This window comes from Pimephales promelas, chromosome 23 (genome assembly GCF_988280905.1).
Source record: "Pimephales promelas chromosome 23, fPimPro1.hap1.1, whole genome shotgun sequence".
Taxonomy (NCBI): Eukaryota; Metazoa; Chordata; class Actinopteri; order Cypriniformes; family Leuciscidae; genus Pimephales; species Pimephales promelas.
The window spans coordinates 13,369,750-13,513,294 of NC_142791.1; the positions used below are offsets into that span (position 1 = coordinate 13,369,750).

The following is a 143,545-nucleotide window of genomic DNA, read 5'->3' on the forward strand; positions in this document are numbered from 1 at the left end:
CATGAGGGCTGCATCTGAAATCGCATACTTCCCTACTATATAGTAGGCGGAAAAAAGAATGTGACAAAACAAATTTGTCCGAATTCACAGTATTCACAAAAAAAAAGAATAGACAAAAGTACTTGTATGTATGACATACTTATTCTGGTGAGATTCTGATGTGTGCTTATGATGGACACTTTAATATCCCATGAGGCAATGGGAGAGCATGAATGACAGTGAAGTGACGTAACTGATGTTGGTAGGTCACATGATAATGACAACATGGCGAGTAAGTACAGATTGCATTCATACCACACACACACACACGTGAAGCATTTACTTATTCAAACTAACAACCTACCCAAGTATGTGAGAGTATGTGATTTCAGACGCAGCCATGGTGAGGTTACATGCAGAAATTCACCTTTAATATTACAACATCATTTGTAGCCTAATAACTTGGCCCTAATTAAAAAATAACTAAAAAGTGTAGAGCAAAATAAAACAATCACGTGAGGTCTTGACTTTGCTGACGCAGACCAATTCGCCACTGTATTTTATAAAACAGCAGCAATTGCAATAAGATAAAAGTCATTTTTAGTAGCTAAATGTGGTAATAATTATCGAAATAAACATTCCTTCCGTCAAGTTCATGATCCTAACTGTTTAGCCAACTGTTTAAAGCGCATTAAACATTCGTTGATTCATAAATATGTATCAACATGTAAAAACTATTCGTTTTATAAAACATAACGCTTACAAACAGTGTCCATTTAACAGTCTTATAACATAATGTTTAATAATAATGTAGCCTACGGTACATAACATTTTTGCTACAGGCAACAATTCTTGTGTTGATTAAATAAACCACATCATTAGTGTGGCCCCAGAAAGTTTAGCATACATTTTTACGACTTAATTAATCAGTAAGGTGTTATCTGAACGCCCTCCGGGGGCTCTGATGAATTTATGATGCTTCTCTGGATTCGTTGAAATCACATCTCAGTTCCTGATAGCCGCATATCGTCAGTCAGTGTCCGGAACTGTAAAACCGTCTCAGCCCACTCCGCGCGCGGGCAGATTTACAGTGCACTTCAGCTGCACGAGACAAACAGCAGCAATTACCTCGCGCGACACCAAACATACGGCACATCCGCGTCGCGCGCTCAGCTCTGAGGAGAAAAACCCCAGCTGAGATTCAGTCCATAGACATTAATGGCTCAAAGAGAAGGAGGAATAGAGAAGACACTAACACATGGAGCTTGAGTGCATTGTGATATAGACCTGCGAAGGTTTTCATGTTGCGATTGAGGACGTTTTAAAGGAACAGCGTTTTGTACGACACTTCATTTTACGGACCACGCTTCGACGCAGAACTAGTTAATTTCTTCGAACGAAGGCGGATTTGAAAACTATTGAAAGGGACTTTTGGTCACCTCAACAAGTTTTTTTTCTGTTCTAAATTACTATACTGTGCTCTCGGGGCTTCTACCTTTCCTTACATTCAAGGAACTGTCTATGAAAAGTCTCTCAGGATGTTGACAACTCCACAAAAACAGATATGAAATAAGGAACTCTTTGAATTTGCAACGAAATCGCGTGAGATTGTTAATACGGCATATTTATTGTTTAATTTACCCCATTCGCTTAATGTTTTAAGCCGTTTTAGGACCCCAAAAGTCGAGGGGGAAACGACGAATGTCACTTAAGCGGATTCCGTAACAGTTCGGTTAAAACTCGTTCATGAAGCTCGTGCCCGTCTCGTTGGAGCGTCGTCACTTCTGCAGATGTGCTCTGGTTCAATTCTAACCATCGTGTAGGTAAGATTTCCACATTATGGGCTTTACAACACTAGTGATTTAGTTTGGTTTATTTGTCCACAATCTTGCTTTTGTTGTGAAGAAATGTAATGTGTGAACGGTAATTGTTCCTAATTCGCGTTTCATGTCAATAATGCTCTAAGGCATATTCTCCAGTTGACATTTTCATTATTGGCACTTTTAATGAAATGAAATTAGGCCTGTTTGTCTTGCTGCAAATGCCATTGTAGGAAGTTGTTCTCTGTCCATGGTGCTGAAGTTATGAAAAGTTGACCTGCTGAACTCGATTTAGTTCAAATCTGTTTGTTACACTGAGAGAATATCTTACGTTACGAAAGCATAACTGTTACTTCCATACAATTAAACACATAAAACCCTGAGGAGAGGTACAATTCCAGGTAAAACTATTTTTTAAAGCACATTATGATTTTTCTACTGTTGCATCCAAAGAGACAGCCCTTGTTCAATCTACAATGCGCTGTTTTGATCATGTGACCGGTAAGCCTGTCTTCTTTACACATCCTTATGCACTTGCAGTCGAGCAAATATGGCAATGTACACTCTTTCTGATTGGTAGGTTTGATTTCCCATGACCCTTTTGTAAGGTGCAAGGAGATTTTCCCCCTATGTCAGTTGAGAGATGGGACAGGGGGATGGGCATTCCCTGCATAATAATGTTAAAGAGTTTTTTCCACCCCCAGCCATGACCATTCCTCCATCCTTTACCCTCCCCCGTCACATCTCCGCCTCTCCCTCTCGGTTACACACATATTAATTGCAATGGCATACCTATTCCAAAGTGTCGTCTTCAAAGGAGGAGGAAAAAAACAAGGAACCAGTGTCACATATGCAGATTTTACTTTAAATGCCACCACTTCTTTTTAATTATCTTAAAAACAGCTTTTCTATGCTGTAACAATGGATGAATAGTTCCTTCAACTTGATCTGACCTGTAAAAATACCTTTAAGTGGTGTAACCAAATGTAGTCAAGTTAATTGAGTCATATTTTTGACTGTCAAAAGGAATATTGTGCTCATGCTGTTCTAAACCAGTGTGGTTTTCCTTCCTCTGAAGAACACAAAAGAAAATATTCTGAAAAAATATTTTTAGACCCCATTGACTTTTATTGTATAGACCAAAAAAAAAAAAAACCCCAGTTCAAACATTCCTCAACATATCTTCATGCTCGACACGACAGAAGAAATTAAGTCATACAGGTTAGGGATGGTTTACTAAGTAAATGATGACAACATTTTTATTTTTGGGTGAAATATCCCTTTATATGTTAAGTCAAAGCTGATTGTTTTTGGCTACCTGACATTTTTTTTTTTTTTTGATAATATGATGATAATGTCCTTCTCAGGGACTAAAATGATTTGTATTCCGCATGATAAGAATAAGGAGGGACGGAAAGAACATATAACATATGAGTCCATGTTTTTTTGTAGCTGCTATGTACACAACCTCCAGCCTTCTTCCATCACCATGAAGAGGATAAAAATGTTTACAGGTGTTACATAAAAACACTCTTTAGTGAGACAGTGTGTGTGTGTGTGTGTTTGGTGTTATTCCTGTAGGGTGGCTGAGTACAGCTACAGCCTCTTTTCCACTTTTCTTCCTGTCCTGATCTTTTTATATCTCTGCCTGTCTGCTTGGCAAGAGGCCACTCCGTATCCAGATTCATTCCCCCGTTATGTGGTTTGAAAGTTGCTGTTCCACATTGAACACCCATAGATGTGCATGGTCCCTCTATGAGGAAGATGAGTTTCCAGCTGAGAAACCTCTTCCGAACCAAAAGCTGTGAGAAATAATCCATTTTGGTATTGCTTTGGGACCTTCATTGTTCCCAATTCAGCTTGGGGGATGTAACAGCATCAGCGTCCATCTTCCGTTAAAAACAGTCTTTGTAATGTCTAACATGTTTATATTCTGCGAGGCATCGGATGGCATGTTGTCCCTTGGGGCGGCAGGAGTGTTGTAAGCCCATGCTGGTGTCTGCGGTTGCAGGAAGTGACATGGCCTTGTGGCAGGAGACATAGCAACCGTTTCTGGCGGTGTGGGGGTGCGTGGGGGAGGGGAGCAGGACGGGTGGACAGTAAAGGGCATTAATGAAAGAGGAGCGAGGAGATGTGGTGTGAAAGGCAGGCTTCAGGATCTGGCAGAAAATCTGCAAATATCCAATCATTAAACGTCTCAGCATATAAACCATATTGTCAAAATAAAATCAACTCCGTTTTAAAACTGTGTGCTGCAAAATATTGAATATAATTCTATCTGAGGTGACGCAATGAAAAGTGTTTGTTACACTATGTAATTATAATGCACACACCGTCAGTCACTCCTGAGGTCTGAGTGGCTCGAAACGCCTGTTGTTCCAGGAAAAAAGTCCTTTAGAAATGCACAGTGCTGCGGATTTGATTGAAGTGAATTTAATTATACAAAATAAGGAGGGATATTTCATAAATTTTGCATGTTTGAGAATTTATTTGGATTCATGTAATGTGATTGATGAATCTTTTACAGACTATTGCATAATATAGTTATTGATAGAGATTTCGATGAGAATAGAGGAAGTGCTTCCATATTGAGAAGACGACTCAGGAACACTGATGATTGGATGTGTCGGTGAGTGTATTGTCCGCTCCACATTTAGCTCTTACAAAATAGAATTTGATGGTTGAAAATGAACTGGATATTGACATTTTCTTCGGGGAGTGCTGCTTACCCATGAAAAAACCTGCCAGAAGTATGCTAAAGTGCTCTGGGTGGTTGCCAGGCTGTTGCTACATGGTTGCTAATGTGTTTAGGGCTGCGTTTCTCAAAAGCATTGCGAGAACCACCAATGTTAAATGATCAACTTAGCTCATGATGCTTTTGAGAAACGCAGCCTGGGATGGTTATTCTTCTAAGTAGTTGATATATGATTGCTTATTGGGACTTAGCAAGCACAGCTTTTTGTCTAAAATATTATTGTGGTTATGGTTCCTGCTTCAGTTAAAATGTAACAGCAAAAATTTAACTTTAATTTGTTTGTAAATAATTTCCATAGGAAAGAGAGAAGAGTGTAAGTGTATTTTTTTTTTGTTGAAAAAAGTATGGCTTAAAAGGATAGTTCACCCATAAAAGTAAAATTCTGTCATCATTTGTTCCAACCCTATATAAATTTCTTTCTTCTGCTGAACACAAAAGAAGATATTTAGAAGAATGTCAGTAACCAGACAGACTGTGCTGATAAATACAAGGAACAAAGTATAACTATTGCATTGCGATGAAAGTGTAGTTTGATTTCTAACATTATTCTCTCAACAGACATTTACGTAGATAGTATGGCATTATGATTTATTTGCTTTGGTGTACTGTGGAGTGGGTAAAACTGATTTTAATGTCAAACTAGCAGTTACCGTTGACTCGCGCTAGCCTAGCACCAGTGAACTATGCAACTGGAACGACTGGATGAAAATGTTTGAAAACGGTCTCCACTGATAAATAACACTAAGGCTAACTTGGAAATGAGGCCCGCTGTCCAAAATTCAGAACCACCCCTTTAAAAAAGCTGAGAAAGAAAAGGCACATTTATCATATTGGATCTGCACATTAGCTCTTAAAGTGACAGCAGCCTAATATTCCAGTGTTTAAATGTTAATCGAACACAAAAGACAGAGAAAATCACTCACTGCTTTAGACTGAATAACTTTTGTAACTTAAATAAAGGATTAAGTCACTGGCCATTGGCAGATGTGGTAAAAAGTACGTTTTAGGCCCTGATTGCATTACAGTGTATTATTCTGGCCAAGAACTATCCACTTAAAAAGGATGATGCTACACTCTTATAAAGCAACCAACCACAATTCATTTTTGTTGTTGTTAGGCAACATTTAGGGGCAGTTACATGTGACATAGTTACATAAGAAATTAGCTTAAAATATTTGAATATGTCGAATATCAGCTTTATTTGAGTGTGACCTGATTTTGAAATTTGAAAATGAGACTTTAGTTTATTCCTTTTATAACATCCTTTTTAAGTCTTAAATTGCATGTTCATTTAAGGAAAGAGTGCATAAAAAAGGGACATGATAGACTTGAGATTCTGGCATTCATTGTTCATTGTGAGTCGATCCAATTTAAACCTTTAAACCTTTATTTTTATGCCGTTTAGGAAATGTATACTTTTTAACCATCTAAATAATTTAACTCGAAGCTTGATTTGATGAAATAGACAGTAATTATGCATGAATACCACAGGTTACAAATGGATAACCCCAATGCAGAACACCTGCAATTTACAGCAAAAGCCATTTAAGCTGTGTTAGCTTAAATCACTGTATTGTGTGGGTGAGACTTACTCAAGCGGCATATCTGTTTGGCGTTTCCATGGTAACAAGATGACCCTTTGAGTGGTATCGAAGGATTTCATCTCTTTAGGTGGTGTAGGGCATAATGACCTGGACGGACAGGTTAGTGGACATTTTATTTGTGGCAAAGTGTTTTGTTTTGTTTTTCGATCGTTTCACCCCGAGTTCACAGGTCAGATGGCCCACTTCAAAGGCGTTCCAGACATTATTTCCAAGTAGGAAGTGGGAAAAGTCCTAATTCCGAGTCCCAGAAAGGAGCATCAGTCAATGAGATCACGATGAACAAGACTTAAACTCCTTGGTTTGGCCATACTCAGCATACAGTAGGCAACACTACAAAACACAGTATAGCCTATGATACAATGGGAGTAAATATAAATACAGTGCTGTTGTCAACACTTTCCACAAATTGCTTCAACCTACCCTATCTTGATTATAGATACGCAAGTACAATTTAGTTGCATATGTACTATTTTGAAAATTCCCAACTGCAAATCAGACTATTTGAGAAAACCAGTAGGTTTATATGAAACATTAAATAAGTACACCATGGCATTTGAGGGTGCCCGCATCGCTTTGTTTATCAGCGGTATGCATTTCTGCATATTCTATGCAATTCAAATCCAAGCTGTCCGCAGCAATCAGTTTACTTCCTGTATGCATGTGTTTGTGATATCAGAGATATTCTGCACATTAGGAAAAAGCTGTGTTTGTGTACTTTGGTAAGGGAATACATCTCGCTGCTGTCGTATATTTGGATCAGTGAGGGTTTAACATCAGTCCTTTATAGACGCATGTGTTCATAGGCCCTTCATTAGTGTGGGAATGAATTATCTAATGGCATACCTGCACGCTGTGTCCCTCAACACACACACTATGGATCACTCAAATAGGCCTGTGCAGTAGCCGTGGGGTTGCCAAGGGTAACAGTTTATTAGTCACGAACCACAAATAGAAAGATTATGCAGGGTGCATATGGCACTGTTTCATTTTATTCATCTTGAAGTGCTTTTACTGAGTTTGATGTGTGACTTAGAAATGAGAATAGGCTTTTTAATCTTTATAGTTGGCGTATGAAGAAATAGTCATGGAGTTATTTTTAAATGAATGTGGTATGAACATATTTATTCCTAAACCAAATGTCCCTTATAGGGAGTGGAATTGATATGACTGGTAACCTTTATAGTGTGTTTGTTTACTGTCAGCATTCTGCTTTTTTTGCTTGTTTGTTGATATGAATTGTTGATGTATGATGGTTTCAAGACTCGCGCGTCTTTATTTGCGCCAGGACATGTTATATTAATAAGTTATTATAGGCTATTTAATTATTTTGGCCCCCTATAGAATTGTCCTTTAGGCTCTGTATATTTTTTAACTTCTCAGGACAAGCGTGTTGAGCTTGTCTGAACATGATTTAATCACAATAAAAGGTTTCTTCTTCCTTTTATCTCTTTGAAATGAAAGAAATCTAGTTTTGACTGCAGGGTGTGCAAAACTTTTGCTAGGTTACACTATACTCTTACTTAAAGAGTTTTACGGCACATTTTAAAGCAGCTTTTGCCTTCTAGTTATTTACCCACAGACTTGGTCAGGGGTAAAATAGTTTGTCTTCCTGTTAAGTCTGACATGACCTATAAAAAATCGAATTAATCTTATAATTTAATCTGTTAGCAAACCCTTTGTTTGTGTTGTTGAGGTTTTCTTTTGTATACAGTTCATTGAACATTTTAGTTAAGGTCTCATACAGTTTAATGAATCGTTCAATTCCTGCATTGCGAAAATGATGAAACACATTCTCAATGGAAACGTCACACTCTGTGGTTGTCTTTAAATGCAAAATGTCTCTCTTTGGTATGTCTCTCAAACGATGAAGGATATGACATTTTTACTGACAGTACTGTATGACATTCACGCTAACATACATATTTCTAACATATAAAATGCTAAACATATACTATAATGCTAACATACTCATAATATAATATATATAATGCATACATATTGTTGACGGACATGATTTGTAACATGTTAACATCCATACTTCTAATTCACATACTGTAACAGCATGCTAACATGCATCCTGCTAACTTACATACAGTAACAACATGCTAGCATGCATCCTGCTATCATACACATACTGTAACAACATGCTAACATGCATCCTGCTAACTTACACATACAGTAACAACATGCTAGCATGCATCCTGCTATCATACACATACTGTAACAACATGCTAACATGCATCCTGCTAACTTACACATACAGTAACAACATGCTAGCATGCATCCTGCTATCATACACATACTGTAACAACATGCTAACATGCATCCTGCTAACTTACACATACAGTAACAACATGCTAGCATGCATGCTGCTATCATACACATACTGTAACAACATGCTAACATGCATCCTGCTATCATACACATACTGTAACATGCTAACATGCATCCTGCTATCATACACATACTGTAACAACATGCTAACATGCATCCTGCTAACTTACACATACAGTAACAACATACTAACATGCATCCTGCTAACACACACATACCGTAACAACATGCATCCTGCTATCATACACATTTACATTCCATAACATGCTAACATCCATTCTAACATACACATACTGTAACATGCTAACATGAGCCCTGTTAACAGACATAATGTAACATGTATACTGTAACATACTGTGTAATGAAAAATCACGCGATAAAAAACGAACTGTAAATGACGCGGAACAGCTCGCTTGCCAATACCCAGTGACGAAGTCGTAGAGCACAACGCGAATATGGATGTCAAACTACTGCTGCAAACTGTTTGCACGGTGATTTGCTCTGAGAAACAAATGCAAAAAAAAAAGAAAAAATAAGATTTACCCGGGGACCTCAACCCATTCCTTGCTCTGATTGGCTGTAGCTCATGACATCACTGACGTTGAGTCGTTTGACAGCTCTGGATATCTAGCATGCTAGATATTTTTCTGGGCTCTGCGACGCGTCTGTGAGGCTTCTGCGAGCGTCTTGGATTCATTGTTGGCTCTTTCATACTAACAGATTGGCGAGCGCTCATCGCCCGCTAATCCCCCGCAATTTGCACGCGATAACACCCGACCTGTCGGCGGGCTCAACGATTTGCAAAACGGGCTTAAAATCATGTAGTGTGAACTAGGCTTAACCAGCATGACTTTGGTCAACTACGTGTTCACTGTTTCCCAGCATGACCAAGCAAGATCAGCACCAAACAGGCCCTGGCTTGCATAAACCAGCCTGAGCCAGAATGAAAATGTATGCAGCTGGTCTTGTCAGCAGTGTGGCACATCCATATTCAAGCATCTTTGTGCATGCATGCAGTCCAGATGTATTGTTCTGGAAGTGCACTTGATGCCACGTCAAGTAAGAATGGATCGGGTCACAATCTTATCGCATGTGCAGAATTGAACGACCTTTGTTGCAGGTTTATGTTTCCACAATCATGTCCCTTGTCAGATTATGTTATCATGCTGTCTCATGAAAGGACTTGCCTGTGTGCGTCAATGGAAACTGCCTTCTCATTATTCCCCATGGCACATCACTGAGAAATGTGCAAACTTCTGTGTCAGGAGCTGTTAAGTCACTTTCATGATTCACACCAGGGCTTCAATGCACCTTTGACCTCCACTTGAAAAGAATTGCAGATAGTGTCACAGTAAAGGGATTTTATGAAGTTGATAGCATGAAAGTATGATGCTAAACAAGGGAAAGAGTGGCCCTGTTCCAAATAGCACACTTCATGTGCACTTGAGGTCTTGTGGACTTACAATGGCCGCCGAGTGCTTGTTTGTCAAGTCCACGAGACCGTAGGGTGTCCCATTTGTCATGTTCGGTTTCAGAACGGTGCTTGCAAGCTTCCAAATTATCATGTGCACCTGTTATTCATTTAGTTGTTTAGTTTGTGTGTATTTAAGCTCTGTGTTTCTTTCGGTTCTTTGTCTGTTCAGTTACCTCTTTACTTTTTGTCTTGTGTGTTTTGTTTGTTAGTGACAAGTTTAATAAATCTATACATTATGATATAATTATTTTGGCTGTAAATTCTACCCTTAAAATGTGTTATATAAAACATAATCATGTGTATTTGTAATAATGTACATTTTTCAATAATCTAGTGACTTGATTTTATTGGATATGATTATTTATTTATTTTTTTGGATCTTGATGAAAGAAAACCAAAGGACATGATTATTTATACCAAGGGAATGATTAGTCTGGTGTCAGTACAAAGCCAACTTCATGTTATGTAACACTGGAGTTAACATTAAAGACTATAATACAAGAAAGATTGATATATTATAAATATGACTGGAAAAGCTATTGTAAAAGACCAGACATATTAACATTTGCACACCTGTAACAATGTGCAGATCATTTGAATTGAATATGAACAGCCTACAGATATACTGTGCTTACAGCAGAGACTCGTGGCATGGTGCCAAAGCTAGTCAGTAATGCATGAAAATGAAAATTATTGGCAGAAACAAAGCGCTTTAGACCCAGTGGGCTGAAACCCAAAAGTGCTTCAAATGTCTTTTTGCCTTTGTTTGGAATAAGTATCTGTGGAAGCCTGTTTTCACCTCTGAGTAATGCAAAATAAAATAGCTAATTATGGAGAAATAAAAAAGAAGGATCCCTTGTGCAAAATAAGTACTGTCATGGTTTCTGTTTGTGTTTTGTTCTGTTCTCTGTTCGGTTTATGTTTGAGTTTCATTTTGCTCATTTGTTCATCTTGTCTGTTAATTAGGTCAGTTCTCTGTTATCTTTCTGTTTGTCACTATGGTTACTAATTGATTTGAGTATTCTGTTCAGGTGTGTCTTGTCTACATACACCCTCTGTTTCACTCAGTCCCTTGTCTAGCATTATTACAGTTCCCTCTGATAGTTGGTTGTATGTTTTTTGTTTATGTTTTGAATTAGTCTCCTATGTCTCCTTCGTCATGCGCTTGATTATTTTTAAAGAACATACATATTGTGGAATATACTTACGTGCAAATTGGATATATTGTTTTCAGACAACTGAATGTTTTTTGCAATGAAATGAAAATGTATAATAGTTTAAATTTATATTATATGCAATTAGTTGAGCTTTTCAACACACTTAAGTAAATCTTTATATGTACTTTCAAAAATATTTCTATTGGCTTTGAAATTTACAGCTGAATGCACTGAAATATAGGCTACAGCCTTTTTGCAGACTTCCATAATCAATTCTTGTAATGTCTTATTTGATGTATAAATATATTTTTCACATGAAAATGTGAAAAGGTGTGACTTTTCAACAACATACTAGGGATGCTAACAATTAATGACGATAATTTAAATAGAACTTATGGATGGTCAATTAAGCAAGGTCATCATTAGAAGGCGTAGTTTTGAGGCGGGAAAACAAGTACAGCAGACACACAAGGAAGATAGAATAGAATAAAGAATAAGTCATAAGATCCTGGTGGATGAGAGATGATCTTCCAGAGCTGTTTCAGCTTTAGATCCTATTACAGTGAGGTAAATAAGTATTTGAACATCCTGCTATTTTGCAAGAAGCGCCCTCGCCCTCAGATCACTTGGACGTGACTGTGATTACAAGAGGTAAATACGATATAAATACTGTTTGTTTTCTCACACAAACCGCTAGTTTTGTGTCTTAGGCCATCAATGTGTACATTTACAAGTCATTAAATCATGTTTAATTTGGACTTCTCTGTGCATGCTCTTTAAGGGAGACCCCATAGACCACCATTGTATGACTGACAGACAACAACGGTTAAAAAATATCAAAATTGAAAATACTGTGGAAACAAAGACACCTACATCTTGGATACCCTTGAGGTAAGCTAAAACATATCAAAAATTAATGTCAAAGTGAACTATCCCTTTAATACCTATTTCCGATTTGTTGACTATATCCAAATTTTTTGACAACCAGCTTACATCTTCTTTTATAAGTGACCCAAATTCGATTTACACTATACTCTTGGTGAAATAACCGATGGAAGACGTACTGATACTAAAAAGCCTAGGCCGAAAGGGAAGTAAAAACGACACGATTTGCAATAGACATAGATGAAATTTTAATCTATCTGCACCATCTTTAAAGATCAGCAAACCATTGGTCTCTTAAGGCTGAGAAAAAAGAGGAGCATCATACACTTTTTCAATGCCGTATGACTGGCATTAACTCGGGAATATCCAATCTGTTCACTTACATGATGGCAGACTCAAATGAACATATCAGATTTATTTTCACATATGAATGTGGCCTTAAATCGATCTGAGAATATCGAAATCCATGTGTTTTCCCCTGCTTACACGTTTGTGGGTTATACACTGTCACAGAATTGGGTCACTTGAACCATGTAATGCAAATGCAGCCTTTATAACGCCCCGCTTTGGATCTAAGAGGTTAAATTTAACGATTAATCAATTGATTGATTGTTAATTTAAACAATGATTGACAATGGGAATTAATGTAAATTGATATTCCCATTTTAAATTTTTTTAATAAATTATTTAAAAACATGTAGTTATGCATGTTGGTGATTAATGTAATTTCTAGCCATAGATATGTATATAATAAAGGCTAGATGAGTTACGGCGGAGTTTCCATCGTCATCACCGGCGGCCATCTTGTCACAGACAAGCTGATGTAAGATGAGTGGTCAGCACGAACACAAATACTCTTATCTCGTTGAAATCTTGACGGATTTACAAACGGTTTGGTTTCTTACAAACGTTATTAACGTGGCTATAATTATCTGGATGATTATTTATTTATACACTTTTTATTCATAAGTATGCAGTGTCATAACTACATCTCTGACGTTTATAACGAAACAAACCGTTTGAAAATCTGTAGAAAATTGAGCAAGTTATGGTCATTTAAATAGTACATGTACCATTAACACAATGTTACGAGTGAGCGAGCTGCCTGTGACAAGATGGCCGCCAGGTGCAGGCGTCGACCTCCATTGGCCAGCAGCGCGGACGACGCTTCACGGCGTGCATCTAGCCTTTATATAGATATCTATGATTCTAGCTTTAAAAAAAACTATTCTAAACATAGATCTTGCTTTTTGACACTATTGTGCTGTGCAGAAAACAGAACACAGCCACCTCAAAATACTTTTCAAATATTTTTTTGGATGACATAAAAGTACACCATGCCTTACACATGGGACAGACTGGTGAATGTGTGCATATTCTTTAAAGGTGCTGTAAGCAATTTCTGAGAAACGCTGTAGAAAGTGGATCGGAACGAGCAGTGCAACACACTTGTAGCCAATCAGCAGAAGGGGGCATGTCCACTCTTGATGGGGGAGATGAGAGTGCCAATCACCTGTAGGGGGGGTGTCCACTCATGATGGGGGAGATGAGAGAGCCAATCAGCTGTAGAAGGGAGCATGTCCACTCATGATGGGGGAGGAGAGAGAGTGAGCAAGAGTGAGATTTGAAGAAAAACAAATGGCTGAGACATTATAAAAGAGAAAACGTCAGAGGAATAGCAATGGAGAAAGGTTTATGACCAGGTAAGAGCTTTAGGACCCGCATTAATATTAGAAATGTCTTCCAGCGAAAACAGCTAGTAAGAGCTGTGCAGGTAAACCTCACTCCCCTGGCCTCAAGAGGTGCGAGAGCAACTGACAGTAGAGGCTGTTGTCTTGTTAGTATGCCTGCCTCCCATGCCGGAAACGCTAGTTCGAATCCCGCTCGGAGCACTAGTAGAACTGGAGGGGTTTGTTGTGAACTTTTTTCTTCTGAAGTGTAGGAACTCCGAAACGATTCTTTATTGCTGTTGCATTGCTGTAGTCTGCTTCAAGTCAAGTCAAGTCTAACTAAAGGAACGTTATATTGCAGTTTATATACATTTCAAGGGGGTGGGATTAATTACATGGAGGAGGGGACTCTTGAACAAAACATGTAAAGGAAAGTACATGATTCAGCTGGTTACCTGATTTCATCAGGTAACAGTGTAACTCAGAGCCTTGAGATGCTAATCCAATTAGCCTGATTAGATCAACAAAAGGCCCAGCTGACCTTTGAGATGTGAGTCAAGAGGTTAATGTCCGAAACCTTGATTGCCTCAAAATGGAAAACAGTGTGTGCACTTTCTCAGTTAAAAATACTGCGTTGTATCTAAATTAAACATTTACTAATTTGTAATCCTACAGGTTATACATTAGTAACATTGGTTTTTGCTTTTTCACTGAACCAAGATATGCTGTTGTTGTAATGTTAGCTAAAGTAGCATGAGTGTCATTGTTTGTCTGGAGACTAACAATAAACTCTTGATTGGATGTATCCTTGTGTACTGCATGTTCATTTTTTGTTCTTCCTTGTCGTTTGTTCGTCATCTTGGCTTTATTTTTCACAAAGCATTATTTTGCTTCGCTTCTGAAAGAAACATCCACTCTTGCATTGCGTGTTCGTGCATTTTTGGGGGCAGAGCAATGAAAACAGGGGTGTGTTTGCTTGGGCTGATTTCAGATACCAACAGTGTTTCTCAGAAATCACTTACTGCACCTTTAATCATCAGTCTAAACATATTTAAAACTGCATGCAAATTTTGAATATATTTTAAAGCAGATGTTTTGTTACACACTGAATTGTGTCATAGTTTTTGAAATCATGTTTTTGGCTGTGTGCACAGTCTTCAGTGAGTTTGTTGTGGTTGTGATTTGTTAAAATTGCGGATTCTTATTTCGGGCTCCTTTCTCTTCCTTTTAATAAAATCAATGGTGTTCTAAGTTTAAATTGCTTTAACTTTGACTAGTATGTTGCAAGGATGATTTGATTTCTGTGTGGTCGGCTATGTATATCAGTGTTCTTCTGAGTGTGTGTTTGCACACATGCTGTAATTAAAGCTACATGTGATGAATGTGTTGTGATGTGGCAACATATTCTTCATACTGTGATCTAATTTAGCTGTCCCCATGGGAGGTTTGTGAGGCAGACTGCACCACACTAATGGATGTTTGCCTTCATTGAATTACAGTGACGTGTGCACATGAACAATGTGCGCAAATGCTGTGTTTTATATTTTGACTTTTTTTTTTTTTCAATTGACCCACCCTTTTAAATCACAGAGTCCCAGTAGTACTGATCTTTATTGGTCAAAGGCCATAAACAAGTCAGTCAATAGGGGGTCAATGACAATTAAGAGTGAAAACAAAAAATCTTTTAGGCATCTAGTTGATTTTGAAAAAGTTTAAAACAATTTCGATGACAAAATCTTAATCATTATTTTCCAAAAAGTATATGGTGGTCCAAGCAGTAAAATGCACAGTCAAACTGGTTTTCCTGGAAAGGCGTTCAAGGTGGTGACCAGCAGTTTTCAGATTGCGAAGTGCAGGGGTAAACCAGGGTGTGTAGAAGGTATAAATCTACTTTTAAGAGGGGCGTGTAAATCAAGAGAGGTATTATATTTGACAAGGATATCAAGGGAGTGTGTGTACAGATTCAGAAAACAGTAATGGATTAACAGAATTGAGGTTACGGTAGGTTATGACGGATTTCAGAGGCATTTCGCAGTTTAGTTCGATGAAGAGGTGATCAGACAGTCCAATCAGAGTACCAAGCATGGAAATATTACAAAATTGCTTGCAAATCAAGACTTTGTGAGAGTCCAAGGGTTTGTTTTGTGTGTTTTTTTTCTGCATGTTTCTGCACATGACCAAGGCTTTTCACATATTAATATTAAGCAACTGAGCAAGTAATAATGAAAATGTATGCCCGACTATTTAAAATGTTTTCCTTTTAACGATTTATTTTTTTAATGAGGATATTGTTATCAGGATAATTGTATCACCCTGACATTTTTTTTTTTTACTGTTTGCCCCAAACCATCCCACAGACACACACAACATTTACTGCACAAATTAAGAACGTCATAGAAAATATATATTCAAATCATTCTTCAGTATGTATGAATTACACTGTTAATTGATTTTTGAATCTGGACACAAAAAAGAATAGCATCCTGTGTTTGACCCATGGGTTATTAGACTGATTTCTAGCTTCTCCTGCAGCCTAATATCAAAAAATCTGCTCTGACGTATTATTGATGTTCTCTTCTAGCTGCCTTTTTCACAATCAAATGAAAACCAACAGTCCTGTTTCATTTCCAACCCAGATCGATTGATTGCATTCAGCCACTAGACGAATCAGATTACAAAGGCCTAATTTGATTTTTGTGAGCAGGTACGAACTACTCGAGGACAGCTCAGCTGATTGGTCGAGACAGATGCCTCTCAAAATGAAAACACAAAAAGCCTAGAAGCCGAGAGGAAGTCAAATGTTCTTAATCAAGGCAGTCGAAGAGAAGATGAGACCTGTGTGTGTCTCCTCGTCCCAACAGGACCCTATCATTAGAGAAGAGTACAGGAACTAACGTTCCTCACTCAGTATTCAGGACATAATGTTTCCGTTCTGTTCTTTTCTTAATAGTCTTGGAGCTAAATTCAACTAGGAGTTTGATGGAGGTCCTTAAAGAGTGCCAGGGGGGGGAAGATAGATGAAGCTCATTACAGTTGCCATTGCCATTACACAAGATTACTTTGCTTTTGTCACTTCACACCTGAATTACACATTATTACAACTAGTGTTATTTAAACATCATTCTTTTATGTATTAATTATTTATACACCATTTTAGTTTTATTTTATTGTTTTCCAAGTAGCCTATGTTTCACACATGACATTAAGTGAAGTCCACTGAACTTACTTATGTCAAATTAACAATAGGTAGCCTACATAAAAACTTCAACAACAGAAATTCTTTTAAATGTGCAATATAACTAAACATTAAAGAGACCATATGATATGATATTTTAAAAGTCCTTTCAGGTTTATTGGGTGTAATAGGATTGTATTGGGAAAATTAAAATTTGTCATAATTTACTTCAGACTCGTCATTCCTTTCTGAAGCTCAAACGTGTTGCGTAACACGAGAATGAACCTCATTGTGTTAAATGTATGTCCTGTTTCCTCCTGCTTAATGTTTTTGGTTTAGTCCTGTGCCGTCACAGTTTTCCCGCTCCTCGTTAGTGTTCAGTTCATTCATCCAGCTGTGCCTTGTTTCCCTAATCTGTGCTCTGTGTATTTAAACCCTGTGTTCTCCCTCACTTCTTGTCTGTTCGTGATTGTGTGTTTTCTGTTACTCCTGTATTTTTGATTAAATTCCGTTTTCCTGGTCAAGACAAACCATAATACATTGGTTCTTGCAAGTCAAGCAAGATTGAGCTTATGTTTACCACACCTGACAATTAAATATTTTAACCATATAAAGCAATTGTGTACCTTCAGAAACTTTGGACTAAACCGCTCAATTCATATGGATTTATTTTATGATATCTATAAAACTTTTTGAAGCATCGGGTTAGTTGTCAATCCTCTCAGATTTTTGGTTGAACTAACCCTTTAACATGCTTTAATGTTCAAAAAACACATGTACAGTGTTTTTCACATACTGTAGGCTACATTATTGAAACCTCTATTCCCAGTCTGTCTGAAACACTCTGATTTCTACAAAGGCCTGGCCTTTCGTTATAGTCAATAAGCCAATCCTTTCTATCCATTTCCACACCTCTCTTAACATGAGAGGGCATACATGTAATTTTGCATACTTCAGTAAGACATTTGACATTTGACCAAGGCTTTTGGGGTCAGTTGACCTTGTTTATTGAGCAGTCTATCTCCTCCAGCTGCTGTTCCTTCTCTTTCATGTCTAAATGAGTGTTGCATTGACCTGGGGTCCAGTCAGAGATCATTTCACTCAAGGACTGGCCAACATTGATGCTTATTATTCGGGCAGCCCAACAAAAAAAAAGAGAGAAAAAAAGAAAGATCCACTTAGTCATCCAGACTGACAATGGGAATTGTGTATGTGATTTTTAATGGCTGATCTGAAATGAATATCATAACAAGAGACCTTTATGCAACATAGTGTAACTCATTCAAATAGTTCTGCAGCAGTCTTCATCAAAATTGTACAAATGAAAGGTTTTCAAGAACCCCAAATATAAATGTTTAAAAAATTTAAAGTGTATTCTATAATTAGCTTTTAACTGTGGAAATGCATCACCAAGGTTTGTGAAAGGGGTCCATGGGAAGGTGTTGTCAATAATTTGTTCAAATAAGTTAGTTAAAGTAGATCTGCAGCTCATCGGGGCCCCCTGCTGGTGTGGGGCTCTGGGCAAATGTCTGTCTGGGCTACGGTTCATGTGAATGCCTATAGAGTTTGCAGTGGTTTTTAAAGCAATCAAGAACAACTTGCAGAAGTGAACCGCTATTAAAGATTTGCTTATATAATTTGCTTATTAAAGTATAGCGATGGGTGTTTTATAAGGAATTTTCATTTTAATTCTAAATGGTTTGTGAGAGCGTCAGCGTCTTTGTGCTATGATCAGTCCCTTCTGCTCGGTGGTAGTGTAATATTTGGCGATCTAGCCTGCTAAAACAAATATTACAGATTTTGCTCTTGCATCTTGTTTTATTTTTTTAAACAATACATTTAAAGGGTTTGTTCACCCAAAAATTTAACTTATGTCAGTAGTTACTCACCCTCATGTTGTTCCAACCCAAGACTTTTGTTCATCTTTGGAAAACAAAATAAGATATTATTTAGATATTAATGGAGCTGTCTCACACCTACATAGGCTTCTATTGTAATTGAAACTTGCCGGCCCAGAAAATTAGTAAAAACATAGTTAAAAATTTCTAATTTGATAAAAGGCAGAAAATTACTTTTTAGTGCTTGTGGATTGTAGACAACAATCCCCATAATGCATTGCATTGCTCAGCTCCGCAGGCCACTCCCAACTAGAGTTGAGCTGCACTCTACGCTACCACCTGGAAATCATTTCGCACAATGAAATCAGATAATGCGCGCTAATATAATATGACGACGTAAGAGCGTCAAGGTGGCGTCCGCGCCGTCAGTCAATGGATTGGCATGATTCTATATGGGCTTCAGACAATCGGCACACTTACTCTGATGCGTAATTTTAGACGTGAAATGCAGCCAAACCTTGGAGCGTTTTTGTCTTCGGCATCTTCATTAATCCCCTTGCCATCAGACATTCAGGGAGTCTCCCGCATATTGATAATGTCTCCCTGATTCCCGCAAATTAGTTAAAATCTCCCGGATTCTAGAGCGAGTGAGCAAGAGCGCTTATGCGATACAGATCAGACTGTGCTCCAAACCATATAGTGTGCGCACGAGGGAGAGGGAGAGAGCGAGAGACTTTGCGTGTGTGCGCCTCATGACACGGACTCGGGCACCAAAATTTTCGTTCTTTTCCAGTCTGGTTATTACCGTTTACGTTGGAACCGGTTCCCTAATGGCACCGTGTTTCGGTACCCAACAATATCCATAATGCATCCGCCTGCGTATTCAGTACCTTCGTCCATATTTTCAAACACACTGGCACTGATCTGTGATTGGTCTGTTAGCGCATTAGGTCCAACCCCCTATGTGCGGGTTTGAAAGGGTGGGAACTAGTGCTTGTAGTCTTTACAGAAATCCCCCCTCTTACACTTCCTCCTACAATGATGTAAAATGAAGATTTTTGTGTCATTGTAGGAGGAAGTGAAAAATGTAATTAGCGGATTTCTCTCGTCTCAGGGGAAAACGAGAGAGTGTTGCACGACCATTCAATATTATGACTGGATTTGTAGCAATGGAAATCTTAATGCAAATGAGTGGAGTGTACCTTTAAGATCACTTTAAAATACCATCACTTTATCTTTGTTTATTGACATTCTATATTGACTCTTGCCCTTTTTATCAGTCTTCTTGGTCCAAGTGTATCTCTCCATCATTTCCTGTTCTTTTGACCTTTGTTATCGCTCCTGGGGTGACACTGGTCTCTCTTTTCCTCCCATTTGTTCTGCCCATTCACTCTGCCAATTCACATTTATCCCTGTTCGGTGATGATTTTGGCATTCAAAACATAGGTGCAGGGAAACATTTCTCACAATGAAATTCTTCTGACAAATTTGATAGTCGCACACCCAGTGGCCGTATGGAGGGTTACCTTTGATCGAGGGCAAGTTTTGTACAGGCATTTGTCGTTAACCTAATTCTGATTACCTTTCTCTCTTTGTTTTTGTGTTTTTAGGGTGTTGATGGAGAGCCTTTCGAATGACAGCCGGGACAGTGGTAATCACAGGTGGAATTCTAGCTACAGTAATCTTACTGTGCATTATCGCTGTACTGTGTTACTGTAGGCTGCAGGTGAGACTCTCTCTGGCTGTCATTTTGCTTCCGTGTCCATTTTTCTCAGTCTGTCTTGTAGGTCTAATGCTGTGTTTTGGTACCTTCACTTGTTTTAGGAAGTAGTGACATGGTCTTCTTGTTCTGTAGTTGTTGTTAGATCTCCTGTTTTCTGTAAAGAATGTGTCTTCTTGTCACAAACACCAACGTCACAACAGAATTGAAAAGTCAGGCAGCATTATATTTTTCAGATGTATTGGTTTTAGCTTTTGAATTGACACTGAAACAGTTTGCAACAAAATTGACCCCAAGTTATATATTTGGTAATAATCTCATAGTGGGAAACAGTGACCAATTTATGCATAAATAAAATTCAGATGGAACTTTGTGCACGTTTTTTTTTTTTTCACTCTTTGTAATTCAGTTGCAAGAAGTAACTATACCGTTTAACCTTTTATTCAGCAAGGACACGTTAAATTGATCAAAAGTGACAGTAGATATATTTCTAATGTTACTAAAGATTTCTATATTCAAAAAAAAATGCTGTTATTTTGAATGGTTTACAGTTTCCACAAAAATATTGAGCAGCACAACCGTTTTAAACATTTATAATAATAATAAATGTTTGTTGAGCAGAAAATCATCAGAATCATGTGACTGAAGACTGGAGTTACTTTCCAAAACTTGAGAAGTACTACATTTCCAAAAGGGCAGACGACAATTGCATTTTTGACCCAATTAAATAAGACTTAAACTAATTAAAATAATTGTATAATTTGGTTGTTTTTGGTTTAAGTCTACTGCTGAATGACAAGCATTTATGATAAACCAAAATATATTTTTGACTCTTTCCCATAAAATGAAAGTCAATTAGGTCCTAAACAATTTTGATTGGATTTTTGGGTGAACTTTGCCTTTAATTCTTTTCAATTTTAAATATATACAAAGTTATTTTGTAGAATTAACCCATAAATGCATACCTCGGGTCATTATCGTCCTGGGACGTCATTCACTAGTGTCATTTGGTGGTGGATCCAGTGAAGAAGCTGTCAGTTTTATTGATATTGACTTTGAAAATGTTGAAAATGACATTTTTGAGAATATGTTTGAGATCATGAATATGAGTCAGATGCTGAATGAACTGGGAAATAAGCTCTGGCTTATACCATCAGCGATGATGGTATAAAACATCTTTTTTTTTATTCTTTATTCTTTATTTTATTCTTTTGTCATTGTTATTTAAATATCAATGGGGTTTAATCTATTGCGGCAGTTGGAGATCCATCCGTGTTAGATATAGATCGGGTTGCTAAAGACACAAATATGTATTAATGATTAGTGAAATATTAATGCATTCAAATGTGAAAATGCGATGCTGACTCTCTCTCTCTCTCTCCTTGCACCCCTATAGTACTATTGCTGTAAGAAGGAGGAGTCGGAGTCAGAGGAGGAGGAGCCTGACTTCGCCGTCACGTCTCGTCTGCCGCCGGTGCATTCAAATCACAACATCCTGGCGGCCACTGTCCCCACGGCAACCACCCCCAATGGACCTGCCCTCTTCACGCCCCCGCCGGCACGGAAACTGACACGCTCGCAGACGTACTGTCCGTCTTGTACGCATTACGACCTGCCATTTTACTTGCAGCAGCCAGACAGCCTGCGAAATGGTGGCGAACGCATTAGCTACCGCAGCGTGCATCAGCAGGATTTGGGGATGCCCACCGCGCTGCCCACTCCTCTGCCCGCCCCGCTGCCCACCCAGCTGCCGATGCCGCTACCCAATTACCACAAACTAAACCTCAGCCGCTCGGTCACCATGAGGGAGATGTTCACGCGAAGCTGCAGCATTAGTACCGACGTGTAGCCGGCCATTCGAACGGTTTATGCTAGATGCTAAAGGCTGACTGCATCAACACAGGCAACAGACTCAATTCTCACTGAAAAACATAATTCCGCATTCAAGCTCTAGCACTTGCCTGCATAAAAACAATGTCCTCTGGAAAACTCCCAGAGTGCCGAGCTTTCAGGAAGACAGCCCAGTGTGTTTGTGCGTAACTGGGAACTATAAATCCAGAAATGGGGTGAGAGCAGAGATTCGGAGCCCCTCTTCATCCCTCACCCCCCCTGCTTCACTCCTGAATCACTTTTTTTCTGTTTTCAGTAATTGAAAAAAAAAAGATTCAGAAAAAAAGACACAATGGGACACCTGTTTTTACGTTTTCCTTACATTTGTCTGGGAGAAAAAAACGTAATAATACGCAGAAATGCTTCGAAAATCTTGAATTTTTCAATATACAGTCTGAATTGAAACTTTTGTATTGTTCATTCACGTTGCTCGAGATGTTTTAGCTGGATATTAACTGATATAGCCGCGGACTTTGTTTTAACAAACCAACACAGGACAACTTACAAAAAGCCCAAAGCGGCTGCAATAACACTGCTAGATCAAAATGTGACGTCAGCAAACAACATGATGTAGGCGTTTGATTTTGAGGTAACGTATGGGATGAGAGGCATTCTTTTTTACCGACAAAAGTAATTGAGTTACCGTGCGTGATTCTAGGTATTTATAGATGTTTCCACAATTACAAACTATCTTCTGTTTTGGATGTTTAAATTATTTCTTCCACTTTATTCACATTTCTCCTATCTAAAAAGGTTCATATTTTTGTTTTACCTGCATTGATATGTTATAATTTCCACTGACATATATTTTTTTACAAATCTGGATGGGGGACGGATACAAAGGCTGATTTGATTTCATGGGCTACAATTGCTCTTTCTAAACGCTGCTTGTTGGACTATGAAGAGAACATCTTCAGCCAGAAGGGTTTTCCCTCCCTCCCTCTCTCTCTACAGTTCATGCTTACAGAGGCGTCAATTAGCCTATTTCCTGCGTAGTTGATGTGAAAACAAGTGGGGCGTTGCACCGACTTCCTTCTTTTTAATAATGACGGTGATTATCAAGAATATTTGTTCTGTTTCTAGTTTCAAAAGTGATATTCTTCTCTCTCTGGGTGTGTAGCCGCACACTACAGCCCTGCAGGTGACATTGACTTTTGTGATGATCACCATGTGCTTGTGTTGTGATTTCAATTCTCTCTCCTAGCTCTTCTTTCACTCATTGGGTCCCTTTTCAATCTCACAGTCTCTCTCTCATACGCGCACTCATACACTTTTCAGTGCCTGTTAATACCAACTGTATTATTATTATTTCTGAATTGTTTTTGCATCACTACTTTATCACAGTATTTTTGTTTCAGATATAGGTCAACAATATTGTTTCTTGTTCTAAAGTGATGCCGAAATGTTCCTGTAATTGGTAATACAATTAAGAATACTGTGGACAATAAATTGGTTGAAAACTTTTTCGCATGTTTTAAAGTTGAATATGAATTTATAACCTACATTATATGATATTTCCTAGACAACCTGTTGGATCATTTTGTGATTCCAGATGAAATATGTTTCTACCTGCAACATGACATCATGACTTTTGCGCAAACATACACGTCACTTTCAAGTGGCGTGTTATTTATATGCATTTTGAGCTATCCGCATGTATGCGTATATGTCTACGCCGTTAAATGTCCGAGTGATTCCGCGTGTATGTACACTCCATTAAATGTCCGAGCGAAACGAATAGCGATATTCGCTTTCGCTACGCTATTAACCCCAGTGACAGGTAGGTTTAGGGACAGGGTTGGGGTAGGTCATATATTTATATATACAGTAATGTAACGTTAAAGGGTTAGTTCACCCAAAAATGAAAATTAAGTCATTAATTACTCACCCCCATGCTGTACCAACCCCGTAAGACCTTCGTTCGTCTTCGGAACACAAATGAAGATATTTTTGATTAAATTTGAGAGCTGTATAACTACCACATTGGCACCTAAGGGACTGCCTCTTGACGGCCCAAAAAGTCAATGAAGAAAATGTTTAAATATCCCAAGTGACTACCGTGGCTCAACTATATGTTTATCAAGCGACACGAATACTTTTTGTGCGAAAAAACAAACAAAAATAACGAGTTTATTCGACTATTTCTTTTCTTCCTTGTAGGCCAGAACGAGACTTCCTTATAGATTTCCACGACGCATGCGCGAGAATTGCGATCTGAAGTAGTGTAAGCTGGTGTAAGCAGATATCAATTCTCGCGCATGCGTCGTGGAAATCTAAGGAAGTCTCGTTCTGGCCTACAAGGAAGAAAAAAAATAGTCGAATAAACTCGTTATTTTTGTTTGTTTTTTCGCACAAAAAGTATTCGCGTCGCTTGATAAACATATAGTTGAGCCACGGTAGTCACTTGGGATATTTAAACATTTTCTTCATTGACTTTCTGGGCCGTCAAGAGGCAGTCCCTTAGGAGCCAATGTGGTAGTTATACAGCTCTCAAATTTAATCAAAAATATCTTTATTTGTGTTCCGAAGACGAACGAAGGTCTTACGGGGTTGGTACAGCATGGGGGTGAGTAATTAATGACTTAATTTTCATTTTTGGGTGAACTAACCCTTTAAGTCAACGGCGTTCATATACACTCTGAAAAGCGATTATGCGTGTTAATAGCACGCCAAAAATGGAAATACGAATTGGCGTGTGATCTATTTAGATATTTTTTATTTTATGAGATCAGTCTGCAACATGTAATAGTCTCAACTTTGTTCAAGCGGTATACGAAATGGTTTTGTCTATCGACACGAAATCCAAAAAAAAAAAATCTGCCATGGTATATGATATGATTCGATTTGGTGAAAATCAGACAAATGGTCTAAGAGAATTTTGAAAAAGTAGGTTTTTAAAGAACAACAAAATGGGGGACAGTAAGTTTAGTTGACTATGACAAAATTGGTATCTTCTTGGCATGACCCAAATACAAAGACCAGATTCATTACAATAGGCTAATTTAATCAAAAGTTATTCTAATTTTTGGAAGTTTCATTGTTTCACTTTTGACCACACCTCGATGATACCTGCCAAGGTGCTAATCCCCAAAATTAAAAAAGGCAGACACCAAAAATGGCTGAAATGGGAAAATTGGGTATCGTTCAACTCGGCATGCTGCACTGAATCAAAAAAATGATTTAAAAAAAAAAATTAACCAGTTTACAATTAAAAACAGTCTGCCCCTGTTTCAGAAACGTGTTTGTTAGCATACAAACAAAACAAACTACTGTATATAAACATGAATTTCTTATCTATTTTAACTTCTCTTTATTTTATTACATAATATCTATGCAACAATTATTTCGATGATGTATGTTTGCTTTCATTTTGTTGCAAAGCAGGCCAGTCGTCCTAAAAGATTTGTTTTGGATGTGCTCTCTGTCAGATTGAATTGGGAGAATCTGATAACATCAATCCACCGTCTTCTGGGTTCACTGTGCTTCAGAGTTGGCTGGAGCTCTCAAAGACTTTTCAGTGCCAAAGTCACTGCAGCATTATCCGTCTTGTAGGATGTAGACAGATGTGAGCATTTATAAATCATGACTAATCAAGTAAATCTGGCACTCCAATCACGTTCACAATTCAATGATAATGGAGAGGCATGGAGGATGTGAACTTTGCTGTGTCACAGTGAAGAGTTTCAATACTAACACACTACAACGAATAATATATCAAATTATATGATATAATTAATATTAATAAGCACAACATTTTGGGGAAATTTATAAAGACACAGTGTTATAATTAAAAACATATAGGTGACTTATATTATGACAGTATGTATGTGTGTAGTCAGATGTGAAAGTTTTATAAAAATTAAGGATTTTCTTCCTATGCTGAATTATTTAAGGCTGTAATGTTTCCCAGCATGCAGCTGTGCTGGCCAGACCTCTGGAGCAGTATTGATGTTTTATGACATGCCTTGAATTATCCCTCACTGGGATGAACCTCATTCTCTCTGTCAATGATCTCTTGGCCTCTCTCCATTCTCTCTGCCACCGTATATGAGTGTGTGTCGGGTGCTTAACGGTGACACAGGGAAGAGCTGTAGATGCTTCTCTGAGGTGGGAGGCTATATGCATTACAAACATGATGAAATGCAAATACACTGCAGTCTTTGGAGCATGTGTTCACATCTATATCATGTCAGTGTGTTAAATTTACATTTCAATTCTGTGATTCAACTTGCCTTATGAAAATAACCATGGTTTTGCTACATTAGTTGAACCATGGTATTTGTGGTAAAACTGTGGTTATACAAATGGTATACTACACTTTTACTGTAATAATACCATGGTTCATTTTCGTAAGGGTAGTCTTTGTGTCATCACTTAAAAATGTCTGTGCGGTGATTTATTTTCATTTAAATTAATTTATTTTAAGCAAGAATACGTGCATAGTATTATATACTTAATTTATGCATAAATGAAAATGATTCGTTCTTCAAAATGTTGAAGTTCACTAAAAGATTTAATTATTCATAATTTAGGCTACTCACCCTCATGCCGTTCCAAACCTGTAAGACATTCATTCATCTTGGAAACACAAATGAAGATCTTTAATGAAATCTGAGAGATTTCTGTCCCTCCATTGACAGTCCACACATTTACCACTTTCAATCCCAAAAGGTAAGACAGACATCATTAAAAGATAGCCTATCCAGTAACTCCAGTGGATTTATGAAGCAACACAAGTGTTTTGTTTGGGGACAGCAATAGAAATGAGTCCGATGGACTTTCGATTAATTTGAAAGACTTATTTAAAAAGAAAAAAATGAAAATTCTGTCATCATTTACTTCACTTAAAAACACAATAGGTCTATGGGCTGCAAGCATAAGTTCCGCATTTGACGCAAGGATGCTCGTCCATTTCCGGTTGTGTAGATTAAAGCGGAGGAAAACCGAGGAAAACGGGACTATGGCAGAGTCTTCAAAATATGTCCTCCCGTCATTAAAACAAAACGTACACACGTTTAGATGTAATTTTATGTATAGCTATGTTTATTTAATATAATTTTAAAAAGAAGCTTTACAACGAGTGGTGTCTGTTTTATCTGTTTTTGTGACTAACGTTTCTTTAGTATAACCATGGAGTATAAAATTCAATATAAATTCTCGGTATTGCATTGGACTCTACGATCGGCGGAAGTTATCGAGCATCCTTACACCTTCACCGGAAATACTGCCGTGCATAGAGCCCATAATAAATAATGACAGAATTTTAACCAGCCAGTCTTGATTTGTTTACCATGATGATGACTGGCCCGTTTCACTGAATCACGATAACTAAAGTCATTTTGGCTTCATTGTGGCTTATAACTTTTAGCATAAAGTTAAAATAGTTACCTGAGGAGAAGATGTTCAACACTTTTCCTAACGGTAAGGATAGGGCTTGGGCGCCGCGTTGCATTCTGGGACGTGGCGGCCATGTTGACAGCTTCGCAAATGTAAACATACCAGCAAGTCAAATGAGGAGAAGCAGCTGAGTTGTGATAAAGAAGAGAAAAAAAGATGTTAAAATCCCTAAAATGATGCTGAATTTACCAGGATACGTTTAATAGGGAAATCAGGGACCGGTAATGTTACCTATGTGGATAAAACGGCACGTTTAACGGGTTGGATCCATTTGAAATTTCCAACAAAGTTCATACAGTATAGTAGGTCTAAAACTCCTCTCCTGTCATCAACAGAAAATTAACGGATAGAGATGTATGACATTTCGGAGGATTTTGGTGTGACATTTCTTTCGTGTGCGTGAGAGCGTGAGATTGATGCTGAAAGGGGGAGTTTCACGCCAGATGCGTGAGAGTTGGCAACCGTGCTGTGACAACTTCGGTATTTTACACTTAAAGAACATGGATTGCCCTGTTTTAAGATCGTTTCTGATGAAATAGAACGGTTAAGATTGAAATTTGGACACATACTGCTTCTGTGGTTGCAGTGGTCCCCCCTCTACAATGCTGTAACAGCCTCCTCCACCACACAAGTAGTTAGCAACCTTATGGCCAGGTTGTTAAAGGTTGTGTACAGGCCTTTAGACAAGCACCAAACCAACAGTAACCAGCATAAAACCACCATTCCTGCTGGTCTAAGCTGGTTTTATCAGCAGATTTTTACAATTCTGCAGACATAAACAGACACAATCATGCAAATACAGTTTGTTTGGTGTGAGATCTAGAGAGCCTACCGCAGGCTTGTTAGTTTAAATCTGGAGGAAATGAGGATTTTTCCTCCTATCCACTCACATCCTCCTGCTCTTTGTATGGAGACACTGAGAATAAACAAACATGGCTCAAGACGAGTGCTGTACAAATGGACTAATTTGTCATTTTCCTTTCATTCATGTATTTAAACCCTTCTTCCTTTGACACTACCCATTCAACCATAGGCAGATGGCTTCTGAAATTGCCATAAGATATTCAGCGTCAGAGAGCGGATTTTGAGCAGATATTATGTGTCCAGTGAACGTGGTTGGTCTCAAACTCAGCCCTGAGCAAGATAAATCTGCAGCACAAAGGAAAGGTAAGCGCTTGCTTAGTTGCATATGATTACATCAGAAACCATACATCACACATGTTACATCATAACTTATTGCAGAGTTGGGATTTTTTTTTTAAAACACTCCATATTTTGTAGTTGTTTCAGTTGTTTAAAACACTTCACTAATGCAGCTCAATGAGCATATTCTTGCAAAAACAAGTCCATATGTATGTGTTTGACATTTTATATACACACACACACACACACACACACACACACACACACACACACACACACACACACACACACACACACACACACACACACACACACACACACACACACACACACACACACACACACATATATATATAACAAAGACTTTCTTCTCCAAGTATATGTCGTGAATGATAATTGTAAATCTTACAGGGCCTCATGGATGTCATAACACATTCCTTCAGACAAGCACAAGCGTCAGATCAAGTGTTTGACGTACTACTTTCTTTCACACACTTCTTTTCAGCTGTTTGTCCCTGTGCAGCAGAGACTCTGAAACACCAGCTCAGGTGATCAAGTTTAACAGCTTCCCCAATAACTACATCTAAATGTCAGGGGAAATCTGGAGCACAAGTCAATTTCCAGCTCCTGGTTCTTTCCTCTGAAACTGAAGTCTTCTCGAAGAACCATGTAATAACTCATATCTCTCGTGTATTGAAGAAGTCACTCGGGTAAAACTGAAAACCCTCAGAACACCTTAGCAACCACATAGCAACACCTAGTGTCTTATGTGATTTTATCCATTCTAGTTCTTTGTGTGAAGTTTAGCTCCTGTATTCCCTGCAGTTTTACTAAGATATTATTATCCTTCCACATTATACAGTTTGTTCATTAAATAAAGGGACTCTTTAATTGTGTGCAGTGATTCGGAGAGGCATTGGTGTCAGTGGTGTCGTGGAGGTCACTGTTCAATGGAGCCCACTTTTACTTCTGTATACTTAAATATTTCTTCAGTTTCGGTTTTCATTCTGTAACTTGGGTTGAGATTTAGCTATATTCTATAAATATTACTACACATTTCATTATCAATTGTCTTTGGGTTAAATAATAGGTGTAAATGTAAGTGAAGCATTTTAAAATAAATGTGTGGTGCACAATGAGAAAATGTTCAACAATTTCAGGCGACTAACTCTTTAGCCTACCATTACTTTTACTCACGAGACTACAATACAACACATTTTGTCTCGTTTAAGCAGTGTTTTTCTTAGGCATATGTTCTTTTTTAAACACGGGTTGTGCTTTAAGTTCTAAAACGTTGATAAACTAATAATTCCTTTCCAAATTAAATATTTTAAATACTAATCAGGACCTAGTGTTCCATCGTCAATCGTTTGCATAAATTGTGAAAGGCCGCCATCTTCCGACAAATTATGGAACTGGTTTATGTATCCTATGCTCATGTATCTTGACTCTGCAGTGTTTATGATTAGCAAAATAACAAAACCCATAGTTATTTTACAAACTCCCAACATTCCCAGTGTAATTATATATACAATTTATACATTCAAAAGACATATAAAGTTACATAATATAACAATCTAATAAATATTCCTTTTACATCTTACAAAAAAACCCGCCATATCGCAATAAAAATAATGCTGTTGATTTTTATATAAATACATTTATATATCTTTATATAAGTCAGTGGAAAACAATATAGTACAATTGACATATTTTACTTTATGTATGTGATTTGCCCAAAACAGTCAGAACCGTTGTATCAGTGTTTTGAATAATTTTGTGAAAACTCTTTATAAGCAATTAGCATAAATACAATTTAGCATAAATACAACTTAAAATAATTGTACAAATTTTTCGAAATCTGTTTACAGAAACAACATCTGTCAGCAAGTTGTGCACCGGAAGTGCATCAATGGACCAATCCAAACGCTCATACCAGAGCGGACCAATCAGAGCGATTGCGTATGGTGACGCTTCCAAGGCGCGAGTTTATTCTAGAAACAGCACACGACTGTTTACAGCTAAAGAGCGTTTCGTTCAGAACTCGGTCAGAACTCGTATAAATCAGCTGTTTGCATATTAATATATTACAATCCACCCGCTAGAACACTTAACGTGGATTTTGAAGAAATGAATGCGACCGCGGAACTAGAAATGAAAAGCAAATCCATTGTAGATGTTGCGCACGACAACTTCACGCCAAGACAAGGGGGCGCGGCTGTAAGAAGAAGGTAAATAAATATATCCACTCTGTAAAGATTTAAGAATTAAAATCTTAAGAAAGTCTGTTTTATCATGTTTAGCAACGTTTGTTTATTCCATGCAGACCTGCAGATCCCAGATGTAACGTTAGGAGCGTCAATTCAGGCTTTAAATCTCCTGTACGTAAAGTCTATTGAATCAGTTTTAATATTAAGAGGACTAGTAGTAGTCTGTGACATGATGCCTAGAGGTAAAAAGCAATATTCATGGGAGTTTGATAACTGATAACATATGAATTACGTTTTTTATAGATATGTGGTGGTGAGTTGTGTTTGGTCTGTCATAGGTCCAGAAGTCTAGTATGGTGAAATCTCCCCTGTGCCCTGAAGAGCTCAAGAAAACACTTGATCGGCTGGATTCAGAGATCGCCTTGTTGGAAAAAGAGTAGGTATTGAATGTGGGAAAAAGAGATACAAGAGATGCTGTTGTTTGTTCATACTGAAGATACTGTATAGAATATTAGGTTTAGAATTTTTTTTTCATTTTAAGGTTGTTGGGAGGTCACAAAAACACAACGTGAGACATTAATTGGCTTCCATTAAAGATGTTTTTAAAAAATCATATGCATATTTTTAAAAATGAATAATTCACCCATAAAATTTTTCCATTATTTATTCATCCTCATGTTTCTTTTTTTCTGTGGAACACAAATTACGTTTTGAAGAATATCCTGGTGACACGTTTCCATGTAATGAAATTGAATTCCAAAAGCTCCAAAATAAAATAATGAAAGCAGCATCAATAACACTATAACGTCTACTGCATCATATTTTATACATAAATAAGGCCTTTAATCTATCAACATGATCAAAACTGTTCCATTTTAAAAAATGTAGATTTTTCTGACTTTTATTTCATAGGTCAGGCTTTTTCAGGATTAAAATAACTTAAGGAAAGCTCACTCAAAAATTCTTTCCAAACCCGTAAGACGTTTCGTTTATCTTCGTTTACACAAATTAAGATATTTTCTGTCCCTCCATGACAGTCTACACAACCACTTTTAAAAGTTAAAGAAGAGATCATAAAATCAGAATCAAAATTTTCTGAAGAGACATGATCGCTTTAAATGAGGAACAGATTGAATTTAGGCTTTTATTCACAAATAAACGTTGATCAACGCATCAGTAATGTTAAACAGAAGAGATTGAGAACCAATGAGGTTCGTTCTCGTGTTACACAGCGTGTTTGAGCTTCTGTTTTATATAAGCTGATCTATGTTTATATTTGAATAAAAGCCTAAATTCAGTCTGATCATCATATAAACCATTTAATCATATGAATTTTTTTACGATTTCTTTATGAACATTTTTGAAGCATCAAAGCAGTAGTTGCATGGACTATCAATGTTTTTTTTTTCAATGTCTTCAATTGTGTTTTGAAGATGAACGAAGTCTTATGGGTTTGGAACGACATTAGGGTGATTAATAAGTTCTGTCATAATAAAACTTTAGATGGCTGACCTTAACTCAATCATTCTCCATGGCACAGCTGATTGGTTCCCACTGTATCTGTAGCCAATGAGCTGCTCAACCTTTAAATACTTGTTCAGCATTTGCTGTAGCTGTTTTCAGCGCACTCTCAGAAACCCTCCACCTACCCCAGCTCCACCTGTATAGATCTGCTACTGGTAATTCTCGCACGCTTTTGTACAGCAGCAGCATGTCTTGCTCACAGCAGCGTGTCGTGTGTGTGTTGGCTGTAGCAAGTGCCGTACTTGATCAGCAGCAGCAGCTAAGCAGAACTACTCCACCCAGTACAAACATATTAACATTGTTATTTCCATTACCATCCCAAATACTCTGAGTACTCATGGCAGAAATTATGACAAGTAAACTAACTCTTTAAAATGTGACTTGTGCTTTATTTTGAGCGTTCTTAAGTAATACAGTATCGGTGTAAAAAATTCTTTTGGCTGAACAAAAACAAATTCTTTTAAATAAAAAATTGCTTTAAATCTAAAATGCATAATATGGTCCGTTTAAGTTGTTCATTAAAGTGTTTTATCATTGTTATTTATTGTCAGATTAAATTGAGCTTGTGTTACTCTGTCCTTGTATTTACAGAGGATTTGTTGTACAAGAGCTGGATCAGCACATAGACCTGCTGCACGAATACAATGACATCAAAGACATCGGACAAACTTTACTGGGCACATTAGGTAAGAGTTGGTGGATCAATTGTCTGTTTAATAGTATATAACGGTGTCCGATATCAACATAAAAACATTTCATACCATGATGTACTGTTCATAAACACTTGTGGCCTACACACTTCTCCCATCCCACTCATATAAGTGGGTTACAGCCTCCATACGCTTGGCATTTCTCTCTAGTGTCAAGATTATGATAATGGCCTCCTCCAGTATTACCACTGTATTCTGTGATATAATGGACCCTTTCAGACTCCCAGCAAGATGAGTTTCTTGTCTGCTCTGGCCTCTCGGTGACTTCAGATGGTCTGAGGGCCAGAGGGGGTCTGTGCCACATCATTCTCCCCCATGTGACCACTGACAAAGACAACCGCCTCTCTGTGTCTCTCAGCTGGCCTGCGTGGAGTGACCACACGAGACTTGTACAGTCACTTTGGCCTTGAGTTGGAAGACTGACTGAGCTTCAGGAGAGGAGATGGAATAACTGGAAGGCTTCATAATACTGTTTGTGTTTTATCTTTTTATTTATTGCAATTACACTCGTTAGTATTGTTTTCTTCATGCTCTTGTGCTGAATGAGTAAAATTAAGAAGTGAAATGAACGTGGTTAACTCTGGCAAACGAATTCCATGATGCATATAAAGCTTCAAAGAAATGGAAATGCTTCTGTCAATATTGTGAGAAGAATTGCCTCAGTGTTTTCCTCACATTGCGTTTGCACCAAATGAGAGGTGTTATTGTGCATGAGAGAGAATGTCATCTAAATCTGGTGAATTAAAGGACTAGTTTACCAAAAAATTACACTTGTCATCATTTACAGTTTCAAACCTGTAGGACTTTCTTTCTCAGTGCTACTAAAAATGAGATGAAACTGAATGTTCAGTGTTCACACAACTCATATTTGCACTTTTCACAATAAGCTTTCATTGTATGAAAAACATGAAATTTTTTTAAACATCTTTTTATGTTCCACAGAAGAAAGTCAGTCATAAAGGTTTGGAACAACGTGGCAGTGAGTAAATGTTTCGGGTTAACGATTCCTTTAAACAAGTGCTATGGCAAATAGATTGACCTATGTATTGCTGATGGGTCCAATTTTGCTTTATTATTCATTGTTTAACTGTAAAACAAGCAAATGTGCGTCTTTCAAAGTGTATATGCCACATTTGTGAGGACCCTCAAAGGTTTTTATCTTACAAGGACTAATCCAACTGTGTGAAAGTTGAACTAAATACACTTTATGGAAGTTATGATAGAAGTTTATGGACTGTCAATATTTTGGATAACAATAGATAAAGCCATCTGCTACACTGATAGCAGATTGCCTCCCTTTGCTGACAGTTGCAAAATGCTTTTTTGCTATCCAACATGATATCCTATCCACGGTGAATTAGATATACCAAATGAAATTGAATCAAGAAAGGTCTGTTGGCTTCTATTACCACTTGTGATTTCCACTGACCATTCTTGGACATGATAGAACATAATGTATAAAATTGCAAATAGTGTGATCAGTTTAAATAAACCATAAATTGTTAAGTGGAAAATGTATTTGTTTAGGTAAAGCATGTCAACATAAAATGGTATCCACAATCGTTTAAGGAGAATTGAAAAATAATAGGGATTTGTGACGTCAGTCAAAAGATAAATTGATTAGTCGCAGGGCTGATATTTACATTTATTTGAAAGATTATGAGGACAGAGTTTTTCTATGAAGTAATATGGACTAGTAGTACACAATACAACCAGAAACACACATTAGAAAGGATACAGACAGTTTCCAAAGAAACAGTACATAAGGTAAATTAGCAGTGTTTCATGTATTTTGATTATAAACAACATCCTCGTCTCCATTGTAGTAATTTCCAATGCACAAGTAAAAATCATGTCTCATAACAAATACCATATACATCACATCATTTTAATTTCGCCCATCACACCAGCAGAGTGAGCAGACAGACAGATATCTAACAAAAGCCCTCCTTCTCCTCCTCTATCATGCCTCATGGTCCAGCAGAGCTGCTTTGCAGCAACTACCGGGCGGAAACTGTCGTGATGATTCGTTGGCTGAGCCACATTTCCTTGACAGGACTTTAAGTCCCGCCTTTACTGAGCGAAACGGCAGCGCTGCGAGAACGCCATTGGCTCAAAGAGCTGTTAATCAATGTATACGCAACTGCACCGGCGAATAGAGAGAAGGCGGGCTCAAGTAAGAAAATTATAAGGTCATTGGAATTATCAGCGCGACAAGCCATCGTTACAATGAAGCGATAACAGATAATAATGAAAAATGAAATAAACGGGGGCAAAGTCTACCAAAGAAGCTGCGGTAGGTAAAAGGCAAGGCGTGCGGCCGTTACACACCGGCGCGTGCGTCTCAGCTCAGGTAAACGCGGTGGAGGTTTCGCTTAAGCCGATCAAGGTGGGATCGTACGGAACAGGTTCCCATTCTGCCATTATACACACGTTATTGTGACCACGGAGACCAATATTAAGGTATTTCCAGGACCACAGACACCTACATGCCAAATATTTTAACCATTGTCCATTTCCGGCATCTCCTGTAGGCTATATTAATCGTCATGATCGCAGATGTCAACTGCCAGTTAAAGATGCATTTTCCTATTTTTACAATGACAACAGCGTACATTGTGTCCTGTTCATGTTTGCTGATGGATGCGGTGTCATATGTAGCAGTGTATTGCTGATGAGCCAGATAAAGGGATATAGGATGCCAGATAGCCGCACTACTGGGCTTTAAAAAATATATATATAAAACACGCACATCAAATAACGCAGTGTACCCGTTTCTGGTATAACGTTAGGCCTACTACGGTATACACTGGTTGTATAGAAACATGCTATAATGTATAGCCTGACTGTGTGAAATCCTTATAATGTATCTTGTGATTGAAACAGTATCAGTAGAGTGAAGCTCCGTGTGCTGCAGTGCTGTAGTGATGTTCGATTCTCCAACGACTCGTTCTTTTCAACCGAATCACTAAAACGGACTGAGTTGTTCTTTCGCGGTTCTGGAATCAACAACTCACAGACTCACTCTTTTGTCCGATTCAGAATGAGCACAAAATACCAGTTTTTTATCAACACACATTTGAAAGTTGTCTATAATAAATTGAATGTACACGCTAAAACATTACTGGGAGATGCCAATTTTAGTTTTGTTTGTCGTAATGCAAGTTATATTTGCGTTCTAATCAGCAAAAGGATAATACCGCGAACTTGTGATCATGGCGTAAGAGAACCGCTGAATCTTTGAAATGAACTGTTCGAAAGAGCCGAATCGTGGAATGACTCAGTATAGTGCTGTACAATCCAATGTGCTCGCTCAGGTTTCCGGGTGGAGCATCGAATTAGTGCTCTGCGGTAATGATTATGATGATGGCTCTTCTGCATTACTTAAATAGCCATCCGCACTTACAGCACGTCTATCGTGTTGTCTTGCTACAACAACACGAGGTCACAGCACCAAGCAGCCGTTACCATGCGGGGCGGCTGGGTTCTCCCCAGCATCCTTCCTTCCTTTACGATAGACAGACAGCCGCGTTTTGTTGGATTTCCCTGCTGTATCGAAAACGTATTGTGATGGAGGTGGTGATTTGACGATGTGTTAACATCACTTCTGTCAGTCATTCGAATGAGAATGTGTGAATGAAATGGCGTATTATCTATAGGTGAACCACACCGGGGCTAGTTGTCACATTTTTACTCCAGTGAACATTTCCCAGAGTAGGTTTTAAATCCGTTTCTGTATAGAATTCTTGAATGCAAAGGATTTTACTTTTTATTCATTTCCACTGTTATATAGTTTTTAACACGTGTTTACCTACAACGTGGCTTGTTTTTAAGTCACACTAGGGTAAGTTCGTTGTCACAATGGAAACCATTTAATGTATTTTTCTGCAAATTTGAACATTAAAACCTATATGAAACACACACAAAAAAAACAATTCATGAAGCTGTAAAAATGGGCAGGATTACAAACTTTTGGTCAACAGAAATCGATAAATTAATACATTGAATAATTATTAAGCTACCTGCATAATTATAAGTCAATAAATAATTCATAAATAATCAAATCAAAATTCATTATATAGTTTATATTCCCACCTGAGAGTGGTTGTATTGTGCATAGCCAAAATTATATGGTCATTTTGTCTTAGTTTTTAAGTTATAAATTACATTTTAGGCTGTCAGTAGATTAAAATAATAGATAAAAACAACTCCAATTTATTTCCTGTTTTGAAGTAAATGTTTAAAAGCAAGAAACAACACCACTGCTAAAAAAAATACCACTGCACATTCATTTGTGTAATTGTTCTTTGGATTCAAAACCTTACTAAAGCCGTTGTGGCAGCTTTCCCATGTGACAACTAGCCCCGGTGTCCCCTATATAGCTGGCCTTAGAGGACATGTGATGTGACTGGTCATTCAGCAGGTCAAGCTTCTGCTGCATTCAGATGAGCTGTAGGAAAGGATCGTACAGATCAAATAGCTCTGTTGCCTGACATTCAATCCACCCTAGTTACTTTACAGGTGTTTTAGTGGACAAGAAGGCCTAGAAACACGTCAATACACTTAATGTTAAGGAGCATTGTAATGAATTACCTTTTTTTTATCACATTTGTTTGTGTCCATCTTCGTTACACATCAGAAAATGGAAACATAAAAACAGTCCGGTTATCCTCCATCATTATATGTAATAATATCCTTCATACACATATAATATATCAAATGTGTGATGAACAGCAGCATTTAAATAAATATTTGAATACAAATGTTTGATTTACTGTCCAAACAAAAACATCTGGAAATCTTAAGTTACTGACTTCTTGAGGAAGATAATACTAGGACTCTGGACTGGTATACCTTTAACATACATTTATAAGGTCAAAGATCTGTTTTCTATCTTGTCTTGATATAGACAACGTATCTTGTTAATCTCAGAATCTGTCGATTAAAGGCAAGGGTTTTGCATATCAACCATTGTAATTATCAGGTTTATAATGATTGTTATAACTTTTATCAAGGTCTTTTTTTAAAAGGCACAATAAAATGTTAATGCAATAATGAGCTGTTGATAAATGATGTTGAAATGTGTAAATGACTGTGGTGCTGTGTGCGTGTCAGGATGTTGCGGTTGGCGTGCTCCACGGCTCTCCTCTTCGTTCTCCGGCTGTTCGCCGGCCTGTCCTGGTTCCAGGTCCTACCATCCATTCTCATTTTCTATCTTGGTTCTGGAGGATGGAAGTCCATTCATGTGTTTTCAAAGACCATATATCGTGATTTGCAGTAAGTTTATGTCATAATATCTGGTGTTGCGTGCTTTTTTTATTTTTTATGTACTTTTCCACTTTTTCAAAGTCATCAAAATCAAAACGAATCAAGCAAACCGAACTACAAGTGTGAATCCACCCTTAAAGAAGTTCCTCATTAAATATAACCACACATTCCTGTATTACGAGCTATGGGTTTGTTAAGAGGAACAAGTGGTTGAAGTGGGTTTTTTTGTGTTACCTGGCTGGTTCACCCTGTTTTTCCTGATTTTGCTTTTCAAAATTTGGAGATGTGAATTGAATAATCTGAAGTGTTATTGAATAGCAAACAAAGCAAAACCTCTGCTAACAATCACAGTTTTGCCTCTGGTTGTAGCAAGTGCAGGGGCTTATGGAGTTCAGTTCCACTTCAGGTCCTGGAGGTGTGGGTTTATCTTTTCATACAGCACAGATTACTCTTTAAGTGCCTGGATTGAAGGATGGAGGCTTTTAGGGTAGCTGTTAATGGATGTAAGAACTCTTATGGGACAGGGATCACTGCTTTTAGCAATGTGACTTGTCTGTGTGAGCACACAAACTACTTCCTGCCACTTACATATTTGTTATTTGTCACTTAAAGGGATACTCCATTGTTTTTTACTCCATTAAACTATGTTATTCCCTTAACTAAGTCGAGTTGATACATACCTCTCTCATCTCAGTGCGTGCACTCAATGAATGAACTTGGCTAAGTGTGAGAGTCGTGCTATCAAAGTGTCTCGCACGCCAGAGCGATTGAGTGCACGTACTGAGACGACAGAGGTATGTATCAACTCGTCTTAGTTAAGGGAATAACATAGTTTATATGAAAAAACGATGGAGTATCCCTTTGATTGTAATTAAACAGATCATTATAGTCATTAAATGTACAAAATGTACCGGTCAAAAGTTTGGAATAATTATAATAATATTTAATGTTTTTGAAAGAAGTCTCTTCTGCTCACCAAGGCTGCATTTATTTGATTGTCTGATTTGATGGTCAAGAAACATTTCTGATTATTAGATGTTTAAAACCGTTGTGATGTGCATGACCATGATTCACTACCATTCAAATGTTTCAAACCATTCAAAAGTTGTTGGTAAGTACTATATATATATATTTTAAAGAGCCCCTATCATAGCATTTGAAATGTTCCTATTTTTGTTTTAGGAGTTCCCAAAAACAGTTTAACGTGCATACAAGGATAAAAACACTTTATTTGTCTTATAATATGCATTTATTTTTAACTGATTTGCTCAACGACTCCCAAATGATTCGTTCGACGATTCATTTTCCCAAACACCTCCTTTGAGTGGTGCGAATCTGCGGCGATTGGTCAAATGACCCTTGTTATTGGTAAACCGTAGGCAGAGACTGTCGGCAACGGAACGCCCATAACCAGGATTATAGCTTGTCAAGTGTTGAAAATTGTAAATAGTGTTTGAACAAACGTGTCAGAAAAAGAGCACTTTCCACACGGTCCCTTACTCGCGTCTCCGTCAAGAGTGAGCTTTCCTGGCAAAACTCACATTGCGGCGGCTTTTGAGGGGCAGTGCTTATTATATAGAGCGAAGTCATATTTGGCCAAGTCGTTTAGGAGGTAATTGCCATTTTTCAATGAATGTCTGGTGAATATCAAAAACAAAACTAACTTTACCCCGCTTAGAAGCTGCGCCGAGTGTACACAACACAATATAACTATTGTGCATGCTACAGAAAACATAACAGCAAACATTATTAATAATACTTACAGATTGTGATTCGGAGAAGGACGAACCTGATCCATATACACTGGATACTGAGCCCTCCTTCGGGAACAACCGGCTTGCGAATGATTCGTCATTAAAATGATAAAAACAAGGTTCGGGCTATACTGTTGTGGTATCGTTGCAAATATGAACTCTGACCACTGATTCTTCACATGCTCGTCCTTGGGCAATGGAAACAAGTGGCTGAACTGTCTTTGCAATGTAGAACACAGCGTCTTCTCGACATGATGCCAATGACCTCTCTACGTCACGACGAAACAGCTAATGACTCGTTTCAAAAACAATTCATTTCATAGACTCAGAGTCGACTCTCACTTTTGAAAGACAATGACTTTATATACGGTGCACTTTCAGATATAAATCTTTGCAGGATGTTTTCATTCCCTTAGAGATATATTCCACACTACATGAACAGTCATTTTCAAAAATCCATGATAGGTGCTCTTTAAATGAATACTTTTATTCAGCAAAGATGCATTGAAGTGACAGTAAAGACATTTTAAAGTTACAAAAGATTTTGTTTTCAAATACATGCAGTTCTTTCCATCTTTCTATTAATCAAAAGAACAAAATATGTATCACAGTTTCCACAAAAATATGAAGCAGCACAACTGATTTTAACATTGATAATAATCAGAAATGTTTCTTGACCATCAAATCATCATATAAGAGTGATTTCTGAAGGATCATGTGACACTGAAGACTGGAGTAATTATGCTGAAAATTCAGTTTTGATCGCAGGAATAAATTATAGTTTCACATAGAAAACAGTTAGTATTATTTCACAATATTACTATTTTACTGTTTTTATTATTATTATTTTTTTTTAAATTAAAATAAATGTATCCTTGGTGAGCCGAAGAGACGGCTTTCAAAAACGTAAACAAATCCTAATCATTTCGAACATTTAAAGTAGTGTATCTATTTTAAATGAAGAGTTCACCCAAAACCCAAAGTAGATGTTTTACAAAATCTCCAGAATAATACCATCAATTCTTTTGTGTTCTTTTACAGTGCAGCCAGTGTGTTGCTGAGAGTAAAGCTGAATGTCAAAAAGCACCTACGTGAGCGCAACACCATTCCCAAACTTTTTGCCAAGTCGCTCAAGAAATACGGTGACAAGACGGCTCTGATTTTCGAAGGAACGGGCGAGAAATGGAGCTTCAAGGAGCTTGACGATTACTCCAACCGCGTGGCTAACTGTCTTCTCCAGAGGGGCTTCAAGGAAGGCGATGTGGTGGCTCTGTTCATGGAGAACCGCTCTCAGTACGTCGGGCTCTGGCTGGGCATGGCGAAGATCGGAGTGGAGGCGGCGCTCATCAACTTCAACCTTAGACTGGAGGCCCTGGTTCACTGCGTCAACATCTCCAGCGCCAAAGCGGTGGTGTTCGGCAGTGAGCTAACAGATGGTGAGAAGTGGTTTGATCGTTATTAGAGATGAGGAAACTACTCCTAATTTATAGCGGTTAAACCACAGTCAAGCTACGCATTTGATAAAGTAGTTACATATCCATGCTGCTGCGAACAAAATGTAGCTAACTGCATTTGGCTGTTACGGAGGCAGTTTGTTTTGACATTAATGAATTCACTTTGTGAAGCGGTGAAACCTCAGCGAATCATTTGTTTCGAACCAGTCATTCGGAACACGTATTAAACTCCCGAAGACCAGTTTAGAGCACTTCGAAATAACCACAAATTCAACATACAAATATTCACAACGCAACCAAATACAGGAACACGCTGCAAATACTCACAACTCAATCAAATAAAAGCTTGATCGTATGTTTGTTGAGTATTTGCAGTGCGTTTCTGTATTTGGTTGTGTTGTAAGGATTTGCAGCAACTGATTAAAATGTTTTCTTCATTTGCAGCTCGTTAAGCTCTCTCTCGGTCACCGTAGGATATTTCTTTTAGCCATCTGGAATTAATTTGATTGTGTTCATTACATACCAAAATGGAGTCAGGTACTTTTGGAAAAAAAAAATTGGGTTGGTGAATGGTGACATCAATCAACATTTTGGAAGTGGACAAATTTAGTACATTTTGTCTAAATAAAAAAAAAATGTCTTTTGTATTTTTTAAAATTTCTTTTATGAGGTGCACTGGTTCATCTTGCACAATAACATACTAAGAATGTGTAGATGAATGTCAATAGTGTCAGCTGATTTCATATTGACGTTAAGCATGATTTGCCTCAATAAATATAGTATCGGTTGAGGCAGCGGTTAAGAAGTGTTGCAATTGGAAGTGACACACCACAAGAAGCAAATAAGGAAGTGGCACTTGGACAAAGATTAGCATTTGAACTGAATGAATAAGTAGCATAGAGTAAAGATTTATCTTGGGCAGAGGTCACTACGTGTAACTCATTGTGAAAGAATGTCATTGCACCAAAGAGTATTTGTACCCGAGGTTACGAAAGGCAGCAAAACCCTAATGACATCCAGTTTCCTAATTGTCTCTTAAGTAATTGGATACTGACTCATAAAGCATGCCATGTTGAGTCAGCTTCGTTACTTATCGATTTCACATTGTCACGCGTTTGCTTGTCCTGTGGTTTCTCTGAAGAACTTTCTAGGCTGGTTTTGTTGCATTTTTTGTTTCTGTGATGTATCCACGTATTTCTCTCGCTCTTTAAATGTTTCAGCGATGTGTGAGGTGCACAGCTCCATGGGAAAGACTGTTAAGCTGTTCTGCTCTGGAGAATGGGACCCAAAGAGCGTTCCTGAAGGGACGGAGCATCTAGAGCCGCTGCTGGAGGCGACACCTACAAACCAGCCCAGACAACCAGATCGCAGCTTCACAGGCAAGATAATCGAACACAGACTTGCCACCATTTAAGGCCTACGAACTCCTGTCCATTTGAACAGACCCACCCTGTTTTTTAGTTCAAAGATTTTATTCCCCGTATGCTGAATGATCCCCACACATGACTGTTTCAGACACCAGATATATTTTTTTCACTAGTGGGTGCAGGACACTATAGTTAATTTATGTAACTGAGGATAGCAAAATAAAGTAAACTGTGACATATTATACCCAAAAAATCTTCATACCACTAAAATGTATTGAAATTTGGGACCAAATATTATTCAGACACCCTGATCTGACCATCTTTTGCTGAAGTGTTTTTTCTTTAATTGCTAATGCCACCTTTTTTACACCACAGACTGAACAAAATGAAGCATTGCTTGGTAATTGGTTGAGCTAAATTGGTATTATCTAATTGTGCAGTTAAATTTAACAGCTAATAGCTATTCAACCTAATTCATTTGTGACAGTTTAACAGAAGGATGGCCAAAACCAGTGAAATAACAACTTATGCCATTGAACTCAGTCTAAATATTTCCATTATTTTTGTTTTGTTGCATTTGACATAAACAGGCCTTTTAGGATGTTAAAAAGACACATTTAGATTTACAAAACAGGCCAAATTACCACATTCCCATAAAGTGCAGTGGAAAGTTCTGAGTTCACAAATGAAAGAATGACCGATGCCTTCATTTCAAGTGCAAAATAGGTTAAGGCATGCTATTTTCGGGTGGTAAAACATGGTGCAAATACCAGTAAATTGACTTGTGCATTAGTCAATTTGACTAATATTTCATAGTAATTGACTAGTGACTGGCACAAGCTCTTAATAAATCTGGCCCATAAATCACATTACCAACTACTAGATGTTAAATAGTTTTTTCTTCTTTGCTTCTAGATCGCCTTTTTTACATTTACACGTCAGGAACCACTGGGATGCCAAAAGCTGCTATCGTTGTACATAGCCGGTAAGTGTATAACAGTGTTCATTTTCTTAATTTCTCAGTCTCTCGTTCCTTGCTTTCTCTTTTTTTTCTCTCTCTCTCAATGAATCAATCTCCCTGTTTTTCCTGCATTCTTTCTTTCCTCAGGTATTACCGCATGGCTGCCTTGGTGTACTATGGTTTCAGAATGAAGTCTGAGGATGTGCTTTATGACTGCTTACCACTTTACCACTCTGCAGGTACATCACTGACACTTCCTGTCACAGTCTGGTTCAGGCTACTTCCTGTGTGAGTTTTAGGGCTTGTTTTGATGGATGTCTAAATAAGATCTTTGAGTCCAATGCTGTATTGAGAAAATAACTTGGTTTGTTTGAATTTTATAGGTTTAACCGACTTATTTGTGAGTATTTAATCTGGAAGGAATCAATAGGTTTGTTCTGAGGTCAGAGTTGTTTTCTGTGGCAGGAAACATAGTGGGAGTTGGCCAGTGCCTGATCCATGGAATGACTGTAGTGATCAGGAAGAAGTTCAGTGCATCAAAGTTCTGGGATGACTGTATCAAATACAACTGCACGGTGAGTAATGGAATAAATGGATTATTATGGAATACCTTCAAGAAAATAATTTGCCTATACTGTAGTTTTTACAGCAAAGATGTATTACGTTGATCAAAAGTGACCGTAAATATATTTATGCTACGATTGATTTAGACTTTGAATAAATGCTGTTTATGAATATTATGTTTATCAAAGAATCCTGAGATGAATCAATGTATCACAATTTCCACAAAATTATGAAGGACCAAGTCAGTTTTCAACACTGATGATAATCAGAATTGTTACTTGAGTTCTGGGAGGGGGGTGCATTAAGCTGGGATAAAGGGGTGAAAAAAAAGAACTAAAATGTCACTGTTAACACTGATGTTCACTGATGTTTTTGACTGATGTTCATGTTCAATAAAAAGCGAAATAAAAAAAAGAATTGTTACTTGAGCATTAAATCATCATATTAGAATGATTTCTGGAGATCATGTGACAAATTCAGCTTTGATCACAGGAATAAATTACATTTTAACATATTACAATAGAAAACAGCTATTTTAAAAATAACATTTGTTCACAATATTAATAAAACAGTTTTTTTTATCAAACAAATGCAGCCTAGACGAGCAGACGAAACTTCTTTAAACATTAAAAGTCATATTGACCCTCAAAATCTGATATCTGTGAGCTTTAAAGGTATAGCGGAGGATCTTTCCGAATTTTAGAGAAGACCCGCCCTCTCCAATTTTTAAAAAAAATGCACATGCACAAACACAACACTCTTGCTCCCGAGAGCTAGGGAACGTCTATACGCCTTGCACAATTATGTTGCAAATTCTAAACTAACTAAAAAACATTCAGAAAAAAGACAACATGTCAAATGCCCTTCCGTGTTTTATTTACTTATTATACTGATCGATTAAGTGACCGAGGACTCAAGACATGATATGTGCAACCTTGTATCACACGAAATACGTTCTGAGGAAACTATTTTGCAAATCGCAATTACGTTACATAGCAACATACATAGCTCTCATTGTTAATACGTTATTTTTATACATAGTTGCATATGGAGAAGTAGCTTGTTGCATTTGTGTAATAATAAACACACAAGATTTTAGAATATTTCAGCGTGATACCATTTACCATTTTGGACAAAAGGCTACTTTAGACAAATTGAGATGTTTACCGTGTCTATGCGGTGCATGACTCGTGCCAGGGCTAGCATTGTAGCTTGCATTAACTTTTACTAGTGATTTTAAATGGATTTCTCCAAATAGCATGACAAACTTTACCTGTCTGGTAGAATCTTCGCGACTGCGGCATCAGTGAGAAGCCCAACCTGTGCTTTTAGCGCACGCCAGCGTGTGATATTCACCCAAAATCTCTCTGGTCTTGTTTCTATATTCTGCGGCCTTTCTCTTCTTATCATACACTTAGTAAACATTTTTTCTCTTTCGACCCTCAGCCATTTTCAAAGGAATGGCTGAAACCGTAACTCCGACATAATACACCTGAAAGTGAAAACTACATAGGGATGAGCACGTAGCCTACGACGGCCTTACGTAAACATCACCAGAATGATTGACACTTAAGTGGACCAATAGTATAGACTACCCACCCGGAAAAAGAAAATCCTCCGCTATACCTTTAATGTTATAGCTGTGGGATTGCAAATTGTTGTTGTGTTGCATGGAAATGTAATTTTATGGAGTATAATTTTTGGTCTCAGATCGTACAGTACATTGGCGAGATCTGCCGCTATTTGCTGAACCAGCCAAAGAAGGACTTTGAGCGCCAACATATGGTCCGCATGGCCCTCGGAAACGGCCTTCGCCAGTCCATCTGGGAGGAGTTCACCAACCGCTTCAACATACCACAGATTGCAGAGTTCTACGGCGCCACCGAGTGCAACTGTAGCCTGGGCAACTTCGACAACAAGGTCTGTCAAACACACCTTAGTCTAAGTGTCTGTAAACAGCCTTTATGAGTTGCACACACACTTGCAAACCTACACAATAGTGGATAATGCATGCGGAAAAGGATATATAGGGTTTTAAGGGTTGCAGCAATTAGCATTGTGTATTACCATATATTGTGCAAGGCCATCTACAATGTGTTTATTAATCAAGCACAACTGGTTATAGGCCATTTATGGTGCTGATGGAAAATGCACCTAGCTGTTTATTCTGCTCGACACAGTATTTAGTTTTGAAGAGGGTGAGGTGATTGTAATAAACATATGATGTTTTGACTGCAGGCGGGGGCCTGTGGATTCAATAGTCGGATCCTTCCCTACGTCTACCCCATCCGCTTAGTCAAAGTGGACGAGGAGACCATGGAGCTTATCAGAGGACCCGATGGAGTCTGTATCCCATGTGGTCCAGGTACAGTACTCACTCACATTCTTCGTACACAGGGGAGCAGACAGAAAGTTACCGGTTGATGATATGGATTTTTTTTTTTATGGCCAATTCTGATATTTACAACTTGCTAGTGCCGGGGGTTCGATCCCTTTTTGCCTTCAGAACTGCCTTAATTCTTCATGGATTAGATTTAACTTGGTGCTGGAAACATTGCTCAAATATTTTGGTCCAGATTGACATAGCATCACTCAGTCCCTGCAGATTTGTTGGATGCACATCCATGATACGAATCTCCTGTTCCAGCACATCACAAAGCTGCTCTATTGGATTGAGATCTGGTGACTGTGAAGGTCATTGGAGTTTAGTGAACTCATCGTCATGTTCAAGAGACCAGTTTGAGATGATTTGAACTTTGTGACATGGCATGTTATCCTGCTGAAAGTAGCCATCAGAAGATGACACACTGTGGTCACAAAAGTATAGACCTGGTCAGCAACTATACTCAGGTAGGCTGTGGCGTTTAAATGATTCTCAATTGGAACTAAAGGGCCCAAAGTGTGCAAAGAAAATATCCCTAACATCAATACACCATCAATGAACCGTTGATACCAGGCAGGATGGATCCATGCTTCCATCCATGTTGTTTACGCCCAATTTCTGACCCGGCCATCTAAATGTTGTAGCAGAAATCGAGAATTATCAGACTAGGCAACGGTTTTCCAATCTTCTATTGTTCAATTTTGGTGAGTCCGCGTGAATTGTAGCCTCCGTTTGCTCTTCTCAGCTGACTGGAGTGCCACCGGTGTGTCTTCTGCTGCTGTAGCTCATCTCTGCTTCAGTGTTTGATGTGTTGTGCGTTTAGAGATGCTCTTCTGCAGACTTCAGTTGAAATGAGTGGAAAGTTGAGATACCCTTGTCTTTCTATCAGCTCGATCCAGTCTGGCTATTCTCCTCTAAACTCCGGCATCAAGAAGGCACAGAACTGCCGCTCAACTGTATATTTTCTCTTTTTCGGGCCATTTTCTGTAAATCCTAGAGATGGTTGTGTGGGAAAATCCCACCAGATCACCAGTGTCTGAAATACTCAGACCAGCCGTCTGGTACCAACAATCATGCCACATTCAAAGTCACTTAAATCTCCTTTCTTCCCCATTCTGATGCTCAGTTTGAACTTCAGCAGATCGTCTTGATCATGTCTAGTGAGTTGCTGCCATGTGATTGGCTGATTAGATATTTGCGTTAATGAGCAGTTGAACTTAACGACTATTTAGTAAGATTATGCCTGAAAAGGTTTTGGATTTTATATCATGTGTTCGTCTTGATCATGTCTAGTGAGTTGCTGCCATGTGATTGGCTGATTAGATATTTGCGTTAATGAGCAGTTGAACTTAACGACTATTTAGTAAGATTATGCCTGAAAAGGTTTTGGATTTTATATCATGTGTTAATAAAAAAAAAAATATATATATATATATATATATATATATATATATATATATATATATTAGGACTGTGCAAATATTAATTGCGATTAATCGCATCCAAAATAAGTCTGTGTTTACATAATATATTTGTTTGTGCTGTATATAATTATTTTGTATATATAAATACCTATGCATGCATGTATATATTTAAGAATTATTTGCACTTAAATTCTGTATATATATATATATATATATATATATATATATATATATATATATATATATATATATATATATATATATATAATATGACTTCTTGTGTAGGTTTGCTTGGTTTTTTATTTATATGATATTTGTATTTTTGTCATTTAATTTTTGCCATGAAAATAGCCTTAGATGCTGACATGGCATTAAATAAAACCATCTATCTATCTATATCAGTTGACCACTACAGAAAATGCAAAAATATAATGTAACATCCATTTCCTTACTGTGTTTCTCAGGAGAACCTGGTCAGTTGGTTGGCCGAATCATTCAGAACGACCCCCTCAGACGATTCGACGGCTACGTCAATCAGTCAGCCACTAATAAGAAGGTTGCCCACGATGTCTTCAAAAAGGGAGACAGTGCATATCTGACAGGTATTGTATTTTGAAACACAACGGCACTCTTCCTTGCATACTCTCTCAGCTAGATAATAGAAGTCGTTTTTGTCTCCTCTCTCAGGGGACGTGCTGGAGATGGACGACTATGGCTACATGTATTTCAAAGACCGCACAGGAGACACGTACCGCTGGAAAGGAGAGAACGTGTCCACCACCGAAGTGGAGGGAACTCTGAGCCGTCTGCTGGACATGAAAGATGTGGTGGTGTATGGAGTGGAGGTGCCAGGTAACGGCACATTTCTCCACCTTTTCTGTTTGTTTTTATTCTGTCTTTCTACCATTTATCCTGTTTAAGAAAATGTTGGCTAAAATAGGCAAATCGATATGCAGCAACCATAGAGTTTACTCATCAGGACTATATCTTTAAGTGGAAGGAAAAAATAATAATCGGCTGGAGTTTCGCGCTGAAGTAGTTTATTTTGCGACAATCTTAATACTTACACAGAATCCACACGGGTTTTTAAAAGTCTTAAAATATTTTATTATTTTTAAATCTTTAAAATTATAATATTATTGTTAGGTTTGACTCATCCCTTTCCTTAAAAAAATGGTTTAAATATGAAATATGAGGTTTATCTTTTTACAATCATAACGTAAAGTTTCAATCGTGGTCATTTTCCAGTTTTGGTTGTTACCCATAGACCACCCTACCCCTCTCATATGGATTTTATTAATATTATTATTAGTTTATGTATTGTTATTAGCTTTAAAAATCCTGCAGATACCCTACCCTGATTACACGACTAATTGGCAAATAAATAAATGCACATGATACAATTCAAGATTTAAGTTAAAATGATCTTGTGACAATAAAGAGAGCATCTGTAAAGACAGTGTTTTGCGGTGAACTGTTTTGATTCAGTAACATGAATCACCGGTGCCCAGCCAGTCTGTGGAGAGGAGAATAATTAATTTTGAACAAAGCTGACTGCAGCAGCTCCTGTGAAGGATCCTGAGAATGCACAGCCAAACAAATTCTTCTCTTGGCCTGGCTCTGGTTTTGCTTACACTAGATCTATAAAGAAATGGCGGCAGAGTGCTGAATATAGCTCACTACATTTGAGACTGCCAGCTGAAAAATACACTCCCCTTCAAAACAAAGTCATCAGCAGATCTGGAATTGTGGGTCTACAACATGTAGGTGTACGTGTACATCATATGCTGATAACCATCGAAAGGTTTCAAGAGTCTAAATGCAAATCAATTAAAGTGTTCACATACCAAACCGAATCAGGAAATTGGGAAAAAATTGTTGTTTTAATCAGGTTTTACATAAACTGTTTTTTATTAGGAAAGGTCGTTTTAAGAAATTTGGCTAATGTGATCCCACCTTTGTTTTCAAACATCTATGCTTCCATTAAGCCTGATGTTATTATTCAGATAGTTTAAATGTTGGCAATTTAACTTTTACCAACTTGCTAAACTACTGTAATCGACCTCAAAGAGAAAACTAATTGCAGAAGAGAAAAAGAACAGTTTTTAAAAATGGATGGTATAGTGCCTCTTGTGGTGCTGAGAATGCATCGCATCTTTGTCGCATAATTTGAGGTTGTCTTTCATATGGAGGTTTTTTTGTTTTTTGTTTTCTCAGGAGCTGAAGGCAAGGCAGGGATGGCGGCCATAGCAGACCCGGACAATAGCTCAGACCTGGCGAAGTTTAGCAGGGACCTGGAGAAAGCTTTGCCGCCCTATGCCCGGCCCGTGTTTCTGCGCTTCCTGCCAGAAGTGAACAAGACAGGTGAGATATGGCACATCTAATCTCAGCTTCAGACAGCTGACTCCTGTCTGATGAATATTGTTGACTAAGAGTGGTAACGTTGCATATCGCAAAAACAATCCTTAAATGTAAATATTGGTGCTTTCAAGTTAACCTTAAATTATGCAACGATACATTGTGTCCATATCTAAAGCATTGTTTCCCATAAGTGCTGATTTACTTGTAAATACATTTAGGATTCCTATGGGTCCTTAATGTCTCAAATTCAATTTGATCAAATTGAAGGTCATAAAAAGTCTTAAATATCTCAAATAGTATAGCATAAGTCTTTAATGGTAGATTTTTTTTTTTTAGAATTTCTTTTAAAAAAAAAAAAACAGGTATTGTGATATCATCTAATGTAATCATTAAACTTCAAAAGGGTGTTATTTAAAGTCCTCCTGTGGTGAAAAATCACATTTTTAATGTTGTTATTATGTCTATGTGGTGTTTTTAATATGAATTTGCGCATGGTCTTTCTTTAAGCAGAGTATTGCTGAGTATTTTCTCCTCAAAACTGCAGTGAACCAAAGACTCAGAATAATCAAAAATGTGGTTTGAAATCGCTGGTGTTTCTGATCACAAACTACCTTGTAAGTTGTTGTAAGTGGATTTGCCTGACGTTAAATTTATTATTATTATTATATCAGAAAAATCCATTATCTATCAACATCTAATTCGTATGTATTGATATAGTGATTGATATATCCTGTATATATATCAGATTCTTTTTAACCGGATGTATATGAGATGCATTATTATGTGATTGTATTTGTATTGGTTTGTTGCCTGGACATACAGTATTAATTTTATTTGTGCAGGTTTAAAGTCAAAATCCAAAGGTTGAACATTTTGTACTGTACTGTATATATATTTTTTTTAATTATAGACCCTTTAACTTGACATGTTGGCCCAGTTATATTACACCACCTGCCCATTTCAATGCAGCCTTACTCTGACACGTTCAGGGTTACATCAAATATGACAATTGGGAGAAATATACAATCTAATGTTCTAACAAAATCTAAAGTTTGAACATTTTTTACTGTACCAACAATGACTTATGGACCCTTGAACTTGATATATGGAACAATACTGATAATTGAGCCAAAAGAGTGCCAATGCATGGTATTTACGGTGTGCCAATGCATGGTATAAAATGCTAAGCATATGGTTTTCTTTCAGGGACTTTCAAATTCCAGAAGACAGACTTGCGACGGGAGGGATTCGACCCCAGTGTCGTCTCTGACAAACTCTACTTCCTGGACTGCACTAAGGGACAATATGTGGAGCTGAATGTAGAGCTCCATCGCAGCATTGTCTCAGGAAAGCAAAAATTATGAGACTACTGCCAACCTCCACGCATTCCCTCACCACCCCGCCTTCAACAGCCCTCAAACCCCACCCCCTCTCATCACCCCGCCCCTCGTTACCTCAACAAACACAGTGAGGGGCCGCAGGAATGCATTCTGGACACTTATTCAAGTCCCATATTCATTCTCATTGCCCACCTCTCTCAACCGAGATGGGACGTGGTGGTGTTCAGCCATCTTGAAAACAAAACAAAAAATTAAGCAATTTAGAAAACAAGAATTCAAAAAACTAACAGCAAGGAAAGGACCAACTACACGTCTGTCAAATGGTAAAGCTTTCCCTTTGCCTCAGCTGCACAATGCTCGCCTGGCTACAGGATTCGGGACTGACACGCGCTCATTTTGACAGATCTGACAAGCGACTACCATCGTAAACGCGCCACCAAACCATACGGATCGACGTGCAATACAAACCCAGCAATGGCTGTGTACTTCTCAGCTGCCAAGACTTGATCAATGCTGTTTATTTAAATGTGCACCAAATATATTTAAGTTGTAGAATAGCTCATCATCTATTTTCAAGTTTTGAATCTATATGCTGCATTGAAGACATCCAAGATCGCACTGCTACTGTGTCTATTTTACCTTTCCAGACGTTAATGTGCAGAGTCAATCATGAAAGCTGATATCTCACTAACGTCTAGAGACCGAGCAGCCCGGTGCGACATTGTGCAGAGTGGGCTTCATGGGTTCACTTCGATTTGCTAGACGTGACGACCGTTCAGATTCGGGTGAGGACCTCCTGGAGACTATAGTGGACTTTGCATAGAAGTGAATGAAAGTAATAAACTACTCTGGTGCTAAAGAGTGAACATCCTCCCCATCTGCAAAGTGGCGCCAGACCTAAAAAACAACATCCTTGCCTCTTGACATGAAGAGAACGGAAGCAGAGTAGAATGAAGGGAAAGTTATGTAGGCTATATGTCATCTGGGTTTTAGTTTTTCTTTCAGCAGCATGAATGATTGATGCAAACAGAGCACTGTGCCTTACTGTCAGGTCACCACGTACGTAGTGTTATTGCTCTTGCCCTGTATCATCACACTAACTGACACTGGACGTCTCTTAAACAGCTGGTTTATTTTCTAAACCTAGCTCGTACTCCCCTCCCATTAAAATTTCCCATCATGCAAAGTGTCCGGCACTACATCTATGGGCATGCTTTCCCTTCCATGTGTATTTTACACCATCTTCTCTTGCAAACTTTCCTGTTCTCCTTCGCCCACTGACAGCGGACTATTTATTTATATCGTAGCAAGTATTTAAGTGTGTGTGTGCGCACTTGTGATGAGATGATTTTGTGTGACAGCAATTGATTTTCCAGTCACTTTTTTGGCCACTATAAATTAACGTATGGCACAGATGAGGGAAAACATAGAACTGTGTTGACATTATATGGGCGAGTATCAAGAGGAACATACTTTACCAAAAAAAGAAAAAAAAGATATACTTTGCATAAAAATAATGAAGCCTATTTTGCAATGTGTTTTCGTTTTAAAAAATAAGGATTTGTCATTACCCATTGTCATTACTGTAATGCAAAGAAATCTATTTTGTCATTACCATAATGCCTACAAAAATTATTGACATTAAAAATGTTATTCTCATTACATAACAAAAAATTGAACTAACATTACCATAATGGCAATAAAAAAAAATATCGCATTCTCATTACCGTAACAAAAAAAATAATTATCATTACCGTAACAAACAAATTAATGCTCATTACCATAATGACAGTAACATCTCATTCTGATTACAGTAATCATGAGCATAATCAAATTCTTATTATTGTAATGACAAAGTATCATTCTTATTACTTTTATTGATAAAAAAAAACGAATTCACGTTACTGTGAATTAATGACAAAAAAAACATTTCTGATCGGAATGACACTAGGATCTCATTCTAATTAACGTAATGACAAAAAATATTCTTGTGTATGTAATGACAAGAAATAGTGTTCTTGTCAAGACATTTCTTTTCATTAGAATTAGCATAAATGAAATTCAATACAACAATGTAAATAGGACTTCATTTTTTTATTGATTCAAAATATATTTTTCTTTTGGAAGGAAGTGTCTGTCACACAGCTGTACAGGACATTTCTTCTTCAACTGGTACTTCTAGCCAAGGGTGCAGCAGTGACGTCATTGGTTAGTCAGCCAATCAGGTGCAGTTGTCTCCATCAATATTCTTTTCCTGATTTTTATCCTTTCCTTTTACTTGGATTTTTAAAAAAATAATTTTGTAAAAGAATGGCGTAATGATTTGTTATGGGTTGAGCTTTATTTTTCCGTTAAGCTTGTTTTCTTTTGCTCTGTGTGTGTGCGTGAGAGAGAAAGAGGGAAAGCGTATCTTATGCACTGAGTTTTTTTTTTTACACAATTTACTGATTTTAGACACAATATGTTGTCAAATCTTCTCTACAAACATTTCTTTCTCTCACGATATACTACGTGTTAGTGTTTGTGTCCTATGACCGCAAGAATTCTCGCCAGGAATCTTTTGCTGAGGCCTCTCTTTATTATTTCTAGTTAAAGGAACCGTTCACCCCAAAATGGAAATTCTGTGAGCATTTACTCACTCTCATGTCGTTCCAAACCTCCAAAAAGGACAATAATTTTCCATTTCCATTTTGCATATTAAAAATGCAGATCACCTTGACATCATCCTGGTGCATTAACAAGCCATTTTTGAGTTTCAACAGAAGACTATTTCTATCGTGCTTTGTCTTTTTTAGAATATGAATGAAGATTATTTTGTGTTCCAGAAAAGAAATAAACTCATACATGTTTGGAACGACATAAAAGGGAGTGAATGATGACGGAAATTTCATTTTTCGATGGTACTGTCCATTTAAAGTTTCATATTACAAAGACGCACATTTGCAGACACAGACAAACAACCTTCAGCCATTTCCACATAAATGAGGTCTGTTTTGAGAAAGATTTCTGCATTTTATTTACATTCTGATTTCTTTTTTCATATGTCGGAAAGGCATTAGCAATGTGAAATGCAAAAGCCAGTGCTGTGAATAATTTTGTATTTATTTATTTTTTTAATACATATTTTTTTCCCCACTGCACCATATAAAGAGTCGCAGTCTGTTTTCACTCCGAACAAGTTTTACAGGATCTTTTTGTGTCGGTTTATTTTCGAGCTGATGTTGTGCATGAAATGCGATGTTGTTCTCATGTCCGTCCACTAGGTTGTGGTGCTCGTTCACATTCCTTCCATTTGCCATCCAAAATCTTGTTAATGCACCAGTATGTTTTCATTGAAAATGAGGGATATCTAATGTTTAATGTTTACCCTAATTATTTACTGTGGATTTTGTTCTTATTTGTTCTGTCAAACCATTGGACCATTAAGCATCATGAGTTATATTGTTTTATTGAGCACCAAAGCAAATGAAGGTTTTGCATTCTGTTAGTTAGGGACACAGTTTTCTTTTATAAACTGTACAGATTTGTCACCCTTCTTAAAAAGACTGATCATAAATGCACTTTTGTTTTGTCTATTTCTGTTCAGTACTCAGGAACAACATGCAGAGGTGGGAACTACTGTATGAGTGAGCTGGTGTGTGTGTGTGTGTTTATGTAGAGGAGGTGTGTGAGGTGTGCCGCGTCACACTGAAGTCCTCTTGTCTTAAAGACTAGCTGTAAATCATGCTCTTTCAAAACAATGGCATCCAAGAATCCATATTAATAAAAAATATATTAATTCTCTGCAGTTGTTCCTGTTTATTTACTTTGTATACGAAGCAGTGTTGTTTTAAGGTTGATGGGGTTTTGTTTTGTATAATTACAAGTTTTTTTAATTTTAGTTGACGTTTTAGTCATTTTAATTAATATTCATAAAGGGACATTTATATGACTTTGAGGGCTGGAAATCGTAATATTTTTTTTTTAAGTTTCAAACATGACCTTCAATGAATAGTCCTTCTGTTAGGTGTGTGCTCTTGCGTGCGATTGGCTGGATTGTTGAGGGGGCGGAGCTAATGTGGTTGGCACACTGAATAGTCCACAATCCCTGGCTGTGTTCCTCTCTACAACGTAACCATGAAGATCTCCTTGGTGACCATTTTTTTGCTGATGCTTCTGATGGGCATCATCAATGCCAGAGTCCAGCCGCAGAAAAACTTTGACCTTCAGAGGGTGAGAACTTTAAACCTTACGTTTTTGGAGACGTGCCTTTATCTGTAGGACAGTAGTAATGATGCTGCAGTTTCTGGACTAGTATCAACACTTGAAAAGTGAGAGCAGGCTGGTGTTGTAAACAGCAGGATATATAAGGCTTGTGTGAGTTGTTGTTTTAGAGGCTGAAACACTGACATGGCCAAGCTGTGGATGTGTTGAGGAGGGTAATGCTCTTCAGGGCCAGCGATTGCATTAACAGCAGAGACAGTGCAGACAAACAGACCTCAGGGCAAAGGTCACTCGCTCAGTGTTGCAACCAGAAACGTCTGACTTCTGCCAAGTTCTTCAGGCGTTCTTCATTTATGAAGAAGAGTGTTGAGTGTTGGTTCTTGAGACATGGAGATAAATATTTTGGCAGTTAAAGGACAGACAGATGCTCTTTTCCTTGCGATTCCTTGTGAAATGATGCGTGTCTCTTGTGTTTGGTCAGTTTGCAGGGAAGTGGTATCGGGTGGGTCTGGCCTATGATTCTCCAGGCTTCGTGCCGTACAGGAACAGACTCACTATCTCTATGGGCGTAGTGGAGCCGAAGGAGAATGGGGACGTCAACATGACCATGTGGAGTCTAACGTGAGGGACACTTGTGTTCAGACAATACTATAATATAACTCATTCATTCTTTATTTTACCAGGTTAAAAAATAATTATAATTACATATAATATGTATTTTACATTCACCCAATTAAGAATTGAATATATTCAGAATAGCAGCACTGTTAGACTGTGATATTGCGCTTATACATATAAGTTAATATTGAGAAACTGACATATCAGACACAACGTGGCCATTTATTTTGTTTTAGTTTTGATTCATAATGACGTTATAATAGTTCTTAATATTTTATTCACACACTGTGATGATTCTTGTCTCACATTCCATAGTTAGAGTTCCTAATAATTTATTTCGTTTTTTTATTTTATTATTCAAACACTGTGTAATAGTCCTGGTCTCATATCTCATAGTTAGTTCCAAATATTTTTATTTATTTTATTTTATTCACACACTGATAATTTGTGTCTCATAGATTAGAATATTTTATAATATTTTATTTTATTTATTATGTTATTTTATTATTATCTTATAGTTAGAATAGGTCCTAATATTTTTTATACTTTATTTTATTCACAGTTTGATTATTCTCGTCTCATATATCTCATAATTAAAATAGTTGCAAATATCTTTTTTTATTCACAAAATAATAATAATATAATAAATAAAAATAATAAATAATAATTCTTGTCTCATATCTCATAGTTAGAATAGGTCCTAATATTTTTTTATATTTTATTTTATTCACAGTTTGATTATTCTTGTCTCATATCTCATAGTTAGAATAGTTACTAATAATTTTTTATTATTTTATTATTCACACACTGTGTAATAATCCTAGTGTCATATCTCATAGTTAGTTCCAAATATTTTTATTTATTTTATTTTATTCACACACTGATCATTTGTGGCTCATAGCTAGAATATTTCGTAATATTTTATTTTATTATATTATTTTATTATTCAGACACTGTGATAATTCTTATCTCATATATCTAATAATTAGAATAGTTTCAAATATCTTTTTTATTTTTTTATTAACACTTTATTTTATTTTATTCACACACTGATCATTTGTGTCTCATAACTAGAATATTTCGTAATATTTTATTTTATTATTTTATTATTCAGACACTGTGATGATTCTTGTCTCATATATCTCATGATTATAATAGTTTCAAATATCTTTTTTTTTTATATATATATTCACACACTGTGATAATTCTTGTCTCATATCTCATAGTTAGAATAGGTCCTAATATTTTTTTATATTTTATTTTATTCACAGTTTGATTATTCTTGTCTCAAATCTCATAGTTAGAATAGTTACTAATATTTATTTTATTTTTATTTCTTTATTTTAATTTATTCACAGTTTGATAATTCTTGTCACACATTCCATAGTTAGAGGAGTTCCTAATATTTTTTTTTAATTATTTTATTTTATTATTCACACACTGTGTAATAATCCTAGTGTCATATCTCATAGTTAGTTCCAAATATTTTATTTTTTTTTATTTTATTCACACTCTGATCATTTGTGTCTCATAACTAGAATATTTCGTAATATTTTATTTTATTTATTATTTTATCATTCAGACACTGTGATAATTCTTATCTCATATATTTCATAATTAGAATAGTTTCAAATATCTTTTTAATTCATACACTGTGATAATTCTTGTCTCATATCTCAGTTAGAATAGTTCCTAATATTTATATATATATATATATATATTTTATTTACAATTTGATCATTCTTGTCTCATATCTCATAGTTAGAGTAGTTACTAATATTTATTTTATTTCTTTATTTTAATTTATTCACCCACTGATGATTCTTGTCTCATATTTCAAAGTTGTTAATAATACTTTCTAAAATTATATTATACTAAATTACATTACATTATACTCGGACATTGTGTGATGATTGCATGTGATTATATGCAGGTCTTCTGGTTGTCAGCGTAAGGTCTACATTTATGAGAAGACGTCTGTGCCCGGCGTGTTCAACTACTACAGCACTCGTGAGTCAACACTAGATATGAGACATCACAGCTGAATGTTTGTCTGATACAAATATAAAACAATACTCCAGTTCAGATTTGTACTGTCATCTGAAGGTCATAGAAGGGTGAAGGACGTTACTGTGGTGGAGACGAACTATACTGAATATGCCCTGGTCCTCAAACACAAGAAGATGAACAAGGAGTTCACACAAGTGTCTCTTTACGGTGAGCCTGAGATTAACAACAGCATGAACTTCTCAAATAAAGCTTCTTGGAAGGGTGTTTTTGTTCTTCTGGTTTGTGCTCACGGCCTGTGATTCGGCTGTAGGTCGTACTAAGAGGTTGAGGGCAGATGTGATGGAGAAGTTCAGAGCGTACGCCACAGCTCGAGGATTCTCCAAAGAGTCCATCCTGACTCCACCAATCTCCAGCAAAACAGGTAAATCACTCACACCTACACGCTTTACTGGATTTGGACACTTGAGTCATGCTTAAAACGGTCTGAATGCATCAAACAACACAATATCAAACCATTTATTTTAAAGACAGACAGCACAAGAACACTTTTCAAACAAAACCTTTCACAAAGAGGTTCTTAGGGGTTAAATAATAAAATAATACTGTTCAAATTGACGACAAAAAGTATTTGGAAATTTGTAGTAGTCAAATGGTGGCTCATGTTCACTAATAGGACACTTGGTTTGACATAGTTTGATATTAGATTTGATATCTACTGCCTGGTATCAAACTACTGACCTCAAGGTCAGTTTGCAAGATTGGCATGCCAAGTTGGCCTCTTTCCCCATCCATGACTGCATCCAAAGTGTCCAAATACTTTTTCTTTCAAGACTACAAGTATGACAGTGACACACAAATATTTGCGATATAAGCGATCATCGATGACTGAACTTTTCTTCACAAACCATTTAAATGTTTATTTATTGTCTAAAATAACTGTATTTTCAGCAAAAATTCTCATGTTTGTTTCATTTCTTTTTAGAAGACTGTTCTTGAGGAAATTAGGTAAGCGAGAGCTTGGAATCTAGTTTATCAAACCCCATTTTCTCATCAGTAACAACCTGACTATTCATTCAGTTTTGGAAATGCTTCATAGCGTTTCTCATCACGCTTGATGCGTCTCTCTTTCAGTTCCTAATACCATTTAGAGCTGGACTGGAGGCCACACAACACATCCTTAGGCTACCTTAATGTGCCAAAATGATGTCCGTTTGTGACAGTTTGAATGGAAGTCATTTGTTTGCTGTGTTATAAAGCACACAAAACATTCAACCTGGACAGAAGAGTGGAAATACAGAAATATGTCACTTCTCTGATAATCTTGGCTGGCAAAAAAAATAAAACACTTGTTTTTGTTCATGTTGTGTTATTCCCATTTCATTGCCATTTAGAATAAGAAATGAAAGTTAACTTATTGTGAAAATATGTGGAAATGTTAATGTGTGTACAGTTACAGTGGCCTAGAACTTCAGGCGTAAGCGGCGCGACCGCAAAAAAAGCAAACAACCCATTAGTGACAACGTTATTCTGATGTAGGGCCTATATGCTTGCGCTACTTCGCTTTGTCGCATCAGAGGATGTCTAATTGAAGAGAATTGAGATGTATTGCAGTTTATTGCAATTCTATCGATTAGAATGTTGCCGCTTGGGTTTCACCCCCAGAAATCCACTTTTCTCGGGATGTAATTTTTTGTCAAATAATTTGAAAGTTGCATGCAAAAGGGAGGGCTAAGGTAATACACTAACCTGAAAATTGCATTTTTAAGTTCACTTATCTGTTCTAAAAATCTGTTCAAAAATGTGATGACGTCACACAATAGCAGAATGCTAGCATGTTCCGGCCAACAACGGCCTAACCTGTAAGAAATCAAATGGAGTCGGTCGACAATTCAGTCGACTTTTTGCCTATAATCTATATTGAACTTGCGGAATCAACAATAAAATCGATGTTGATTCGACGACAAGCAGGAGAAAGAGACACGTTTAGCCGTTTAGCCCCATAGACTCCCATTCATTCTGCACTCGCCTGCGATCACCTCTAGTGGAATTCTAATGGAACTGCAACCAAGATGATACACAATGGGGCTAATAGGAAGTGCCAAGGCTCTCCGTTAGACTGGCTCTGGTACAGTACAACTTAGATATGTAACCCTGGCCTATACTTAAATTCCTCATAAGCGGCTGCTTCTATTGGCCAATGTACTGTACATAAGCCGTCGGTCAAAGCCGGTCCGTGAACATTCGAGAGCAAGTGGACTGTGTGTCTGCTAGCCTGACTTCGTCATACTCATATTCTAGTGAGAATATGAGTCTGAAACGGCTCCGTAGGGCTTTGATTATGAGGCGTGTCTTAACCGAACCAGGAAAAAAAACCCTCTACACTCAATTGGATAGTCGGTAGACCAGTTTACAACTAGAGAACTTACTTATTTTAGAAGTTAAATAACGAGTGTTGCTTCTTTTACTTACTTCTCCATGAGTGCGACCAAAGGAGAAACCACAACGACCACAGGCTTTTCATTACGTCCCATCTTCAGATCCGTCCACCGTCAGAGCCAGCTGATAAGTTACACTTTTGCCGAATCATGTAGGAAGGACGCCAAAAATATCTTTCCGATCGACAAATGCCTTGATTGCAGTTCTCTGTCTATTAAAATTAATGCGCGTCAATTTATTTTACAACAGACGCGACAGCGGAATCTATACATCTCAATTCTCCAGCTGCAGTCATCTTTGAGGGAAATCAGTTTAGCGCTCTTTGATAACGTGATGATTACATCCTTGCAGATCATCTGTCCATCATCGTATAAAGCCCGCCCTGGCAATTTGATTGGCCCGAACGTTTCTTGACTGATCATAATTACTCCTCAATAGATCGAGTCCAGACCAAACTTCCCGACCAATCAATTTTGTGGGCAGAATTCGGGCTGGCATCCAGGCTATGTTTCTGCCGTTAATGCATACGAATATCTAAGTATTTTGTTAAACTAACTTACAGCAAGTCGAAGGCGTTAGCTGACATGACTTTAAAAAATTACCATAGTAGGAGTAAAAACATTAAAATGTTACCATGATATAAAAACAGTAATTTTAGAGCCTCCATTTTTGCACTCAGGTCTAAGTCCCGTGGCCCTCTATCAGAATCTAGAGTTTCAAGAAGATTGGAGAAATTTATTTTTTTCGCACAAAAAAAAGCACAAAAAAAACGACAGGGGTAACACTGTCGTTTTTTTTTTTTTTTTTTTTGGGGGGGGGGGGGGTTCGAAATTTTGAGTTGCTCTGATCTTCTTGAAACTCTGGATTCTGATAGAGGGCCATGAGACTTAGACCTGAGTGCAAAAATGGAGTCTCTAGACCCTTCCAGAGCTGAGATATTGAGATCCCACGTAGCATTTATGCCATTATAAATATCTCAATATCTCAGCTCTGGAAGGGTCTAGAGTGTACAGATAAAAACACAGAGCAACACATTCTCACCTGTGAAAGGTTATCCTTTCTTCGGGAATTTGAATCTGGGCGGTTTCCCAATCAGGAGCTGTGATGTTGTGGCATCATTGATTCTCACTGTGAGTGACGACATGCAGACTTTTCCAACATGGCAGGAGCGCCGTCGTCTTTGCTTTGGAGCCATCGAATTTGGATTTTATATATATATATATATATATACTGTATATATATGGTGTTTAGACGGCCTCATGCTGTTAAACATGCCAATTTTTTGACAGATGTTTGGTAATAGTAAATTAAAATCTAATTATGTGAGGGTATTTTAGGGTATTTTTGTTGCAGAGCAGACATTATTTATTTCATTCTACAAAGTCACTCAAAAAAAAAAAAACTGAACACTTTTGACTCTTACATATACAGTAGGCTACTGAATTGTGTAAATAGACTTTTTCAGTTATTTAACAGAATCATGTGATCTGTCCATAGGATTTGTCAGAGTTTCAGCCAAAACAAAAATGCACAGGTTGGAGTCAATAGACCGATAAGAAGAACTTTGTTCTATTTGTTTTGTTGGCCTGGTTTTGGGGGTGGTGTTGCACACATGGCCTGCAGGTCGATGTCCTGTGGACGGAGTGGTAGTGGTTCTCATTAGGCTTTGGGATCAGAACTTCATTCGGATCACAGACAGAATGATGCGTATTGTTCTGGTGTTCCTACTGTCCCTCCTGGGACTGTTGCATGCTGGGCCTCTGCCCGATGAACCCGTCCTCCAGACCCAGGAGAACTTTGATGTAAAACGGGTAAGTGTTTCCTTTTGGAAGTTTAAGAGACTGTTTATGCATAGGAGACCAGGAGAAGTTTTCATAATTTTTAGTTTCGATGTAGTTGATTTCTACATAGACACAAAAACTCAAATGCATTGATTACATGTATATTATGGATTAAACACTTCAGCCATTATTGGTCGGGGAAAAATAACTTTTGACCTTTTGTGACAACATGTGAACTTATTGTTTATTGACGCTAATTTTAGAACAATACATTGAAATTATATATATGTGTGTGTGAGAGAGTATTTTAAATGTTTCATTGCAATTTATTAATAATTGATATTGTAATAATATAAAATTAGGCTTTTTATTTGCATTTTAGCTATCTTTCATTTTGTAATACAATATTTTGAGAAAAAATATATAAAACAGAAAAATGAGATACAATATGTTATAACATGGAAGCTAAGCAAATCATAAAATAGCTAAAATAATAATTACTTTTATTAATATAATAATAATTACATACAATTTTACATGTAAAAACATTTGTGCTGCCGCCCAACCTAACATGCAAAATGTTCAGTTGAAATCTATTGCTAACCAAACAAAACAAAAAATATATATTTTTATTGTAATATTACTTTATAGGTCTTATTTAATTTGGTTACTTTATACACATTTCAATAACCTTTTTTTTTTTTTTTTACGATCTACCACCAGTGTTAAAATGTGAAGGTGAAATCTGCATTAAATGACTTTCTGGCTATTGCACAACATGTAAATAATTATGCAATATATTGTCCCGTTTTGCTGCCATTACATTTGGCTGACACTTTTCTTTTGACTCCTGTTATGAATATGCTGAACATTTTATTATTATTCCTCAACAAATATCCATTCCATATAACAAGACAAGCATGAAAATTGTTAAGGTTACACTTTTTTTACGGTATGTGTACTTACAGTGTAGTTACTCAAGAAAATATGTAACCTGAAGTCAAAAGGTTTGCGATCCACTGATCTAACTGACCTCTAATTGACCTCAAATTTTTACGATCTGATCTCCTCCGCTCCACCTCTGGAAGTTCATGGGAAAATGGTATGGGATTGCGACGGCATCCACGTGCCCTTGGCTCAAGCGTCATAAGGGAGAGGCATCCATCGGCTCGATAGAGCTCCAGCAGTCCAGCGAATCGACTCAGACCATCAGCATGACCCGCATCGGCCTCAGGTACCACATGCAGGAAACAATAATAACATTACACCGAAGAAACAATGCAACCAGTGTGTGAAACTCTTTCTTTTATTTCATACCCTCAAAAGCAGTTTGTGTGTCATGAGACCCAGTATGACGGTATTATTTGTTTATTTTGCAGACATGGCACCTGTAAGTCCATCAGTGGAGAATATCAGCTGACCAATACACCTGGAAGATTTCACTACCACAGTGCCAGTGGGTACAACACCACAGCTGTCAATCTCTCAGAACTTCATGTGTCTGTTATCTGACTATGGTTTGGGTGTCTTTCGGCCTGTAGAGTGGAACGCCGATGTGGACACGTATGTGGTTCACACGAACTACGATGAGTATGCGCTGGTGGTGATGTACAAACAAAAAACAGGCGGGGAAAAATCTACATCTGTGAAACTCTACGGTAAAACAACCCTTTTCTTTTTGGGAAACATTTCAACTTTTTTTCATGATTTACATACATTTTTGATGAGCTTTGACCTCAAATCAAGTACTTATAAATAAAAATAACATGCCAAATACAGGCATGCAATTATAAATTATTTCTGGTGATTTAAAAAAAAATTATGCTAATATTGAGGAGTTTGTGATGGTTTGACTTGCCTTTCAGTTGAAGAATGTAGCGAGGAATGTGAGGCAAAGTTGCCACCACAAGTTTAACAAGTATGGAAAGAAACTATTAATTTAGCTAAATGCTAGTGCTAACATGTAAACAAAAACAGTATGAGACAAAGAAGTGTGTAGTAAGACACCCTTCTATGATTATTATCTATTATTTCTACTCAAACTTAATGACTTTAGTTCAATATACTATGTTCAAAATAGAATGCTAATACTACATCATTATATATATGTGTGTGTGTGTGTGTGTGTGTGTGTGTGTGTGTGTGTCTGTGTTAAGTCTGTTTAAATTACATCACATAGAACTAAATGCTGTTTAATTTAAAAAAAAATTTGTATTTTTAAATAAATTAATGCCATTGACATCACGTATTTGACTACAACGTGGCATACTGTTGTTTTAATGGGCTGCACCCAAAATTGCATACTTCCGTACTATAGCCTATAGTGGCCCAGACAGCAACATAGTGTTGGTCCAGATCCACATGTAGCCCAACCAGATGTGGCCCGGATCTGGGCCAACACTTTGTTGCTGTCTGGGAGGCAAAAGCAGTATAAGAAAAGAGTAGCATCCGAATTCACAGTGTCCCATGAGGCCACCCCACATGGAAAAAACCTATATAAACATATATGTTTTAATATAGGTTTTGATATATGTTTTTAATATATGTGACATATATAAAATTGGCCGTTTTCCTATATTATATGTACATATATGCACATATATGTACATATATATGTGCATATATGTACACATATATACGCACCTATATAGGTACATGTATGCACACATATATGTACACATATAGGTGCATATATGAACATGTATGCACGCATATATGTACACGTATAGGTGCATATATTTGTGCATATATGAACCTATATATGTACATGTATGCACGCATATATGTGCACATATAGGTGCATATATACATGCATATATGTACCTATATAAGTACATGTATGCATGTATATATGAACATATATGTTCACCAATACATGCACCAACATGTTTACCTATATTAGAATAATTATTAAAATCCATAGCTACTAGGCAACATAAATAATAGTCCAAAATGTATGCATTTAGATTATTTATTTACTTAAGATCAAATAGTACAAAAACAAAAATAAGACAAAAAAACTGGATAGAAAAAAAAATCTTTTTGATCTTCTCAGCTCCATGAGCTTTGAATTGATAGACGTGCCCATCTCCCCTCGGCTGGCTGACGGCCACTTCTTCAATGTAGCATCTAGAGAAGACAAAAATAATAAGACACTATAATAATAATAATAATAATAATAATAAGAAGAAGAAGAAGAAGAAGAAGAAGAATATAGTACTTCATCAGGAACCCAAAGTGCTTACAGTACAGATGTGATCGGACACATATTTTTTGATAAAAGGTTGATCATGTCAATTGGAAGATTCTGAAGATTCTGAAAAATCTGAAACGTGGCTTAAGAAAAGGAAAGTTAGGATCAAGAACTGAGCAAGCGATGAATTAGTATTATAGGTTCCAAGTAGATATAGTAACAATAATCCCTTATCCAGTCTCAATTGATGCCTAATAAACATTGATACAAGTAGGCTATGGTTAAAGTGGTGAACTTATAAAATCCTAATGCGTTGAGAAGGGAAAACAAAACTTTTATACATTTAAGGCCCTTTCACACCGGATGCGTAACGGAAAAGCGAAACGAAAAAGCGAATAGTTCGCGTGAGAATATTTCGCGTCAAAACCATTCACATCAGCCGCGACGCGAATTTGCGACGTTCAGAACTTCAACATTCCAAAACATTTGCGCCGATGAAAGCAGACCTGATTTTCATCAGAAAACGTAGGCTACTCTATACTTATTATTATAGCCTACTAGGTGAATAAATTATAGATTTTATATTAGATGTCTTTTTGCAGTGATGTTAACATGATGCTTTAATAGGCTTTATAAAAAAAAAATCCCAATCTCTAAATAGCACATTTTCAAATAAGCACATAAGTCCATTAGGAAAGATAAAGATGAATGAGTTCTTACCGGATTCGATCAGTGCATTTTGAATATTGTTTGTCTGATGATCTGGCAGCTTCGATTGGACCTTCTTTTTAATTATGTACATGTCAGTAACTACTGGCAGGTGGAGCTCACTTTCACCAGTTCACTTTAGGTCCACACAGTTGCCTGGTTCCTTGTCCACGCAGCATTCATCAGAGCAAACACTCTCTCCACGAAGAGATTGTTTGTTTGTGATGGCTCCATTAACGTCTGTGCTGTGCATTTTCTCTGTTTTCTTATTACATTTTTTAAAGTGTAGAATTGTTATTTAAAGGACGATTAAATAAAAGGATGCAGACAAAAAAATGCGGTACAGGGCTATGACTTGCGGGACGTGGAACATAGCTTCTTCATCACCATCATTATCATCCAGTGAAGACAAGCTTTTTATTTTATTTAAAAGCAGAAAAGAAGGTTTGGGGCACCCACTACCGGAGCTAGAAACATGGCAGAAGGTGAGCTGTCCCATTCATCAGGGGCTACGTTTACATGCAATCAAATAAACACTTTTAGTAAACGGATTGAAGGCTCAAATGGACTGAAAAGCCTTGTAAACACCCGGTTGGGCTCGATACGAACGAACGAGCACAACGTCCCACCAGTCCTTGTTTCAGATATTCATTCACAGACTCGACACACAAGCAATCAGAAAGTCCGTCCGTCATTGCTGCGGTCACGTCACCTTTGTTTCCCTGTATATGATTGGCTGAAGCCTTTTCTTTCGCCTCAAAAATCGACATCGAAGCGAAAAAAATAAAAGTCGTTTTTTCGCCGCAGCAGATTCGCGTTCGGTGTGGAAGCACTCATTACACAAACAGCTGATCAAAAAATAAAACCATCGCGCGAATTATTCGCGCGTCAAAATCGCGTTCAGTGTGAAAGGGCCTTTACTCACCAATAATGATGCCTTTTTAATTTGGTCAAGGGCGACCAGCTGCTCCCCATCCCCTCTGGTTGGCTTCCCACCTTAAAGTAAAATTTCAAAATTATTATAAAAGGGGGTTAAAATGAAGCTTGTGAAAGCAATACTTTTTTTATATACACATCACATTTTCTTGAGGTGCAAGGAAATACAAAAATGGCAAGTAAAAAAGCGATGGTATGCCCGCTCACAAACATAATTTATTCCACAGAATATTAATTGTTTTTTACGGACAGAAGAGATTAGGAGAATGTTTTGTACCATTCAGGTTGTTTTTCAGCAAAGTCTCCAGATCAAATGTGCCCAGCAGCAGATTCCACACCATGGCAGTAGCAGAGGTGGCAAGGAGGGCTGCTTTCCACACTTCTGCCTGGCAAAACACCCCAGAGCCCTTTATAACTTCAATCTGAAAAATAATTTATTCATTTATTGGCATTGTTTCATATTGATTCTTATGCTTAGCTTCCCAATAGTTTATATGTTTTTAAGTATGAATGCAGATTAATGATAAAGAAACAAAATAATAATATTACACAAAATAATAATATGAAACAAATTAATAATTGCCCTAAATGTTCTTAAAGGAGAGGAGGAGGAAGATAGGGTGTCGGGGTGGGGATGGGGATATTTATTAATAAATAAATAAAAATTCAAGGGGGTTACTCACCGGTTGCACTTTCCAAAAGAGGAGGAATCTAAATCCTCAACAGGACTCCTTCCAGTCTTGTTCATAGAAGAAAAATAAAAGTTATTCTCTTCAATAAATTAAAGTGCAAATGACTTAAATCAAATAATTAACACTATCAATCAGCCCAACATCACAAGTCTCTACAGCTCTGCTAGAGAAACAATTTTAAAAAGCAAAATCAGAGGAACTTACCTTTTTGAGCAATAATGGCGAGGTAACTTTTCATTTGAGGTAATTCTAGAAAGAGGTTATATAAAGAAGAAAAAAAAACAATTACAATCACTTAATCAAAATAGTAATGCCCTAACGTTAATGTTTACTATTTGAAAGACATTTCCTGCAACTGTAAAGGCAAGCCCATTGATACGGCTCTTTCTTTCACCAATTTCGACCAAATTCAAACTCCACAGGTATTTTTTTTTTTTTCTGGAGCCGATTGCCTTCTTGAGCCGTTGGCAGAGAAGTATAATTTATTCTCATGACGTTATGTTCTCTAGGCCATGACTTTTGATAACCCTCTACGAATTCCTCCAGAAAGAAACAAATAAATACACGTTAATTCTAAATTGAATCTTATCAACGGCTAAGTTATTTTAGCACCCACAGTAACGTTACGTTACCTCACCAGCTAACAACATAGGAAGTGTATGGGCTGAAACGGGTGTGTTTGGCAAAAAATAAATGCTAAGTTTATACTTCTCTGCCACCGCAATTTCCACCCTGCAAATAAATATAAAATTAGGAATACTTACGATTGGTGACAAGTAGGACTTAGAGGATCTCCAATGCTGAAATCGCAATTTTTACTCCCAGCCGTTATCTTCCGGCGCGAAACTTGACTTCATCTCATCGGATAAGGATAACGTCAAGCGTTAGGCGGGTGACGTCATCAACTACGGGGCGCTGTAGCGGCCAATCGGCAGTGCAGCAGCATTCGAATTTATTAACCACTGTGAATTGCTCAGATAGATGGTGGGATGGTGGGATGATGATTATTATTTGAATGTACGTTCTATTCACTTTTTTTTTTTTTTTTTTTTTTTTTGACTGTAATGATCTCAGCCAGAAAAAAAACTGCATTCAGACAATACAGAAAACATTGCAATTTGCATTGCATTTGGTGGATGTATCGGTGAATGTGTGGATGTGTATGGGAAAGTGACTTGAAATTGGAAAAAGGGCTTTTTGGTAAAATGAAAAAACAACAAACCCTTTTGTTATACATTTCCTTCTTTTCCACTAAGTCATTCTGATATGTATATAAATATTTATTTATTTATTTGAGCAATATAGTGACATATACACTCTAAAAATGCTTTGGGTCAAACATGGACAAACCCAAATGTTGGGTTAAAAATGCAATTTAAAAAATGTACAGTTGAAAAAGTGACAGTGAAAGTTGAATTTGGGTTAAAATTTGAAATTACATTTTTAACCAAACATTTGGGTTTGTCTATATTTCACCCAAATTTGGGTTCAAACAACCCAGCATTGTTTAGAGTGGATGAGCTACAAATGACCAGATCCTGCCATGAGCTACAGTATAGGATACTCTTGTATATAGCACTTATGTGTGGATATAAAGAAGCAATGCAGGAGACCTACAGTATATGGCCTGTATATGCACATATATGCACCTAAAATTGCCTATATGTGTCATATATACACACATATGCAGCATATATCTTATCATATATGTGCATATATGCACCTAAAATTGCCTATATGTGTCATATATACACACATATGCAGCATATATATTATCATATATGTGCATATATGCTGTATATATGCAGCATATATGTGCATATAAACTGCATATAGGTTTCATATATGCGCATATATCCTCATATAGTTTCTTTCCATGTGGGACGAGAGAGGATTTATGAATGGCTGTGAAGTGACGCAACTGACGCTGTTCACATGACAATGATGGATGTCGTACTTTTGGATTACGTTCATACTATTTAATAGTCGTGAAGTAATTACTTATTCAGAAGAAATACCGTTCATTATGTATATTATCAGGCAGAATACAGTATTACAGTAATACAGTCAGTAATAAGCTAGCGTTCAAGGGTTAGTTCACCCAAAAATGAAAATTAAGTCATTAATTACTCACCCCCATGCTGTACCAACCCCGTAAGACCTTCGTTCGTCTTCGGAACACAAATGAAGATATTTTTGATTAAATTTGAGAGCTGTATAACTACCACATTGGCTCCTAAGGGACTGCCTCTTGACGGCCCAGAAAGTCAATGAAGAAAATGTTTAAATATCCCAAGTGACTACCGTGGCTCAATTATATGTTTATCAAGCGACGCGAATACTTTTTGTGCGAAAAAACAAACAAAAATAACGAGTTTATTCGACTATTTCTTTTCTTCCTTGTAGGCCAGAACGAGACTTCCTTAGATTTCCACGACGCATGCGCGAGATTTGCGATCTGCTCACACCAGCTTACACTACTTCAGATCGCAATTCTCGCGCATGCGTCGTGGAAATCTAAGGAAGTCTCGTTCTGGCCTACAAGGAAGAAAAGAAATAGTCGAATAAACTCGTTATTTTTATTTGTTTTTTCGCACAAAAAGTATTCGCGTCGCTTGATAAACATATAGTTGAGCCACGGTAGTCACTTGGGATATTTAAACATTTTCTTCATTGACTTTCTGGGCCGTCAAGAGGCAGTCCCTTAGGAGCCAATGTGGTAGTTATACAGCTCTCAAATTTAATAAAAAATATCTTCATTTGTGTTCCGAAGACGAACGAAGGTCTTACGGGGTTGGTACAGCATGGGGGTGAGTAATTAATGACTTAATTTTCATTTTTGGGTGAACTAACCCTTTCAGTTCTGAACATAGACAGTGGGAACGCATGTTTGTGTTTGTGAACTATAATGATCTTGTTATACTCCCCCTGAAGGGCGTAGTATGCAACTGCGGCCCACTCTCATCGAGGACTTCAAGACTCTGGTGGCTGAACAGGGAATGAGTGACGACACTATAGTTATCAAAAAGAACAAAGGTATCCTCTTGACACGAACTGGTGCCAAACACTCCTTTTATTTCGACCATATGTCATTATGTTTGCCTTTCTGTCCTTCTCGTGTCATCAGGGGAGTGTGTTCCAGGCGAGCCGGTCACACCAGAGCCACAAATCCAGGTGAAGAGCTCGCCATCATCACAAGACATCTAATCTAAGCAATAATTACTGCATAAACAATCAATATTGTTTATTTCATAGTTACTCTTAATTTAAAAAAAAATTAAAATCCTGATATTTGAACAATTTACTGGTCGCTATAAAAGTTCTTGTGACCTCTACTGTAGCCATTCATTAACTAACAAACAAGCAAAACATGAGGGTGCGTAAATAATGACAGAAATGTAGTTTTACATGAATTATTCGTTTAACTCGTAGAAGCTTCATTAATAATCCGGTGGTATTTTATTTTATAGTCCTGTTCCACATATATAAATACTATGTACTTCCCAGGCAGAAACATAGTGTCGCTCAGATCCGGCCCACATCTGGGACATGTGGAATCTACATGTACCAAATGTGGCCCGGATCTGGGCCGACACTAACCCTAAATTTAACCTCAACCTATGTAGTTACATTATATTACCAGTACTTTCTTGGGTAACCACACTGCAATTACATGTACTCTAAAATAAAGTGTAACCAGTGATGCTCATAACAGAGAGCGAGGAGGAATGTGGTTGTGGCGCCCCCTGAGGAAGGATCGGGCGACGACACGCCCATGTTCAAAGGACATGGTGAGTAACACTGCTACTTACGCGCTTCCTTCATATTTAGAAGGAAACAATCAGGATTCACACGTGAATATTTGGGAACTAACTTTTATACATTGCTAAAAAAAATGTCTTTACTGTAATTTTTTAGCTATTTAATGCTTAATGCTATAGTGTATCTTTTTACATTATTTTATTACGCGGGAAAGAGAACAGTGACGAATGATGAAAGTTAATGATCATTGCTTTGATATAGAAAAATATAGTTTCTTGTATAAATCTTAAATTATAATTAAAGACAAGAGTTTGATTTTTGCTGTGTGTGTGTGTGTGTGTGTGTAGAAGCATGTAAGTCCGAGCCTGATTCCGGTCCGTGCTTCGCGATGCTGCAGCGCTTCTATTACAACTCGTCCATCATGACCTGTCAGATATTCACTTTTGGAGGCTGTTTGGGAAACGAGAACAACTTTGGTACAGAAAAGGAGTGTCTGCAGAGATGTCGCACGGAAGGTGTGTGTGTGTCTGTGCCTTATGATTGATGAGGACACAAATTTGCATAATGACATGGGTATTACACTTACAGCGTAAACCTGCTTAAAGAGGACATTGTAATTAAAATGGCTTAAAAAACATACTAAACAATGTTTTATCAAAAATGTAAAAATGCAGAAAGATTTCTGAGATGGCTAGGGTGATGTTTAGGGGAGATAATATACAGTTTGTACAGTATAAAAAACATTACTCCTGTGTAAAGTTCTCATAATGATAGGTGCCAACATTTGTGTGTGTTTATGAGACTGATGTTTTTGTCTGTGTGATTCAAAGATGTATTACGGCCCAACTGAGAGGCCCATAGTGACCTAGCACACACTTCATCTTGGTGTGGTCCTAATATATTCACTGTATTTTGTCCATCTAGCTGCCTGTAGACTGCCTATGGACGTTGGTCCCTGTAAAGCATTCGTAGACCTGTGGGCCTTCGATTCTTCAGCGGGAAAGTGTGTGTCCTTCAAATATGGAGGCTGCAAGGGCAATGGCAACAAGTTCTACAGCCAGAAGGAGTGTGAGGAGTATTGCGGAGTCATGATGAGAAGCGGTAGGACACGCACATTACACTGGGGAAAAACAACAGCACATTTTTTTCATTAATATAATTGATCTTAACCAAAACTGTAAAGAGAAGCTCATATTTTGATACTGATAGAAAATGTTTTGGGGATTTGCAGGAGATGATGAGTTTCTCACAGTCAACTGAAAATGGTGTGAATAAGAAAGGAGTATTACTTCGTTTTAAAACAGAAAAGTACATCATGGATCTGTTTCCAAAAGGCATTTACTTCAACATTAACACAATAAATAGAAACCTGTTAAATTGTCTGGCTGTGCATTTTATTTTTATGCATTTTAAGATACTGTGCTTCTGTTGTTGTTTTGTTTTTTATTCAAATTAAATCAAATGTATCTTATTTAAATTTAATTAAACATTTTTTATTTTATTTATTTATTTATTTTTAGCGATGTGCTCTATTTTCCCTCTTACTGGATATTTTCCCTGGATTCCCCAATTGCCAGTGTCCAGGAGAGGTCAGTGTTGTCTACTGAAGGCTATCCTCTGAACACCTCTAGGCTTTGAAGTTGTGTGAAACCGCCTGCTGATCTGATTTCACTGCTGATCTGTGATCAGTTTAATGGTTCTTGTAACAATACTGAAGCATCACGTTCAGGCTTATAAAGCTGACCCTGCATACGGGCAGTTTGGTAGTTTGGTACTTAATGTAAGTCTGAGCAAAGTCCCCAGAAGGCCTGCCAGGCTTCCTGCCCGCTGTTTCTCAGAATTCACGGCTGGTGATGTTGCTGTGAGAATGCTGGGAATATCCGGAGAGGAAAAAGGAACTGACGGCTTTCAGTGACCTTCCGGCCAGGGCCACATCACCTGCTCACACACACCCTCACACAGAAACAAACACGCTGAAGCCGTAGACAAGCATGTGCAGTGGCTCCAAAAACTATTTGGACACTTAATGCATGCCGAAAATGTCTGGATTTCATTGCATTAGTTTCAAAAATATCAAACCAAGATTGCGCTCAGATGTTGCTGGAACTTTTCTCAGAACTAACTTCACGATTTCAGTGGCTGTAAGAAGTCAGTTCATGCTGAGTAACTACAGTTCCTTGACCTCGATCCACTAGATGTTTGACAGCAAAATTAAGTGTCCACAGTATTAATACAATAAAACTGCACAATATGTGTAGTGTGTGTATGCTGCAAACACAAAGCTACAGCACACTCTTTTCACAAAACACATTTCCAGTTTTACCCAACCGCACACATGCATTGCAAAATCTGAACTTCTTTAGAAATCACACGCTTGTTTGTCATTGTCACACGCTACAGGTGTTTACACAAAAAGCACTGTGTGAAAATGCAAAAGCAAATGTAAGGAACCGCCCCTGTCTTCACTAGTTTATTTCAAACCCGCATCCACCTTCTGTGTATAAATGTTTATTAGGGATTTACTTTAAGACCTGCAATAGCGATCATATCACGGTTGGGGATTTTTAAAAAAATGCATATCTCATCCTGAATTTTTTTTTGTGAAGTGGACATGAATGACACCTCAAATCGTGCAGCTTGTTGTGAAGAGATGTACTATTACTTTTACCACCCTGAACACAACTGCATAGCAACACCCTGGAAACCACCTAGAACACACTAGAGCAACTCCACTGCATTAATACAATCAAACTGCACAAGATGTGTATAGTAACACCTTGGAAACCATCCAGAACACATTAGCAACTGCATAGCGACACCCTGGAAACCACCCAGAACACATAACTGCATAGCAACACCCTGGAAACCATCCATAACACATTAGCAGCTGCATAGCAACACCCTGGAAACCACCTAGAACACACTAGAGCAACTCCACAGCATTAATACAATCAAACTGCACAAGATTGGTATAGTAACACCTTGGAAACCATCCAGAACACATTAGCAACTGCATAGCAACACCCTGGAAACTCCCCAGAACACATGACTGCATAGCAACATCCTGGAAACCACCCAGAACACATAACTGCATAGCAACACCCTGAAAACCACCCAGAATACATTAACAACTGCCTATCAACACCCTAGAAACCACCCAGAGCTCACTAGAGCAACTCCACAGCATTAATACCATCAAACTGCACAAGATGTTTATAGTAACACCTTGGAAACCATCCAGAACACATTAGCAACTGCATAGCAACACCCTGGAAACCACCCAGAACACATAACTGCATAGCAACTCCCTGGAAACCATCCAGAACACATTAACAACTGCATGGCAACACACTGGGACAACAACACAGCATTAATACACTTAAACTGCACAATATGTGTATATAGTATAACACCCTGGAAATCATCCAAAACGCATTAGCAACTCTACTGCATTTATACAATAAAACTACACAAGTCGTGTACAGTAAGACCCTGGAAATCATCCAGAACACATTGGCAGCATCATGGGTGGAGACAAAGGTAAGCACCACGCACATTTTCCTCAGAAAAATGATTAAATGTACTTTATATTGTTATTGTATGTCTCAGACAGTGGTGAAACACTCTGGCACAGCTGAAAGGTGTTACACATAATTGAGCCTTCTTACTATATACATGTTGAGTCATGAAGTCAGATGAGTCTACCAGCTGTAGAGTTCCTGCAAACCTTTGATGTACATGTTTCCCACAGGGTTGCAGTGGTCTGGGTAAATGAAGGATACATAAGGCATCTTGTGTGTGTGTGTGTGTGTGTGTGTGTATGCGTGAGACTGGGACCAGTTTGTGGTGCTTCTTTGCTGTGGGAAGACTGCTGATGTGTAAATATGAAAAGAGTGTGTGAGCGTCTGCGTGTGTACATGTGTCATGTCAGTTGGCAACTCAGAAAAAGTGGTTTCAGACCGCTGAACAGGATCAAAGCCTGTCAGCTTAGACAGAAGGGTTCACTTCTCCTTCGAGATACACATATGGTCACACACATATACATTTTCACACACATATTCAATCACACCCAGACTTTCCCACAAAGGGCCACGTTGAGTGTGCAGCTATGCAGAAATGCATAGCACACACACACACACCCTTAAAGGTATGGTTCACACAAAAATGTAAAATTCTCTCATCATATATCAACCTCAAGTCATTCCAAACCTGTGTGACTCTTTCTTTTCTTTTTTTTTTCTTTTTTGACTTTGACTTTCCATTGACTTTCATTTGTGTGGACAAAAACAATAAAAATTATTCAAAATATCTTTCTTTTTTTTTGTACAGAAGAAACAAAGTCATGGAGGGTTGTGATGACATGAGGTTGAGTAAATGTTTTGGGTGAACTATCCCTTTGTCCCCCTTTCCAGTTCCCATCCATTGAAAAAGCATGGAAAAAAGTCTTTGGAATTTCTTGTTTTTCACAGAAGAAAGAAAGTCATGCGGGTTTGGAACAACATAAGGGTGATTAAATGATGAAAGAATTTCATATTGGTTTGAACTAATTCTTTAAGCCAGTTTCACTATGTAAATACACGCATCACCACAAGCACTCATTGCAGAAAAACATAAACCACACAAAACATGATTGACCAGAGATGAATTGCACCTCTCTTTTCCATAGCAATTAAACACAAGTTCAAGCAAAAACACGAGTGAACAAAAAAAGGGTGCTTGGATTCCTTTCTCCGTCTCCATACAGGCTCTGAGCTCGACCGTGACCACAGGAAGAGCGAAGCCACTGATTGGTCATTGAGTCTCCACTCAAGCACATTTGTCAGCTTGGTTGTGTACATAATAAAGCCCTCAGCAGGTTAGAATTAACTTTGTCAAACACTTCCCTTGCATATGATCAAAGCAATGCCCTCTTCCTGTGAAGATTTGACCTTCCTTTCATGTGCGACTGCTTCTTTTATTAAACAATAACTTAGCAATGTATTGACGCAATATTAGAGGTGTTCATGCCATTTTCTTTCTTTTATTATTAATATAACTTGTTGAGATAAAGAAACTGCTACTGTACAGTAGAAAAGCTATTCAAATTGAGTCTGTCACTCTGAATAGAAAAAAAAAACTTAAAAAAAAGGTCCCAGGACATATACTTGGGGTATACCTTTCACTGTCCATTAATATGAAAGACAATCTTAAGTGAAAGAGGGACCCTTATTAAGTAAGAAAACCTAGTGGTTTCTACAGTTTTTACCCCTCTCTGTCCCCATTCGGTCTTCCCACGTTGATCCCCACCCCCACTCTTCTCTCCCACCCAGACATCTCTCTCGCTCTCTCTCTCTCTCTTGCTCTGTCTTGGGCTGTATGGGGTAGCAGAGAGAAGGGGAGATGACAATGGAGAGAAAAGAGGGTTGCAGTTTGGGGTCTACTGAATAGTCCCATTCAGCCTGCCCAGTCAAACAGAAACGCATCTCCCCACTCACTTACAACCCATAGTTTCACTGCAAACAACCAGGGCTTTATTCCCCACAATCACTTGCCAGCGCACACACTCACACTTGTGTAGCCCAAAAGGAGTGACGGCATGGCCAGACATACGTACGTACACGCACTCACCCGCAATCAATAGAAGGAGCGCTGGGGTGACACACATTGCCTATACTCAGCTTCAATGTGGAGCAGAAGTGGAACTGGTGAGCGAGATCTAAAGTGCTCTCTAGTGCTGGGTCGACATGTACATGGTCACATGGAATGATCACAGATTCAATGGGAGACATGACAGTGTTGACGTGGTGGTCAAGAGGTTTGTTGCAAGCAGTTTTTGAATGCAAAGGACACTCTCAACCCTGAAGAACTCGCACAGTCAGCAAAGAGATGATTTTAAAGCAGGAAAACATTTTGCTGATGGAATTACACTGTTGGAAGTTACATATATATTAATAAAGCTGGCGTGAAATGGAAACTCACCAATCTGTTTTCTAAATGAATGTTATTGATCTTGCTGCAAACGGTTCATCCACCATGTTTGCTTTCTTTTTCTTGACCTTGTACATTTTAATTAAAATGTCAACTTGATCTTCCAGTGAAATGACAATCTTCTCTCTAGTGATATATGTCAGACTTCTCCAATCATTTATTCTCCTTAAATCCCGCCCCTTTCTTATAATTGAATGCAAGCTAGCATTCAGGTCTGCCTTCATCCAATCAACAACCGACGGATAGAACCAAGTCCAGCCCTATTTGTTTTGTTTACGATAATCCGTTTCACTTGTAGCCTACATACTTCACAATACGGAAGAAAAAATCAGTCGCTACTCTAATCTTTAAAGATACATTTTGGGATGTTTTATGAAATCCAGAAGATGATATAGTTTGTATTTTTGCACTTCATTTGTAGTATGTGCTTTTTTAGAATCTAGATTTTTCCTTGTTTTATCATTCTTCAGGTGAAATGTTTTATTTGTATTGATTAGTAAAAGTAAAAGTACAGCTCTCTTTCACAAGCTGCACAATTTGAGGTATCATTCATGTTATAGCTTGTCAAGAAAATAAAGCTATTGAAATTGAGGCTGTCACTCTGACTGTAGGATTAAAAAAAAAAAACCCTAAAAATTATGGTTCTGACGAGCTAAAGGTAAAACAAAATAAGGTCCTAGGACATATACTTGGGGCATACCAATCACCTAGCCTGGTAATAGCATGCTACTTCACTTTGTTTTGTAGACAGAGTCTGGAATGGCTCAATGGGCTCTATGCACGGCAGTATTTCCGGTGAAGGTGTAAGGATGCTGGATAACTTCCGCCGATCGTAGAGTCCAATGCAATACAGAGAATTTATATTGAGTTTTATACTCCATGGTTATACTAAAGAAACGTTAGTCACAAAAACAGATAAAACAGACACCACTCGTTGTGTTTATGCTTAATAATAAATTATATTAAATAAACATAACTGTATATAAAATTACATCTTATGTACGTTTCGTTTCAAAGACGGGAGGACAGTAAATTTTGAAGACTCTGCCATAATCCCGTTTTCCTCGGTTTTCCTCCGCTTAAATCTCCACAACCGGAAATGGACGAGCATCCTTGCGTCAAATGCGGAACTTATGCGTGCATATTCGGTTGTTAAGTCGTGACGTAATCACACTCTGGTAATACTGTTTCCGGGTCCAAATGCTGGGTCCTCTCTATCTGCTTACCGCTTTTGCCCGAGTTTTAACATGCCGCAGTGCTGTGTCCCATGTTGTTTAAATAGATCGGAGTTAAAAAAAAAACAAGTGACATTCAACTGTCATTCTACCGCTTTCACTGTGACGAGAAAGAAAAGAGAAAATGGCTGCAGTTGATAAGGTAAGTTACAATTCTTTCCTTTATCCCTAACACCCACTGGCGCTGAAGCGAAGCCAGTCCTTTAAGAAAAGGGCTTACTCTAACGTTATGGGTTGTAACGTTAAGATATGGACGAGCGGAGCGCTTGGACCCGGAAGAGGCTAAACGTCACGCGTGACGTCAGACTTAACAACCGAATAGCCCGTAGAGAAGTGTTTTCTCTCTCGCAAGGGGGCGCTTGTCTGAAGTTTAAAATCATTGGTTACCCGTAAGCCAATCAGATAAGTTTATTTATGACGTGTGGTATGCGCCGACACAGCCAGACATCATGCATCGAACTCAAATCTATGATCGAACTTCCACTGTAAACAGGGAGCGGCTCTTTTGTGAGGGCTGCAAAATGTGTGCCAACCGGGAATGAACAATTCATAAACTAGGTTATTTATATGATTTACTGAGCTGCGCAGCGTCGGCACGCCCTGCTCTCACGAGTCATGACTGGGTAATAGGAAGTTAATTTTACTGACTCTGAGTCAGAGTCATTTTGTTTATTTAATGGCTTTAAATGTTATAATTTTAACAGCCAAATTCCCCGATCACATCCAGCTATGCAATGTTGATCATATTCTGAATTAAGAAATCATAATACAGTAAAAAATTATTTACAGGGAACATAAATAATCTCTTTACCTCCCGAGTGTTACGTTCATTTGTCATGTGACATACGCAATGAACAGAACAGATCGTTCATGAATCACCTATCTGGGACTAATGCAGCAGGATGTCGAAACGAAATATGGTGGATTGTTGTTATTAACAATAATGTGATAAGAGCACGCCAGGAGCATTCACAGTCGAGGAGACCGACGTTCTTGTCATGGCCGTAAGAGAGAGAATGACGTTGTATGGGGGTAAGTTATGTCCTTATATATGTGTCTTGCCACTATATAATAGGCCAAACAGGTCTGACCCATCATTACTACAATTAGCCTGACAAATTTGGGTAGCCTAAATGTGTAAGCTTGAAGTGTTAATATGTTTCCTTGTTATAATGTATGATTTGCAAAAATAAAAACGGCTGCATCTGTGTTGATGAGAGAATCAAAGTGTATGCACGTTGTGCACAAGCTACATAATGGCCAGCATGCGCCCTTAAAATAGCTTTATTTACAACGTGCAAAGCGCCACTGACTTTAGACTAGTTTTTTCGCGTTATATGGCATGTTGGTCTTTGTTTGTTGTTGCCGGTATACGTTGCAAATAGAGGGGCGGCAAAAATTGTTTTTCGCCTAGAGCAGCAGAAGTGCACGTGCCGGTCCTGGCTGTAAACATTTGATGATGCGAGCGAAATACCGGAGTGAACATGGCTGTAAACGACTTTTGCTTCAGTTTGAAAAACCCCGGAATGTTCTCCATAACAGAGCGAATTGCATCCCGAGTCTCGTTTCGGTTTTCGATTTCTCTAACCTGCAACGTAAAACTCGGCGCTTAGCGCCTACGTCACGGCTCTCAGTCTGCCCTCTGCTCGTTAATTGGCTGGCTGTTTTCAGACCGGTGGAAAACTGAAAGATAGGCCAGCTATCTCAGACTGACTACAGGAGCGAAATGAAATTAGCGGAAGTAGGTCTGACATAGTCAGGCTACCGATCATCATCCATTAATAATACACATTATGGGTGGTGGGATTTTCTGCATTTTATCTGGGTGAAACCGAGAAAAATAAAAGTACAGCTCTCTTTAACAAGCTGGACAATTTTGAGGTATCATTATAACTTGTCAAGAAAATAAAGCTATTGAAATTGAGGCTGTCACTCTGACTGTAGGATTAAAAAAATCGTAAAACTTATGGTTCTGACGAGCTAAAGGTACAACAAAATAAGGTCCTAGGACATTTACTTGGGGTATACCAATCACCATCCATTAATAATACACATTATGGGTGGTGGGATTTTCCTCATTTTATCTGGGTGAAACCTAGAAAAGTAAAAGCACAGCTGGTATTATTCATATTATAGCTTGTCAAGAAAATAAATCTATTGAAATTGAGGCTGTTACTCTGACTGAACGATTTAAAAAAATCGTAAAAAAAATATGGTTTTGACGAGCTAAAGGTACAACAAAATAAGGTCATAGGCTAGGACATATACTTGGGGTATACAGATCACCATCCATTTATAAAACACATTATGGGTGGTGGGATTTTCCTCATTTTATCTGGGTGAAACCTAGAAAAGTAAAAGCTCTTCTGAACAAGCTTAACTATTTGAGGAATCATTCGTGTCTGTAGCGCAAGCAGCGTGAAAAGAACAGTGTGGTTATTGCACAAATTTGAGCTCATCCGTACTTTTCACGTGACGGATAAGTTCACTAATTACCTTTAGTGAAATCTGACTTTCTGAAATCTGATGAACCCAGACACAGACGATAGTCACATCAGAGCGTCCAGCTGGGTGAGGTCAGCGCCCTCTGGTTACAGAGACCTGAACATGTGTAGAGAAAGAGAAAGTCTGACCCCTGTGCTCGCACCCTACTCCTTAACCTCAGCTCTATGTGTGTGTGTGCCGGGGAGCGCCCTGCCCTTGAAGCCTGTTGCACGAATGCGTCGCTGACCAGACATGCCCTCCTAAACACACACTCACACACCCACACCCTCCCTCTTTATGGTCTGTTCAGGAATGAGGCAAACAGCAGTGAATGAGACGCACAATAGCAGAACAAAAGGTGCAGGCAGCAGGAGGGTACAGCGATGTGACAGGGCGAGGGCTGTGTGTACGTATGCATGTGTGCGTGAGTGTTAATGCGCGTATGCTCCATATGGGCGCTCCCTCGCGCAGAAAGGCAGATGTCACATGAGCGGCCCCGCCCCGCAGGCCATTGGGTCACGCCGCTCGGGGACACGTCTAAATAGCTGAGCAGGAGTGAGGACGGGGCCTCTCCCCAGCTGCCTGCTCCATTTACACATAACCATATTCATGCACTGAAGCGCCGGGTTCCCCTCCTGCTTTGTTAGTGCTCTTTTTTTAATGTTTGTTTACTTCTCCATGCTGATTTCTGCTCAATTGTCCTCTGTCTATCATGCTTACCGTGCACACACTTCTCTCTCTCTCTCTCAGCATAAATATCACACAAAACGTTTGTGCATTTAGGCTGCTGAAGTACAGGAAGTTTAAAATAGTTTATTGTCATTCCAGTTATATAAAAGTACAGTAAAAGCAAGATGCATTTATATATCTGTAGTCATATACCAGAGCGGCCTTGCAAATTATACAGACACAGCAAATAAATTACTGTAAACAATACAAGCACTAAATGCTGATACTGAAATAAATGAATGCAAAATATCAATAATGTACATGCAATATTTACGTGTATATATATGTTGCTTTAAGGATGTTGTTACATATATACACTTTGAGTGCCATATTGATTTTATTAAGGGTTTCTACACGCAATATGGTATGTATAGTGGTACAAAATGACAATTCATAGTTTGATGTGTTCAATGAGACGACAGTAGAAGTCATTCAAGAATTCACTCACACTAGTTTCCATTTTGTGTGTGTTTGCACATGTCTGAAAGCATTAATATTAGGGTTTAAAACCAAGATTAGTTTTCATGTTCACCTATAAACAGGGCTTGGGGCTTGTTGTTTAATCCATAAAGTCCATAAATATGGACAGTTATAGGGTTTTTTTTTTTAATTATAAATGAATACAGTCACATATTTGGGCTTGTTAGCACTTGGCCATATCACATTATATTTTGTCTGCTTCATTGTTATTAGGCAAGATGATGTTTCTCACTGTTGCAAGTCACTTATTGTAGGCTTGTTTTGTCAGACTTGTTTAATTCTTTATCACTTATAAAGATGCATCTAACCTCATAATCACAGATTTTCAATCTGTCTGCAACATTCAGTAATTTTGAATGAATGAAAGCGACTTTAATTAGGCATACACTCATTTTGAATGCACTTCAGAGTCGTGTCTATCCAGAATCAATATGTGTCTTGGATGATATTCAGGCCTTGGATTGAGAAATCCTGTTTTAGCATTTACATGAGAGATGGTCAAGGTGTGGGCCGCCATGTAAAACCTGAAGGCCAACACACACTATATTAAGTAAATCTTTGCTTGAAAGTATAGGGCAGGAATATTGTTAGTCTTCTCATATGGCTTTATCTTTATTTTGATATTTCTCCACTTGTTATGATGATGCAGAGTCGTATGATTCCCTGTCATTTCCCCATCTCTCTATTCCCGAGGTTCATTAGCATAGCAGCTGCTGAGTGCAGGGTGTGTGAGGTGGAGACGGCTGGTGTGTGCGTGCGTGTGTGTGAGTATGTTTTGGAGGGGGTAAATGTAGGGGGGATCTAATCAATGGTGGTCCGTCTGGGAGTTGAATAGCGATGAAGCAGAATCCAGCAGGCTGGACAAAAAAAAGAGGAGAGCATAGAATAGAATGAGAGAATGAATGTGCTTGTCACTGTGTGCTTGAAAAAGCACAGAGCGGAGCGAAAGAATGAAAGAGAGTTCAAACAGGAGAGGAGGGTAAGGAAAGACAGGCCTTGCCACCTGTCTCATTCTCTCTGTATTTTTCCTCTCGGTTTTCAATACCAGAGAACTTTGTTTTACATATTTAACAGCATGCATTAGTGGGTTTCTCATATTAAGCAAAAGTAAGCAGTTTTCTTTGCTTTGACAGTGTTTAAGATCACTGATTTTATAAATCTACATTTCCGCTTATGTCACCTGTTAGTCAGCCTAGTGCACACTACATCGTTTTTTGTTTTGTTTTTTAAATGCCAAAAGCAATCATATATAGGACAAGGACATCGTAAGTTGAGCAATCAGTCAGTGCATTTTTAATAGTTTTAGAAGTAGAATAAAGCGTGTAACTACATTTCATTGCAAGTTTAAAGGGTTAGCTCACTTTGAAATTAATTTTTGGTATGTTTTAGCTTACCTCAAGGGCATCCAAGATGTAGGTGTCTGTTTTCACAGTAGTTTCAATTTTGATATTTTTTGGTCAAACCGGTGTTGTCTGTCAGTCATATAATGGAGGTTTATGGGGTCCTCCTCAAAGAGCATGCACAGAGAAGTCAAAATTAAACATGATTTAATGACTCGTAAATGTAAGTACACATTGATGGCCTAAGGCACGAAATGAGCGGTTTGTGTGAGAAAACGAACAGTATTTATATCGTTTTTACCTCTTGTAACCACAGCCATGTCCAACTGATCTGAAGGCATGGGCGCTTGCGCTGGAAGTGATCCCTTGCGTGTACGTCACCCATTGTTTACAGAGATTTCGGAATTTTACCTTTCACTAAACATATTAAGATATATCGAAATCGTCTTCCATTGCGATTTCCTGTATATCTAAATATGTTTAGATCTTCACAGTGAAAGGTATATCTCTTCACTTCCGGCGGAACATTCGGTTCAGTTGGACATTGGATAACTGATTCAGATCATTTGGAAGTGGCTGTGGTTACACAAGGTAAAAACTATATAAATACTGTTCGTTTTCTCACACAAACCGCTCGTTTCGTGTCTTAGGCCATCAATGTGTATGAGTCATTAAATCATGTTTAATTTTGACTTCTCTGTGCATGCTCTTTGAGGAGGACCCCCTATATATGACTGACTGACAGACAACACCGGTTCGACCGAAAAATGTCTTTCAACTGTACATTTTTAATTGCATTTTTAACCCAACATTTGGGGTTGTCTGACGCAAATTCGGGTTGAAACAACCCAGCATTTTTTTAGAGTGTAGAGTGAATTATTTTAAATAAGTAAATTTGATGCTCCAAAACGAAATACAATGTTGGTCTGATTTTAAAATGTTACAATGTTGGTCTGAATACCAAAAACAAACAATAAAACCGTTTCATCTTTAACACCATAGCTCAGCAGATGAGTGCATTTATTGGATTATACTGTGTTTGAAAGGAACTTTTCCTGGTAATAGTTGTGGTCATGACTAAGCCATTGAAACAATCATTCATCTTCATTCCCTTCTGGCTATAATGTTGCCTGCCTTCTGAGAATTCGCAACATTTTTTGCAGCCACAAACATGTTTTTCTCTGCATGTGTGTACTTGCACCTGGGCAAGCTCAATGTTCTGCGGCCTTTGTGGAATTACAAGGAAAGTATGTGAAACTACCGATGCGAATCTGTCCGTGCGGAGAGGTCGTTTTTGATCTCTGAAGCACTTGCGGTGGATTTCCACAACTCTGAAGGTACGGGGAAAACAAAACATTCCTGCGCACCTAATTACAAAAAAAAAAAAAAAAAAGAAAAACCTCTAACTCAAAGCCTCCACTTCACATTCTCCGCTCTAGAAGAGGAGCATGTTTCCTTCTCGCTCTCAAGTACATTCACAAAATTCTTTTTCACATTGTTGGGTTTACACATCCCTCCCTCTCTAGCTGGCGGTGGGGGAAGGCTAGCGCGCACAACGACGGGACTCTGTTAAAATCATTTCCAAATTCCTGCGATGATGTGTGTCGGGACTGAGGCACATGAAGAATCTATTAGGGGGCCTCTCTATTGCACTCTGGGAAGGTGGCCAACTCAGCCGCCGGACAATGGAAATCCAGCTCAACAATAACATCCTGCCCGGGGAATGGAGGGGGGCATGGAGGGGGGTGGAAACAGAAAAAGGATGCCATTGAGGTCACAGTCTTCTAGTGAGGGTTGTCTTCAAAAGCATGCAGTAAACTAGGTTTACCTGCAGAAAACAGCAAGCAATCAGAGCTGTTTCCTTGTGTTCTGCTGCAGTTCGGATTACCGTTGCAATAAAGCAAGCTCTGGGCGACGTCAGATCAAGTTTTGCGGTTATTTGTGAATTTCAGAAATGCACGAGCTGGACATACCACACTTTGCACTAATAAATCAGAACAGAAACAGAAATCAACACACCAACTCTCTCATTTCATGAACGCAGAGAACATGACTTAATTTCGAACGCTGTTAAGTGTTTCCAAGTTCACTTTCACTTGCGAAAAGTGATTAGTTGACTTAACTTAAAAAAGTGAGGAAACCCTGTTGCCTTAAAATTAAGCATAATCGAAAAAATTAAGTTATGTGAACTTGACAATTTTTTTTTCAATTACACGTTTACTCAATTTTAAGGCAATCGGTTTCCTCACTTTTTAAGTTAAATAAACCTCATGTGCAATTAAAACATTTTTTCTTATGTGGAATTGTCAAGTTCACATAACTTTTTTTTTGTTCAATTACGCATGAAGTTTATTTCTTATTTTAAGGCAACGGGGTTCCTCACACTAAGTCAACTGATCACTTTTAACAGTGTTAGAAGTCCAAAAGAAACTGAGGCAGAACTGCATGCAAATGAACAATTAAAAATGCTTGATATGGTAAAAGTTTGTAAAAGTATGAAGAAATGCAATGAGACTCCCAAAGAACAGAAGGGCAGAGAGTTGCTGCATGCACAGAGTAACATAAAACCCACGCAAACACACGGGGAGGGGATCTGTCTTTAAAACAAAATTACCCACAACCCCCTGCACTCTTTTATCCAGCATATGAAAGGACTAGGCCAAATGAATGACAAAAAGGAGAGAATGGAAACTGGGGTCAGGTTGGCCCAGAGAGGAGGCCCAAACCAGCCCAATTCTTCCTTAAAGATAGAAAGAAACTCTCACAGCCACACATTGAGGAAGGTTTAATTATTTCTTTACTGGCTTGAACACACACACACACACAAACACACACACATACATACATACAAAACAAATATACAGCACTCATATTCTCACCACGCGTGAATCACAGTGTTACAAATGTTCAAAAAAAAAAAAAGAAAACTTACAAACAAAACACACAAAAAAAGGAAACAGAACATTCGCATCACTCATAAAACTTTTGTTCGCTGGAGACACAAGATGAAAAATAACTTGGTCCAGATAAAAGAAAAGAAAAAATACAACAGCACTTTTACTCATTCATATACACCTATCCAGTCATTTAACCCCCATGCCATAAATGTTATGACAAATAGTGGGATAAAATAACTATACATCGTGCAATTTATTTTTGTTACAATGATCTTACCATCACAAGTATTATTCCCCTTTATTAACATCAGGAGGAGAGCACTTCAAATAAGAAAGTGCTCTGAGATATCAGCGTCGATATATCCATATATACCATATATGTATACACATACACCCGATCACAGAGATACAAACATCTTTGCGAACGTAATGTTATACGATGTAACACACAAAAAGAGACAATATAACCTGGAGCTTTTTTTATACAATAGTATTTTGTTGTGATCCTTTTTTTCTATTTAGAAAAAATAAAATGTTGACCTGAAGTCAACGAATTAACGACAGTCATCATCAGTGCAATATTTTCAACAAGAGTAAAAATATCAAGTTTAAGACAAGCAATGCATATTTTTTCTGCCTATACCAATCGAATAGATGATCATGAGAATCACATCTGTGGTGTCCCCAGGTGTACGAGGAGCTCCTGGTGTGGTTCACCAGGTGGAGCGAGAGGGGCTGGAAGCATCAGCAACACCACTGAACTGTGGCATGAGTACAATCACACATGCTCACACAACTGCATGGGGGTTATCGCAAAAACACGACAAAGAAACTGAATCTAACTGATATTTGTCCCCATTCACTCACCGTTGGCCATTGTGTCAAGAAAAAAAAAACTAACGTAAAAGCAGCATTGAAACAAACATCAGGTGCCATGAGTCGTAAAGGCGGCAGGCAGTCTTTTTGAATGAATTTGTCAATGTTTCCTGCAACAGAAGTCATAGTCTTCTCAATGTTCATATAGTCCTGCTCAGTAGTAACTATTGGGTAAGCCTCAGCTCCTGCAGTTACCCGACCAGGCACTAGGGGGCGTAAAAGGCTCCACATATATGTGCAACAAAACTCCCTGCATTTAATAGTCATGCAACGCATTTCACTTTTTGTAACTAAAATGGAAACAAAAAAATGGCAATGCAAAATTAAGCACTTGGTTGAAATAAAAACTACAATGTCTCACACCATGCTTGATGAAAGGAAAAAAAATGTTTCGAATAACCAATGGATCTTAATTTTGGTTCACGGAGATAAATTGTCCCGAGTGAAGATTGTTTAATAAAAAAAAAAAAACCCGAATGGCAATAAGAAAACATCAAGTACAATTACCCAAACAGGGCATAATGATTCTGTTGAGCACTAGTGGGTAACTGAGAAGGGTTAAGAAGAAGGCTTGAGAAAGAGAGCATAATGATATTGTCGAATACTTTCAAGTCGAGGTAGCTGATGCAGAGAACCAGAATAAAAGTAGAAGGGGACGCATTTCCCGGGAAAAAAAAAAGAAAGAAAAAAGATGTAGGGGGGGCGTGGAGAGGAATCTCCACACGGGACAGTTTAGCCTGTAACGAGTCCGAAGCAGCTTATAGGTCACCCTACATACTTTTACACTTAGGCTATAGTCTTAAAAATAACCACAACATAATTTAAATGCATCATCTCAATGTACCTTCATAAATAAAAAGACAAACCCAGCCTGTATTCACAGTGATGACCAGGGTGTTAATTCAAAAATACTGAAAAGAAGATTATAAAGTGTGTCCCAAAGGCGACTTTCCTGACGTTTTGATACAAAAAAAAAAGCGAAAGCAGCGGTTTTTTAGTAACACGTTAACCATAGACGTGGGTCGCACTGGCCTGAAAGCTGTGTGGAAGCCGTCTGCTAGGTGAAGGCAGCGCACAATACACTACTTGTATAGAGAAACACAGTAAAGCTATGTGTACAGTACTTAAGAATAAGTCAATTGTTATTTCCGGGGACACAATTCAGCACTGGTCACCAATGCCACACGATCTGATTGATGAAACGACTTACGGTTTGTATTAAAGACAGTGTTTAGCCAGAGGATGGCGTTCATTCTGGACTTCAACTATTCCAGCATTCAGCCACAGCATCAAGTGCCATCTCGATTTCTCCAGGTGGACAGGTCAAGAGGTCAAGCCCTGGGTAAAGCCACACAGTCCAGATCTGATGACTTACACATTCAATAAAAAGCTATAGTACCAACGCACATCCCCAAACAGGTTCTCGTCGCCAGATCTGACCATATACGTTACTCACGGGAAAGAAAAAGGCTACAGCCCTCATTTTGGTTTAAGGTACAAGGGAACTTCGCCGCCATCTGTCGTGTCAAAGCTTGGCAGATCAATGCTAGTTTCAAACGAGCCCGGTCTTTCCGCGTGTTTCTACCGGATCACCGCGCGCCGGAGGAGTACTTGGCCTTGGTGATGAGGTATAACACGATGTCTTGGTGTCCTCCAAACGCGGCGATGTGCAACGCGCTCCATCCCTCTCGGTTCGCCAGCCGAATATCAGCACCGAATTTCACCAGCAGTTTCACGAGCTCCAAATTCCCGTCGATGACCGACTGATGCAGAGCCGTCTGTCCCTCGGGGCCGAATGAGTTGACGTTAAACTCGCAGTTGGTCATGTTCTGCAGAAGCGAATGGAGCTCCTTCGTGTTGCCTTTCTTCACCGCCTCCTGGAAGACTCTCTGCGGCGCCGAGCACGTCGATATCTCCGCCTGGCTCATGATGCTTTAACCGCCTCTTTTCGCCGTAACCGTCTCGGGTACTTGGATATAGTCGCGGCTTTACTGGACTAAAACCAGTTTAGGCGCGTGAGACTAGCGTATATCCCAAAAAAGGACAAGTAAACGACACACTTGGTGTGTAAATTGCAGTCACTGATTATGGTGTAACGTTATATATCCAAAGACCTAGCGAGAAAGTTCAGTGATCCACAAGGCGCAAGTCTCCGTGTGCGTGTGTGTGTGTCTCTCAGTAGCAGCACCAGGTTATGGCAGAATATGGAGTTATTTAGTGTGAGAAAGGAGGCGTGTGAACGGCGGTATCTCCGGTTAAGCGCATCGAGGTGCCGTTAGGTTTAAAGACGTCTGAGGTAAATTTACCTCAGCAAATGCGTCTCTCGCGTCCCGTTGTGGTTTATTTGGCAAGGGTGACTGAAATAAACACAGAAACTGTTAAAGGACTGTCCCACGTTACATCTAAAACTGAACAAGTAAAGATGCACTTGCCTATTTACGTGTGGACGGGTTGAAGTGACTCAAATGACTGACCGCTTGCCCGCTTCTGTTTGTCCGTCGCGCGGTCCCGGTAATTCTCTGCCCAGAGATGTTGCCAGGGGGATATTTTAGACGAACTACTTTGCATAACAATAAGTCTCTGTTGAATCAAGTATTGTGGAATGGGAGGGGTTGTGCGATGCTGATTGGCTGAGTGGTTGGCTTGGGGGAGTGGCCACGCGTTAAAACTGAGAAATGGGCGTGTCTCGTTGACCAAACATCCCACAGCAATAAAACGACTGCGTTATTGGGTTATTATGCACACATTCGAGAGAGGAAACATTTTTAAACTGATAAAGAACCACTTAAAAGATGGACATAAGTCGACAGCAAGGCTTGGGTAGGGCTTTTATTATAGACCGATGATTAACATTACATATCTTGCCAAAAGTAATCCGTACTCAATTTGGGATCATATCTGGAAGTAGGCTATTATTTAAGGAAAATATGCACCTGTTATTACGGTATAAAACATATAAAACATAAAGTGAGACCCACTCAGTGGCGCCTCCAGAAATTTTTCATAGGGGTGGCCAGATGGGGCCAGTTAAAATCTTGGGGTGGCACACCAAAACTACAGTATAAACCATAATTTCAGAATTGTATTCTACTGTTCTAGTAAACCAGCCTGTAGAAAACTATCAGAAAGACTTAAGGAAACTCCTACTGATATACTTTGGTTTACTGTGTAATATTTAATGTTACTAATGATATTAGTAGGGCCCAACTAATATGTATTATATTGCATATAATGATATATATTATATGATATATAAGGGCCCTTGCCCCACAGCAAATTTCCAGATACTTACATAATTGTGATTAATTTAATCATTTTTAAGTTATTATTTTGCAGTGTAAGATACAGTTAACACCTTTAAACATTACATAAATGTATTATGAATTTTTAATAAACTTAATGAGTGTATAATGAGTGTATATATCAGCAGCAAAAAGTAATTCTTGAAAAAATCTGCACAGTAATTTTATAAAATATAAATATGTTAATAAAAACAAATTACTATTAGTTCTCTTTTAAAATTCAATCAGGCATTCATGTCACAATTTTATATTTATATATTAATGTCAAGAATTCAGAAGTGCATATATAGCCTAAACTACAAATAAATAATATACAATTAAATTATGCTTATTTAAAATGTATTGAGCAGGCTAGGTATAACAAAATATATTGGCTTTTAATAATATTTCAGTGCGCAAACCCATGATAACATGAAAAACAGAGCGGGTGCAGAATGATGTGCTCAAAGCAACTTGGAGTCACAGTGTGCAGCAGCACTGCGCTGCATAAGTGCGCATTTAAAAGCTCATGTCACAAATCGAAGAAATGTTGAGCGCACAAATCCTAGTGCGATTTGTTACTTTGTTTCACAGTTATTTTGTGTTTGATGCCGATTCATAATCCGTGTGATATGTGTGATCTAACAGTAACAAGCACACGGTAGTGAGTCGTTTAAAAACAGCAACAAACTCCAAGAAAATAAAGTAATTTTATGCGAATACACAGCCTTTTATCTACAGATCATGCATTTATAATGTGAATTGGAGAGAGTTTTACCGTGCATCCAAGAGGCGCGCGTGCTGTTTGAATATGAATGGAGAATGATTGACAGCCGCAGAGGAGGGAAAACGAGTTTCCGTATACTTTAATGATGTAAATATACTAATGTCCCTCACATTAAGCTATGGAATGACTTCAGATGACTTTGTCACCCAAACTGACGTGAAAAAAGCGGGAGGCGCCGAAAAGCGCGCTGTTTGCATCCCTGCCTGTCCAAACGTGGCAAAAACACATCAAAAAGCTGCTGTAACAGTGTACCATTTGGCACTTAAAAAGCACGTCATGACACATAATTCCCCGTCTTCTTTTACTTAAGAATATTTTTGACTTATTTATAAAATGCATAACTGATGCTACAAAAATTAATACTGGCCATTGGGGTGGCCAATGGGGTGGCCAGGAGTCGGCCAGGGGTGGCCATGGCCACCCCTGGCCACCCCCTGGTGGCGCCATTGGACCCACTTGGTGTTTTCTAGACATTTTTTTCTCTGAACCTCAAAATATCTTGGCTTCAAAAAGATCTGGATCCATTTCTTCTTCTTTTTTACCTGCCGTTCAGATAAAATCTGATTTTTCCAGTTATTGTTATAGATCACTTTCCTACCTGTCTACACCAAATGGCAATAACCGCTTCTTTATTGGGGTTGCAATACGAAACACCTTTCTCTGAACCATTAGACTTGTGAAGCAGCCATTCCAGCTGTTTAAAGTCAATAACACAGTCTGTGCGACTTCCTGTGCGCGTCCACAGAGGTGCGCGTCGCGCGCGGTGTACAAAATTCCCAGTGTCACGCATGCGCCCTACAGTCAAACCTGAAGATTCAGCCCACTCTGCGCATGCGCGTGGCAGGAACTTGAGTGACACGCATAGCAGCTGTACCGTGGGAACCGGACGACTGCAATTTCTGCGCAGCGCAGTCGCCTATCCTCACACGCCGCAGTTTGGCGTGTAAAGCCACACGCCACACACACACACACACACACACACACACACACACACACACACACACACACACACACACACACACACACACACGCAGTATAGTGTGCAGTGCAGCCGTTTGTTCCATTTGTAGCTACAGAAGCTTCAAACATTTGATCTGCCAAACTGTTCTGTTTCACTTATAACCGCTCGTGCGTGCGTTATAACCTGCACGTACTTGTTTGCACAGTATGGCTTTCTCATATGACCAAGATTGTTGTTGACGAGTTTAAAATGGCTTAAACGTAAATTGACAAAGGAGTGAATTCAGGTTGAATGGGACACTTTTCCCCAGTCATCTCAATGGCAAAAAAAGTGTGGCAATCAACCTGAATTTACCTATAAATTGACAAAGATCTGCAAATATTCAACAACAACAAACAATGTTTCGTTTTATTGTCATGGTCCCTTATTGCTGTAGTTTTAACACACAATAATAAATTCTGAACAGGTTTCTCTGAGTGAAATAGGAATGTATTACTGTATTCTTGTAGCCGGTGTCCTTAGTAGAATACAACCCACAATAAAACATCCCTGCAAGTTTATACTCCTCTATCAAAAATGTGCTCGGAATGAATTCAGATGGTCATTGGCTGGCTGTCAAATGAAGTCAATATGTTGTCCATGGGTCAACCCGGTATCACGACAAGACGTGAAATAATCACATTGATCCACTTTGGAAAACGTGTAGATGTCACGGTTTAACCCCTTCAAACGTGAAACTTACACGTGAAAAATGGAATTTTGTTTTATTGACGACAAGGGGTACCACTGTCGGGGGGGGGGGGGGGGGGGGATGGGTTACTGAAAGGGGTACCACTGTCGTTTTTTTTTTTCGGGTCGAAATTTTGAGTTTCGATATCTCAGCTCTGGAAGGGTCTAGAGCCTCTATTTTTGCACTCAGGTTTAAATCTCATGGCCCTCTATCAGAATCCAGAGTTCTGAGAAGATTGGAGAAACTTAATTTTTCGCCCGAAAAAAAAACAAAAACGAAAGGGGTACCACTGTCGTTTTTTTTTGGGGGGTCGAATTTTTTAGTTTCGATATCTCAGTTCTGGAAGGGTCTAGAGCCTCAATTTTTGCACTCAGGTTTAAATCTCATGGCCCTCTATCAGAGTCCAGAGTTTTGAGAAGATAAGAGAAACTTCATTTTTCGCCCGAAAAAAAAAAACGAAAGGGGTACCACTGTCGTTTTTTTTTCGGGTCGAAATTTTGAGTTTCGATATCTCAGCTCTGGAAGGGTCTAGAGCCTCCATTTTTGCACTCAGGTTTAAATCTCATGGCCCTCTATCAGAATCCAGAGTTTTGAGAAGAATGGAGAAACTTAATTTTTCGCCCGAAAAAAAAAAACGAAAGGGGTACCACTGTCGTTTTTTTTTTTGGGTTGAATTTTTGAGTTTCGATATCTCAGCTCTGGAAGGGTCTAGAGCCTCCATTTTTGCACTCAGGTTTAAATCTCATGGCCCTCTATCAGAATCCAGAGTTTTGAGAAGATTGGAGAAACTTCATTTTTCACCCGAAAAAAAAAAAAAAACGAAAGGGGTACCACTGTCGTTTTTTTTTTTGGGTTTGAATTTTTGAGTTTCGATATCTCAGCTCTGGAAGGGTCTAGAGCCTCCATTTTTGCACTCAGGTTTAAATCTCATGGCCCTCTATCAGAATCCAAAGTTTTGAGAAGATTGGAGAAACTTCATATTTCGCCCGAAAAAAAAAAACGAAAGGGGTACGTACCACTGTCGTTTTTTTTGGGGGTCGAATTTTTGAGTTTCTATACCTCAGCTCTGGAAGGGTCTAGAGCCTCCATTTTTGCACTCAAGTTTAAATCTCATGGCCCTCTATCAGAATCCAGAGTTTTGAGAAGATTGGAGAAACTTCATTTTTCGCCCGAAAAAAAAAAAACGAAAGGGGTACCACTGTCGTTTTTTTTTTTGGGGTTGAATTTTTGAGTTTCGATATCTCAGCTCTGGAAGGGTCTAGAGCCTCCATTTTTGCACTCAGGTTTAAGTCTCATGGCCCTCTATCAGAATCCAGAGTTTTGAGAAGATTGGAGAAACTTAATTTTTCACCTGAAAAAAAAAACGAAAGGGGTACCACTGCCGTTTTTTTTGGGGGTTGAATTTTTGAGTTTCGATATCTCAGCTCTGGAAGGGTCTAGAGCCTCCATTTTTGCACTCAGGTTTAAATCTCATGGCCCTCTAGCAGAATCCAGAGTTTTGAGAAGATTGGAGAAACTTCATTTTTCGCCCGAAAAAAAAAAAACGAAAGGGGTACCACTGTCGGTTTTTTTTTGGGTCGAATTTTTGAGTTTCGATATCTCAGCTCTGGAAGGGTCTAGAGCCTCCATTTTTGCACTCAGGTTTAAGACTCATGGCCCTCTATCAGAATCCAGAGTTTTGAGAAGATTGGAGAAACTTAATTTTTCGCCCGAAAAAAAAAAACGAAAGGGGTACGTACCACTGTCGTTTTAGTTTTTGGTCGAATTTTTGAGTTTCTATATCTCAGCTCTGGAAGGGTCTAGAGCCTCCATTTTTGCACTCAGGTTTAAGTCTCATGGCCCTCTATCAGAATCCAGAGTTTTGAGAAGATTGGAGAAACTTAATTTTTCGCCCGAAAAAAAAAAACCGAAAGGGGTACCACTGTCGTTTTTTTTTTGGGTCGAATTTTTGAGTTTCGATATCTCAGCTCTGGAAGGGTCTAGAGCCTCCATTTTTGCACTCAGGTTTAAATATCATGGCCCTCTATCAGAATCCAGAGTTTTGAGAAGATTGGAGAAACTTAATTTTTCGCCCGAAAAAAAAAAAACGAAAGGGGTACCACTGTCGTTTTTTTTTCCGGGTCGAAAATTTGAGTTTCGATATTTCAGCTCTGGAAGGGTCTAGAGCCTCCATTTTTGCACTCAGGTTTAAATCTCATGGCCCTCTATCAGAATCCAGAGTTTTGAGAAGATTGGAGAAACTTCATTTTTCGCCCGAAAAAAACGAAAGGGGTACCACTGTCGTTTTTTTTTTTTGGGTCGAATTTTTGAGTTTCGATATCTCAGCTCTGGAAGGGTCTAGAGCCTCCATTTTTGCACTCAGGTTTAAGTCTCAGGGCCCTCTATCAGAATCCAGAGTTTTGAGAAGATTGGAGAAACTTCATTTTTCACCCGAAAAAAAAAAAAAACGAAAGGGGTACCACTGTCGTTTTTTTATGGGTTTGAATTTTTGAGTTTCGATATCTCAGCTCTGGAAGGGTCTAGAGCCTCCATTTTTGCACTCAGGTTTAAGTCTCATGGCCCTCTATCAGAATCCAGAGTTTTGAGAAGTTTGGAGAAACTTCATTTTTCGCCCGAAAAAAAACCCGAAAGGGGTACCACTGTCGTTTTTTTTTCGGGCCGAATTTTTGAGTTTCGATATCTCAGCTCTGGAAGGGGCTAGAGCCTCCATTTTTGCACTCAGGTACAAGTCTCATGGCCCTCTATCAGAATCCAGAGTTTTGGGAAGATTGGAGAAACGTAATTTTTCGCCCAAAAAAAAAAACGTAAGGGGTACCACTGTCGGTTTTTTTTTCGGGCCGAATTTTTGAGTTTCGATATCTCAGCTCTGGAAGGGGCTAGAGCCTCCATTTTTGCACTCAGGTCTAAGTCTCATGGCCCTCTACCAGAATTTGGGAATATTGGAGAAACTTAATTTTCCGCCCAAAAAAAAAAACCGTAAGGGGTACCACTGTCGTTTTTTTTTCGGGCCGAATTTTTGAGTTTCGATATCTCAGCTCTGGGGCTAGAGCCTCCATTTTTGCTCTCAGGTCTAAGTCTCATGGCCCTCTATCAGAATCCAGAATTTGGGAAGATTGGAGAAACTTAATTTTTCGTCCAAAAAAAAACCGTAAGGGGTACCACTGTCGTTTTTTTTTTCGGGCCGAATTTTTGAGTTTCGATATCTCAGCTCTGGAAGGGGCTAGAGCCTCCATTTTTGCACTCAGGTCTAAGTCTCATGGCCCTCTATCAGAATTTGGGAAGATTGGAGAAACTTAATTTTTCGCCCCAAAAAAAAAAACGTAAGGGGTACCACTGTCGTTTTTTTTTCGGGTCGAATTTTTGAGTTTCGATATCTCAGCTCTGGAAGGGGCTAGAGCCTCCATTTTTGCGCTCAGGTACAAGTCTCATGGCCCTCTATCAGAATCCAGAATTTGGGAAGATTGGAGAAACTTAATTTTTTTTCGTCCAAAAAAAAAACGTAAGGGGTACCACTGTCGTTTTTTTTTCGGGCCGAATTTTTGAGTTTCGATATCTCAGCTCTGGAAGGGGCTAGAGCCTTCATTTTTGCACTCATGTCTAAGTCTCATGGCCCTCTATCAGAATTAGGGAAGATTGGAGAAACTTAATTTTTCGCCCCAAAAAAAAAACGTAAGGGGTACCACTGTCGTTTTTTTTTCGGGCCGAATTTTTGAGTTTCGATATCTCAGCTCTGGAAGGGGCTAGAGCCTCCATTTTTGCGCTCAGGTACAAGTCTCATGGCCCTCTATCAGAATCCAGAGTTTTGGGAAGATTGGAGAAACTTAATCTTTCTCCCCCAAAAAAAAAAACGTAAGGGGTACCACTGTCGTTTTTTTTTCGGGCCGAATTTTTGAGTTTCGATATCTCAGCTCTGGAAGGGGCTAGAGCCTCCATTTTTGCACTCAGGTACAAGTCTCATGGCCCTCTATCAGAATCCAGAGTTTTGGGAATATTGGAGAAACTTAATTTTCCGCCCAAAAAAAAAAACGTAAGGGGTACCACTGTCGTTTTTTTTTTTCGGGCCGAATTTTTGAGTGTCGATATCTCAGCTCTGGAAGGGGCTAGAGCCTCAATTTTTGCACTCAGGTCTAAGTCTCATGGCCCTCTATCAGAATTTGGGAAGATTGGAGAAACTTAATTTTTCGCCCCCCCAAAAAAAACGTAAGGGGTACCACTGTCGTTTTTTTTTCGGGCCGAATTTTTGAGTTTCGATATCTCAGCTCTGGAAAGGGGCTAGAGCCTCCATTTTTGCACTCAGGTCTAAGTCTCATGGCCCTCTACCAGAATTCTGGAAGATTGGAGAAACTTAACTTCGCCCAAAAAAAAAAACGTAAGGGGTACCACTGTCGTTTTTTTTTTCGGGCCGAATTTTTGAGTTTCGATATCTCAGCTCTGGAAGGGGCTAGAGCCTCCATTTTTGCACTCAGGTCTAAGTCTCATGACCCTCTATCAGAATTTGGGAAGATTGGAGAAACTTAATTTTTCGCCCAAAAAAAAAACGTAAGGGGTACCACTGTCGGGTTTTTTTTCGGGCCGAATTTTTGAGTTTCGATATCTCAGCTCTGGAAGGGGCTAGAGCCTCCATTTTTGCACTCAGGTCTAAGTCTCATGGCCCTCTATCAGAATCCAGAGTTTTGGGAAGATTGGAGAAACTTAATTTTTCGCCCAAAAAAAAAAACGTAAGGGGTACCACTGTCGTTTTTTTTTCGGGCCGAATTTTTGACTTTCGATATCTCAGCTCTGGAAGGGACTAGAGCCTCCATTTTTGCACTCAGGTCTAAGTCTCATGTCCCTCTATCAGAGTTTGGGAAGATTGGAGAAACTTAATTTTTCGCCCCAAAAAAAAACGTAAGGGGTACCACTGTCGTTTTTTTTTTCGGGCCGAATTTTTGAGTTTCGATATCTCAGCTCTGGAAGGGGCTAGAGCCTCCATTTTTGCACTCAGGTCTAAGTCTCATGTCCCTCTATCAGAATTTGGGAAGATTGGAGAAACTTAATTTTTCGCCCAAAAAAAAAACGTAAGGGGTACCACTGTCGGGTTTTTTTTCGGGCCGAATTTTTGAGTTTCGATATCTCAGCTCTGGAAGGGGCTAGAGCCTCCATTTTTGCACTCAGGTCTAAGTCTCATGGCCCTCTATCAGAATCCAGAGTTTTGGGAAGATTGGAGAAACTTATTTTTTCGCCCAAAAAAAAAAACGTAAGGGGTACCACTGTCGTTTTTTTTTCGGGCCGAATTTTTGACTTTCGATATCTCAGCTCTGGAAGGGACTAGAGCCTCCATTTTTGCACTCAGGTCTAAGTCTCATGTCCCTCTATCAGAGTTTGGGAAGATTGGAGAAACTTAATTTTTCGCCCCAAAAAAAAACGTAAGGGGTACCACTGTCGTTTTTTTTTTCGGGCCGAATTTTTGAGTTTCGATATCTCAGCTCTGGAAGGGGCTAGAGCCTCCATTTTTGCACTCAGGTCTAAGTCTCATGGCCCTCTATCAGAATTTGGGAAGTTTGGAGAAACTTAATTTTTTGCCCAAAAAAAAAAACTTAAGGGGTACCACTGTCGTTTTTTTTTTCGGGCCGAATTTTTGAGTTTCGATATCTCAGCTCTGGAAGGGGCTAAAGCCTCCATTTTTGCACTCAGGTTTAAGTCTCATGGCCCTCTATCAGAATCCAGAGTTTTGAGAAGATTGGAGAAACTTAATTTTTCACCCGAAAAAAAAAAAAACGAAAGGGGTACCACTGTCGTTTTTTTTTTTTGGGTCGAATTTTTGAGTTTCGATATCTCAGCTCTGGAAGGGTCTAGAGCCTCCATTTTGCACTCAGGTTTAGATCTCATGGCCCTCTATCAGAATCCAGAGTTTTGAGAAGATTGGAGAAACTTAATTTTTCGCCCGAAAAAAAAAACGTAAGGGGTACCACTGTCGTTTTTTTTTTCGGGCCGAATTTTTGAGTTTCGATATCTCAGCTCTGGAAGGGACTAGAGCCTCCATTTTTGCACTCAGGTCTAAGTCTCATGTCCCTCTATCAGAGTTTGGGAAGATTGGAGAAACTTAATTTTTCGCCCAAAAAAAAAACGTAAGGGGTACCACTGTCGTTTTTTTTTTCGGGCCGAATTTTTGAGTTTCGATATCTCAGCTCTGGAAGGGGCTAGAGCCTCTATTTTTGCGCTCAGGTACAAGTCTCATGGCCCTCTATCAGAATCCAGAATTTGGGAAGATTGGAGAAACTTAATTTTTCGTCCAAAAAAAAAACGTAAGGGGTACCACTGTCGTTTTTTTTTCTGGCCGAATTTTTGAGTTTCGATATCTCAGCTCTGGAAGGGGCTAGAGCCTCCATTTTTGCACTCATGTCTAAGTCTCATGGCCCTCTATCAGAATTAGGGAAGATTGGAGAAACTTAATGTTTCGCCCCCCCAAAAAAAATGTAAGGGGTACCACTGTCGTTTTTTTTTTCGGGCCGAATTTTTGAGTTTCGATATCTCAGCTCTGGAAGGGGCTAGAGCCTCCATTTTTGCGCTCAGGTACAAGTCTCATGGCCCTCTATCAGAATCCAGAGTTTTGGGAAGATTGGAGAAACTTAATTTTTCGCACAAAAAAAAAAAAACGTAAGGGGTACCACTGTCGTTTTTTTTTCGGGCCGAATTTTTGAGTTTCGATATCTCAGCTCTGGAAGGGGCTAGAGCCTCCATTTTTGCACTCAGGTCTAAGTCTCATGGCCCTCTACCAGAATTCTGGAAGATTGGAGAAACTTAATTTTTCGCCCAAAAAAAAAAACGTAAGGGGTACCACTGTCGTTTTTTTTTTCGGGCCGAATTTTTGAGTTTCGATATCTCAGCTCTGGAAGGGGCTAGAGCCTCCATTTTTGCGCTCAGGTACAAGTCTCATGGCCCTCTATCAGAATCCAGAGTTTTGGGAAGATTGGAGAAACTTAATTTTTCGCCCAAAAAAAAAAAAACGTAAGGGGTACCACTGTCGTTTTTTTTTCGGGCCGAATTTTTGAGTTTCGATATCTCAGCTCTGGAAGGGGCTAGAGCCTCCATTTTTGCACTCAGGTCTAAGTCTCATGGCCCTCTACCAGAATTCTGGAAGATTGGAGAAACTTAATTTTTCGCCCAAAAAAAAAAACGTAAGGGGTACCACTGTCGTTTTTTTTTTCGGGCCGAATTTTTGAGTTTCGATATCTCAGCTCTGGAAGGGGCTAGAGCCTCCATTTTTGCACTCAGGTCTAAGTCTCATGGCCCTCTATCAGAATTTGGGAAGATTGGAGAAACTTAATTTTTCGCCCAAAAAAAAAACGTAAGGGGTACCACTGTCGTTTTTTTTTTCGGGCCGAATTTTTGAGTTTCGATATCTCAGCTCTGTAAGGGGCTAGAGCCTCCATTTTTGCACTCAGGTCTAAGTCTCATGGCCCTCTATCAGAATCCAGAGTTTTGGGAAGATTGGAGAAACTTAATTTTTCGCCCAAAAAAAAAACGTAAGGGGTACCACTGTCGTTTTTTTTTCGAGCCGAATTTTTGAGTTTCGATATCTCAGCTCTGGAAGGGGCACTCAGGTCTAAGTCTCATGGCCCTCTATCAGAATTTGGGAAGATTGGAGAAACTTAATTTTTCGTCCAAAAAAAAAACGTAAGGGGTACCACTGTCGTTTTTTTTTTTCGGGCCGAATTTTTGAGTTTCGATATCTCAGCTCTGGAAGGGGCTAGAGCCTCCATTTTTGCACTCAGGTCTAAGTCTCATGGCCCTCTATCAGAATTTGGGAAGATTGGAGAAACTTAATTTTTCGCCCAAAAAAAAAAACGTAAGGGGTACCACTGTCGTTTTTTTTTTCGGACCGAATTTTTGAGTTTCGATATCTCAGCTCTGTAAGGGGCTAGAGCCTCCATTTTTGCACTCAGGTCTAAGTCTCATGGCCCTCTATCAGAATCCAGAGTTTTGGGAAGATTGGAGAAACTTAATTTTTCGCCCAAAAAAAAAACGTAAGGGGTACCACTGTCGTTTTTTTTTCGAGCCGAATTTTTGAGTTTCGATATCTCAGCTCTGGAAGGGGCACTCAGGTCTAAGTCTCATGGCCCTCTATCAGAATTTGGAAAGATTGGAGAAACTTAATTTTTCGTCCAAAAAAAAAACGTAAGGGGTACCACTGTCGTTTTTTTTTTTCGGGCCAAATTTTTGAGTTTCGATATCTCAGCTCTGGAAGGGGCTAGAGCCTCCATTCTTGCGCTCAGGTACAAGTCTCGTGGCCCTCTATCAGAATGCAGAGTTTTGGGAAGATTGGAGAAACTTAATTTTTCGCCCAAAAAAAAAAAACGTAAGGGGTACCACTGTCATTTTTTTTTTCGGGCCGAATTTTTGAGTTTCGATATCTCAGCTCTGGAAGGGGCTAGAGCCTCCATTTTTGCACTCAGGTACAAGTCTCATGGCCCTCTATCAGAATTTGGGAAGATTGGAAAAACTTAATTTTTCGCCCCGAAAAAAAAAACATAAGGGGTACCACTGTCGTTTTTTTTTTCGGGCCGAATTTTTGAGTTTCGATATCTCAGCTCTGGAAGGGACTAGAGCCTCCATTTTTGCACTCAGGTCTAAGTCTCATGTCCCTCTATCAGAGTTTGGGAAGATTGGAGAAACTTAATTTTTCGCCCAAAAAAAAAAACGTAAGGGGTACCACTGTCGTTTTTTTTTTCGGGCCGAATTTTTGAGTTTCGATATCTCAGCTCTGGAAGGGGCTAGAGCCTCCATTTTTGCACTCAGGTCTAAGTCTCATGGCCCTCTACCAGAGTTTGGGAAGATTGGAGAAACTTAATTTTTCGCCCAAAAAAAAAAACGTAAGGGGTACCACTGTCGTTTTTTTTTTCGGGCCGAATTTTTGAGTTTCGATATCTCAGCTCTGGAAGGGGCTAGAGCCTCCATTTTTGCACTCAGGTCTAAGTCTCATGGCCCTCTATCAGAATTTGGGAAGATTGGAGAAACTTAATTTTTCGCCCAAAAAAAAAAAACCGTAAGGGGTACCACTGTCGTTTTTTTTTCGGGCCGAATTTTTGAGTTTCGATATCTCAGCTCTGGAAGGGGCTAGAGCCTCCATTTTTGCACTCAGGTCTAAGTCTCATGGCCCTCTACCAGAATTCTGGAAGATTGGAGAAACTTAATTTTTCGCCCAAAAAAAAAAACGTAAGGGGTACCACTGTCGTTTTTTTTTTCGGGCCGAATTTTTGAGTTTCGATATCTCAGCTCTGGAAGGGGCTAGAGCCTCCATTTTTGCACTCAGGTCTAAGTCTCATGGCCCTCTATCAGAATTTGGGAAGATTGGAGAAACTTAATTTTTCGTCCAAAAAAAAACGTAAGGGGTACCACTGTCGTTTTTTTTTTTCGGGCCGAATTTTTGAGTTTCGATATCTCAGCTCTGGAAGGGGCTAGAGCCTCCATTCTTGCGCTCAGGTACAAGTCTCATGGCCCTCTATCAGAATGCAGAGTTTTGGGAAGATTGGAGAAACTTAATTTTTCGCCCAAAAAAAAAAAACGTAAGGGGTACCACTGTCATTTTTTTTTTCGGGCCGAATTTTTGAGTTTCGATATCTCAGCTCTGGAAGGGGCTAGAGCCTCCATTTTTGCACTCAGGTACAAGTCTCATGGCCCTCTATCAGAATTTGGGAAGATTGGAAAAACTTAATTTTTCGCCCCGAAAAAAAAAAACATAAGGGGTACCACTGTCGGTTTTTTTTTCGGGCCGAATTTTTGAGTTTCGATATCTCAGCTCTGGAAGGGACTAGAGCCTCCATTTTTGCACTCAGGTCTAAGTCTCATGTCCCTCTATCAGAGTTTGGGAAGATTGGAGAAACTTAATTTTTCGCCCAAAAAAAAAAACGTAAGGGGTACCACTGTCGTTTTTTTTTCGGGCCGAATTTTTGAGTTTCGATATCTCAGCTCTGGAAGGGGCTAGAGCCTCCATTTTTGCACTCAGGTCTAAGTCTCATGGCCCTCTACCAGAGTTTGGGAAGATTGGAGAAACTTAATTTTTCGCCCAAAAAAAAAAACGTAAGGGGTACCACTGTCGTTTTTTTTTTCGGGCCGAATTTTTGAGTTTCGATATCTCAGCTCTGGAAGGGGCTAGAGCCTCCATTTTTGCACTCAGGTCTAAGTCTCATGGCCATCTATCAGAATTTGGGAAGATTGGAGAAACTTAATTTTTCGCCCAAAAAAAAAACGTAAGGGGTACCACTGTCGGTTTTTTTTTCGGGCCGAATTTTTGAGTTTCGATATCTCAGCTCTGGAAGGGGCTAGAGCCTCCATTTTTGCACTCAGGTCTAAGTCTCATGGCCCTCTATCAGAATTTGGGAAGATTGGAGAAACTTAATTTTTCGCCCAAAAAAAAAACGTAAGGGGTACCACTGTCGGTTTTTTTTTCGGGCCGAATTTTTGAGTTTCGATATCTCAGCTCTGGAAGGCGCTAGAGCCTCCATTTTTGCACTCAGGTCTAAGTCTCATGGCCCTCTATCAGAATCCAGAGTTTTGGGAAGATTGGAGAAACTTAATTTTTCGCCCAAAAAAAAAACGTAAGGGGTACCACTGTCGTTTTTTTTTTCGGGCCGAATTTTTGAGTTTCGATATCTCAGCTCTGGAAGGGGCTAGAGCCTCCATTTTTGCACTCAGGTCTAAGTCTCATGGCCCTCTATCAGAATTTGGGAAGATTGGAGAAACTTAATTTTTCGCCCAAAAAAAAAAAAACCGTAAGGGGTACCACTGTCGTTTTTTTTTCGGGCCGAATTTTTGAGTTTCGATATCTCAGCTCTGGAAGGGGCTAGAGCCTCCATTTTTGCACTCAGGTCTAAGTCTCATGGCCCTCTACCAGAATTCTGGAAGATTGGAGAAACTTAATTTTTCGCCCAAAAAAAAAAACGTAAGGGGTACCACTGTCGTTTTTTTTTTCGGGCCGAATTTTTGAGTTTCGATATCTCAGCTCTGGAAGGGGCTAGAGCCTCCATTTTTGCACTCAGGTCTAAGTCTCATGGCCCTCTATCAGAATTTGGGAAGATTGGAGAAACTTAATTTTTCGTCCAAAAAAAAACGTAAGGGGTACCACTGTCGTTTTTTTTTTTCGGGCCGAATTTTTGAGTTTCGATATCTCAGCTCTGGAAGGGGCTAGAGCCTCCATTCTTGCGCTCAGGTACAAGTCTCATGGCCCTCTATCAGAATGCAGAGTTTTGGGAAGATTGGAGAAACTTAATTTTTCGCCCAAAAAGAAAAAACGTAAGGGGTACCACTGTCATTTTTTTTTTCGGGCCGAATTTTTGAGTTTCGATATCTCAGCTCTGGAAGGGGCTAGAGCCTCCATTTTTGCACTCAGGTACAAGTCTCATGGCCCTCTATCAGAATTTGGGAAGATTGGAAAAACTTAATTTTTCGCCCCGAAAAAAAAAACATAAGGGGTACCACTGTCGGTTTTTTTTTCGGGCCGAATTTTTGAGTTTCGATATCTCAGCTCTGGAAGGGACTAGAGCCTCCATTTTTGCACTCAGGTCTAAGTCTCATGTCCCTCTATCAGAGTTTGGGAAGATTGGAGAAACTTAATTTTTCGCCCAAAAAAAAAAACGTAAGGGGTACCACTGTCGTTTTTTTTTTCGGGCCGAATTTTTGAGTTTCGATATCTCAGCTCTGGAAGGGGCTAGAGCCTCCATTTTTGCACTCAGGTCTAAGTCTCATGGCCCTCTACCAGAGTTTGGGAAGATTGGAGAAACTTAATTTTTCGCCCAAAAAAAAAAACGTAAGGGGTACCACTGTCGTTTTTTTTTTCGGGCCGAATTTTTGAGTTTCGATATCTCAGCTCTGGAAGGGACTAGAGCCTCCATTTTTGCACTCAGGTCTAAGTCTCATGGCCCTCTATCAGAATTTGGGAAGATTGGAGAAACTTAATTTTTCGCCCAAAAAAAAAAACGTAAGGGGTACCACTGTCGGTTTTTTTTTCGGGCCGAATTTTTGAGTTTCGATATCTCAGCTCTGGAAGGGGCTAGAGCCTCCATTTTTGCACTCAGGTCTAAGTCTCATGGCCCTCTATCAGAATCCAGAGTTTTGGGAAGATTGGAGAAACTTAATTTTTCGCCCAAAAAAAAACGTAAGGGGTACCACTGTCGTTTTTTTTTCGGGCCGAATTTTTGAGTTTCGATATCTCAGCTCTGGAAGGGGCTAGAGCCTCCATTTTTGCACTCAGGTCTAAGTCTCATGGCCCTCTATCAGAATCCAGAGTTTTGGGAAGATTGGAGAAACTTAATTTTTCGCCCAAAAAAAAAACGTAAGGGGTACCACTGTCGTTTTTTTTTCGGGCCGAATTTTTGAGTTTCGATATCTCAGCTCTGGAAGGGACTAGAGCCTCCATTTTTGCACTCAGGTCTAAGTCTCATGTCCCTCTATCAGAGTTTGGGAAGATTGGAGAAACTTAATTTTTCGCCCAAAAAAAAAAACGTAAGGGGTACCACTGTCGTTTTTTTTTCGGGCCGAATTTTTGAGTTTCGATATCTCAGCTCTGGAAGGGGCTAGAGCCTCCATTTTTGCACTCAGGTCTAAGTCTCATGTCCCTCTATCAGAATTTGGGAAGATTGGAGAAACTTAATTTTTCGCCCAAAAAAAAAACGTAAGGGGTACCACTGTCGTTTTTTTTTCGGGCCGAATTTTTGAGTTTCGATATCTCAGCTCTGGAAGGGGCTAGAGCCTCCATTTTTGCACTCAGGTCTAAGTCTCATGGCCCTCTATCAGAATGCAGAGTTTTGGGAAGATTGGAGAAACTTAATTTTTCGCCCAAAAAAAAAAAACGTAAGGGGTACCACTGTCATTTTTTTTTTCGGGCCGAATTTTTGAGTTTCGATATCTCAGCTCTGGAAGGGGCTAGAGCCTCCATTTTTGCACTCAGGTACAAGTCTCATGGCCCTCTATCAGAATTTGGGAAGATTGGAAAAACTTAATTTTTCGCCCCGAAAAAAAAAACATAAGGGGTACCACTGTCGTTTTTTTTTCGGGCTGAATTTTTGAGTTTCGATATCTCAGCTCTGGAAGGGGCTAGAGCCTCCATTTTTGCACTCAGGTCTATGTCTCATGGCCCTCTACCAGAATTCTGGAAGATTGGAGAAACTTAATTTTTCGCCCAAAAAAAAAACGTAAGGGGTACCACTGTCGTTTTTTTTTTCGGGCCGAATTTTTGAGTTTCGATATCTCAGTTCTGGAAGGGGCTAGAGCCTCCATTTTTGCACTCAGGTCTAAGTCTCATGACCCTCTATCAGAATTTGGGAAGATTGGAGAAACGTAATTTTTCGCCCAAAAAAAAACGTAAGGGATACCACTGTCGGTTTTTTTTTTGGGCCGAATTTTTGAGTTTCGATATCTCAGCTCTGGAAGGGGCTAGAGCCTCCATTTTTGCACTCAGGTCTAAGTCTCATGGCCCTCTATCAGAATCCAGAGTTTTGGGAAGATTGGAGAAACTTAATTTTTCGCCCAAAAAAAACGTAAGGGGTACCACTGTCGTTTTTTTTTCGGGCCGAATTTTTGAGTTTCGATATCTCAGCTCTGGAAGGGACTAGAGCCTCCATTTTTGCACTCAGGTCTAAGTCTCATGTCCCTCTATCAGAGTTTGGGAAGATTGGAGAAACTTAATTTTTCGCCCAAAAAAAAAAACGTAAGGGGTACCACTGTCGTTTTTTTTTCGGGCCGAATTTTTGAGTTTCGATATCTCAGCTCTGGAAGGGGCTAGAGCCTCCATTTTTGCACTCAGGTCTAAGTCTCATGGCCCTCTATCAGAATTTGGGAAGATTGGAGAAACTTAATTTTTCGCCCAAAAAAAAAAACTTAAGGGGTACCACTGTCGTTTTTTTTTTTTCGGGCCGAATTTTTGAGTTTCGATATCTCAGCTCTGGAAGGGGCTAAAGCCTCCATTTTTGCACTCAGGTTTAAGTCTCATGGCCCTCTATCAGAATCCAGAGTTTTGAGAAGATTGGAGAAACTTAATTTTTCACCCGAAAAAAAAAAAATGAAAGGGGTACCACTGTCGTTTTTTTTTTGGGTCGAATTTTTGAGTTTCGATATCTCAGCTCTGGAAGGGGCTAGAGCCTCCATTTTTGCACTCAGGTCTAAGTCTCATGGCCCTCTATCAGAATTTGGTAAGATTGGAGAAACTTAATTTTTCGCCCAAAAAAAAACGTAAGGGGTACCACTGTCGTTTTTTTTTCGGGCCGAATTTTTGAGTTTCGATATCTCAGCTCTGGAAGGGGCTAGAGCCTCCATTTTTGCACTCAGGTCTAAGTCTCATGGCCCTCTATCAGAATTTGGGAAGATTGGAGAAACTTAATTTTTCGCCCAAAAAAAAAACGTAAGGGGTACCACTGTCGTTTTTTTTTCGGGCCGAATTTTTGAGTTTCGATATCTCAGCTCTGGAAGGGGCTAGAGCCTCCATTTTTGCACTCAGGTCTAAGTCTCATGGCCCTCTATCAGAATCCAGAGTTTTGGGAAGATTGGAAAAACTTAATTTTTCGCCCAAAAAAAAAAACGTAAGGGGTACCACTGTCGTTTTTTTTTCGGGCCGAATTGTTGAGTTTCGATATCTCAGCTCTGGAAGGGGCTAGAGCCTCCATTTTTGCACTCAGGTCTAAGTCTCATGGCCCTCTATCAGAATCCAGAGTTTTGAGAAGATTGGAGAAACGTAATTTTTCGCCCCCCCCAAAAAAAACGTAAGGGGTACCACTGTCGTTTTTTTTTTCGGGCCGAATTTTTGAGTTTCGATATCTCAGCTCTGGAAGGGGCTAGAGCCTCCATTTTTGCACTCAGGTCTAAGTCTCATGGCCCTCTATCAGAATTTGGGAAGATTGGAGAAACTTAATTTTTCGCCCCGAAAAAAAAAACGTAAGGGGTACCACTGTCGTTTTTTTTTCGGGCCGAATTTTTGAGTTTCGATATCTCAGCTCTGGAAGGGGCTAGAGCCTCCATTTTTGCACTCAGGTCTAAGTCTCATGGCCCTCTATCAGAATTTGGGAAGATTGGAGAAACTTAATTTTTCGTCCAAAAAAAAAAAACGTAAGGGGTACCACTGTCGTTTTTTTTTCGGGCCGAATTTTTGAGTTTCGATATCTCAGCTCTGGAAGGGGCTAGAGCCTCCATTTTTGCACTCAGGTCTAAGTCTCATGGCCCTCTATCAGAATTTGGGAAGATTGGAGAAACTTAATTTTTCGCCCAAAAAAAAAAAGGTAAGGGGTACCACTGTCGTTTTTTTTTCGGGCCGAATTTTTGAGTTTCGATATCTCAGCTCTGGAAGGGGCTAGAGCCTCCATTTTTGCACTCAGGTCTAAGTCTCATGGCCCACTATCAGAATTTGGGAAGATTGGAGAAACTTAATTTTTCGCCCAAAAAAAAAAAGGTAAGGGGTACCACTGTCGTTTTTTTTTCGGGCCGAATTTTTGAGTTTCGATATCTCAGCTCTGGAAGGGGCTAGAGCCTCCATTTTTGCACTCAGGTCTAAGTCTCATGGCCCTCTATCAGAATCCAGAGTTTTGGGAAGATTGGAGAAACTTAATTTTTAGCCCAAAAAAAAAAAACGTAAGGGGTACCACTGTCGGTTTTTTTTCGGGCCGAATTTTTGAGTTTCGATATCTCAGCTCTGGAAGGGGCTAGAGCCTCAATTTTTGCACGCAGGTCTAAATCTCATGGCCCTCTATCAGAATTTGGGAAGATTGGAAAAACTTAATTTTTTGCCCCGAAAAAAAAACGTAAGGGGTACCACTGTCGTTTTTTTTTCGGGCCGAATTTTTGAGTTTCGATATCTCAGCTCTGGAAGGGGCTAGAGCCTTCATTTTTGCACTCAGGTCTAAGTCTCATGGCCCTCTATCAGAATTTGGGAAGATTGGAGAAACTTAATTTTTCGTCCAAAAAAAAAACTTAAGGGGTACCACTGTCGTTTTTTTTTCGGGCCGAATTTTTGAGTTTCGATATCTCAGCTCTGGAAGGGGCTAGAGCCTCCATTTTTGCGCTCAGGTACAAGTCTCATGGCCCTCTATCAGAATCCAGAGTTTTGGGAAGATTGGAGAAACTTAATTTTTCGCCCAAAAAAAAAAAACGTAAGGGGTACCACTGTCATTTTTTTTTTCGGGCCGAATTTTTGAGTTTCGATATCTCAGCTCTGGAAGGGGCTAGAGCCTCCATTTTTGCACTCAGGTACAAGTCTCATGGCCCTCTATCAGAATTTGGGAAGATTGGAAAAACTTAATTTTTCGCCCCGAAAAAAAAACGTAAGGGGTACCACTGTCGTTTTTTTTCGGGCCTAATTTTTGAGTTTCGATATCTCAGCTCTGGAAGGGGCTAGAGCCTCCATTTTTGCACTCAGGTCTAAGTCTCATGGCCCTCTACCAGAATTCTGGAAGATTGGAGAAACTTAATTTTTCGCCCAAAAAAAAAACGTAAGGGGTACCACTGTCGTTTTTTTTTTCGGGCCGAATTTTTGAGTTTCGATATCTCAGCTCTGGAAGGGGCTAGAGCCTCCATTTTTGCACTCAGGTCTAAGTCTCATGACCCTCTATCAGAATTTGGGAAGATTGGAGAAACTTAATTTTTCGCCCAAAAAAAAAACGTAAAGGGTACCACTGTCGGTTTTTTTTTCGGGCCGAATTTTTGAGTTTCGATATCTCAGCTCTGGAAGGGGCTAGAGCCTCCATTTTTGCACTCAGGTCTAAGTCTCATGGCCCTCTGTCAGAATCCAGAGTTTTGGGAAGATTGGAGAAACTTAATTTTTCGCCCAAAAAAAAAACGTAAGGGGTACCACTGTCGTTTTTTTTTCGGGCCGAATTTTTGAGTTTCGATATCTCAGCTCTGGAAGGGACTAGAGCCTCCATTTTTGCACTCAGGTCTAAGTCTCATGTCCCTCTATCAGAGTTTGGGAAGATTGGAGAAACTTAATTTTTCGCCCAAAAAAAAAACGTAAGGGGTACCACTGTCGTTTTTTTTTCGGGCCGAATTTTTGAGTTTCGATATCTCAGCTCTGGAAGGGGCTAGAGCCTCCATTTTTGCACTCAGGTCTAAGTCTCATGGCCCTCTATCAGAATTTGGGAAGATTGGAGAAACTTAATTTTTCGCCCAAAAAAAAAAACTTAAGGGGTACCACTGTCGTTTTTTTTTTCGGGCCGAATTTTTGAGTTTCGATATCTCAGCTCTGGAAGGGGCTAAAGCCTCCATTTTTGCACTCAGGTTTAAGTCTCATGGCCCTCTATCAGAATCCAGAGTTTTGAGAAGATTGGAGAAACGTAATTTTTCACCCGAAAAAAAAAAAACGAAAGGGGTACCACTGTCGTTTTTTTTTTGGGTCGAATTTTTGAGTTTCGATATCTCAGCTCTGGAAGGGTCTAGAGCATCCATTTTTGCACTCAGGTCTAAGTCTCATGGCCCTCTATCAGAATTTGGGAAGATTGGAGAAACTTAATTTTTCGTCCAAAAAAAAAACGTAAGGGGTACCACTGTTGTTTTTTTTTCGGGCCGAATTTTCAGTTTCGATATCTCAGCTCTGGAAGGGGCTAGAGCCTCCATTTTTGCACTTATGTCTAAGTCTCATGGCCCTCTATTAGAATTAGGGAAGATTGGAGAAACTTAATTTTTCGCCCCCAAAAAAAACGTAAGGGGTACCACTGTCGTTTTTTTTTTCGGGCCGAATTTTTGAGTTTCGATATCTCAGCTCTGGAAGGGGCTAGAGCCTCCATTTTTGCGCTCAGGTACAAGTCTCATGGCCCTCTATCAGAATACAGAATTTGGGAAGATTGGAGAAACTTAATTTTTCGTCCAAAAAAAAAAACGTAAGGGGTACCACTGTCGTTTTTTTTTCGCGCCGAATTTTTGAGTTTCGATATCTCAGCTCTGGAAGGGGCTAGAGCCTCCATTTTTGCGCTCATGTACAAGTCTCATGGCCCTCTATCAGAATCCAGAGTTTTGGGAAGATTGGAGAAACTTAATTTTTCGCCCCAAAAAAAAAAAACGTAAGGGGTACCACTGTCGTTTTTTTTTTCGGGCCGAATTTTTGAGTTTCGATATCTCAGCTCTGGAAGGGGCTAGAGCCTCCATTTTTGCACTCAGGTACAAGTCTCATGGCCCTCTATCAGAATCCAGAGTTTTGGGAAGATTGGAGAAACTTAATTTTTCGCCCAAAAAAAAAAAAACGTAAGGGGTACCACTGTCGTTTTTTTTTCGGGCCGAATTTTTGAGTTTCGATATCTCAGCTCTGGAAGGGGCTAGAGCCTCCATTTTTGCACTCAGGTCTAAGTCTCATGGCCCTCTATCAGAATTTGGGAATATTGGAGAAACTTAATTTTTCGCCCAAAAAAAAACGTAAGGGGTACCACTGTCGTTTTTTTTTCGGGCCGAATTTTTGAGTTTCGATATCTCAGCTCTGGAAGGGGCTAGAGCCTCCATTTTTGCACTCAGGTCTAAGTCTCATGGCCTTCTATCAGAATTTGGGAAGATTGGAGAAACTTAATTTTTCGCCCAAAAAAAAAGGTAAGGGGTACCACTGTCGTTTTTTTTTCGGGCCGAATTTTTGAGTTTCGATATCTCAGCTCTGGAAGGGGCTAGAGCCTCCATTTTTGCACTCAGGTCTAAGTCTCATGGCCCTCTATCAGAATTTGGGAAGATTGGAGAAACTTAATTTTTCGCCCCCAAAAAAAACGTAAGGGGTACCACTGTCGATTTTTTTTTCGGGCCGAATTTTTGAGTTTCGATATCTCAGCTCTGGAAGGGGCTAGAGCCTCCATTTTTGCGCTCAGGTACAAGTCTCATGGCCCTCTATCAGAATACAGAATTTGGGAAGATTGGAGAAACTTAATTTTTCGTCCAAAAAAAAAAACGTAAGGGGTACCACTGTCGTTTTTTTTTCGCGCCGAATTTTTGAGTTTCGATATCTCAGCTCTGGAAGGGGCTAGAGCCTCCATTTTTGCGCTCATGTACAAGTCTCATGGCCCTCTATCAGAATCCAGAGTTTTGGGAAGATTGGAGAAACTTAATTTTTCGCCCCAAAAAAAAAAACGTAAGGGGTACCACTGTCGTTTTTTTTTCGGGCCGAATTTTTGAGTTTCGATATCTCAGCTCTGGAAGGGGCTAGAGCCTCCATTTTTGCACTCAGGTACAAGTCTCATGGCCCTCTATCAGAATCCAGAGTTTTGGGAAGATTGGAGAAACTTAATTTTTCGCCCAAAAAAAAAAAACGTAAGGGGTACCACTGTCGTTTTTTTTTCGGGCCGAATTTTTGAGTTTCGATATCTCAGCTCTGGAAGGGGCTAGAGCCTCCATTTTTGCACTCAGGTCTAAGTCTCATGGCCCTCTATCAGAATTTGGGAATATTGGAGAAACTTAATTTTTCGCCCAAAAAAAAACGTAAGGGGTACCACTGTCGTTTTTTTTTCGGGCCGAATTTTTGAGTTTCGATATCTCAGCTCTGGAAGGGGCTAGAGCCTCCATTTTTGCACTCAGGTCTAATTCTCATGGCCTTCTATCAGAATTTGGGAAGATTGGAGAAACTTAATTTTTCGCCCAAAAAAAAAGGTAAGGGGTACCACTGTCGTTTTTTTTTCGGGCCGAATTTTTGAGTTTCGATATCTCAGCTCTGGAAGGGGCTAGAGCCTCCATTTTTGCACTCAGGTCTAAGTCTCATGGCCCTCTATCAGAATTTGGGAAGATTGGAGAAACTTAATTTTTCGCCCAAAAAAAAAAACGTAAGGGGTACCACTGTCGTTTTTTTTTTCGGGCCGAATTTTTGAGTTTCGATATCTCAGCTCTGGAAGGGGCTAGAGCCTCCATTTTTGCACTCAGGTCTAAGTCTCATGGCCCTCTATCAGAATCCAGAGTTTTGGGAAGATTGGAGAAACTTAATTTTTCGCCCAAAAAAAAAACGTAAGGGGTACCACTGTCGTTTTTTTTTCGGGCCGAATTTTTGAGTTTCGATATCTCAGCTCTGGAAGGGGCTAGAGCCTCCATTTTTGCACTCAGGTCTAAGTCTCATGTCCCTCTAACCGAATTTGGGAAGATTGGAGAAACTTAATTTTTCGCCCAAAATAAAAACGTAAGGGGTACCACTGTCGTTTTTTTTTCGGGCCGAATTTTTGAGTTTCGATATCTCAGCTCTGGAAGGGGCTAGAGCCTCCATTTTTGCACTCAGGTCTAAGTCTCATGGCCCTCTATCAGAATTTGGGAAGATTGGAGAAACTTAATTTTTCGCCCAAAAAAAAAAACTTAAGGGGTACCACTGTCGTTTTTTTTTCGGGCCGAATTTTTGAGTTTCGATATCTCAGCTCTGGAAGGGGCTAGAGCCTCCATTTTGCACTCAGGTCTAAGTCTCATGGCCCTCTATCAGAATTTGGGAAGATTGGAGAAACTTAATTTTTCGCCCAAAAAAAAAACGTAAGGGGTACCACTGTCGTTTTTTTTTTCGGGCCGAATTTTTGAGTTTCGATATCTCAGCTCTGGAAGGGGCTAGAGCCTCCATGTTTGCACTCAGGTCTAAGTCTCATGGCCCTCTATCAGAATTTGGGAAGATTGGAGAAACTTAATTTTTCGCCCAAAAAAAAAACGTAAGGGGTACCACTGTCGTTTTTTTTTTCGGGCCGAATTTTTGAGTTTCGATATCTCAGCTCTGGAAGGGGCTAAAGCCTCCATTTTTGCACTCAGGTTTAAGTCTCATGGCCCTCTATCAGAATCCAGAGTTTTGAGAAGATTGGAGAAACTTAATTTTTCACCCGAAAAAAAAAAAACGAAAGGGGTACCACTGTCGTTTTTTTTTTGGGTCGAATTTTTGAGTTTCGATATCTCAGCTCTGGAAGGGTCTAGAGCCTCCATTTTGCACTCAGGTTTAAATCTCATGGCCCTCTATCAGAATCCGGAGTTTTGAGAAGATTGGAGAAACTTCATTTTTCGCCCGAAAAAAAAAACGAAAGGGGTACCACTGTCGTTTTTTTTGGGGGGTCGAATTTTTGACTTTCGATATCTCAGCTCTGGAAGGGTCTAGAGCATCCATTTTTGCACTCAGGTCTAAGTCTCATGGCCCTCTACCAGATTTTGGGAAGATTGGAGAAACTTAATTTTTCGTCCAAAAAAAAAACGTAAGGGGTACCACTGTCGTTTTTTTTTCGGGCCGAATTTTTCAGTTTCGATATCTCAGCTCTGGAAGGGGCTAGAGCCTCCATTTTTGCACTTATGTCTAAGTCTCATGGCCCTCTATCAGAATTAGGGAAGATTGGAGAAACTTAATTTTTCGCCCCCAAAAAAAACGTAAGGGGTACCACTGTCGTTTTTTTTTTCGGGCCGAATTTTTTAGTTTCGATATCTCAGCTCTGGAAGGGGCTAGAGCCTCCATTTTTGCGCTCAGGTACAAGTCTCATGGCCCTCTATCAGAATCCAGAATTTGGGAAGATTGGAGAAACTTAATTTTTCGTCCAAAAAAAAAAACGTAAGGGGTACCACTGTCGTTTTTTTTTCGGGCCGAATTTTTGAGTTTCGATATCTCAGCTCTGGAAGGGGCTAGAGCCTCCATTTTTGCGCTCAGGTACAAGTCTCATGGCCCTCTATCAGAATCCAGAGTTTTGGGAAGATTGGAGAAACTTAATTTTTCGCCCCAAAAAAAAAACGTAAGGGGTACCACTGTCGTTTTTTTTTCGGGCCGAATTTTTGAGTTTCGATATCTCAGCTCTGGAAGGGGCTAGAGCCTCCATTTTTGCACTCAGGTACAAGTCTCATGGCCCTCTATCAGAATCCAGAGTTTTGGGAAGATTGGAGAAACTTAATTTTTCGCCCAAAAAAAAAAAACGTAAGGGGTACCACTGTCGTTTTTTTTTCGGGCCGAATTTTTGAGTTTCGATATCTCAGCTCTGGAAGGGGCTAGAGCCTCCATTTTTGCACTCAGGTCTAAGTCTCATGGCCCTCTATCAGAATTTGGGAAGATTGGAGAAACTTAATTTTTCGCCCAAAAAAAAACGTAAGGGGTACCACTGTCGTTTTTTTTTTCGGGCCGAATTTTTGAGTTTCGATATCTCAGCTCTGGAAGGGGCTAGAGCCTCCATTTTTGCACTCAGGTCTAAGTCTCATGGCCCTCTATCAGAATTTGGGAAGATTGGAGAAACTTAATTTTTCGCCCAAAAAAAAAAGGTAAGGGGTACCACTGTCGTTTTTTTTTCGGGCCGAATTTTTGAGTTTCGATATCTCAGCTCTGGAAGGGGCTAGAGCCTCCATTTTTGCACTCAGGTCTAAGTCTCATGGCCCTCTATCAGAATTAGGGAAGATTGGAGAAACTTAATTTTTCGCCCCCAAAAAAAACGTAAGGGGTACCACTGTCGTTTTTTTTTTCGGGCCGAATTTTTGAGTTTCGATATCTCAGCTCTGGAAGGGGCTAGAGCCTCCATTTTTGCGCTCAGGTACAAGTCTCATGGCCCTCTATCAGAATCCAGAATTTGGGAAGATTGGAGAAACTTAATTTTTCGTCCAAAAAAAAAAACGTAAGGGGTACCACTGTCGTTTTTTTTTCGGGCCGAATTTTTGAGTTTCGATATCTCAGCTCTGGAAGGGGCTAGAGCCTCCATTTTTGCGCTCAGGTACAAGTCTCATGGCCCTCTATCAGAATCCAGAGTTTTGGGAAGATTGGAGAAACTTAATTTTTCGCCCCAAAAAAAAAACGTAAGGGGTACCACTGTCGTTTTTTTTTCGGGCCGAATTTTTGAGTTTCGATATCTCAGCTCTGGAAGGGGCTAGAGCCTCCATTTTTGCACTCAGGTACAAGTCTCATGGCCCTCTATCAGAATCCAGAGTTTTGGGAAGATTGGAGAAACTTAATTTTTCGCCCAAAAAAAAAAAACGTAAGGGGTACCACTGTCGTTTTTTTTTCGGGCCGAATTTTTGAGTTTCGATATCTCAGCTCTGGAAGGGGCTAGAGCCTCCATTTTTGCACTCAGGTCTAAGTCTCATGGCCCTCTATCAGAATTTGGGAAGATTGGAGAAACTTAATTTTTCGCCCAAAAAAAACGTAAGGGGTACCACTGTCGTTTTTTTTTTCGGGCCGAATGTTTGAGTTTCGATATCTCAGCTCTGGAAGGGGCTAGAGCCTCCATTTTTGCACTCAGGTCTAAGTCTCATGGCCCTCTATCAGAATTTGGGAAGATTGGAGAAACTTAATTTTTCGCCCAAAAAAAAAAGGTAAGGGGTACCACTGTCGTTTTTTTTTCGGGCCGAATTTTTGAGTTTCGATATCTCAGCTCTGGAAGGGGCTAGAGCCTCCATTTTTGCACTCAGGTCTAAGTCTCATGGCCCTCTATCAGAATTTGGGAAGATTGGAGAAACTTAATTTTTCGCCCAAAAAAAAAACGTAAGGGGTACCACTGTCGTTTTTTTTTTCGGGCCGAATTTTTGAGTTTCGATATCTCAGCTCTGGAAGGGGCTAGAGCCTCCATTTTTGCACTCAGGTCTAAGTCTCATGGCCCTCTATCAGAATTTGGGAAGATTGGAGAAACTTAATTTTTCGCCCAAAAAAAAAACGTAAGGGGTACCACTGTCGTTTTTTTTTTCGGGCCGAATTTTTGAGTTTCGATATCTCAGCTCTGGAAGGGGCTAGACCCTCCATTTTTGCACTCAGGTCTAAGTCTCATGGCCCTCTATCAGAATCCAGAGTTTTGGGAAGATTGGAGAAACTTAATTTTTCGCCCAAAAAAAAAACGTAAGGGGTACCACTGTCGTTTTTTTTTGGGGCCGAATTTTTGAGTTTCGATATCTCAGCTCTGGAAGGGGCTAGAGCCTCCATTTTTGCGCTCAGGTACAAGTCTCATGGCCCTCTATCAGAATCCAGAGTTTTGGGAAGATTGGAGAAACTTAATTTTTCGCCCCAAAAAAAAAAACGTAAGGGGTACCACTGTCGTTTTTTTTTTTCGGGCCGAATTTTTGAGTTTCGATATCTCAGCTCTGGAAGGGGCTAGAGCCTCCATTTTTGCACTCAGGTCTAAGTCTCATGGCCCTCTATCAGAATTTGGGAAGATTGGAGAAACTTAATTTTTCGCCCCGAAAAAAAAAACGTAAGGGGTACCACTGTCGTTTTTTTTTCGGGCCGAATTTTTGAGTTTCGATATCTCAGCTCTGGAAGGGGCTAGAGCCTCCATTTTTGCACTCAGGTCTAAGTCTCATGGCCCTCTATCAGAATTTGGGAAGATTGGAGAAACTTAATTTTTCGTCCAAAAAAAAAACGTAAGGGGTACCACTGTCGTTTTTTTTCGGGCCGAATTTTTGAGTTTCGATATCTCAGCTCTGGAAGGGGCTAGAGCCTCCATTTTTGCACTCAGGTCTAAGTCTCATGGCCCTCTATCAGAATTTGGTAAGATTGGAGAAACTTAATTTTTCGCCCAAAAAAAAAACGTAAGGGGTACCACTGTCGTTTTTTTTTTTCGGGCCGAATTTTTGAGTTTCGATATCTCAGCTCTGGAAGGGGCTAGAGCCTCCATTTTTGCACTCAGGTCTAAGTCTCATGGCCTTCTATCAGAATTTGGGAAGATTGGAGAAACTTAATTTTTCGCCCAAAAAAAAAGGTAAGGGGTACCACTGTCGTTTTTTTTTCGGGCCGAATTTTTGAGTTTCGATATCTCAGCTCTGGAAGGGGCTAGAGCCTCCATTTTTGCACTCAGGTCTAAGTCTCATGGCCCTCTATCAGAATTTGGGAAGATTGGAGAAACTTAATTTTTCGCCCCCAAAAAAAACGTAAGGGGTACCACTGTCGTTTTTTTTTTCGGGCCGAATTTTTGAGTTTCGATATCTCAGCTCTGGAAGGGGCTAGAGCCTCCATTTTTGCGCTCAGGTACAAGTCTCATGGCCCTCTATCAGAATACAGAATTTGGGAAGATTGGAGAAACTTAATTTTTCGTCCAAAAAAAAAAACGTAAGGGGTACCACTGTCGTTTTTTTTTCGCGCCGAATTTTTGAGTTTCGATATCTCAGCTCTGGAAGGGGCTAGAGCCTCCATTTTTGCGCTCATGTACAAGTCTCATGGCCCTCTATCAGAATCCAGAGTTTTGGGAAGATTGGAGAAACTTAATTTTTCGCCCCAAAAAAAAAAACGTAAGGGGTACCACTGTCGTTTTTTTTTTCGGGCCGAATTTTTGAGTTTCGATATCTCAGCTCTGGAAGGGGCTAGAGCCTCCATTTTTGCACTCAGGTACAAGTCTCATGGCCCTCTATCAGAATCCAGAGTTTTGGGAAGATTGGAGAAACTTAATTTTTCGCCCAAAAAAAAAAAACGTAAGGGGTACCACTGTCGTTTTTTTTTCGGGCCGAATTTTTGAGTTTCGATATCTCAGCTCTGGAAGGGGCTAGAGCCTCCATTTTTGCACTCAGGTCTAAGTCTCATGGCCCTCTATCAGAATTTGGGAATATTGGAGAAACTTAATTTTTCGCCCAAAAAAAAACGTAAGGGGTACCACTGTCGTTTTTTTTTCGGGCCGAATTTTTGAGTTTCGATATCTCAGCTCTGGAAGGGGCTAGAGCCTCCATTTTTGCACTCAGGTCTAAGTCTCATGGCCTTCTATCAGAATTTGGGAAGATTGGAGAAACTTAATTTTTCGCCCAAAAAAAAAGGTAAGGGGTACCACTGTCGTTTTTTTTTCGGGCCGAATTTTTGAGTTTCGATATCTCAGCTCTGGAAGGGGCTAGAGCCTCCATTTTTGCACTCAGGTCTAAGTCTCATGGCCCTCTATCAGAATTTGGGAAGATTGGAGAAACTTAATTTTTCGCCCAAAAAAAAAAACGTAAGGGGTACCACTGTCGTTTTTTTTTTCGGGCCGAATTTTTGAGTTTCGATATCTCAGCTCTGGAAGGGGCTAGAGCCTCCATTTTTGCACTCAGGTCTAAGTCTCATGGCCCTCTATCAGAATCCAGAGTTTTGGGAAGATTGGAGAAACTTAATTTTTCGCCCAAAAAAAAAACGTAAGGGGTACCACTGTCGTTTTTTTTTCGGGCCGAATTTTTGAGTTTCGATATCTCAGCTCTGGAAGGGGCTAGAGCCTCCATTTTTGCACTCAGGTCTAAGTCTCATGTCCCTCTAACCGAATTTGGGAAGATTGGAGAAACTTAATTTTTCGCCCAAAAAAAAAACGTAAGGGGTACCACTGTCGTTTTTTTTTCGGGCCGAATTTTTGAGTTTCGATATCTCAGCTCTGGAAGGGGCTAGAGCCTCCATTTTTGCACTCAGGTCTAAGTCTCATGGCCCTCTATCAGAATTTGGGAAGATTGGAGAAACTTAATTTTTCGCCCAAAAAAAAAAACTTAAGGGGTACCACTGTCGTTTTTTTTTCGGGCCGAATTTTTGAGTTTCGATATCTCAGCTCTGGAAGGGGCTAGAGCCTCCATTTTGCACTCAGGTCTAAGTCTCATGGCCATCTATCAGAAATTGGGAAGATTGGAGAAACTTAATTTTTCGCCCAAAAAAAAAACGTAAGGGGTACCACTGTCGTTTTTTTTTTCGGGCCGAATTTTTGAGTTTCGATATCTCAGCTCTGGAAGGGGCTAGAGCCTCCATGTTTGCACTCAGGTCTAAGTCTCATGGCCCTCTATCAGAATTTGGGAAGATTGGAGAAACTTAATTTTTCGCCCAAAAAAAAAACGTAAGGGGTACCACTGTCGTTTTTTTTTTCGGGCCGAATTTTTGAGTTTCGATATCTCAGCTCTGGAAGGGGCTAAAGCCTCCATTTTTGCACTCAGGTTTAAGTCTCATGGCCCTCTATCAGAATCCAGAGTTTTGAGAAGATTGGAGAAACTTAATTTTTCACCCGAAAAAAAAAAAACGAAAGGGGTACCACTGTCGTTTTTTTTTTGGGTCGAATTTTTGAGTTTCGATATCTCAGCTCTGGAAGGGTCTAGAGCCTCCATTTTGCACTCAGGTTTAAATCTCATGGCCCTCTATCAGAATCCGGAGTTTTGAGAAGATTGGAGAAACTTCATTTTTCGCCCGAAAAAAAAAACGAAAGGGGTACCACTGTCGTTTTTTTTGGGGGGTCGAATTTTTGACTTTCGATATCTCAGCTCTGGAAGGGTCTAGAGCATCCATTTTTGCACTCAGGTCTAAGTCTCATGGCCCTCTACCAGAATTTGGGAAGATTGGAGAAACTTAATTTTTCGCCCAAAAAAAAAACGTAAGGGGTACCACTGTCGTTTTTTTTTCGGGCCGAATTTTTGAGTTTCGATATCTCAGCTCTGGAAGGGGCTAGAGCCTCCATTTTTGCACTCAGGTCTAAGTCTCATGGCCCTCTATCAGAATTTGGGAAGATTGGAGAAACTTAATTTTTCGCCCAAAAAAAAACACTTAAGGGGTACCACTGTCGTTTTTTTTTCGGGCCGAATTTTTGAGTTTCGATATCTCAGCTCTGGAAGGGGCTAGAGCCTCCATTTTTGCACTCAGGTCTAAGTCTCATGGCCCTCTATCAGAATTTGGGAAGATTGGAGAAACTTAATTTTTCGCCCAAAAAAAAAAACTTAAGGGGTACCACTGTCGTTTTTTTTTCGGGCCGAATTTTTGAGTTTCGATATCTCAGCTCTGGAAGGGGCTAGAGCCTCCATTTTGCACTCAGGTCTAAGTCTCATGGCCCTCTATCAGAATTTGGGAAGATTGGAGAAACTTAATTTTTCGCCCAAAAAAAAAACGTAAGGGGTACCACTGTCGTTTTTTTTTTCGGGCCGAATTTTTGAGTTTCGATATCTCAGCTCTGGAAGGGGCTAGAGCCTCCATGTTTGCACTCAGGTCTAAGTCTCATGGCCCTCTATCAGAATTTGGGAAGATTGGAGAAACTTAATTTTTCGCCCAAAAAAAAAACGTAAGGGGTACCACTGTCGTTTTTTTTTTCGGGCCGAATTTTTGAGTTTCGATATCTCAGCTCTGAAAGGGGCTAAAGCCTCCATTTTTGCACTCAGGTTTAAGTCTCATGGCCCTCTATCAGAATCCAGAGTTTTGAGAAGATTGGAGAAACTTAATTTTTCACCCGAAAAAAAAAAAACGAAAGGGGTACCACTGTCGTTTTTTTTTTGGGTCGAATTTTTGAGTTTCGATATCTCAGCTCTGGAAGGGTCTAGAGCCTCCATTTTGCACTCAGGTTTAAATCTCATGGCCCTCTATCAGAATCCGGAGTTTTGAGAAGATTGGAGAAACTTCATTTTTCGCCCGAAAAAAAAAACGAAAGGGGTACCACTGTCGTTTTTTTTGGGGGGTCGAATTTTTGACTTTCGATATCTCAGCTCTGGAAGGGTCTAGAGCATCCATTTTTGCACTCAGGTCTAAGTCTCATGGCCCTCTACCAGAATTTGGGAAGATTGGAGAAACTTAATTTTTCGTCCAAAAAAAAAACGTAAGGGGTACCACTGTCGTTTTTTTTTCGGGCCGAATTTTTCAGTTTCGATATCTCAGCTCTGGAAGGGGCTAGAGCCTCCATTTTTGCACTTATGTCTAAGTCTCATGGCCCTCTATCAGAATTAGGGAAGATTGGAGAAACTTAATTTTTCGCCCCCAAAAAAAACGTAAGGGGTACCACTGTCGTTTTTTTTTTCGGGCCGAATTTTTTAGTTTCGATATCTCAGCTCTGGAAGGGGCTAGAGCCTCCATTTTTGCGCTCAGGTACAAGTCTCATGGCCCTCTATCAGAATCCAGAATTTGGGAAGATTGGAGAAACTTAATTTTTCGTCCAAAAAAAAAAACGTAAGGGGTACCACTGTCGTTTTTTTTTCGGGCCGAATTTTTGAGTTTCGATATCTCAGCTCTGGAAGGGGCTAGAGCCTCCATTTTTGCGCTCAGGTACAAGTCTCATGGCCCTCTATCAGAATCCAGAGTTTTGGGAAGATTGGAGAAACTTAATTTTTCGCCCCAAAAAAAAAACGTAAGGGGTACCACTGTCGTTTTTTTTTCGGGCCGAATTTTTGAGTTTCGATATCTCAGCTCTGGAAGGGGCTAGAGCCTCCATTTTTGCACTCAGGTACAAGTCTCATGGCCCTCTATCAGAATCCAGAGTTTTGGGAAGATTGGAGAAACTTAATTTTTCGCCCAAAAAAAAAAAACGTAAGGGGTACCACTGTCGTTTTTTTTTCGGGCCGAATTTTTGAGTTTCGATATCTCAGCTCTGGAAGGGGCTAGAGCCTCCATTTTTGCACTCAGGTCTAAGTCTCATGGCCCTCTATCAGAATTTGGGAAGATTGGAGAAACTTAATTTTTCGCCCAAAAAAAAACGTAAGGGGTACCACTGTCGTTTTTTTTTTCGGGCCGAATTTTTGAGTTTCGATATCTCAGCTCTGGAAGGGGCTAGAGCCTCCATTTTTGCACTCAGGTCTAAGTCTCATGGCCCTCTATCAGAATTTGGGAAGATTGGAGAAACTTAATTTTTCGCCCAAAAAAAAAAGGTAAGGGGTACCACTGTCGTTTTTTTTTCGGGCCGAATTTTTGAGTTTCGATATCTCAGCTCTGGAAGGGGCTAGAGCCTCCATTTTTGCACTCAGGTCTAAGTCTCATGGCCCTCTATCAGAATTAGGGAAGATTGGAGAAACTTAATTTTTCGCCCCCAAAAAAAACGTAAGGGGTACCACTGTCGTTTTTTTTTTCGGGCCGAATTTTTGAGTTTCGATATCTCAGCTCTGGAAGGGGCTAGAGCCTCCATTTTTGCGCTCAGGTACAAGTCTCATGGCCCTCTATCAGAATCCAGAATTTGGGAAGATTGGAGAAACTTAATTTTTCGTCCAAAAAAAAAAACGTAAGGGGTACCACTGTCGTTTTTTTTTCGGGCCGAATTTTTGAGTTTCGATATCTCAGCTCTGGAAGGGGCTAGAGCCTCCATTTTTGCGCTCAGGTACAAGTCTCATGGCCCTCTATCAGAATCCAGAGTTTTGGGAAGATTGGAGAAACTTAATTTTTCGCCCCAAAAAAAAAACGTAAGGGGTACCACTGTCGTTTTTTTTTCGGGCCGAATTTTTGAGTTTCGATATCTCAGCTCTGGAAGGGGCTAGAGCCTCCATTTTTGCACTCAGGTACAAGTCTCATGGCCCTCTATCAGAATCCAGAGTTTTGGGAAGATTGGAGAAACTTAATTTTTCGCCCAAAAAAAAAAAACGTAAGGGGTACCACTGTCGTTTTTTTTTCGGGCCGAATTTTTGAGTTTCGATATCTCAGCTCTGGAAGGGGCTAGAGCCTCCATTTTTGCACTCAGGTCTAAGTCTCATGGCCCTCTATCAGAATTTGGGAAGATTGGAGAAACTTAATTTTTCGCCCAAAAAAAACGTAAGGGGTACCACTGTCGTTTTTTTTTTCGGGCCGAATGTTTGAGTTTCGATATCTCAGCTCTGGAAGGGGCTAGAGCCTCCATTTTTGCACTCAGGTCTAAGTCTCATGGCCCTCTATCAGAATTTGGGAAGATTGGAGAAACTTAATTTTTCGCCCAAAAAAAAAAGGTAAGGGGTACCACTGTCGTTTTTTTTTCGGGCCGAATTTTTGAGTTTCGATATCTCAGCTCTGGAAGGGGCTAGAGCCTCCATTTTTGCACTCAGGTCTAAGTCTCATGGCCCTCTATCAGAATTTGGGAAGATTGGAGAAACTTAATTTTTCGCCCAAAAAAAAAACGTAAGGGGTACCACTGTCGTTTTTTTTTTCGGGCCGAATTTTTGAGTTTCGATATCTCAGCTCTGGAAGGGGCTAGAGCCTCCATTTTTGCACTCAGGTCTAAGTCTCATGGCCCTCTATCAGAATTTGGGAAGATTGGAGAAACTTAATTTTTCGCCCAAAAAAAAAACGTAAGGGGTACCACTGTCGTTTTTTTTTTCGGGCCGAATTTTTGAGTTTCGATATCTCAGCTCTGGAAGGGGCTAGACCCTCCATTTTTGCACTCAGGTCTAAGTCTCATGGCCCTCTATCAGAATCCAGAGTTTTGGGAAGATTGGAGAAACTTAATTTTTCGCCCAAAAAAAAAACGTAAGGGGTACCACTGTCGTTTTTTTTTGGGGCCGAATTTTTGAGTTTCGATATCTCAGCTCTGGAAGGGGCTAGAGCCTCCATTTTTGCGCTCAGGTACAAGTCTCATGGCCCTCTATCAGAATCCAGAGTTTTGGGAAGATTGGAGAAACTTAATTTTTCGCCCCAAAAAAAAAAACGTAAGGGGTACCACTGTCGTTTTTTTTTTCGGGCCGAATTTTTGAGTTTCGATATCTCAGCTCTGGAAGGGGCTAGAGCCTCCATTTTTGCACTCAGGTCTAAGTCTCATGGCCCTCTATCAGAATTTGGGAAGATTGGAGAAACTTAATTTTTCGCCCCGAAAAAAAAAACGTAAGGGGTACCACTGTCGTTTTTTTTTCGGGCCGAATTTTTGAGTTTCGATATCTCAGCTCTGGAAGGGGCTAGAGCCTCCATTTTTGCACTCAGGTCTAAGTCTCATGGCCCTCTATCAGAATTTGGGAAGATTGGAGAAACTTAATTTTTCGTCCAAAAAAAAAACGTAAGGGGTACCACTGTCGTTTTTTTTCGGGCCGAATTTTTGAGTTTCGATATCTCAGCTCTGGAAGGGGCTAGAGCCTCCATTTTTGCACTCAGGTCTAAGTCTCATGGCCCTCTATCAGAATTTGGTAAGATTGGAGAAACTTAATTTTTCGCCCAAAAAAAAACGTAAGGGGTACCACTGTCGTTTTTTTTTCGGGCCGAATTTTTGAGTTTCGATATCTCAGCTCTGGAAGGGGCTAGAGCCTCCATTTTTGCACTCAGGTCTAAGTCTCATGGCCCTCTATCAGAATTTGGTAAGATTGGAGAAACTTAATTTTTCGCCCAAAAAAAAAAAGGTAAGGGGTACCACTGTCGTTTTTTTTTCGGGCCGAATTTTTGAGTTTCGATATCTCAGCTCTGGAAGGGGCTAGAGCCTCCATTTTTGCACTCAGGTCTAAGTCTCATGGCCCTCTATCAGAATTTGGGAAGATTGGAGAAACTTAATTTTTCGCCCAAAAAAAAAAAGGTAAGGGGTACCACTGTCGTTTTTTTTTCGGGCCGAATTTTTGAGTTTCGATATCTCAGCTCTGGAAGGGGCTAGAGCCTCCATTTTTGCACTCAGGTCTAAGTCTCATGGCCCTCTATCAGAATTTGGGAAGATTGGAGAAACTTAATTTTTCGCCCCAAAAAAAAACGTAAGGGGTACCACTGTCGTTTTTTTTTTCGGGCCGAATTTTTGAGTTTCGATATCTCAGCTCTGGAAGGGGCTAGAGCCTCCATTTTTGCACTCAGGTCTAAGTCTCATGGCCCTCTATCAGAATCCAGAGTTTTGGGAAGATTGGAGAAACTTAATTTTTCGCCCAAAAAAAAAACGTAAGGGGTACCACTGTCGTTTTTTTTTTGGGGCCGAATTTTTGAGTTTCGATATCTCAGCTCTGGAAGGGGCTAGAGCCTCCATTTTTGCACTCAGGTCTAAGTCTCATGTCCCTCTATCAGAATTAGGGAAGATTGGAGAAACTTAATTTTTCGCCCAAAAAAAAAACGTAAGGGGTACCACTGTCGTTTTTTTTTTTCGGGCCGAATTTTTGAGTTTCGATATCTCAGCTCTGGAAGGGGCTAGAGCCTCCATTTTTGCACTCAGGTCTAAGTCTCATGGCCCTCTATCAGAATTTGGTAAGATTGGAGAAACTTAATTTTTCGTCCAAAAAAAAAACGTAAGGGGTACCACTGTCGTTTTTTTTCGGGCCGAATTTTTGAGTTTCGATATCTCAGCTCTGGAAGGGGCTAGAGCCTCCATTTTTGCACTCAGGTCTAAGTCTCATGGCCCTCTATCAGAATTTGGGAAGATTGGAGAAACTTAATTTTTCGTCCAAAAAAAAAACGTAAGGGGTACCACTGTCGTTTTTTTTCGGGCCGAATTTTTGAGTTTCGATATCTCAGCTCTGGAAGGGGCTAGAGCCTCCATTTTTGCACTCAGGTCTAAGTCTCATGGCCCTCTATCAGAATTTGGTAAGATTGGAGAAACTTAATTTTTCGCCCAAAAAAAAACGTAAGGGGTACCACTGTCGTTTTTTTTTCGGGCCGAATTTTTGAGTTTCGATATCTCAGCTCTGGAAGGGGCTAGAGCCTCCATTTTTGCACTCAGGTCTAAGTCTCATGGCCCTCTATCAGAATTTGGTAAGATTGGAGAAACTTAATTTTTCGCCCAAAAAAAAAAAGGTAAGGGGTACCACTGTCGTTTTTTTTTCGGGCCGAATTTTTGAGTTTCGATATCTCAGCTCTGGAAGGGGCTAGAGCCTCCATTTTTGCACTCAGGTCTAAGTCTCATGGCCCTCTATCAGAATCCAGAGTTTTGGGAAGATTGGAAAAACTTAATTTTTCGCCCAAAAAAAAAAAACGTAAGGGGTACCACTGTCGTTTTTTTTTTCGGGCCAAATTTTTGAGTTTCGATATCTCAGCTCTGGAAGGGGCTAGAGCCTCCATTTTTGCACTCAGGTCTAAGTCTCATGGCCCTCTATCAGAATCCAGAGTTTTGGGAAGATTGGAGAAACGTAATTTTTCGCCCCCAAAAAAAAAACGTAAGGGGTACCACTGTCGTTTTTTTTTTCGGGCCGAATTTTTGAGTTTCGATATCTCAGCTCTGGAAGGGGCTAGAGCCTCCATTTTTGCACTCAGGTCTAAGTCTCATGGCCCTCTATCAGAATTTGGGAAGATTGGAGAAACTTAATTTTTCGCCCCGAAAAAAAAAACGTAAGGCGTACCACTGTCGTTTTTTTTTCGGGCCGAATTTTTGAGTTTCGTTATCTCAGCTCTGGAAGGGGCTAGAGCCTCCATTTTTGCACTCAGGTCTAAGTCTCATGGCCCTCTATCAGAATTTGGGAAGATTGGAGAAACTTAATTTTTCGTCCAAAAAAAAAACGTAAGGGGTACCACTGTCGTTTTTTTTTGGGCCGAATTTTTGAGTTTCGATATCTCAGCTCTGGAAGGGGCTAGAGCCTCCATTTTTGCACTCAGGTCTAAGTCTCATGGCCCTCTATCAGAATTTGGTAAGATTGGAGAAACTTAATTTTTCGCCCGAAAAAAAAACGTAAGGGGTACCACTGTCGTTTTTTTTTTCGGGCCGAATTTTTGAGTTTCGATATCTCAGCTCTGGAAGGGGCTAGAGCCTCCATTTTTGCACCCAGGTCTAAGTCTCATGGCCCTCTATCAGAATCCAGAGTTTTGGGAAGATTGGAGAAACTTAATTTTTCGCCCAAAAAAAAAAAACCGTAAGGGGTACCACTGTCGTTTTTTTTTTCGGGCCGAATTTTTGAGTTTCGATATCTCAGCTCTGGAAGGGGCTAGAGCCTCCATTTTTGCACTCAGGTCTAAGTCTCATGGCCCTCTATCAGAATCCAGAGTTTTGGGAAGATTGGAGAAACTTAATTTTTCGCCCCAAAAAAAAAAAACGTAAGGGGTACCACTGTCGTTTTTTTTTCGGGCCGAATTTTTGAGTTTCGATATCTCAGCTCTGGAAGGGGCTAGAGCCTCCATTTTTGCACTCAGGTCTAAGTCTCATGGCCCTCTATCAGAATTTGGGAAGATTGGAGAAACTTAATTTTTCGCCCCAAAAAAAAAAACGTAAGGGGTACCACTGTCGTTTTTTTTTTTCGGGCCGAATTTTTGAGTTTCGATATCTCAGCTCTGGAAGGGGCTAGAGCCTCCATTTTTGCGCTCAGGTACAAGTCTCATGGCCCTCTATCAGAATCCAGAATTTGGGAAGATTGGAGAAACTTAATTTTTCGTCCAAAAAAAAAACGTAAGGGGTACCACTGTCGTTTTTTTTTCGGGCCGAATTTTTGAGTTTCGATATCTCAGCTCTGGAAGGGGCTAGAGCCTCCATTTTTGCACTCATGTCTAAGTCTCATGGCCCTCTATCAGAATTAGGGAAGATTGGAGAAACTTATTTTTTCGCCCCAAAAAAAAAAACGTAAGGGGTACCACTGTCGTTTTTTTTTTCGGGCCGAATTTTTGAGTTTCGATATCTCAGGTCTGGAAGGGGCTAGAGCCTCCATTTTTTGCGCTCAGGTACAAGTCTCATGGCCCTCTATCAGAATCCAGAGTTTTGGGAAGATTGGAGAAACTTAATTTTTCGCCCCAAAAAAAAAAACGTAAGGGGTACCACTGTCGTTTTTTTTTTCGGGCCGAATTTTTGAGTTTCGATATCTCAGCTCTGGAAGGGGCTAGAGCCTCCATTTTTGCACTCAGGTCTAAGTCTCATGGCCCTCTATCAGAATTTGGGAAGATTGGAGAAACTTAATTTTTCGCCCCGAAAAAAAAAACGTAAGGGGTACCACTGTCGTTTTTTTTTCGGGCCGAATTTTTGAGTTTCGATATCTCAGCTCTGGAAGGGGCTAGAGCCTCCATTTTTGCACTCAGGTCTAAGTCTCATGGCCCTCTATCAGAATTTGGGAAGATTGGAGAAACTTAATTTTTCGTCCAAAAAAAAAACGTAAGGGGTACCACTGTCGTTTTTTTTCGGGCCGAATTTTTGAGTTTCGATATCTCAGCTCTGGAAGGGGCTAGAGCCTCCATTTTTGCACTCAGGTCTAAGTCTCATGGCCCTCTATCAGAATTTGGTAAGATTGGAGAAACTTAATTTTTCGCCCAAAAAAAAACGTAAGGGGTACCACTGTCGTTTTTTTTTCGGGCCGAATTTTTGAGTTTCGATATCTCAGCTCTGGAAGGGGCTAGAGCCTCCATTTTTGCACTCAGGTCTAAGTCTCATGGCCCTCTATCAGAATTTGGGAAGATTGGAGAAACGTAATTTTTCGCCCAAAAAAAAAAAGGTAAGGGGTACCACTGTCGTTTTTTTTTCGGGCCGAATTTTTGAGTTTCGATATCTCAGCTCTGGAAGGGGCTAGAGCCTCCATTTTTGCACTCAGGTCTAAGTCTCATGGCCCTCTATCAGAATTTGGGAAGATTGGAGAAACTTAATTTTTCGCCCAAAAAAAAAAACGTAAGGGGTACCACTGTCGTTTTTTTTTTCGGGCCGAATTTTTGAGTTTCGATATCTCAGCTCTGGAAGGGGCTAGAGCCTCCATTTTTGCACTCAGGTCTAAGTCTCATGGCCCTCTATCAGAATCCAGAGTTTTGGGAAGATTGGAGAAACTTAATTTTTCGCCCAAAAAAAAAACGTAAGGGGTACCACTGTCGTTTTTTTTTGGGGCCGAATTTTTCAGTTTCGATATCTCAGCTCTGGAAGGGGCTAGAGCCTCCATTTTTGCACTCAGGTCTAAGTCTCATGTCCCTCTATCAGAATTTGGGAAGATTGGAGAAACTTAATTTTTCGCCCAAAAAAAAAACGTAAGGGGTACCACTGTCGTTTTTTTTTTTCGGGCCGAATTTTTGAGTTTCGATATCTCAGCTCTGGAAGGGGCTAGAGCCTCCATTTTTGCACTCAGGTCTAAGTCTCATGGCCCTCTATCAGAATTTGGTAAGATTGGAGAAACTTAATTTTTCGCCCAAAAAAAAACGTAAGGGGTACCACTGTCGTTTTTTTTTTCGGGCCGAATTTTTGAGTTTCGATATCTCAGCTCTGGAAGGGGCTAGAGCCTCCATTTTTGCACTCAGGTCTAAGTCTCATGGCCCTCTATCAGAATTTGGGAAGATTGGAGAAACTTAATTTTTCGCCCAAAAAAAAAACGTAAGGGGTACCACTGTCGTTTTTTTTTTCGGGCCGAATTTTTGAGTTTCGATATCTCAGCTCTGGAAGGGGCTAGAGCCTCCATTTTTGCACTCAGGTCTAAGTCTCATGGCCCTCTATCAGAATTTGGGAAGATTGGAGAAACTTAATTTTTCGCCCAAAAAAAAAAAGGTAAGGGGTACCACTGTCGTTTTTTTTTCGGACCGAATTTTTGAGTTTCGATATCTCAGCTCTGGAAGGGGCTAGAGCCTCCATTTTTGCACTCAGGTCTAAGTCTCATGGCCCTCTATCAGAATTTGGGAAGATTGGAGAAGCTTAATTTTTCGCCCAAAAAAAAAACGTAAGGGGTACCACTGTCGTTTTTTTTTTTTTCGGGCCGAATTTTTGAGTTTCGATATCTCAGCTCTGGAAGGGGCTAGAGCCTCCATTTTTGCACTCAGGTCTAAGTCTCATGGCCCTCTATCAGAATTTGGGAAGATTGGAGAAACTTAATTTTTCGCCCAAAAAAAAAACGTAAGGGGTACCACTGTCGTTTTTTTTTCGGGCCGAATTTTTGAGTTTCGATATCTCAGCTCTGGAAGGGGCTAGAGCCTCCATTTTTGCACTCAGGTCTAAGTCTCATGGCCCTCTATCAGAATCCAGAGTTTTGGGAAGATTGGAAAAACTTAATTTTTCGCCCAAAAAAAAAAAACGTAAGGGGTACCACTGTCGTTTTTTTTTCGGGCCGAATTTTTGAGTTCGATATCTCAGCTCTGGAAGGGGCTAGAGCCTCAATTTTTGCACTCAGGTCTAAGTCTCTTGACCCTCTATCAGAATCCAGAGTTTTGGGAAGATTGGAGAAACGTAATTTTTCGCCCCCCAAAAAAAAACGTAAGGGGTACCACTGTCGTTTTTTTTTTTCGGGCCGAATTTTTGAGTTTCGATATCTCAGCTCTGGAAGGGGCTAGAGCCTCCATTTTTGCACTCAGGTCTAAGTCTCATGTCCCTCTATCAGAATTTGGGAAGATTGGAGAAACTTAATTTTTCGCCCAAAAAAAAAACGTAAGGGGTACCACTGTCGTTTGTTTTTTTCGGGCCGAATTTTTGAGTTTCGATATCTCAGCTCTGGAAGGGGCTAGAGCCTCCATTTTTGCACTCAGGTCTAAGTCTCATGGCCCTCTATCAGAATTTGGTAAGATTGGAGAAACTTAATTTTTCGCCCAAAAAAAAACGTAAGGGGTACCACTGTCGTTTTTTTTTTCGGGCCGAATTTTTGAGTTTCGATATCTCAGCTCTGGAAGGGGCTAGAGCCTCCATTTTTGCACTCAGGTCTAAGTCTCATGGCCCTCTATCAGAATTTGGGAAGATTGGAGAAACTTAATTTTTCGCCCAAAAAAAAAACGTAAGGGGTACCACTGTCGTTTTTTTTTTCGGGCCGAATTTTTGAGTTTCGATATCTCAGCTCTGGAAGGGGCTAGAGCCTCCATTTTTGCACTCAGGTCTAAGTCTCATGGCCCTCTATCAGAATTTGGGAAGATTGGAGAAACTTAATTTTTCGCCCAAAAAAAAAAAGGTAAGGGGTACCACTGTCGTTTTTTTTTCGGACCGAATTTTTGAGTTTCGATATCTCAGCTCTGGAAGGGGCTAGAGCCTCCATTTTTGCACTCAGGTCTAAGTCTCATGGCCCTCTATCAGAATTTGGGAAGATTGGAGAAGCTTAATTTTTCGCCCAAAAAAAAAACGTAAGGGGTACCACTGTCGTTTTTTTTTTTTCGGGCCGAATTTTTGAGTTTCGATATCTCAGCTCTGGAAGGGGCTAGAGCCTCCATTTTTGCACTCAGGTCTAAGTCTCATGGCCCTCTATCAGAATTTGGGAAGATTGGAGAAACTTAATTTTTCGCCCAAAAAAAAAACGTAAGGGGTACCACTGTCGTTTTTTTTTCGGGCCGAATTTTTGAGTTTCGATATCTCAGCTCTGGAAGGGGCTAGAGCCTCCATTTTTGCACTCAGGTCTAAGTCTCATGGCCCTCTATCAGAATCCAGAGTTTTGGGAAGATTGGAAAAACTTAATTTTTCGCCCAAAAAAAAAAAACGTAAGGGGTACCACTGTCGTTTTTTTTTCGGGCCGAATTTTTGAGTTTCGATATCTCAGCTCTGGAAGGGGCTAGAGCCTCAATTTTTGCACTCAGGTCTAAGTCTCTTGACCCTCTATCAGAATCCAGAGTTTTGGGAAGATTGGAGAAACGTGATTTTTCGCCCCCAAAAAAAAAACGTAAGGGGTACCACTGTCGTTTTTTTTTTTCGGGCCGAATTTTTGAGTTTCGATATCTCAGCTCTGGAAGGGGCTAGAGCCTCCATTTTTGCACTCAGGTCTAAGTCTCATGGCCCTCTATCAGAATTTGGGAAGATTGGAGAAACTTAATTTTTCGCCCCGAAAAAAAAAACGTAAGGGGTACCACTGTCGTTTTTTTTTCGGGCCGAATTTTTGAGTTTCGATATCTCAGCTCTGGAAGGGGCTAGAGCCTCCATTTTTGCACGCAGGTCTAAGTCTCATGGCCCTCTATCAGAATTTGGGAAGATTGGAGAAACTTAATTTTTCGTCCAAAAAAAAAACGTAAGGGGTACCACTGTCGTTTTTTTTCGGGCCGAATTTTTGAGTTTCGATATCTCAGCTCTGGAAGGGGCTAGAGCCTCCATTTTTGCACTCAGGTCTAAGTCTCATGGCCCTCTATCAGAATTTGGTAAGATTGGAGAAACTTAATTTTTCGCCCGAAAAAAAAACGTAAGGGGTACCACTGTCGTTTTTTTTTCGGGCCGAATTTTTGAGTTTCGATATCTCAGCTCTGGAAGGGGCTAGAGCCTCCATTTTTGCACTCAGGTCTAAGTCTCATGGCCCTCTATCAGAATTTGGGAAGATTGGAAAAACTTAATTTTTCGCCCCGAAAAAAAAAACGTAAGGGGTACCACTGTCGTTTTTTTTTGGGGCCGAATTTTTGAGTTTCGATATCTCAGCTCTGGAAGGGGCTAGAGCCTCCATTTTTGCACTCAGGTCTAAGTCTCATGGCCCTCTATCAGAATTTGGGAAGATTGGAGAAACTTAATTTTTCGTCCGAAAAAAAAAACGTAAGGGGTACCACTGTCGTTTTTTTTTTCGGGCCGAATTTTTGAGTTTCGATATCTCAGCTCTGGAAGGGGCTAGAGCCTCCATTTTTGCGCTCAGGTACAAGTCTCATGGCCCTCTATCAGAATCCAGAGTTTTGGGAAGATTGGAGAAACTTAATTTTTCGCCCAAAAAAAAAAAACGTAAGGGGTACCACTGTCATTTTTTTTTTCGGGCCGAATTTTTGAGTTTCGATATCTCAGCTCTGGAAGGGGCTAGAGCCTCCATTTTTGCACTCAGGTACAAGTCTCATGACCCTCTATCAGAATTTGGGAAGATTGGAAAAACTTAATTTTTCGCCCCGAAAAAAAAACCTAAGGGGTACCACTGTCGTTTTTTTTTCGGGCCGAATTTTTGAGTTTCGATATCTCAGCTCTGGAAGGGGCTAGAGCCTCCATTTTTGCACCCACGTCTAAGTCTCATGGCCCTCTATCAGAATCCAGAGTTTTGGGAAGATTGGAGAAACTTAATTTTTCGCCCAAAAAAAAAAACCGTAAGGGGTACCACTGTCGTTTTTTTTTTTCGGGCCGAATTTTTGAGTTTCGATATCTCAGCTCTGGAAGGGGCTAGAGCCTCCATTTTTGCACTCAGGTCTAAGTCTCATGGCCCTCTATCAGAATCCAGAGTTTTGGGAAGATTGGAGAAACTTAATTTTTCGCCCCAAAAAAAAAAACGTAAGGGGTACCACTGTCGTTTTTTTTTCGGGCCGAATTTTTGAGTTTCGATATCTCAGCTCTGGAAGGGGCTAGAGCCTCCATTTTTGCACTCAGGTCTAAGTCTCATGGCCCTCTATCAGAATTTGGGAAGATTGGAAAAACTTAATTTTTCGCCCCGAAAAAAAAAACGTAAGGGGTACCACTGTCGTTTTTTTTTCGGGCCGAATTTTTGAGTTTCGATATCTCAGCTCTGGAAGGGGCTAGAGCCTCCATTTTTGCACTCAGGTCTAAGTCTCATGGCCCTCTATCAGAATTTGGGAAGATTGGAGAAACTTAATTTTTCGTCCAAAAAAAAAACTTAAGGGGTACCACTGTCGTTTTTTTTTTCGGGCCGAATTTTTGATTTCGATATCTCAGCTCTGGAAGGGGCTAGAGCCTCCATTTTAGCACTCAGGTCTAAGTCTCATGGCCCTCTATCAGAATTTGGGAAGATTGGAGAAACTTAATTTTTCGTCCGAAAAAAAAAACGTAAGGGGTACCACTGTCGTTTTTTTTTTCGGGCCGAATTTTTGAGTTTCGATATCTCAGCTCTGGAAGGGGCTAGAGACTCCATTTTTGCGCTCAGGTACAAGTCTCATGGCCCTCTATCAGAATCCAGAGTTTTGGGAAGATTGGAGAAACTTAATTTTTCGCCCAAAAAAAAAAAACGTAAGGGGTACCACTGTCATTTTTTTTTTCGGGCCGAATTTTTGAGTTTCGATATCTCAGCTCTGGAAGGGGCTAGAGCCTCCATTTTTGCACTCAGGTACAAGTCTCATGACCCTCTATCAGAATTTGGGAAGATTGGAAAAACTTAATTTTTCGCCCCGAAAAAAAAACGTAAGGGGTACCACTGTCGTTTTTTTTTCGGGCCGAATTTTTGAGTTTCGATATCTCAGCTCTGGAAGGGGCTAGAGCCTCCATTTTTGCACTCAGGTCTAAGTCTCATGGCCCTCTATCAGAATTTGGGAAGATTGGAGAAACTTAATTTTTCGTCCAAAAAAAAAACTTAAGGGGTACCACTGTCGTTTTTTTTTCGGGCCGAATTTTTGAGTTTCGATATCTCAGCTCTGGAAGGGGCTAGAGCCTCCATTTTTGCACTCAGGTCTAAGTCTCATGGCCCTCTATCAGAATTTGGGAAGATTGGAAAAACTTAATTTTTCGCCCCGAAAAAAAAAAACGTAAGGGGTACCACTGTCGTTTTTTTTTCGGGCCGAATTTTTGAGTTTCGATATCTCAGCTCTGGAAGGGGCTAGAGCCTCCATTTTTGCACTCAGGTCTAAGTCTCATGGCCCTCTATCAGAATCCAGAGTTTTGGGAAGATTGGAAAAACTTAATTTTTCGCCCAAAAAAAAAAAACGTAAGGGGTACCACTGTCGTTTTTTTTTCGGGCCGAATTTTTGAGTTTCGATATCTCAGCTCTGGAAGGGGCTAGAGCCTCCATTTTTGCACTCAGGTCTAAGTCTCATGGCCCTCTATCAGAATTTGGGAAGATTGGAGAAACTTAATTTTTCGCCCCGAAAAAAAAAACGTAAGGGGTACCACTGTCGTTTTTTTTTCTGGCCGAATTTTTGAGTTTCGATATCTCAGCTCTGGAAGGGGCTAGAGCCTCCATTTTTGCACTCAGGTCTAAGTCTCATGGCCCTCTATCAGAATTTGGGAAGATTGGAGAAACTTAATTTTTCGTCCAAAAAAAAAACGTAAGGGGTACCACTGTCGTTTTTTTTTCGGGCCGAATTTTTGAGTTTCGATATCTCAGCTCTGGAAGGGGCTAGAGCCTCCATTTTTGCACTCAGGTCTAAGTCTCATGGCCCTCTATCAGAATTTGGTAAGATTGGAGAAACTTAATTTTTCGCCCGAAAAAAAAACGTAAGGGGTACCACTGTCGTTTTTTTTTCGGGCCGAATTTTTGAGTTTCGATATCTCAGCTCTGGAAGGGGCTAGAGCCTCCATTTTTGCACCCAGGTCTAAGTCTCATGGCCCTCTATCAGAATCCAGAGTTTTGGGAAGATTGGAGAAACTTAATTTTTCGCCCAAAAAAAAAAAAACGTAAGGGGTACCACTGTCGTTTTTTTTTTCGGGCCGAATTTTTGAGTTTCGATATCTCAGCTCTGGAAGGGGCTAGAGCCTCCATTTTTGCACTCAGGTCTAAGTCTCATGGCCCTCTATCAGAATCCAGAGTTTTGGGAAGATTGGAGAAACTTAATTTTTCGCCCCAAAAAAAAAAACGTAAGGGGTACCACTGTCGTTTTTTTTCGGGCCGAATTTTTGAGTTTCGATATCTCAGCTCTGGAAGGGGCTAGAGCCTCCATTTTTGCACTCAGGTCTAAGTCTCATGGCCCTCTATCAGAATTTGGGAAGATTGGAAAAACTTAATTTTTCGCCCCGAAAAAAAAAACGTAAGGGGTACCACTGTCGTTTTTTTTTCGGGCCGAATTTTTGAGTTTCGATATCTCAGCTCTGGAAGGGGCTAGAGCCTCCATTTTTGCACTCAGGTCTAAGTCTCATGGCCCTCTATCAGAATTTGGGAAGATTGGAGAAACTTAATTTTTCGTCCAAAAAAAAAACTTAAGGGGTACCACTGTCGTTTTTTTTTTCGGGCCGAATTTTTGAGTTTCGATATCTCAGCTCTGGAAGGGGCTAGAGCCTCCATTTTAGCACTCAGGTCTAAGTCTCATGGCCCTCTATCAGAATTTGGGAAGATTGGAGAAACTTAATTTTTCGTCCGAAAAAAAAAACGTAAGGGGTACCACTGTCGTTTTTTTTTTCGGGCCGAATTTTTGAGTTTCGATATCTCAGCTCTGGAAGGGGCTAGAGCCTCCATTTTTGCGCTCAGGTACAAGTCTCATGGCCCTCTATCAGAATCCAGAGTTTTGGGAAGATTGGAGAAACTTAATTTTTCGCCCAAAAAAAAAAAACGTAAGGGGTACCACTGTCATTTTTTTTTTCGGGCCGAATTTTTGAGTTTCGATATCTCAGCTCTGGAAGGGGCTAGAGCCTCCATTTTTGCACTCAGGTACAAGTCTCATGACCCTCTATCAGAATTTGGGAAGATTGGAAAAACTTAATTTTTCGCCCCGAAAAAAAAACGTAAGGGGTACCACTGTCGTTTTTTTTTCGGGCCGAATTTTTGAGTTTCAATATCTCAGCTCTGGAAGGGGCTAGAGCCTCCATTTTTGCACTCAGGTCTAAGTCTCATGGCCCTCTATCAGAATTTGGGAAGATTGGAGAAACTTGATTTTTCGTCCAAAAAAAAAACTTAAGGGGTACCACTGTCGTTTTTTTTCGGGCCGAATTTTTGAGTTTCGATATCTCAGCTCTGGAAGGGGCTAGAGCCTCCATTTTTGCACTCAGGTCTAAGTCTCATGGCCCTCTATCAGAATTTGGGAAGATTGGAAAAACTTAATTTTTCGCCCCGAAAAAAAAAACGTAAGGGGTACCACTGTCGTTTTTTTTTCGGGCCGAATTTTTGAGTTTCGATATCTCAGCTCTGGAAGGGGCTAGAGCCTCCATTTTTGCACTCAGGTCTAATTCTCATGGCCCTCTATCAGAATTTGGGAAGATTGGAGAAACTTAATTTTTCGTCCAAAAAAAAACTTAAGGGGTACCACTGTCGTTTTTTTTTCGGGCCGAATTTTTGAGTTTCGATATCTCAGCTCTGGAAGGGGCTAGAGCCTCCATTTTTGCACTCCCGGCCTAAGTCTCATGGCCCTCTATCAGAATTTGGGAAGATTGGAGAAACTTAATTTTTCGTCCGAAAAAAAAAACGTAAGGGGTACCACTGTCGTTTTTTTTTTCGGGCCGAATTTTTGAGTTTCGATATCTCAGCTCTGGAAGGGGCTAGAGCCTCCATTTTTGCGCTCAGGTACAAGTCTCATGGCCCTCTATCAGAATCCAGAGTTTTGGGAAGATTGGAGAAACTTAATTTTTCGCCCAAAAAAAAAAACGTAAGGGGTACCACTGTCGTTTTTTTTTCGGGCCGAATTTTTGAGTTTCGATATCTCAGCTCTGGAAGGGGCTAGAGCCTCCATTTTTGCACTCAGGTCTAAGTCTCATGGCCCTCTATCAGAATTTGGGAAGATTGGAGAAACTTAATTTTTCATCCAAAAAAAAAACTTAAGGGGTACCACTGTCGTTTTTTTTTTCGGGCCGAATTTTTGAGTTTCGATATCTCAGCTCTGGAAGGGGCTAGAGCCTCCATTTTTGCGCTCAGGTACAAGTCTCATGGCCCTCTATCAGAATTTGGGAAGATTGGAGAAACTTAATTTTTCGTCCAAAAAAAAAACGTAAGGATGCAGTGGCTCAGTTGATAAAGCGTTGGGCTTTAATCAAGAAGACCTGAGTTCAATTCCCATACTTGCGTTAAATTGTGATTATATCAAACAAAGTGGCCTAAACAATATTTCTTCAACCCGATATTGTGACAAGACGTGAAATAATCACGTTGGTCCACTTTTGAAAACGTGTCACGGTTTAAACCCCCTCAAACGTGAAACTTACAAAATTCGGCCCGAAAAAAAAACGACAGTGGTACCCCTTACGTTTTTTTTTTGGGCGGAAAATTAAGTTTCTCCAATATTCCCAAATTCTGATAGAGGGCCATGAGACTTAGACCTGAGTGCAAAAATGGAGGCTCTAGCCCCTTCCAGAGCTGAGATATCGAAACTCAAAAATTCGGCCCGAAAAAAAAAACGACAGTGGTACCCCTTACGGTTTTTTTTGGGGCGAAAAATTAAGTTTCTCCAATCTTCCCAAATTCTGATAGAGGGCCATGAGACTTAGACCTGAGTGCAAAAATGGAGGCTCTAGCCCCTTCCAGAGCTGAGATATCGAAACTCAAAAATTCGGCCCGAAAAAAAAAACGACAGTGGTACCCCTTACGTTTTTTTTTTGAGGGGGAAAAATTAAGTTTCTCCAATCTTCCCAAATTCTAAAAGAGGTCCATGAGACTTAGACCTGAGTGCAAAAATGGAGGCTCTAGCCCCTTCCAGAGCTGAGATATCGAAACTCAAAAATTCGGCCCGAAAAAAAAACGACAGTGGTACCCCTTACGTTTTTTTTGGGGGGGCGAAAAATTAAGTTTCTCCAATCTTCCCAAATTCTGATAGAGGGACATGAGACTTAGACCTGAGTGCAAAAATGGAGGCTCTAGCCCCTTCCAGAGCTGAGATATCGAAACTCAAAAATTCGGCCCGGAAAAAAAACGACAGTGGTACCCCTTACGTTTTTTTTTTTTGGGCGAAAAATTAAGTTTCTCCAATCTTCCCAAAAATCTGGATTCTGATAGAGGGCCATGAGACTTGTACCTGAGTGCAAAAATGGAGGCTCTAGCCCCTTCCAGAGCTGAGATATCGAAACTCAAAAATTCGGCCCGAAAAAAAAAACGACAGTGGTACCCCTTACGTTTTTTTTTTTGGGCGAAAAATTAAGTTTCTCCAATCTTCCCAAATTCTGATAGACGGCCATGAGACTTAGACCTGAGTGCAAAAATGGAGGCTCTAGCCCCTTCCAGAGCTGAGATATCGAAACTCAAAAATTCGGCCCGAAAATAAAATGACAGTGGTACCCCTTACGTTTTTTTTTTGGGCGAAAAATTAAGTTTCTCCAATCTTCCCAAATTCTGATAGAAGGCCATGAGACTTAGACCTGAGTGCAAAAATGGAGGCTCTAGCCCCTTCCAGAGCTGAGAGATCGAAACTCAAAAATTCGGCCCGAAAAAAAAAACGACAGTGGTACCCCTTACGTTTTTTTTTTTGGGCGAAAAATTAAGTTTCTCCAACCTTCCCAAATTCTGATAGAGGGCCATGAGACTTAGACCTGAGTGCAAAAATGGAGGCTCTAGCCCCTTCCAGAGCTGAGATATCGAAACTCAAAAATTCGGCCCGAAAAAAAAACGACAGTGGTACCCCTTACGTTTTTTTTTTTTGGGCGGAAAATTAAGTTTCTCCAATATTCCCAAATTCTGGTAGAGGGCCATGAGACTTAGACCTGAGTGCAAAAATGGAGGCTCTAGCCCCTTCCAGAGCTGAGATATCGAAACTCAAAAATTCGGCCCGAAAAAAAAACGACAGTGGTACCCCTTACGTTTTTTTTTTTTGGGCGAAAAATTAAGTTTCTCCAATCTTCCCAAATTCTGATAGAGGGCCATGAGACTTAGACCTGAGTGCAAAAATGGAGGCTCTAGCCCCTTCCAGAGCTGAGATATCGAAACTCAAAAATTCGGCCCGAAAAAAAACGACAGTGGTACCCCTTACGTTTTTTTTTTGGACGAAAAATTAAGTTTCTCCAATCTTCCCAAATTCTGATAGAGGGCCATGAGACTTAGACCTGAGTGCAAAAATGGAGGCTCTAGCCCCTTCCAGAGCTGAGATATCGAAACTCAAAATTCGGCCCGAAAAAAAACGACAGTGGTACCCCTTACGTTTTTTTTTGGGCGAAAAATTAAGTTTCTCCAATCTTCCCAAATTCTGATAGAAGGCCATGAGACTTAGACCTGAGTGCAAAAATGGAGGATCTAGCCCCTTCCAGAGCTGAAATATCGAAACTCAAAAATTCGGCCCGAAAAAAAAAACGACAGTGGTACCCCTTACGTTTTTTTTTTGGGCGGAAAATTAAGTTTCTCCAATCTTCCCAAATTCTGATAGAGGGCCATGAGACTTAGACCTGAGTGCAAAAATGAAGGCTCTAGCCCCTTCCAGAGCTGAAATATCGAAACTCAAAAATTCGGCCCGAAAAAAAAAACGACAGTGGTACCCCTTACGTTTTTTTTTTTGGGGCGAAAAATTAAGTTTCTCCAATCTTCCCAAAACTCTGGATTCTGATAGAGGGCCATGAGACTTAGACCTGAGTGCAAAAATGGAGGCTCTAGCCCCTTCCAGAGCTGAGATATCGAAACTCAAAAATTCGGCCCGAAAAAAAACCGACAGTGGTACCCCTTACGTTTTTTTTTTTGGGCGAAAAATTAAGTTTCTCCAATCTTCCCAAATTCTGATAGAGGGCCATGAGACTTAGACCTGAGTGCAAAAATGGAGGCTCTAGCCCCTTCCAGAGCTGAGATATCGAAACTCAAAAATTCGGCCCGAAAAAAAAACGACAGTGGTACCCCTTACGTTTTTTTTCGGGGAGAAAAATTAAGTTTCTCCAATCTTCCCAAATTCTGATAGAGGGCCATGAGACTTAGACCTGAGTGCAAAAATGGAGGCTCTAGCCCCTTCCAGAGCTGAGATATCGAAACTCAAAAATTCAGCCTGAAAAAAAAATGACAGTGGTACCCCTTACGTTTTTTTTTTTTGGGCGAAAAATTAAGTTTCTCCAATCTTCCCAAAACTCTGGATTCTGATAGAGGGCCATGAGACTTAGACCTGAGTGCAAAAATGGAGGCTCTAGCCCCTTCCAGAGCTGAGATATCGAAACTCAAAAATTCGGCCCGAAAAAAAAAACGACAGTGGTACCCCTTACGTTTTTTTTTTTTGGGCGAAAAATTTAGTTTCTCCAATCTTCCCAAATTCTGATAGAGGGCCATGAGACTTAGACCTGAGTGCAAAAATGGAGGCTCTAGCCCCTTCCAGAGCTGAGATATCGAAACTCAAAAATTCGGCCCGAAAATAAAACGACAGTGGTACCCCTTACGTTTTTTTTTTTTGGGCGGAAAATTAAGTTTCTCCAATATTCCCAAATTCTGGTAGAGGGCCATGAGACTTAGACCTGAGTGCAAAAATGGAGGCTCTAGCCCCTTCCAGAGCTGAGATATCGAAACTCAAAAATTCGGCCCGAAAAAAAAACGACAGTGGTACCCCTTACGTTTTTTTTTTTTGGGCGAAAAATTAAGTTTCTCCAATCTTCCCAAATTCTGATAGAGGGCCATGAGACTTAGACCTGAGTGCAAAAATGGAGGCTCTAGCCCCTTCCAGAGCTGAGATATCGAAACTCAAAAATTCGGCCCGAAAAAAAACGACAGTGGTACCCCTTACGTTTTTTTTTTGGACGAAAAATTAAGTTTCTCCAATCTTCCCAAATTCTGATAGAGGGCCATGAGACTTAGACCTGAGTGCAAAAATGGAGGCTCTAGCCCCTTCCAGAGCTGAGATATCGAAACTCAAAAATTCGGCCCGAAAAAAAACGACAGTGGTACCCCTTACGTTTTTTTTTGGGCGAAAAATTAAGTTTCTCCAATCTTCCCAAATTCTGATAGAAGGCCATGAGACTTAGACCTGAGTGCAAAAATGGAGGATCTAGCCCCTTCCAGAGCTGAAATATCGAAACTCAAAAATTCGGCCCGAAAAAAAAAACGACAGTGGTACCCCTTACGTTTTTTTTTTTGGGCGGAAAATTAAGTTTCTCCAATCTTCCCAAATTCTGATAGAGGGCCATGAGACTTAGACCTGAGTGCAAAAATGAAGGCTCTAGCCCCTTCCAGAGCTGAAATATCGAAACTCAAAAATTCGGCCCGAAAAAAAAAACGACAGTGGTACCCCTTACGTTTTTTTTTTGGGCGGAAAATTAAGTTTCTCCAATCTTCCCAAATTCTGATAGAGGGCCATGAGACTTAGACCTGAGTGCAAAAATGGAGGCTCTAGCCCCTTCCAGACCTGAGATATCGAAACTCAAAAATTCGGCCCGAAAAAAAACCGACAGTGGTACCCCTTACGTTTTTTTTTTTGGGCGAAAAATTAAGTTTCTCCAATCTTCCCAAATTCTGATAGAGGGCCATGAGACTTAGACCTGAGTGCAAAAATGGAGGCTCTAGCCCCTTCCAGAGCTGAGATATCGAAAC

At 39.5% G+C, this 143,545-nt stretch overlaps 6 protein-coding genes and 1 long non-coding RNA gene across 13 annotated transcripts; 5 read left to right on the forward strand and 2 right to left on the reverse strand.

Moving 5' to 3' along the window:
• Window positions 1-985: 985 nt before the first annotated feature.
• fam163ba (family with sequence similarity 163 member B, genome duplicate a) lies at window positions 986-23,039 on the forward strand. Of its 4 annotated transcripts, none has more exons than XM_039677293.2 (3): window positions 986-1,798; window positions 20,302-20,417; window positions 21,808-23,039. In XM_039677293.2, exons 2-3 carry the CDS (start codon window positions 20,325-20,327, stop codon window positions 22,258-22,260), a joined length of 546 nt encoding a protein of 181 aa, XP_039533227.1. In that variant the 5' UTR covers window positions 986-1,798; window positions 20,302-20,324; the 3' UTR covers window positions 22,261-23,039. The 4 variants fall into 4 exon arrangements, with proteins under 4 accessions (XP_039533227.1, XP_039533226.1, XP_088982317.1 ...); XM_039677292.2 differs by having other exon boundaries at window positions 987-1,802; XM_089126191.1 differs by lacking the exon at window positions 986-1,798 and adding an exon at window positions 4,155-4,428.
• A 7,757-nt stretch (window positions 23,040-30,796) lies between these two features.
• On the forward strand, window positions 30,797-34,017 carry swi5 (SWI5 homologous recombination repair protein). Of its 2 annotated transcripts, none has more exons than XM_039675833.2 (5): window positions 30,797-31,072; window positions 31,168-31,222; window positions 31,390-31,487; window positions 33,167-33,261; window positions 33,505-34,017. In XM_039675833.2, exons 1-5 carry the CDS (start codon window positions 30,972-30,974, stop codon window positions 33,693-33,695), a joined length of 540 nt encoding a protein of 179 aa, XP_039531767.1. In that variant the 5' UTR covers window positions 30,797-30,971; the 3' UTR covers window positions 33,696-34,017. The 2 variants fall into 2 exon arrangements, with proteins under 2 accessions (XP_039531767.1, XP_039531768.1); XM_039675834.2 differs by having other exon boundaries at window positions 30,798-31,072; window positions 33,556-34,017.
• Window positions 34,018-35,430: 1,413 nt separating this feature from the next.
• slc27a4 (solute carrier family 27 member 4) lies at window positions 35,431-55,944 on the forward strand. The gene is made up of 13 exons (XM_089126007.1): window positions 35,431-35,748; window positions 38,401-38,562; window positions 41,349-41,743; window positions 42,982-43,140; window positions 44,044-44,113; window positions 44,237-44,328; window positions 44,555-44,664; window positions 46,364-46,573; window positions 46,892-47,018; window positions 48,925-49,062; window positions 49,148-49,312; window positions 50,678-50,824; window positions 52,028-55,944. Exons 2-13 carry the CDS (start codon window positions 38,402-38,404, stop codon window positions 52,183-52,185), a joined length of 1,932 nt encoding a protein of 643 aa, XP_088982133.1. The 5' UTR covers window positions 35,431-35,748; window position 38,401; the 3' UTR covers window positions 52,186-55,944.
• A 274-nt stretch (window positions 55,945-56,218) lies between these two features.
• Window positions 56,219-60,351, forward strand: ptgdsa (prostaglandin D2 synthase a). 2 transcript variants are annotated; one of them, XM_039676167.2, is made up of 7 exons: window positions 56,219-56,373; window positions 56,846-56,985; window positions 58,916-58,992; window positions 59,089-59,199; window positions 59,303-59,413; window positions 59,978-59,997; window positions 60,124-60,351. In XM_039676167.2, the coding sequence occupies exons 1-6, from the start codon at window positions 56,278-56,280 to the stop codon at window positions 59,986-59,988; spliced, it is 546 nt and encodes a 181-aa protein (XP_039532101.1). In that variant the 5' UTR covers window positions 56,219-56,277; the 3' UTR covers window positions 59,989-59,997; window positions 60,124-60,351. The 2 variants fall into 2 exon arrangements, with proteins under 2 accessions (XP_039532101.1, XP_039532098.1); XM_039676164.2 differs by having other exon boundaries at window positions 56,222-56,373; window positions 59,975-59,997.
• A 2,749-nt stretch (window positions 60,352-63,100) lies between these two features.
• Window positions 63,101-73,879, forward strand: ambp (alpha-1-microglobulin/bikunin precursor). The gene is made up of 10 exons (XM_039677243.2): window positions 63,101-63,239; window positions 64,298-64,443; window positions 64,589-64,665; window positions 64,751-64,867; window positions 71,673-71,774; window positions 71,866-71,912; window positions 72,454-72,529; window positions 72,848-73,015; window positions 73,425-73,601; window positions 73,732-73,879. Exons 1-10 carry the CDS (start codon window positions 63,129-63,131, stop codon window positions 73,758-73,760), a joined length of 1,050 nt encoding a protein of 349 aa, XP_039533177.1. The 5' UTR covers window positions 63,101-63,128; the 3' UTR covers window positions 73,761-73,879.
• LOC120482686 (uncharacterized) lies at window positions 66,167-69,590 on the reverse strand. Of its 2 annotated transcripts, XR_005623480.2 has the most exons (6): window positions 69,503-69,590; window positions 68,943-68,987; window positions 68,730-68,785; window positions 68,324-68,468; window positions 68,036-68,106; window positions 66,167-66,338 (listed from the first exon to the last, which is right to left on the reverse strand). It is a non-coding gene; the product is annotated as an uncharacterized LOC120482686 (long non-coding RNA). The 2 variants fall into 2 exon arrangements; XR_016149440.1 differs by lacking the exon at window positions 69,503-69,590 and having other exon boundaries at window positions 68,943-69,414.
• Window positions 73,880-87,514: 13,635 nt separating the features above from the next.
• nrarpa (NOTCH regulated ankyrin repeat protein a) lies at window positions 87,515-91,092 on the reverse strand. The gene is made up of 2 exons (XM_089126287.1): window positions 90,941-91,092; window positions 87,515-90,865 (listed from the first exon to the last, which is right to left on the reverse strand). Exon 2 carries the CDS (start codon window positions 90,434-90,436, stop codon window positions 90,098-90,100), a length of 339 nt encoding a protein of 112 aa, XP_088982413.1. The 5' UTR covers window positions 90,437-90,865; window positions 90,941-91,092; the 3' UTR covers window positions 87,515-90,097.
• Window positions 91,093-143,545: the final 52,453 nt, after the last annotated feature.

Excerpts from the sequence above, each read along its gene's own strand:
- ambp (XM_039677243.2), top strand. The coding sequence starts at position 63,129 with ATGATGCGTATTGTTCTGGTGTTCCTACTGTCCCTCCTGGGACTGTTG. Across the intron at positions 71,775-71,865 it reads AGTTATCAAAAAGAACAAAG|GGGAGTGTGTTCCAGGCGAG; the intron begins GTATCCTCTTGA and ends TCGTGTCATCAG. Across the intron at positions 71,913-72,453 it reads CACCAGAGCCACAAATCCAG|AGAGCGAGGAGGAATGTGGT; the intron begins GTGAAGAGCTCG and ends TGCTCATAACAG.
- slc27a4 (XM_089126007.1), top strand. The coding sequence starts at position 38,402 with ATGTTGCGGTTGGCGTGCTCCACGGCTCTCCTCTTCGTTCTCCGGCTG. Across the intron at positions 44,329-44,554 it reads ACCACTTTACCACTCTGCAG|GAAACATAGTGGGAGTTGGC; the intron begins GTACATCACTGA and ends TTTCTGTGGCAG. Across the intron at positions 49,313-50,677 it reads GTATGGAGTGGAGGTGCCAG|GAGCTGAAGGCAAGGCAGGG; the intron begins GTAACGGCACAT and ends TTGTTTTCTCAG.
- nrarpa (XM_089126287.1), bottom strand. The coding sequence starts at position 90,436 with ATGAGCCAGGCGGAGATATCGACGTGCTCGGCGCCGCAGAGAGTCTTC.
- fam163ba (XM_039677293.2), top strand. The coding sequence starts at position 20,325 with ATGACAGCCGGGACAGTGGTAATCACAGGTGGAATTCTAGCTACAGTA. Across the intron at positions 20,418-21,807 it reads TGTGTTACTGTAGGCTGCAG|TACTATTGCTGTAAGAAGGA; the intron begins GTGAGACTCTCT and ends GCACCCCTATAG.
- swi5 (XM_039675833.2), top strand. The coding sequence starts at position 30,972 with ATGAATGCGACCGCGGAACTAGAAATGAAAAGCAAATCCATTGTAGAT. Across the intron at positions 31,073-31,167 it reads GGCGCGGCTGTAAGAAGAAG|ACCTGCAGATCCCAGATGTA; the intron begins GTAAATAAATAT and ends TATTCCATGCAG. Across the intron at positions 31,223-31,389 it reads ATTCAGGCTTTAAATCTCCT|GTCCAGAAGTCTAGTATGGT; the intron begins GTACGTAAAGTC and ends GGTCTGTCATAG.
- ptgdsa (XM_039676164.2), top strand. The coding sequence starts at position 56,278 with ATGAAGATCTCCTTGGTGACCATTTTTTTGCTGATGCTTCTGATGGGC. Across the intron at positions 56,986-58,915 it reads ATGACCATGTGGAGTCTAAC|GTCTTCTGGTTGTCAGCGTA; the intron begins GTGAGGGACACT and ends GATTATATGCAG. Across the intron at positions 59,200-59,302 it reads CACACAAGTGTCTCTTTACG|GTCGTACTAAGAGGTTGAGG; the intron begins GTGAGCCTGAGA and ends ATTCGGCTGTAG.